This window comes from Triplophysa dalaica, chromosome 8, assembly GCF_015846415.1.
Source record: "Triplophysa dalaica isolate WHDGS20190420 chromosome 8, ASM1584641v1, whole genome shotgun sequence".
NCBI classification, from domain to species: Eukaryota; Metazoa; Chordata; class Actinopteri; order Cypriniformes; family Nemacheilidae; genus Triplophysa; species Triplophysa dalaica.
The window spans coordinates 9449100-9593278 of NC_079549.1; the positions used below are offsets into that span (position 1 = coordinate 9449100).

The 144179-nt window shown below is 37.7% G+C and overlaps 1 protein-coding gene across 3 annotated transcripts; it reads right to left on the reverse strand.

Moving 5' to 3' along the window:
* Window positions 1-5338: 5338 nt before the first annotated feature.
* On the reverse strand, window positions 5339-81856 carry asic4a (acid-sensing (proton-gated) ion channel family member 4a). Of its 3 annotated transcripts, none has more exons than XM_056754898.1 (11): window positions 81765-81856; window positions 80562-81439; window positions 16526-16670; window positions 16174-16301; window positions 13911-14064; window positions 12870-12923; window positions 11273-11426; window positions 10649-10740; window positions 9467-9546; window positions 9093-9212; window positions 5339-8151 (listed from the first exon to the last, which is right to left on the reverse strand). In XM_056754898.1, the coding sequence occupies exons 2-11, from the start codon at window positions 81390-81392 to the stop codon at window positions 8035-8037; spliced, it is 1875 nt and encodes a 624-aa protein (XP_056610876.1). In that variant the 5' UTR covers window positions 81393-81439; window positions 81765-81856; the 3' UTR covers window positions 5339-8034. The 3 variants fall into 3 exon arrangements, with proteins under 3 accessions (XP_056610876.1, XP_056610874.1, XP_056610875.1); XM_056754896.1 differs by having other exon boundaries at window positions 5339-8181; XM_056754897.1 differs by lacking the exon at window positions 81765-81856 and adding an exon at window positions 81598-81634 and having other exon boundaries at window positions 5339-8181.
* Window positions 81857-144179: the final 62323 nt, after the last annotated feature.

Here is a 144179-nt window from a genome sequence, read left to right on the forward strand (position 1 = left end):
TTTACAATAGAAGAGCTATCTACTTTCGTATCATTGGTAGGTAATGTTAATAAACACCTGAGAGAAAAGTACACTAGTGGGCATGGCTATAGGCTTTTCAAATATTCATTATCCCCACTATAAATATAGTCTTACTACAGTAACTGTTAAGCATGGTATTTGTGTTTAATTTGTTATAAATCAGCAAAAGCATCGATCGCTATTATTTGAAATTTTTCACCCATGTTGTACATATTTATTATGCATGCATGGCAACAGTTCATGGAAGGACGTTGATAGCATTTATAACAGATTTAAAATAACTTAAACACAAATTTATAAATATTTTTTAACTAAATTATTACAGTATTGTATTTTTAGTAGTGGTGGGCCGTTAACGGCGTTAACGCCGTTAACGCAGTGAGACTATTATCGCGCGTTAAAAAAAATGTCGCCGTTAATCTATTCTCAAAGTTGGGTTGGGAGCTGGGTCTATACTACGCAAGCTATGATGACTTTCACCTTGATATTTTAGCGCGGATGTATACCAGCTTAACTGCACTGCACGGGGCGAGAACGAGATTTTTCAACTCGCGTGATTCGCGTCATTCGCGGAAGCAGAAGCCGCCTCATCATCTCATAACCAGGGCTTCATTCTCGCAGCCTCATCATCTCATAACCAGGGCTTCATTCGCGACTCATCATCTCATAACCAGGGCTTCATTCGCGCGATTCGCGCAGCAAGTAGGTCTATTGGCTCTTTGCATTAACATATAAATCACTCGCGCTTGAGGCGCCATTCGCGTTTGGTCTGAACACAACATAACGTTACTGTGAAATTACCGCATCAAACGTGACGTGCTAACATGGATGCAGCTATGAAGCCGCCGGGTTTGCTTCAGGGAATATTAATTTTTAAGAAGCTTCCCAATAGAAACATCGACAAGACTAACGTTGTTTGCACCTTGTGCAATGCGGAATTGGTTTAAAAAAAACACTTTCTCTCAACAGGTAGTGGTCTAACTTTAGTTGAAACCAGTAACTTTGTATTGAGATCTAATGTATTATGGCTCCTGTATGACATATCGCTTGTTGCTCCCTCACTCTTTGTAAATCGCTTTGGATAAAAGCGTCTGCTAAATGACTAAATGTAAATGTACTGTAGGAGCTCTTCCAGTCTCAAGTACCACCTAAACGGAAATCATCCCTTAGCTAATGCGGAAGTCAACGCAAGTTCATCTTATTGAACATAATTTAATTTTCATCACCAATTATCATAGTAGAACAGCTTTCTCAAGCAGTTTGTGATGCATTTTGGAAACCGGAGATGAGCCCCTGGTCTAATGCGCCACCTGGCTTGAGAAACCCGTTCTCAAAGACTTACTTTTAGTCATTATTTGGGTAGCACACATATTCTGAATGCCTTCGGCAGAATTCAAATGAGCCATTTTAATCTAGATTAATCTAGATTAAAAAAATTAATCTATGCCCACCACTAATTTTTAGTAATGTAACATTTGAAGGTATAAAGTATTGATTTTGTGATGATTTAATCACATGTCTCAGCCAAAAACGGTGTGACTTTATTGGCGCAAAATTTTGGCTAATCATAATCATAGCTAGCAATGAGGTCAGAGAGGTCCAGATAGTTTTTTAATGCTCATAAAAAAATAGAAAAAATAAATTAAACTGTTTTCAAATGTATATAAAACATACTGTCATACACTAAATCGACAACATCTTTAACAATAAATTATTATCAATTACAATGAAGTTAACGAAAGCAAACACAGAACGTTCCCTCTAATATTGGTTCCCATTTGGTTATTTTTGGGGAACCAAAAAATAACGTGTAAAAAACTTTCCATACAGAAATGGGATAAAGGGAAAGCTAAAAAATAGAATATAATAAAAAAGGTCAATATTTTTTGTCACTCATTTCAGAAAGTTAACCCGTATATTATAAAACAGGGGAAGGTAACAGATTTTTTTAGGCCTTTACTGTGCATCGTGAGATATGGTACCTGCTGTACCACAGTCACTGTTATCATCACAGCTAAATTCTCTTTAGGATAAGACACAGAAGGCATTCGATTTCAAAAGACTGAATATGAAGAACAATAAGGCTATTCTGTGTAAAACAGGGGAAGGTAACAGATTATTTTAGGCCGTTAGTAAGCATCGTGATATATGGTGACCTGCTGTTCCACAGTCACTGTTCTTATCACAGCTAAATTCTCTTCAGGATAAGACACAGAAGGCATTACATGTCAAAAGAGTGAATATGAAGAACAATAAGGATATTCTGTGTAAAACAGGGGAAGCTAAAAGATTTTTTTAGCCTGTTACCGTGCATAGTGAAATATGGAGAGCTGCTGTACTACAAGGTTACTCTGTACATTATAAACATATCATTTTATAATATTATGTTCTTATGTACATTTTATAGCCTATAATGCATGTATTTATGTATTATGTATAACACAAAGCTCATTTATGTCCATGTTTCTTAAATGGACAACGTTTAGATTGTCGTGATTGCTGTTCTATTATTTGGGTAAAGGGTAATACTCATATATATATATATATATGTGTGTGTGTGTATTCACTTTTTATATATGTGTATGTATATATATATATATATATATATATATATATACATACACACACCTACATGTTGGCTATAAAACAATTACCATGGCAATCACAATAATGCCAAACGCAATCAGTAGAGGAATTAAATGATCCTGATTTGTACAGTTCAATCTGCGTCTTCAGCCACTCACGTCACGTCAGCACTCTTAACAGACTTTCCGAAAAGCCCGCTCACAGTAACGTGCACGAGAACAAAGCGCGTTATTGCCCAAGATTAAAAAGCTGCGCACGAGCAAAAGGGCATCCTCGCCCGAATTTACGCTCTTTGCGTAGAGAATTGTCGACAGTGACAACAGCGCCTACTGCGGTCACAAAATATCACGGGTAACAGAAAATTTTTAACACCGGCACTGCATCTACTATATGCATATGGTGTGTGTTTGCGGTTTCATAAAGAGTAGATATTGGCGGATTAAAACACAGCTGACATCAGTTACATGCTTTAATGGTAAAACTGTTACATTTCGCGTGAATCTATAAGCATTTTGGCCATAAGTACCGTAACTTATGTCACGTTGACTCCATGTAAGCATCGCATCATAAATAGACTCGGCGCCAAAATGAGCGCAGCACTGCTGCTTCCACGTGCAGTATGAATGTTTTAACCTGTTCTAACAATAAGTTTCATTTTCTATGATTTGTGTTAGAGAATAAGCAGGCGGTGATAAAGCGCTGGTTACACGTGTAGTGAACAACAGACTATCCTCTCTTCTCCATTGCTCATCTGACACACCTCTGAACATGACGTAAAATGAACTAGCCAATCAGAGAGCTTGTTACATCTGTCTCACCGCGGCTAATTTGCATTGTTTTACCTTGTTTGAGCATGCAAGGCCCCAGAGTGTCACGGAAATGGTAAATAGAGAGGCTAAATGGAAAAGCTAAATGATTTGGCAAATCGAATAGCAAATCGGATAAGGAAATGCAGAGGGGAAATGGAAATGCAAATGCTAAAAGAAATAGTCTTTTAAATGACGGATTAAAACTTTTATTTCTAGTTTAATTTGTAAATCCAATTATTTATTCCTCTTTTTAAATCGCATTTTGAAATAGATTTTGAAATTCCACTATTTATAAAGGAATTCATTAATGCGCTTTAAAATGGTGTATTTATTTCGTGTTTTATGTTGATTTTTAAAAGCCCCTTTTTAAATTGAAGTATTTATTGATGGATTAATATTTAATTTAATAATTATTTTTACAATCACGCTTTTTATTGCCCATTAAAAAATGAAATTAGAAATAAATGGATTAATGCCTATTTTTATTGAAGAATTAGTTATTAAACAATGAAATGCTTTATTACTTTACACATGACTCTCCTGGTCCTCCATAGCGGACAAGCTAAACATGGAGTTTACTGAAACTCGGGCGATTCATCAACGAGTACAACACAGAATTTAAGCATCTGTCACTGTTTCTGACTGTTTGTTTGGGTACACGAACATGAACAAAGTTTGTTGGCGGAGGCAGTGCACTACAGGGCAAAATAACAACCACTCATTAATATCGATGCACGTTTAACTGTTTAAAAAGTGACTCATTGTCAACATGTAGTATCACGGGTAGTGTGTTTTTCTATTTGTTTCCTGTCTTCACAACAAAGACAAAAAATATTTAAATGGAAAAAAGCTTTATTGTTCACTTGTATTACAGTATTTGACACTTCAGTTCAGTTATAATATGTCTGCATGATAAACCTATGAACCTAAGGCATATTGTCGCTTAGTTTTGTAGTAAGTACAATTTTGACTGTATTATTTGTGTCCCCTTCAAAAATTGCTCTTGAGAAATTTTATATGTATTGTCCCCCCCTACTGAGATTTACACCCATGGCGGTAGCAAACAACTTGCTGAAAGTTACTACTTTTGGGTTGTCAGGCGTCAATGTGCATATAAATTTGGTAAATAATGCAACATGGACACAAATCTCTAAAAATGTAAATTCATTCATTGTATTGAGCAACCGTAGGTTAGTATTTTTCATGTTAGCTTTAGCTTTTCTCTGATTGTATTTAGTCTTCAAAAGTAACACATGTTGCGTTAAAGATTATCTTGATAGACAAAACGTTTCTAAATATCATTCAACTTTGTATATTTTTGTACACAGAGTATATCTTCCAAAAGTTTATGGGAAAAAATCATGTAGGCTTTTGGTTGAGGGAACCATCGCGTCGCTAACTTCCCCGTTGGCCTACAAGAATACGTAATCTCTGTGGCACTCTATTATTGTAAATAATTATTTCGGAATATTTACTGTATCTTATCCGTCCAAATTTCAGATGCCATTTCTTTCCCTAAAACAAACAGATCTGAACAGTGTGGCAGGGTCCTCACTGCCTTTAGTTTGTCACCCTCCTAAATTTGAGCGTAGTGTAGTTTGTAAAAGCGACACCTACTTCAAACCTTTGTTACAACAGCAAAATGTTCCATAACAATGTTTTTATAATTCATTTTATAGTAATTGCTTATTTTATAGACTGAGGGACAATTCAAATATTCTGTGCTAATTAAGTTTATTTAAATAGAGTTTACAGTACCTTGTATTAAACCCTGAACATTCTATCAAGATGTCTAAATGACTCTCTGTAGAAGTGAAAGCAGTCAAAAGAACTCTTTACTGTGAAATGAACAGAGGCAAAGCGATTAATTCATCAAGATTTATTATTGGACTGGAGTACGTACCATTGTTACATTTATAAAATGTGTCCTAACGGAAAACACGGTCATAACAGCAGACCTTTGTACAAACTGTATTATATGTTCTCTGTAGTCTTGTGCACAGTCCATTAGGCTCTGGAGTGTAATGGGTAATTAGCCTGATTAGTCCTGATGCCTTTAATCGTGTGGAAATCTCAACAGTCTGTTTACGCTATATGCTGCTTCGCCGCCTCATTTTTTGCCCCCCACGTGTAGCTTAAATGGTGTTTCGGCCGCCAAAATCGAGTGGAAATGAATAGCACTAGAATAGTTTAAGTTAAAGCTGCGTAACGGTTTTAGAAATACACATATAGAGCTGAACGGCATTTAAAGGACCTAACCAGGTTGTGAGGAATAAATAATATCAGAATGTTGAATATTAATTTTAACAGCAATTAATTATTCTAAAAGCCAAACCTTCATAACCGAGCTCTTTGTCAGCAATTTTACAGACAAACATCCACATTCTCTTTGATGTAGGTCTTCCCCGAAATGACAAAACAACTGTCAAGTATTTTTTTGAAAAACACAGTTTTTTATACTAATCCCAGGGAGTTTTAAAGATAGTCAGCTTCTTCTTCAGGACACGTGAGTTGTGCAGATGCTTGTTTGCATTTTAACATTCGGAGGAATTCCTGCTGCGCACTAGAGATAGGCCGCAAGTGCAGAAATACACAACTGCACGAGTGCGTGAGGTTGACAGATAATGCCAAATCAAATCTTAGTGATTTGTTCCACCGACATGCACTGGTATGTCAGCTATTCTGCATTCACTGCTGAGAGCAGAGTTATTTATGACAGTAAACTGTATTATTATGCATAACTGGCTCGGGGTGCCATCAAGACTTGGAGGGGGAACCTTTAAAAATGTCACTGTGATACAGTTTTATGAATATTAAAAGCCCATATTAGCCATGATTACTTTTATATGGATGGACTTTGTGCATGGTTTTGGTATACAAAAATGAGATGCATTCTGAAAATGTATGGACATCAATATCCAAAAGCTTTCTTGCTGATTGTATCTAACCAAGAAAGAAACTAATCTATAGCAGATATGTATCTATATGTGTCACTGCGACTTATAAATCTTGTGGAATACATCATTTAATATGGGAAAGGGTTCAAGTATAGGAGAAACTGATTTTGCACTTTGAGTAATAAAGGAATTTACATGTATATGTATATATTACTGATTCTTGCTTTAAATCATAAAATCCTAAATATACTTTAGAACATCTATTAACTTATATCAACATATTCAACATATTCAAACATGAATCAGACAAACATAACATTTCCAGAATTGATTAAAAAGTATTTTTTCACTCCAGGCTTTGCTTCTTTTCTTAAAAAACAAAACAAAATGGGCAACCATTGTAAATGTTTGTAATGGTTGCTGTGACCATGCAAAGAATTGAGGGGTGCTACACAGTTGACTCGGGGTAATATTAGCCATATTTGGAAACCACAAACGCATTTCTGGAATTAGTTGACATTATTTTTATACCTGAAGCTAAAATGGAAATTTGTATTAACGCTTGTTTAATATCACACCATAAAAGACGCTGGCTTCTAAACAAAATGCTTTTCACACTTACTGCTTACTGCTAGACCTCACAGCTAAGAATACAGAGAAAACCCCATCAACCACCTTTCAAACAGCCACCATATATTGTGTAGAATGAGATTACTCATAGTTTGAAAGTCTGCTGAGCAAACACACTTTATCATTCTCTGTGGGACCGTTGAACCTGTCTCATTCATAAGTGAAACCAGGAACATACGGTCTGTTTTATTAAATACTTTCGGGAGGTCTGGGGAAGTGAATCCATCAACCGATGTTTGAAATTAACATTTCCATATGGTTACCACAATGTCATCTGGGCTTGCTGGGCTGTACTGTACACATTCTGCTCTCCAACAGGAAGTAACCTTACAAAAGATTATGTTGTTGCTGCTAATGATACCCATTACCACTCACACATTACATCTCTATAAATAACATTACAAAATTAGTGGACTATGCAATATACTTAAGTTAAATGAATCGTAAATCATTTGAGATAAAGAAAACATTTACCAGACCTACCCAATAATAATTGGATATAGTTAACTTTTCTGACACACACTATTCTACACCTTTCTCATGATTTACTTTATGAGTATTCCAGAGTAAAGCTATTGTTCGGACCATCTGGATTCTAAGGGTTGATAGTCATGATTCAAATACATCATTTACAGTTGTCGATTTATCTGAATTGTAATATTTCACAAGATGAAAAATTCACTGAATAGAACTCTAACAGTTGACAAAATAGAATATAATGCTTCAAACAGGATCTGAATGATAAAGTAGACATCTAGATGTCATGCAGTCTGTAACTTGATGATATTTTAGATGCCCGGTATCAAAGTATTCTGTGTAGAAATCTGAGATTTGCCAGTGACTGCCGGTGAGAGGAGGGGTAGAGGAAGGGGTGTCAGATGGGTCTTCTTGCTGGACCGCAATGGGGTGTCCAATCAGTATCTGCGTTCAGTCAGAAGCAAAGGTTAAGAGGTCGACTTTGGCTGTAGCTTTAACTGATGACAGCAATAGAGATCAGCACTGAGATTTGAGGGTCTATCACTGAGCCCAAACTCAGCACTGAGAGACTCTTTCTGTAGTTGTCAACAGCACTAGACCCGCCGGACAGATTCCTAGCAGGCAAAGTCTTCAAACACTCTGTGATGGGTACGGTGGTGATGATGGTGATTTGGGAGGACTGTGTTCGCGTAAGCTCCCTCTGAGTGACTCCGACTCATCTCTCCGGAATCCTGACAGGAACAATGAGAGTCAGATGCTTCCTGTATTGATTTGTTTTTAAAGGGGTCAAATGACATGGGTAAAACAAATATTATTGTTTGTTTTTTAGGCAATGTGTATACACGATTTAAGGTTCAGAAACGCTGTATTTTCCACATACTGTGCATGTTTGTATCTCTTCTTTGCACCACCTCTCTGAAACGCACAGATTTTTTACAAAGCTCATCGCTCTGAAAAGCGAAGTGTGCTATGATTGGCCAGTTAACCAGTGACTGTTTGAATATTGCAAGCGTCTGACGGAAATGTAACGCCTCTTACAATATTTGGGAGGTCAGGTTCAAAAGCAATTTTGCTGACTCTTACGCCCATCTTACTTGTGTATAAATTACGGTCCAAGTCAAATCATACCACCAACTGACGTAGATTTGTGGGGGTGTGGTTACACGAGGCATTTCAGGCAGGTCTGGGTGAGCATTTGCTTTTAGATAGAATGCAACTTCTGTCACGACACTTAAAAACAGGTATTCGCGCCATATGACCCTTTAATTCTCACATCTTACAGTTCTGCTGGGAATAAAATGGCTTGCAAAAATGTGACAATGCAAAAAGCGACCCAGACAGCAAAAGTGTTGGCCCAGATCCAGCCCAAATTGGGTATGTGTGGATTCCACGTGGGCCAGATTTACAGTATGTAAACCTATTTACAGTAGGTGTGAGGAGGATTTAACTATAGTTTGAGCGAAATCATCTAAAAACCCAGCCTTGAGTAGCTTGTTGCTTCCTGAAAATCATTCAACTAGTTTATGTTTTAAAGGCCTAGTTCACTGAAAAATGACTACATTTCCTCAGTTGAATGCAAAGTTTATTTTTATGATAAAATTTATGTTAATGTTTTATTTCCATTTGTACTTTGTTTTTTGCTCCGTTGTTAGGAAATTTACATGTTCCTCACCTTAGATTTCATTTCCTCTAGGTTTACTGTGGCGACTGTGGTGGCCTGTTGTTGCTGTTGGGTGTGTTTCTTCTCTTCTCGCTGCGGCCTGAGAGAACGCTCCAGTCTGTGTTTAATCATCTAAGAAAGCGAGAAGGGGAAAGGGCAGAAGGAAAAGAAGGACAAATGAGGGGTATAAAGTGATATTTGCAGCCTCAGCTCTTCAGCTGCTCAGCTCAGACGGCTGGCCTCATAGTATCTGCTCTTGTGAGTCCAGAAGCATTCTTTAGAATGTTGAAAGAGAATAAAGACACTGCAGTGCTGCATGCAGAACTACTGATTAAAAATGAATGCATGCTGAATAGACGCAAAGGGATGAGATAAAACAAGGGCACCTCATATACGTAGTCCAGAATCTCCAAGATGGTAAGAACACTAGCCCCTATAAAAAGACCCATCTGCCCACCAATGTCCCCTGAGAATAATACAGACAAACAACAGTTTAAAGAGTTTAATCAAGGTCTAGAATACAGATCTTACTACTTTCCATGCATTTGAGCTGTATATTTACTATAACCCTTGTAGAAAGAAAATGGATTTCCTAATATATGAATTCAAAATATATTAAATGACAATGGTTTATTAGAAAATATAAAGAATAATATATTGTGTAAATATATTGATTAATACATAAGGAATTGCCGCTTTTGATATGTTGAAAAATATATCACAATATATTTACTTATGTCACAATATATGTCATTTTATAATCAGTTATACACATTATAATATATTGATATACATGTAATAAGATATGGTACTGGATGTCCAAAAATATATTGACTATAAAATATTTACTCATGCCATATACACACACATATACATATAAATATAGATTTCTTATGTTAAACAACCATTTACAAAATACATTATTAATATTTTAAAACATATCTAGTTCACAATAGCATAATAAGCAGACCTGCTGATACTAAAGTACTTAGTGAACAGACCATCACTGCACTGGAGAGCGCACAGCCATTACTTTTTAAATTAAGTAATATGTAATCCTAATGATGTTTGGCCAATCGTTATCCTAACCAGCGGCTCTACTCTTCAACACCATGGTAACCCCACAAATGTACACATACTAGAACCCTTCTAAATTTCAAAGTAATACAACATTAAACACTAACAGACATTTAAACATGTTTTCTCTTCTTTAGCAGTAAGTTGCAAAGCATGCTGGGAACTAGAAACCTGCTTCAACTCATTCTTTGAATGTGTCCATATATGTGTATAATATATAATCACATTTATATGGGAACATCTATGTGCAATATATAGCCTACTCAATAAAATATAAAATGTGATTTGATGAATATTAGATTTGTTTTTGTCTTCGTTTCTAAATATATGTATATGTTCAATATATAGCCATATATTGTCAATACATATATTGCTTTATATTCAAAAATATTAGCACTAGCTTGCAATATATGGAAATGTATTATATTATATATTGCGTTATATTTTGTTGTATATTCCCATACATTTTTGTTCCGTAAAGGAATACCCACCTAATAATCCTGCAACGTCATATGCTTTTTTCTGTTCTATTGTTTCATAATTTAGAGCTTCAAAGAATATGTCCAAAACAAGGAAGTTGTCTCTACAACAAATAAAAAAACAAGACTTAGTTATGCAGAATTTTTTATTTAATATATATTGATATAAAAACTGCATTTAATCAAATTTAAAGACTACACCGAACTCTTCAAAATGTTACCTCAAAACAAACATATTCAAACAAAAAGCATTATTAATGAATAAGAAATGTTTAAGATTCTATTCTATTTCTTATCACATTGGCGATGTTAAAGGGATAGTTAACCAATAAAATACAAATTCTGTCATCATTTATTTACCCTCTAATTCAAAACCTGTATATGACATAAATATACAGAATTCTATAAATAAATATTTGAGAAATGTTTCAGTGGTTTTGTGTCAATGTGATCCAAAACGGTTTGGTCACCAACATTCTTCAAAAATTATTTTGTGTTTGTAATAGTAACATTTGCATCAAAATACAAAATATATTTTTTCACTAGTGGTCTTTGAATTCCGCTGAATAAATTATTATGCTCAGTACATAATGTTATCATGTCACAATTTGTACTTATGGTGGAAAATTGACAGACCTGATGTAGTCTTCTGACTTGTCGTATTTTCTGGATAGGTAGCGAGCAGAGCCCCTGCTGGGGATTTTAACCATGGAAAGCTCTTTGCCATAACGTGTCAGGTTACAGGGAGTTTCACAGGAACAGGTGTCACCTGAACTTTTCTGTAAGAGCGCTGAAACGCACAGAGAAGAGGCACACAACATCAGATTAGAGTAGGAGGAGGAGAAGCTGTAAGAGAACAGTGAGCATGTGTCTGTGTGAGAGAGCAGGTGCTCTGGCCCACACCTGCACACATATTCTTCATTCATCAAACTAATGTGGAGAGATAACACTAGTGCTAAATAATCATTCATAAGATGCTGGAAACACACTCAGCATGTTGTTCAGATTTAACTTGGTTTCTGAAGGGCATCCAGAAGAGAGCACACAAAAACATACACAAAATCACAAATCATCAAATGTTTGATTGATAATGTTGGTTTTTATATCACGCTTATTGGCGATATCGGTATACTGTGACACCCATACTTATAGAATAAAAAGCAAAAACTAATTAGATGATTGTTAAAAATGTAAATACACAAAGAATATGGAGATGTAAAATGAATATAAATCATAGAGGTAAAATTATCTTAATTTGAGTACATTTTATGAGATATATGTGTGATCATGTTCAATTTTAACTTGCAAAGAAACTCAAATGGTGACATTTTTGGGTCTTTTTGTCAGAAGATATATATGAGATGAAGAAAGGGGCAACGCTAGCTGTTCTGAGCCCCCTGACTAAAAACACTACATTTTAGTGTGTCCCCCTTGGTACGCTTGCGTATCAGTGCGCGGGCCCTTAGAATCATCCTTGCTCCCCCCCAACGGCGCCGTGGACACAGGAGATTTTCCATTAAGTAAGTTTCCATTTGCTCTCCATTTAATGCCTATAGAAGAAATAATTTAGTTATTGAGTAGATCTCATCTGCAATTTTTTTATAGGTAGATTTACATGATGAAAAACCAGTTCAACCGTACAATATAACTAAATAGTTAAAGCTACCAATAAAGGAAAATTATTGAGTTTAGTTATATTATTTGAATAGGACAGTCCAGTGAATGTAAGAACAGGCAATTCTTTGAAGATACATCTGAACTTAGTTCAACTACCCATTAAATGGGGTCAGGATTCTTTGTGACGGGGAAGATAATTAAATTTCTGGCTTATTAGATAAGGACTTTCATAATTGTAATGATACATCTCTCATCATCAACTTTTCATGAGCCGCTCCATTTACGAGCATCATAAAATCAGTGGAACAAGACACCTTCAGTGTGCGATAACACCATGAGGATATCAGAGGCTAATGCACCGCAGGGATTTCCAGCATAATGCTGTTCTGTAAAGGATGTCAAGGTTCCGCGGAACAGGTTAGAAACGTCATTCTGATTCATGAACTGAGTCTACAGCTCCCATGAAAGCGAAATAATCACCAGCATAATTCCGTATCACTCCCACCCCACATCACACAGAAAAAGTCTGTTTATCTGGTATTTAATTATTTGTGGCCACCAACTCCAGAGATATTACACTTCGGGGTGTTTGCAAAAATTAAAAATGCTTGCTTACCAAGTGCTTTGTCCACACATTTGATTTTGCTGGGAGTACAGATATCGGCATCTCCTGAGAAACAAAATACATAATGACTCTGATCAATCAAAAGCAAAAATGATTACTGGTTTTCACCGCCAGCCAAAGAAGAAAAAGCTTGAGAGGCAGAGAAAGAGGCAGTGCATTAAAATCACAGCTCTGCTTTGTTATTCATCCTGAAATGATAGAGGGCAGCTTGCGACTGCTGAAGATGGGTTCCGGTTTCTTACGCCTCCCTCATGACCATCAGTCTGTCTAATTGCGGCTAAAATGGACAGATCCAGACCCTCCCTAAGACGCGGTTAGAAAGACTTAAAACCCAATTCCTATCAACACAATGCCACAGAAGGTCCAAAGTCGCCATGCGAATCCATCAAATGAACGACCGGTCTGGGAAAATATGTGGCACCGTTAAGAAGCGGAAATGGCCTTTGAGTAAATGCTTCTGGAACAGCCTCTCTTTTCAATTTGCATTATGGGAGATTGATTTGGAAACATTAAAGGAAAAAGGCAGAGGAGCAGAGCTTCCATTAGGGCTCGACCAGCGACAGTCACACACGATAGGAAAAGCAACGCTGATAACAACTCAGGTGCGGTGGAGTTAATTAGAAAAGAGGTGTCTGGGGACAGAGAGCGTCCCTCAGTCCACAGGTTGTTGGTTTTCTGAGAGAGGGCATCGAGGGAGACGATAAATATTTCTACTGATTGCGCTTTGAGCGCCTGTTCGAGTGGAACGTTAAAAATCAGCAGGTGGCGGTTTATCGTATCACTCCTTGAGGGAGGCTTGTCAAATTATGATTATCAAATTTCCCCCCAAGTCGCTAAACGAACTAAAAGAGCGCCTTATATTGTGTGACTAGACAGAAAGTTAATTTAGAGACTTGTATTAAGCTTTCGGCTCTGCTGCCTGGAGCAAATTAGATGAGAAAAGTTTATTAATTTAGTATTTTAGCAATTAGAGGAATACATTAGCGCACTGATTAGTTTGAGTGGGAAATGAATGCGGCTGTGTTGCGTTACCCGGCATGTGCACCATCCTGCACTTGCACTCACGCAGAACCTCCAGAGTCTCGCAGCGCAGGCGGCAGGCACTGATACTGTAGGTATCATAACCTGGGATCATCTGCTCGTTGGTGGAACGGCAGTTCCCCCAAGGCTGGGGCAGGTAGGTCAACTACAGAGAGAAAGAAAGAGAGAGAGAATAAAATAAATAGAGAGAGGTTAAATAATGTGTAAGAGAGAAAGGGAGAGTTTGTAAGAGGAGAGGGAGACACCAAAGAGGAGGTAAGCACAAAGAAAGAAAGAAAGAAAGAAAGAAAGAAAGAAAGAACATGTACAGGTGCATGACCACAAATCTTCTAAATTTTAATTGCAATGTACAGCCACGAAAAACCATTCCAAGTTTTCATTTAAACAGCATTTCTAGATGTATTGTTTCTATTCTTGCCCAGTCTCATGTTGAATTTCAACAAAATCAAACCTTAGTGAAGTGACATAAAGTCATCCAACAGCAATGTGAAAGATTTACAGCACGACAAGACACATGAAAACTGTGAGACAAATTAAAGAGATAACATGCTATTTCATGCATTCTAACTTCTTTACACTGTTAACGTGCTAGCTTCTCAAGCTTAACATGGTCAACTTGTCAAAAAACGAGTTTAACGTATGACGTAATATTTCTGTGGTCGTTTTTTTTAAAACACGGATTCCTGTATAGTAACAAAGGGTTCTTAATCCCTTATTGGACAATTCTGCCGGAATAGCATGCCAATTCATCAAGAGCATGCCAAGAGCATGCCCACGCGTCAACCAGCCAGCATTAGAAAGAGCACGCCCATCAATGCCACTTCAATCGGCTGACGGAAGTTTAGCTGTGTTTATTTGCTCACAGCATGTGAGTGATATAACTCTGGATATGAAAAAATCGTTTGATTCCAAGTCGCATTGCTAAAAGATGCTGGACACGGACCACACGCGGTAAGTCATGTTTTCTTGCCAATCAGCGTGTAGGTGCATCATTTTAACAGCACAAACTTATAGTGAATCAAAAGTTTTGCAGGAATAATGCGATAATGTACTGTGTGCTCGTGTTGTAGTTCCGCCCCTCCTGCATGCCAAAGCTGTATCTGTCTTTTATCATTTTGATCTAACAAAATACTCTTCAAAGATATGAAGTATGCACTACTACTGTATAGATACTCAAGATAAATATGAGATTAGCAGATACTGCGTGTTACCTCATCTTAAAGGATACCACATAAAATGTATACAAATGTTATTGCTTAAAAGTGAATATGAACTTTATACAGATCATATTTTGAGTTATTTTGACCCATTTCCCCGTTTTGCTTTTTTTGCAAATAAAAACATTATTTTTATTTTAAATTTGGGAAAATATTGTTAGTAGTTGATGATAATGATAATTTTACATAAACACATACCTATAAATAATACATTTTTAAACATCGTACATTTTAAAACCAGAAAGCCTTTTCTTCCTCTATATACAGTATTATATTGTATATTTCGCTGTTTTAGAATTATTTTCCAGATTTTGCCATTGAATCAGACAGAACCTTTACAAGGATCTTGCATTGACACTGGTTGTTAAAAGCAAATAGCACATATCAAGCTAGCCGACATACAAAACAAGTTAAAGAGCAGAAATTAACGAGGACTATTCTGCCCCACAAAGGCAAAGCGCAGTAATGTTTACTCAAAATTGACTTAAGGCTTGAAATGAGCTTTGTGACATCTGTTTTGTTTCCTGACAAAGTCTTCTGGTTCAATCTTGTACCATTTCAGAGAGACTAGACTCTTAAAATTGCAGTCACAAATAAAGTTAAATTAAGGCATTTCCTTAGCTCCAGTGTTTGCCTCTTTGGAGTAGTATTACTGTTTATTGTTGTTTGCAATATGCTCTCATGCTTCGCCAAATGTGGTCTGGTCACAGGCAGACAGATAGGTTTGAGCGAATAGGTTATAGCTTAGCCTCAGAGTATTATGAGTTGTCAACTAGCTAGCGATATTCAATTAGAGAGATTTAAGTGGATGCAGACATTAAATATGCATGATTCGTGATTCATGGCAAGGGAGGTAGGTTTCCAACTGCCCAGCACTTTACTGACTCTGACTAAATGTGTTTTAAAATTGCAAAGAAATCTTCTTCCAATAATTGCCTTGCTAATTGGCAGCCAAAGATTCTTATGTGGGACATTTGATCATAGGTCCACAAGGTCTTAAAAGTTTGAAAACTGCTGATCAAAATGAAGGTTCATACCCTTTGCTCCTGGCAGGAAACAAAAGTCTGAAATCCCGGAGAAACTCCAAAGCCCAGCTGATGGATGTACGGTGGCTCATCCTGACTGTGGATCTGAACACGTATTCCTGCTTCTAAAGACGTTTCATCTGCACAAAACAAGAGCGAATGAAAAGTACAGGAGGAGAGTGAGAGAAAGAAAATATGAAAGTGAAGTCTCACATATCCCCCCATCAAAACAAATGGAAAAAATAAAAATTTGGAAATCTTTATCTAAACAGATTGTGCAGACACGCTGCTGAGAACCTGATAATATGGGATGACGTTGCAACTTTTTGGGGACAAATCATCTCTCTCAGGTATTATAACTCACTTGTCTCCTTCCAGATGGGCAGATATTCATCCTGTTGGATATCCAGCATAATCTCCAATCCATTTCCCATCCCTCCTTGTTTCGTCTTTCTGGACGTTGTTTTGTTCCCATTGAAAGTATAACATTTTCCGTACCTTGTGTAAACCTTCAAGAAAAGAGGCATCATTAAAAATTTGTTAGCATGAGGGAGGGGGAAACAAATGCACAAGAATATTTGGAAGCTATAATCTTTGTTTCCTTAAGATTTAATATTTAAAGATGAACCTTTTTTATCCCTCAAAGCAATGGCTTTTAAGACACCTCTTTTAAGATGATTCATCCGGGGAAAGGTCACTTTAAACATCAGAAGTTTTGAGGCATTAAATTCTTTACAAAAGAAGATAGCTTTGCAGCTCGCAGGAAAATGAAAGATACATTAGTTGCAAATAATGCAGTGCGGTACCCTGAGCATTTGTATTCTGTGGCATTGCAAACAATGTTTACTCTATCTCATTCCTGTCATATTTATTTGATATAAGAGTGAGACGTTTCGGTCTCCGCTGCATTATCATGTAATGTGTTTGTTCTCCAAACAAGAGGAATATGAGTCGTCCACATCCTCAGAAACATCTCTGCCTCCACCGTGAAATGATCACATCAAAATAATTGCTCCACATGGGTAACATTGATAAGAAAAGACAGAATCTAAAGCAATAACTCTTCAAAGTGGACGTATATGAACTATCCTTCCATAAAACACAATCACTAAAAAAATAAAAAGTGTGCTATTTATTGTTTATAGTCCTTGTCTCCTTTCAAGTAAAACGACTAAAAGACTATTATTCAGGTCCTCTGTTGCCTGACGTGCCATACTCTGTAATGAAATACTCAAGAACAAAAAACAAGGGTGACAAATAAATGTTAGGAGGGAATATATCACAGGGAGTGACAGGTAGATGACACAGTAATAACAGAACTTTAAATGGGTGTCCAGCGACCATGAATACAGAAAAAATCCAATAAATATAACCACTGTCAAAAAGTTTCAGAAATTTAGCTTTTAGCGTTACTTATCGGGCCTAAAGCTAAAGCTTTTTTACCAATGTTTTTGTTCCAACATTTAGCTAATATGACCATTCCAATCACTACCATGACTAAAATAAAAATAATTCCATTATCCAACAGCTTAGAGACAAAGGCAGAATTTTTTACTTACTTTACTTTTACTTTTTTACATTAATACTTTAATGGCCTTCAGGATATGTTTTGTGTGAGTACAACATTATTTTTTTGGATCTGTAGATGTGGAACTCTTTTAGAAGATGCGTAACAGCACCCCCTACTAGACAAAAGTAAAATCATGGAAAGTAAAATGGAATAATGTCAAAAGGCGCAAAACTGATCGTGACTTCACGTACCCGGGGAACTTTAAATAGCCTAACCAACCATACTTCCTTGCTCAACCAGCTTCACCGGAACTGGTACACAGCATGCCTATGATGAAACCCCAGCTACACTAGCACAAAACCAGCATAAACCATCCTAGGCCACGGTTCATGCTTGCCTAAGATGATGTTTTAGCATGGTGACAGAAATTAAAATTCGCTGTTATAAATCAACTAAATCTCTTGGTGATGAGGAAGGCCTTCTAGGGGTCACACTGGCATATAACGCACGGCTGTTCATTTAGCAGCACGTGTGTGAAGTTTGATCTCAGCTGGCTCAGTGCGAATCAAAGCAGGGTTCTCTGTGCAATATGGGCGTGTGGTAATTGCAAGCTGCAGCTGTGGACCCGGCACACCACACAGCTGTAATTACAGTAAAGTCGGAGACAGCCACTCTTTTCATAAGCAGATGGTGGTCAAATGGGATAAAAGAACACATTAATGTAAACTTCAATTTGTATTATCAGACTGTTAACAGACGACACACAAACAAACGCATAGGGCTGTGAATACATGTAAAGTGGGGCAACTGGTAAAGAAAATGATCAATATGTGTCATAATCATGTTATGTTTATCTAAGTAATATTTCATAATTAATTATAATTATTAATTGCTATGAACGGAATTGCTTGGTTTTAATCATAAACCCATTATGGTGTCTACAGCATGAAAAGAGCTCACTGCTGCCGCAGCAGCCTCAGAGATACTGGTACTAGTACAATTGAACAAGTCTTGTTTATTGACATGCTTAGGTTACCATTTCACCTCTAATCTGATCCAATGGGAAACCAGAGGAACTGTACAGATCAGTGCAAAAAAATGTGGAGAAGACTGTCGGCTTATGTGTTCACAAATGATTTTTCAGAATGGCAATGGAAGTTTTCCCATCATGCAGCAGTGCAAATGGCTGCTGGCACAATCTTCTCTGCCTCATTGCTCTGCTTTAGAGCCCAGCGCCCAGAGCCGCTCTGATTGATGGACCATTTTCTCCAGTAACATCTCGCCCAAAGTCAGTAAAGGTAAACAGTCCAACTTTAGTCTGTTCCCGAATGCGGTGTGTTACTTAATCCCCCAGGTGCACAACAATAGGCTTTGCCTGATGAGTTATGGCCATTTAGATTTATTTCTTAAAATATGTATCTGTCTAAGATTAATATTCAAAAATGTCACCACTAACTGGTATTGCATATTTTTATATAATGCATATGTAAATAGAGTGCTTTAATAAACAGAACATCTGTTCCAATGCAATAGTAAACCATTGCATCACCTCCAAAACCTGAATGTAATGAATTTGCTGAAATTACAGAAATGTATGAGAAAAGAGTAATTTTATTGGGCAAATACAATATTTGCTTACCTTTGAAACCCTTTCACAGAGGATCACTAACACGGCAGCCTTCAGCTGCTACCTCTGTTGAAGAAATGCCAGACAGCCAAGCATTTGCATAAATCTTCCCTTTCCACTACATTCAACTTAATTGGGCTTAATGTCTGGCCATTAGCTGTCCTAAGCGAGCATTTTCTCTTGAAATTGCTTTGTTTCTCTAGCCTTCCACTTAGTTTGATGCGTCTTTAGCTGTCTCTCGATGCACTGGATTTCTGCACCAAGATTAGGTAAAACCCAGAACCTCTCATTTACAGCAGGCATCTGTCGAAATCCACCGCTCGCCATTCTTCAATTATCCTGGGAAGCTACACGAGAAATTCAGTTTCTTAACATGCGGTCTGTGAGCTTCTCTAAAGGCTGCTTAAAGTAGGGTTAAAATGTCAGCACTGGTGTTTGAAGGATGTGTCCTAACTCCCTCATAGATTTAAAGGGATGAGGTTTTATAATATGTAATCAATCATTAGCCCGGCCTCTAAATATAGTTGTTTTGTCAAATGTATGGCTTAAACCAGCCCGATCTCATGGAAATTCATAACTATTTTACGAGGTGGCTAATTCCTATGCATTTTTATAATCCGGTCTCATCAATTGCGCTTAAATAACACGGTGTTGCATTATTGTGTAATATGTACGCCAAAGTTCGATTTTGTGTGCATATGATACGCCAATGTTTGAGTGCACCTGGATGGAGAGCATCCATTTTTAAACGTACATGAAGAGGAAACACTGAAATAATTAAAATAATACTGTAAGGTTTAGGGTTTGGGTAGAGGTATTAATATGCACGCAGGCTTACATTAGGTTTAAGGTTTGGGGACAGGTTAATGAGACAAATTGCTGTTTAATATGCACACGCGCTAAATTGGCGTATCATATGCACACAAAAATAGGGGTATTGAATGTACTCAAAATCAAACTTTGCCGTACGTTTTATACGATATTGCACAGCGCTCGTTATTTATACCCAATTCAAGAAAATGAATGAGAATGTGAATCGTACAGAAGTGTATGATGATTAGAAAAACGGCTTATTGAAGCCCCTCCCCTTACCCCACCCCTAAACCTAAAGTCACTGGTGTGAAAGCAAATCTAACTGAATAAATGAGATCGTATGAATTTATACGAATTAACCACCTCGTAAAATTGGCCTGAATTGACATGAGATTGTGTCGGCTCGAATTTATGGGGTGATTCAACCTTCTTGTTGAATCCGGCAAATATGCGCGAAAGTAGGAACCGATTTGTTAATGAATGACTTACACTAGTTGTTAATAGGGTAATTTTAAGCATTTAAAGTTGTTTTTAAGCATTTTTTACTACTTTTAATCTAGTTTTCACACATAAATAGTGAATAAATGAATAAATATGTGGATTAAATGTTGAATCCATAGAAATACTTCTAAGCAGTCAAAAGATAAACCTTATTTGTCATGATTCAATTTGTCAGCGTCTCTGTTGTAGCACTGAGTGCTTTCCTTTTGCGCAATGTTTGAAAATCTTCAGAGTAACGGGGCAGACTTTTAAACAGCCAGGCTAAACAGTTTAGGCAGAAAGTAAGCATTGTGCAGCCTCACGCTCCATTAATTCTGTTCTCATGGGAGACACTCAACCCTGCATCTCTTGCGTCTCTTTGGCAGGCTTTCAAACACATTACATGTATTGTATCAGTTCTTAAGTTTATTAAATAACTGACTGGCAGTATCCTTCCCTAGCTTATCTCCCATGCATAGCAGGCAGATAAATGGGTCGTGTCTCAATCAACACTCCACTTCACTTGTTCAGAGAGGATTATCAGAGTTCTTTATCTTGCTACGTTAATCTGAGATAGAAACACTCATGTGACTTGGGTGGGATGTATAAGGACAAAAGCATGTCTATGTGGTGAGAAGGTATCCTGTATTATGGCTGTTCATAAATGGATAAATACAACGATATAATATGTGATTACAATGTGGGCAATCAGTCAAGTATATTAATGAGCACGGTGGTGTGAATGGAATAAAACGGGGAAATCTTATCAAGGTAGCATCAAAGATTTTCATAAACATCATTGAGAATTCTGAGAGAAATAAAACACAGTTATAAAATGTGAAGTAGACTTGTAGAAGAGGCTTACTAAAATAATAACTAAAATAATTAAAACAATTAGTTTTGCACAAAAAAATTATATGTTAAAGTGATAGGTCACCCAAAAATGAAATTCTTTCAACATTCTCGTGTCAATTCAAACCTGTATGACTTCCCTCACAAAATAAAAGAATATAGTTTGAAGAAAGTTGGTTACCAAACAGCACTGGCCTACCTTCACTAATACTTAGACAAAACCAATGCAAGTGAGTGGGGGCCAGTTTACAACATTCTTCAAAATATATTTTTTTGTGTTCTGTGGAAGAAAGAAAGTCATGCAGGGATGACAAAAGGGTGAGTAAATGATTACAGAAGGTTTGTTTTTGAGTGAACTGTCACTTTAAATGGACAGCGTTCCAAAAAATCTAACTCACTGCCGCCATAAATTTGTAAAACAAACAAATATAACATTTACGTACATACGTCTAGAAAGCTATATTTTAGTTTATTTTAGTCTATATTTAGTTTATGTTTGTCACTCGGTTTTGCTAAAAAGCTAACCCAGTGGTTCTCAAACTATGGTATCCCAATTGTACGTGACGCAACAGAATTTTTTTAACTCTATGTATTAATTTATTAATTTAACAAATAAATTCAAATGTTTAATACATGATTGATTAATACGGAATACATCTCAATTTATCAATTTATAAATCAGTTTAGTTTTTACGCGCCGCTTTGACAAAAGTCACTGTTTGATGCAATATATAAAGGTGTTCTCTTGATGTTTTAGTATACTTACAGTATATTTATTGATCACATTGTTTGTCTTTAATATGAGTTTGTGGTCTTCCTCCAAGTCCCCACAAAGTTAATAAATGCCCCATAAAAGTAATTTATAGAGCTCTGTTAACAGTGCACCACAGAAATAGGTTTTGTGTCCACTATTACTGCTGACTATCTTGAAAAACATGGAAAAAACATGTTCTTTAGTTTGAAAACAGCTGTTTCTATAATAATAGATTAGAATTTGAGGACTTTGTGTAAAATGTAACTTTCAGAACAGCATTCATTTATTCCATTGGGATGCCCTGCTCCATTAATTTCCATTGCAACTGCAGTACACTAAGCCTGGTTTTTCTATTAGCACAAAATAACTGAGGGATGATCCAAAAATATTATCTGTGCTAATCGACAACATGCCTCAGATGCTGTGGATAAAGCTTAACTTGTATTGACCCCAGACAATTCATGACAAAATGCATTACACGTTTTAAACAGTAGGCTAACACTTAAAGCCTATAGTGGGAGCAAATGTCATGTCAAGCAAATGTCTGTGTTCTGTGCTTCAGAGCTAGCAGATGCAGTATGACAGTGGATTTTCATGTGTTCGGTGTCCTCCTTGTTTGACTCTTGTGCTCTTGTTCAAGGTGGCATGTCATCACGTCTTATTCTCAAACAGTCATTGTCCTTCTCAGCAGTATCGTTCAGGCCTCCAGAGGCACAGAAAGGGAATAAATGAAACAGTGAAGCCATCGCTCTGTGTTGTTGTACCAGTAAAAGTCACGTATTGATAATCTCAAGGGACCCACGAGGAAAGAGCCCCTTTCTTCTTCTCCCTCATCTCTCTCTCTCTCTCTCTCTCTCTCTCTCTCTCACTCTCTCTCTCTCTCTCTCTCTCTCACTTTCTCTCACTCTCTCTCTCTCTCTCTCTCCCTTTGCATGTTGAAACATGTCATTGACTGATAATACTGTGGACAGAAAATACACTGAAATGGATATCCACTAAAGTTTGTAAACCGGCTCAAGTAGAAAAATAAAGTCTTTACATTTAAATTGATTCAGGGACAATTGAAACAATGTAGTCAGCTCGTTCTGGATATTTAATCTGAATGGACAAGCAGAGATTTAAGCAGCCTATCAAAAGTGATTGTTCTATTAGTATACTTCTTTTAAACTAAAATGAGAAAATATAAACTTAAATGTACAATGTGTATGTTTTTGGTGGATCTATTGGAGTAATGCAATAAAATATACATACTATGTCTTCGAGGTGAATAAAGATGTAATGGTTATGCCTCTTTTGGTCATGCTTATGTCTTGATGCAGGATCATGACAGAGCCCTGTGTTTAGTGAGGAGAGAGACATTGTATTGTTATTTCGGCTTGCCATAATACCATGCACTCTCTCCAGTCTTGTCTTTGACCCCGCCCTCTCGTGGCCTCGTTAGCTTCCCATCAGTGTTTCATTCCCGACACCTGCCCCTTGTTAATTATCATTTGTAAGTCTCCCTATATAATGCCCCTGTGTTTGCTGTCCTGTGCTGGTTCATTTTGTATTGTGCTCTCATTTGCCTTGCCCTTGCCCTTGCCCTTGTTCTTGTTTCTTACCTTTGGGTTTAGTTCTTGTTTTTGCCCCCCTTGTGGGAAGTTTTTGTTTTTCCTTAGTAAAGTCTTTTGCTGCCACCCGCTGTTTGCAATTGGGTTCTTCTGCCACATCCTTGACAAAAGACCTCTTATAGTGAACCATTATGTTCTTAATACCTTAGAATGAGCTATTTCTATCTACATACATTGCAGGTCACCTTGCATGCAATTCACCATGTAGCTTCTAGAGTAACCCTAAATGAACAATCTGCTCTAGAGAGCGTTTTGTATAGCCGTGGTCACACTTGACTTTTCCCTTCATTGACTTCCATTCATACGCATGCAAATGCGACAGACCAGAACCGCAAGCCCATCCAACGATATTTCGCTGCATAGCAAAGTTCAAGTTTGGTGAACTCTCACCTGTGAATTTGCATCCCGTGAGTGCGTGACCCAATAGAAGATCAAAATAGTCACAGCGTGACCTCTAGGTACAGAAATGTAAAAAATGGAGGAATCATGCCCACACATTTCGTACCACCATCCGAACGATCTTCGCATGCTCAAAGTCAAGTCTGACAGTGGCTTAAACTGCTCTCACTTTTTAGTCCCATTAGTAAAGTTTTTGATTTTTGCCAAAATCTGTCATATGACACCAATTCATATTGTCATCACACACCTTGACAAAAAATATAACTAATGATTAATGTGATTTTATATAAAAAATAAGATAGCATTTATATGTCCAAACACCACTTTGGTCATGTCCTACAACCTTGGTCACAATATTAAGATATGTAAAATAAGCTAGTTGAATTACAATTTGACATCATTTCAAATGGAATTGTTTAATATACATGTATTTTAAAGCATCTTAAGTGTTTTTGTATATTTAACTGATCTTTTTTATAATTTTGTGAAGCAAATGTGCATGTACTACTAGTACACTTATATTTGTATACTTAAGAAAATGCACTTGTGGAATACTCTTTGTTTGTAAAAAATGCACTTGCATTGCTCTGTGACACAAGGCATTTAGTCCTGAATCGGCTTCTTTGCTTTTAGTGGAGAGAAACTTATTTGATTCTTTTATTTGAAGTAATTTCGATTTTTTGGTTGAAGAACGTCTCGGTTACGACTGTAACCTCCATTCCCTGATGAGTATCCGCATGTCTTGCTCCCTGAGGGGCGTTAAGGCGACCTCAGAGATGGATCGCTTGACATGTACGTCATGCAGGTACTGAAGAACAGAGGATGAATGAATGACCACCGCCATCTTCCTTTTATACCTGTATGTACGGGGCGGAGACTGGCGTACGTGTGCCATTCGCCAAGCCCATTGGCGTTTTAAATTCCTCTCGAAGATGATAGGTTCTCAGGTTCCAACACAACGTTTAGAGGCCGACTGAAGGGAAACTTATGTAAAAGCAGTAACAGTATAGAGTGCTGCTTTACAAAATATCAGCACTGATGTGGTCCCGCTGTAGCCAAAAGGCTGCAGGTGTTTCTTGGTTTAAATAAAATATTCCAGTCTTGTCTGAGTTCTAAACAGAAAATGACAGATAGGAACAGAAAACTTTTTTTAAATCTCCATATTTTTTATGAGCTCCATCAAACTTTGCTCGAAACTGAATTTCCTCTGAACCAACAAAGAGCTACTTATTTAATAAACTTTAATGTCCCAGGTCTGTCCAAATATGACAGGCTGGAAAAATTAAATATTATAGGGCTATCACTTGTCGTCTCTTTTTGTTTTGCTGTGTTCCGGAACTCCTGTAAGCTTTTTATCAGAGCTGATGATACACTGTGTGCCTGAGGGTGGTCAGATAACCCTTCTCACCGTCTTCCTTGCACTCTGTATCTGTTAGCCTGTACCAGATTTCAGCTGAAGGGGGAATTCACAGCTGGGTGGCTTGTGTGGATCTACAGACATGAGGAATTATTTTTTTCATTAACCATCTGCCATTTTGGCTACTTTTGGATTCGTTTGCCACTCATTTCTATTTTGGCACTGATTGTCGACTGCATCTGCAAATAAGAGCCCCAGCAAGCTCCCCACCTGCAGCTTTGGTCTGATTGTCAACTATGTTTCTGTGACCCAATTTTTTCTTTTCAGTTTAAATAAGCAATACTGAAAGTTTTAACTTAGTACTCTAAGCGGTGTTTCCCATACAGGGCAAGTCTAGTTTCAGACTAATTTAAATGTAAGGGATGTCTTGATCGAAAACAACTTGCACTGACATATCTTAAAATATATCAGTGCAACTACTTTTATTTCAAGATTCACATCAGTAATGCTCTTTTGTCAAGTATGTTTTTAAAAACGACTAAAATATCCTAATTTAACCAAGGCCTAGTCCTGTTTAAACTAATCCCTGTCCAGGAAACCGCCCCAAAGCCACTATTTCTCCTGCTTTTATTCTTTATTTTTTATTTTGGACAAGTGACAAGTAACCATAGCTTGGTCTAATCCCCATATCTGGCAGCACAAATCACTAATCTTCTGTAACTGCAATGGCTGAGATATAGATAAAAAAGTCAAATGTCTTCTTCAAATTCTTTCAGCACTAAAACAGTAACGGAAAAAGAACGGAAAAATTTAAATGAATGTAGCAACATGGGTGTTCAAGCTTTGCATGCCAAGTTTATCTTGCCTACAGTGTTTCTGAAGAGCTCACAGTCTAAACTTAATGGGATGGAGTCATGAGTGCTTTGTGATTATGTAAAGGATACATGCAAGCGCTTGATTTATTCACAAGGTGGTGCAATAGCCACGAAATAACAAAAAAAGGAGAATATGAAAATGTAATCAAGAATAACAGATGAAAACTTTAAAATTTGATAGGATATGACAAAAACCTTCAAAATATCAACATGTAAGCTTTTCCATTTTGAAAAGTAATCTTATACACTTCTCATTTTTTCACTGATGAGAGAACAAACTAAAACTGCTGGTGTATTATTAGTTGAGAGAGGCAGGGCGGACCTCAGATGTTCAAACTGTGGAGTTGCCAAACTGGGATTGTGAGGCAGCGTGGAACTCCAGCAAGGCCACTGTGACTGCAATTCAGATCGGATGGTCAAGACTATCCCTCCATAAAGAGTAAGTAACAGGTTAAGTTCACTGCAGGACACGCTTTCAGATTTCACACTGCTGACTTGCAACTGTTTAATTTGCAAGGTTAACAGGCAAAAATGTTAGTAGAAGTAGTTTACCTGCCTCATCTGCTGAATGACTGAAAGATGTTCTATGGATGGATTAAATGGCCAATTTGAAAAAAAAGGTTTCTATATCAAATAACTACAGCTCAAAAAAACTCTTTCCACCCAATAAAACATTTCAGAGCTTGACATTAACTGGAATTTATCCGACATAAAAATTTACAAATAATGAGATATATTTCAGTTTTTTGTTGTTTTAAAATGTATGTGAATGCTCAGTTTGTCTAATTTTAATTATTAGTCATCTTGAGGCTAATTTGGGAGTCGTCTGGAGCCTCATGTGTGCCACGGCCTCCCAGTCGGTCATTTGTACAAGCACCATATTACGACCAATGGGCCCTTTTTACTTGACGTCATGTGTCTTCCGTTCTACCGCAAAGCAATGTAGCATTACTTCCGCTAGCGCCTCAGAATGGACTTTACCAAATCACTTGCACATCTGCCACAGATATGCTGCTTTACGAAAAGGCGGAAGTTAAGTTACATCATTCTGAAAATGGCACATAGTAACATATTAAGGATGAGCGCCCTCTAGCACCAGCAGCTTATTATGAAGTACTGTCATTCCATTGCTTTAGCTTGTTCACTTTTTATGGATTTAATTCTTAGTATTTGTCATAGTATTAACAATTACATCAATATTTATACTTTTAAAGATATGTTTAACCTCTAACCCACCCTAAACCTAAATACTACTCAACCATAAGAAACGCAACTCATGTGAATGTACAGTCACAGGTATTTGTTGTATAAATTGACAAATAGTATATTACAAAAAATTGCGTTGCAAACCTTCTGAATTGAAGCCAAAAATAAGTTTAGACGAAGATTATGCATGTATGCAATGCTTGAGGCAGAGCTACTTCAGACTGGCGTCATGACGCAATCGAGAGCCAATAAGACTTCACAATCAGTGCAGACGTAATGACGCAATCGGTCACAAGATACACAAGAACCAATGCTTTCTCACAATCACAGCTGACCTATCACTTCTTATGGCGCAGAGCCATTGATAGAGAGAGAAGTGTCTTCTCTGTCGACTCTAATGGAACAGTTTTTTCACTGTTTCAATAGTTCCCAGAAGTTACTAGTTACGCATGGAGCTTCGACTAAACAGACCAGCTGAGGTAAACAAAATGAAAGCCATTAAATGAATAAAAAAATTAACGAATTAAAGCATTTAAAGAGAAAACATAACTTCTGGAACTATCTGAAGGCTCCTTGAATCACATGATGCTCCAGCGTTTTCCAGCGAAAATCACATTCCAATACGTGTCATCATTGCAAAATAATAGCGCGATATATTATTTTATAAAAACGGTAGACAAAAGCTTCTCCTGCTGCTGATAGAAGCGCTATTTTAGGAAACGCTCCCCAGGGACGTATTTCGGGAACGTTGTAAACGACCAATGTGGTCGTATGAGTTGGAGGACTTGTTGCAGAGTTGAGATTACCACTGGTCTAATGTACTGACATTTCAGTAAAATCTTATCCGACAGCTAAACGTATTGACTACATTGTAATTACGCTTACTACGGTGAATCAGGGTAAGGTTAGACGACAATTTTACAGACTGATTATTTGTGCACTTATTTAATAAATGATATGTGTTCTAAAAAATTATGTGTTGCAGCAAAGAGAAACATTTCAAAATCAGGATGAACAAACGTTCTGTTTAAAAATATAAATATCAAGAGGTAAAATACAGATTCCTTTTTATTGAACAGCAAGTGAAAAAACTCATCTCTCCCTTCCAGGGAAACTTGCATTTTATTAACATGTTGCAATAGCACTGAACTATTTCTAGCGGGGAGGGTGTCGAATAATGGGCATCTGGAAAAATTGCCTGTTGCTTGGCATTTGCATTCAGCGCAAACATCATTTGAATTTTTCATTTTCTAAAGGTTCTTTATGATTTTGCATTTGCAATCTGAATGGCAAATTCAGTCTGATAGGGTAAGAGTGACACAAATGCCTTCACTGATAACATCACCCCCATCCTCAGAATGATTTTTTATATTCAAAGGCAAATATAAATGAGTAAGTTAATTGATTGAACCACCTTATAGGTCCCCAAGCCGACTAAGCTAAGAAAGCATTTCAATATCCGGCCTTTCATCTGGACGGAATGAAATTAAGATTTTAAAAACTAATCAGACGCGCCGCTCCGAGTTATAAATTGTAATGGAGTTGCGAACTCTGAATAAGGTGAGAGTCATGTGCCATGTTGAATTCCAGACAGTCTGATTTTGTTGTGATTATTTTTTTCAATCAAATCTCAAGGTCATGAAACAGGGGGCATGAGAAATGGAAATGCATCCGTTGTTATCCACTACCCATGGCTGATAGATCTTCACTCTACCTATTCACAGAGCTGAACCTAATCACATCAGAATATAAAGTATTGAATTTCTTCACTAAAAGTATTAAGAATTCTTAGTAACGCGCATTTTCAAATGTAGACAGCTAAGGGTGCTGGTTTTGAGATAAGAAAGCGCTGCAAGTTAATGCTTTTAGATTATCTTGATACACAGGGTCATTATATGTAAATATCAAGGGCATGAATTTGTAACCCAGGGGTATTTTGTAGCTATTTTGTATTTGTAAAATGTTTAACTGTATCGATTAGTTTCTTGTGAATGTCTTTGTAATATCCTGGATCCTATGACTGGTGAATCAACACAGGGCATAGGTCTGGATATCCATAAAATTTGATTTAGTAAGCGAGTAGAAATAAATGATCAAACTGTCAGACAGATGTGAGCGTGCTCTCGCTCTCACAATGTGTACATGCCATCCTGTAAAACTGTAGCTGGCATAGTTTATCATGACTGCTTGGTCCCCGAGATGAAGGAACAGAATTAATCACAGATCAGAGGTCTAGTAGTGCATTCATTTCTTGTCGTCTGAGCATGTCTTTAAGAAACTTCACCTTGTATGTTAACAGACTAAAATGAAATGGAAAAGATCACACGTTTATGTTATTGTTAGGTTTATGTTAGGTTAAGAACATTTTCCACAAAAATAAAGATTTTGATTCAAGAAGGGTTCACCCCAAATACAATTCTGTTATCATTTATTCACCCTCAGGTCATTTAAAACCTGTATAAGCCTCTTCTGTGGATCAATAAGAAGATATGTTGAGGAATGGAAGTCAACGTGGGTCAATGTTGTTTACCAACATTCTTCCAAAAAAATATGTTGTGTTTTACAGAAGAAAGAAAGTCATTCAGGTTTGGAATGACAGTAAATGTTGAAAAAATATGTATAATTTTTGGATAAACGATTCCTTTGAAATGCCTTAACAACCTAAATAAGCCATAGGTTGATTTTTTGTAAATTGAAAAATGTTTCTATTGTCTGAGCATTCAAAACATCACTGGCCCAACCAAGACCTCATCTCTTTTGTGCAAAACGTTTGAAAACCTGTTTAAAACATTCATCATCTTTGCTATAGCGACACACTTAAGGTTAAAACTCCTTCAATGAATCTTCAACGTCTGCACCACAAGGTTTATATAAACAGCACATATATTCACAGGGTATGTGCCTCTATTGATGTGATGTGTGTGTGTTGGGTGGTTGGCTGTAAGAGACGGTGAATACATAAATCAATGAGGTTCAAATTCCCTGAGTTACACTTTGTCTAGTGGCAATGCTTTGTGCAGAGATGGCAACTCCAGGCTTGCTGCATCCCAAAGCTTTAAAGGTAGAAATCTGATACTAATGTCCATGAACTGTACTGAGCCCAGTGATACCTGTACTGAGGCAACACTCTCTACCAGCTGACGCCCCATATTTGCCTTATGGGTCATTTTTAAACACAGCGGGACCCTAAAAATACAGGCAGGAATGCTGTTATTCCATCTATCGTTCCAACAATCCTCTGTTTGCCTATATATCCTGAACCTCGTCTCCTGAGGCTTTGACGTTTATTTTGTTTACTACCCATCTGTTACCAGCATATCTCAATGTAAACAGTTTTGAGAGGTTGTAAATTAGATAAATAAAATTCATTTAGGATTCAGGACAATTTCAAAGAAAAAACTTGGTGACTAGGGTTGGGAATCATTTGAATTTTAGCAATTCTGATTCGGCTTGTCGATTTTGATTCTTAACGATTCCCAGTTTCGATTCCATAGTTGAAGATAAAAATGTTAAATATCAACCTGTATGGTAACTTAGCCTGCTTATTGACTGGTTTACAATAAAAAATATATATATGCACCGTTTTGTGTATATATACGTATAGTAACCATGTTTTGTATTACCATGATTTAAGTACATCATGCTTAAACTGTAATAAGTATTATGAAATTTGGGTAAATGTGTAGTTTCTGTGCATTGCCTTGTTTTTTTATTATTATTGAGCTATCGGCAGATCTTAAGTTAACACATGCATATCTGAACATATGCACACAGCAATTCATAAGAAGAATTGAAATTATAATTTAAAGTGTCTGATTCTTGTTCTTTTCGATTCCCAACCCTAATGGCGACAGGTTAAATCTTTCTTTCTTCTTTTATAGATCAATTAAATTCTGCCCAATTACTGTACTTTAGTCCTACTTATTCCACATTTCGTAGTGCAAAGCACACAAAGTTTCCTCAGTCTTACGTTCTCAAAACTATAATAAAGTTTGACCCTTATAGAGAAATCTTCAAACAGACAATTATCTTACAGAAGAGGTGTGTGTGTGTGTCTGCGCTTGAACAGGTTCGTTTGAACGTCTTTAAGTCGTCTGTGAGATTTAAAATAGAACAGCCCTAGTAGATTTTCTGTCTAGTCAGACAGTGAAGGCCAACATGAGCAGAATTTCAGCCACAAATCCCATCACCCAAATATCAGTTAAAATTTCATACAACATTTACCAAACCCCACACATCACATTAATTCATTACATCGTTCTGTATCAATTATTGTGGAGATAATTGCTGAACGTAACAGATTGTGACCTGTTGTTACTGGCAAAGATTTTTATTGGGGAATTTTTATTCCAACCCACACAGAATGTGTTCTGAACACGCATGCTTCTCATTTCCCTGTGACCTCTCACTTTATCAAATGATCTCTGTAAGCAGATCGACAAACTCAAACTTGACCCCTTTAAAATCCCAGTTTAATTAAACACAGTCGGTCATACAGTAATTCTTCTTTATAAAAAAATCTAATGATAAAATAGAAAAAATGACCTCTCCTGAGTCCTCCAGTCAGTGGGAAACTGTACTCAACAATATAGCTTAATTTCCCTCGAGACCTTGGGCATAGCACGTCTTTAACAATAGTCGGGACAAACCTACAGTGTGTAAGCAAAAGGTAAGGTCTTTTCACCTCCCTACCGTCGCCTGAGAGCCATCTCTGTGTTTTACTGCTGGATTGCACTTTTGTTGACACCTGACCGTTATAAGCACTTTCGTACAATACCAGCTTTGTCCCGACTCTGATCTAATGGGACTCTTTTGTGTTGGGGCACGGAGCACAAAATCAATCTGTTCTGCCTTCTGAAACATGCGCGGTGTGCAAATATGCTAATGTGCAGGAATAAATGCCTCCTCTGTGCTCCGACCTCTGTGTAGTCAGAGTAAATATAATCTTTATGTGGGAAAATGCGACATAGGTTCGGGGTAAACAGGCTATGGGAATACGTGAAGTATGCAGGAAGGCTTTGCATGTCATGCACAATGAATCCTTTGAGGATCTCAGAGAAAAGACATGCTAATCTGGTGTAGAGGGGATAGGGTACCTTTCTATATACATACACACATACTACTATATATGCACTATACTGTATATACATGCGTATATATTACAATTCTTAAATCTTTACATTTTTCTTACATCTAATTATCTTATAGCTATCTGTACACATTCCCATCTTTTTAATGCAGTTCATATGGTTGTGGCCTGCATCAGGCTCCCTGTTATAGGTTGTTGGACTGTCACAGGGGCTTTTTTTACAAAGTATTATGTCTTTTGTGGGGTTGTAGACCCCTGTCACTATTGATCTGGTCCTGAGCGTTTGCTCTCATGTGCGGTGATTAGTGTCTCTGAGCTTTCTCAGTTCTGCCATTTCTAGTCACTGGAAGGATTTTCGAGTGTCCGTCACCTTAGCTACCTGAGTCTCGCTATGACACCTCATGTTCTTCCCATCCATCACTCTCCAAATCTTCATTGAAGTCCTAGTTTACTAGAAATTAAACTTCTGTGATCATTTGTTGAGCCTCCTATTGTTCCAAACCCACATGATTTTTTTAATTTGGAGAATAAATGGAGATTTTTTTGCATATTTGTGCTGGTTGCTTTTCGTAATGGATTTTAATGACTAATAAAATACGACTCGAATTGGATGCAACTGCGCAGTAAATATAAATTCAGGCTTGATGTGAGGTTTGAGAAAGGGTAAAATTAAAACAGGAGTCATATGACAGGATTAAAACGAATATTATCGTTTATTTTAGATGTAATGCAGTGCGTATAAACTATTTAAGGTTAAAAAACACTGTATTTTTCCTCTTTGCCCCGCCTCTCTGAAACACGCAGAGAAAAGCTTATCGCTCTGATAAGCAAGGTGAGCTATGATTGGCCAGTTAACAAGTGCGTAGTGATTGGTCGAAAACTGCAAGCGTGTGACAGAAATGTAACTCATCTAACCATATTTGGAACATCAGGTTCCAAAGCAATTGTACTGACAGGTTAACCTACCTTACTTGCGTTAACATTTGGGCGGTCTTAGTCAAGTCATACCAAGAAATTACGTACATTGTTGGGGTGTGGTTACACGAGGCATTTCAGGCACGCCTGGGTTACCATTCGCTTTTAGACAGAATGTATCTTTTGTTCCGACACTTTAATTTTTGCAATTTACATGTCTAATACATGCATGGGCAACTTAAGATATACGGAAAACACGTGCTCGCGCCATATGACCCCTTTAAATTATTTTCCCAACTGATAAAAGTATAGCACACAAGACTTATGATCTAAATTTATCAGACATATAATTTTGGGATCTTGAAGGCTACTGGTCATTGTATATTGTAGTTGTAAGAGATGTCTAATGTAATTCTTTAAAGATGTAAACTTTCCTTCTGCACTGAAAAACAACATGTAGGATTTGCTTATTTTTTGTTAACTTCCTTATTTTAAGCATACAGTTTTTTTTAAAGCAAATTTACTCTTTTTGTTACGTTTTTGCTACCGCATTTTTGAGGTAAATTTACTTTTTTTTCATTGAGAATGGCAAAAAATAACATCATACTCTATGGCTCTGGTATAACACTGACAACATTTTCATGTTGGATGTCCATACAATGAAGAGAAGCAATGACATCTAAAATTCAGCCTGGCTGTCATCAAACTGGTTCATTTAATTTTGAAGTTAAAATCAACGTGAATGTAGCAAAAAAACCTGATGAAAGACACAAAATCTAACTAATCTTGTCGTACCTGTACTTTTAGAATAAAGAGACTGAATGTTGAATGTTCAGCTAATTTACGGACGGAGTTGATATCATGTTTTATGCTCTGATTTGAAATCCATCTTAATTAAGCAAGAAGAGTATTTGCTAAGATAGAATACCAAGCTGAGTGCAATATTAGCCCTTCAAGAGAAATATTGTTTTATTAAGAGTGGCAAAAGCTTTTTGTTTGATGCATCTATTTGATGAAGAGGGCTAGACTCCTCTGGGTTTTACTCTACTTCTGTAGAACAGAACGGTCAATTACGAAGGACTCAGCCGGGTACATTTTTTATTAATGTGCATGAGCAAATATCAAAGTAAATCGATCATAAGACCGGTGTCAAATGCAAGCAACGCTCCATACATCCAGCTGATTGAAGAATTCATCCGGGCTTTCAGGCCCGAGATGTGTGAATTTCAGGGAATTCAAAGAGGATTGAATGTTCCAAATCTTTGCTTTTCAAATGGCAGCTTGTGTTCTGCCGCTGCCTTTCTATTTTGTCTATCGACAAACAGCACATAAAAAGGAAGATTTCATGCAATTCACCCACTCAATGTGGATCTTTCTGAGGAGATCAGGGGATTAGAGCAGTACTATATCTGAGATAAAAAATAAGATTTTGCAAACTACATCTACAACCTATGAATGTTTCATACTCATGTTCCTTTTTACTTCTTTTTACTACAATGATAAATTGGATGTTTACACCTTTAGAATGTAGGTAATCGTGCCTATTTTAGCAAAATTACTAACCTTAAAACAAACAACAAATCCTAAATTAGGATCACAATCTATTTTTATTTATTTATTTTTGAATAACCTGGTGCAAAGTTGTAAAAAGTGTGTAAATGTCACATATGTACTTAAACAAGAAAACTTGTTGTATTTAATATAGCTAAAGTCTAATGCTGTTAATATTGACTCTGTGTCCAACACCCCCTAGTTCCAACCGTCTGCTTGTTTATTTATTCAAAAGTTGTTGGCAGATAATGTCTTAATCTATGTGTAATACACTGTGTGCTGTTAGCATTGACACTAATCAATAGGTTCTTATAGCACTTTCTAATCCTTAAATATCCAGTGGGGCATTCTTTTATCCTCACACTGCCATGTGCCAGTGACTATAGAATGGACATCTTACTCCGATCATCTGTAAAGAGGGATTAAGTGATAGATTTACAGCGTCTAAAAGATCAGCCAGGGCATTTGGTGCGAACCAGTTTTATACCAAAAGTCTGCTGACATTTCCAAATTATGAAAGAAATACAAAATAAATGCAGATAGTGCAGGGGAAATAGTGTAGCCTATTCTGTTGAACTGGCAGATGAAAAGCCATCTGTTAACAATGACATTTGTCAAAAGCAACTGTTAATATGTAAAAAAATCTGTGCACCTGAATTCATGACAGCAATCTGGTGAAGGATGTGAAGATGTAACGTGGCTGGCTTTTTTCCTCCCTCACATCTGCACCTTTTCATGCAGGAGCAGTATCTGCACCTGCCAGTCAAATCCTCTATCAATGTCTGTTATGCTTCACCTGACAATTTTTATGCAGCTCCCATTAAAACCTAATTTGTGTTTATGGCAGAGAGGTTGGTTACATTTATACACCGCAATGTTCCTACATTGTAATTAGATATGTAATAAACATGTAACAAATGAGTAGTAATAATAAATAAGCTTAACATGCATTTGTTTTGCGCAGTAGCTCATTATTGCTATTGTTGATAATCATACAACATAGACACTAAAGTGTGTTCTGTTTCTTAAAAAGTGCATTAATGTAGAAATCCTGAGTAAGGTGTAACTTCAGTATTCTACTAGGAATGCTCAATACAGGTGTGTTCTTGTAAATTCATAGTTCATAGCTGGGAATGTACTGCTTTAAACTGTTATGTGCTGCAGTTCTCAAGGAAAACATGAGGCAATGGGACATTGTCGGAGAAGGGATGTGTGTAAAAAATCTGTGTAAAAACTGAGTGTACCAAGTAATGGACAGCGAATGATGAAAAAGTAGGCTTTTCCTAGGTGGATAGGGCTTGTGTTGGGCACTACACCTCACTCATTTTGCATCAGTAATCCTCTTAGGAGCACTTTTGCCACATTAGCCCTGTTTTCAGCCCAGGAAACCCAGCCCACCAGCACCTCCGTTTCTCTTCTATTTTAGGAAACCCAAAATGGGCAGAAAATAATAGAGCACGAGTGACATTGAATTATTCCCCAGCCTAACGGCATGAGTGTCCTGGAGCTGCATGCAATGACTCAACGGAGAACAGCACATCTGAGAAAAATGGCGAATAATGCATGACGCGTGCAGATCGCATTTAAAAAGTACTCCAAGCCTGCAGATTTGCAAGCAAGTCACGACCCAGGTGAACCCTAAGTGCTATCCCACGTCAAATCCCGGTTGCCTGCTTGTGTGTCTTTCTGTCACGAGCAATCTAAATTCCCCCATCAGCCGGGTGGCAGATGACACGATCCCTGACAACTTTTCGCATCAGTCGGGGTTTAGAGGAGAGGGGTTTACGCTGGCCTTGCCAAAATCAGGGATAACATTTTTTGATTCAGCAATTTAAACTAATTTCAAGGCTGGCTCCGCTGCAATTTTCTGGATCAATGGGATGTCATAGTTGACTTGGTCACTAGCCCTCTTATCGCAGGTGGCTGCAAGAGAGCGTGCTTATACTAATAGCTGACGTTGGGATGGTGGAGGTGGCGTATTTACCGCAGCAAAAATTGTCCTGATTCGAAGAAGCAAAAATGTCTGAAATATTTGAAGTTGTTATACACTATGTTGGGGAAGAGAAATATTACTTGAAAGACTTTTCAAACAAAATGTATTAAAAGGGTAAACCTATGCACAGCTGTGTTTAGATTCTCCCATTCTGTGATTGCCGTTTTGGAACTAATTACATATTCATACTTCAGTATAATTTTGCAAATCATTAGCAAAGTGTAAGCTGCTCTAAATGTCCAACTGCAAGTAATTTCCTCATTAGGAGCATTTAAAAAATATAAACACTGAAGCTGTGTAAGCTAAATCTTCTCGTTGGAACCATTAAAGGAAAAAACAGCATTTAGTTGCTGCTGCAGCTTTTTGTGTTAGAAACACAAAAAAAACATCATAAACTGAACTATGGAAATATCAATAACTTCATTCCAACAAATGAATTTACTTCAGATAACATTTTGCATAGCAGACATGAGAGTGAATATTTTTGAAAAAGGGCAGTCAGAATCTTTAGTTGAGGGTATGGTGGAGAGCCTTGAGGCTGTAAAATAAATAAATATCTACAAATCATTTCGGCAGAGTGGCTTCGGGGTGTTACAGCTGAGGACAGTGTTATAACATTCTCAATTTACTGGAGCTGCAGGCACCTTCATTACTTTGAACATGAATAACTCAAATGTGCGGCAGAATTCTCCAAGTTATTGCATTCTGTGAATATTGGAAAATATATCCCTCTAATATAATTTGGTAAATATGTCATTTCGGACACATCTGATGCCCAGTTAATTTTTATTTTCGTCAATTTTGAAAGATTGCTTAAAACATTGTTCATTTCCAACAAAGTATTTTAATGAATAAGAGCAGACCTTTAAGGAATCTACTTAAACTTTACTTAAAATCAACCAATTTTAGAAAATATTATTACATTCACATTTCCCAATAGATGATCCATAGTTTCAATAAAAAAATTCTCAGCAATACGTTTAGTTATTAGAATACACATGCATTGACACTACATTTTAAACAATAAATAATTTTTACTAGAATCATTTTAGCAGTAAATCTGACATTAAGAAAAACAATGATTTTGAAGGAAAATAATATATTTGATCAAATGAGATCAAATCAACAGCAAATCAATACATACGAAAAAAGTTCAAAGAAAATATCATTATTTTGATGCAATTATTCAGTTACTGAAGAAGGGCTGTACGTTAACTTTTTTTGCACATAGCACAGGTTCTACAAAGGTTTAAAGTTTTGTTGCACATGCAAAACAGTTGTTGCACAACAGCAGATGTCTTCTCCTTTCATGACCTAACAGCAGCTTAAAGTTGTAAGTGAAGAAATGAATGATTACAAAACAGCGTGTACAAGCACCTGCCATTGTTTCTGACTGGACATATGAACATTTGTCAATATTTAGTATTTTATTTCTGACAACAGAAACATTAAATATATTAACGATTTAGGCTTTATTGGGTTTTAAAATACAGTTAGTTCAAAGAACACATGTACTTCACAATGATGTCACAAACATGCTAATTTGCACGTAATATAACTTTGCACCATAGTAATAGGTAAAAATTGATTTGACAGATTTTTTACAAGCCTGTCCATCAAATTTACGGACTATGAAATTCTAGCGCAACCTCTGAGCATGAGTATACGTCTGTTATCATCTTTATAAAAACACAAGTGCTGGTCATTGCATGAATAGAGAGGTAAATGATAAAAGGACATTGACGTTATACAAATGGATAAATTAGGCATATACAAATTATTGTTTGTTATAGTATATTTTACCTTACTATAGTAAAAATTAGAGTATACTATTGTGTTTCCTATAGTTTATAAATTGACTACAAGTTAATTGTGTTATCCTCTGGTTCAAATTTAGAAGACTTTTATTTGAATGGGTGTTCATGAAGACGCTTCAGTGTGTTTGACAGTAGCTTCACCCAAACAGTGAAATGCTCATAAACTAAACTTAGAACAACCCTGTGAATGAAAATGATGTGTTCATGTCCTCGTATAGTAAGATACAGACAAATCCACGTAATACGTTAAAGTGTGTGTGTAAAACTCATTCACTCATAGACAACAAGAACAAGCAGAGGATATTCCATTCCATTTTCTACCGCTTATCCGAACTACCTCGGGTCACGGGGAGCCTGTGCCTATCTCAGGAGTCATCGGGCATCAAGGCAGGATACACCCTGGATGGAGTGCCAACCCATCGCAGGGCAGCAGAGGATATACTGTATTTAAATAGTAGAAATCCACTTTCGCGATTCCTTCCATGTTTTCCCACATCGCGCAGATCACAGGGCTCTAGATCAATGGACCTGATGCAGCCAGAAAACAAGTTTTAATTGCAAAAAGTAAATAAAATTAAAATACTGTTGCGCCATTAGTTAACCTAACACACAAACAAAAAAGCACTTCTTTTGCAAACAAGCCGATCTGTCTAATGCACCCGACAAACTATTCCACACGTACTTCTACATTATTAAATGAATTCTTAGCACGGACTGGTTTTGTCAAAGCATATGCGACGTATGTGTCGCACTGTACAGCCCTGTGAAGAATGATTTATAAATATACAAATATATTTTTTCAACACATGCATGTGTGAAGGTGTATAAACATGTTTTCACGAACACCATATAACAATAGCATATGTATAGCACACATCCAAATTTATGAGAAAATGTTTACTTTGTTGTTTCCTAATTTTCCTAAAGTCACCTTGGATAAAAATGGCTGCAATCAATTACTATGGTTACCATGACACATATGAGCATTTGCTGGTAATTTATACAATTATTTTGGTATGCTAATGCATTTTATTTAGGCTTGTTTTTTAATATCAATTATTATCAATTAGTATTATTAATACAATTTAAATGTAAACACCAAAATGAGAATAACACAGAACGATTAAAATTGACCAACTAGTGTACGTCTCAGTCTGATAGAGGCTCTAAACAAACAAAGAAAAACTGTTAAATTAAAATGTTCTCATATAAAATCATAAATCAATCTTTATAACCCCGTATTATGCCCATCATGGGGTCTGTTTAAATGTTTGATGGTAAATGTTGTGAGGGGCGCAGAGGTGAGGTGCAGATAAGGACTGGTGGAGGAAAGAGAGGTTAATCCCCCTGTTTAATCTGTTAGGCCATGGGAAGCCCTTATCTCCTTCTTGGTGCCGACACACAGTTTCTGCTCAGTGCCTCTGACTGGCTGAGATCACTCAGCTGTGGGGGGGGGTCTGATAGCCAACCCTCATGGTATCCCTCTGCCTCAACTGGACCCCAGAACACACCACAAACAACCACAGCATTGATGCTATCTGCTGGATGGCGGGCAAAAAGCTTGGTGTATCTCCCTCGAGCTGTTTTTTTGTGGGAATGATGAGGTGGTTTCTCAGGAGGCTTCTGACATGCCATCAGCTCACACATTGACTCCAGCAGACAGAATCAGAGAGGATAATTAAAGCAGCAGCCTCTGGATAATAGAGCCAAAAGCCTTTCCGAGACAGAAATGTATAGCCTGTCAATTTAAAGCTTGCAGAATGTCTATTTCAGCTCATCCATTTAGAGGCGTTTTGTGTTCTCTAATGAAGCGTCCTACTCAAAGCGGTAATGGTAATGCCAACAAAATGTGTTGGAACATTTTTTCTTCTGGTTTAATCCCGTGAGAGGAGAGGGGGATACATTCATCTCCCCAATGAGATAAAAACAAAGTTTGTGCTGGAAAAGAAAAACTCAGTAGGTGGAAAAATGAGCCCCAATTCGCTGTGTACCGCTCATTTGTTTTCATCTAAGGGAAGCGTTCCACGCTGACGTTAACCTTACAACTCTGATTAGTGGATGAGCATGAAATATGAGTACAATGGTGAGAGAGAGGGAAAGATAAGGATAGAGAGCAAGAGAGCTTGAAAGGAGAAAAGAAAGAAATGGGTATAAGAGAGAAAAATGGAAATGGTGTGTGAGAATTTGGTTTGCTCATCAGGTTAATGCTGTGGACTGGACATGGAAAAAATGTCACATTAATTCCTTAAGGGAGTCTAATGAGGGAACCATCACTGTGACTACCAAAACGTTACCACTGTGACATTCTCATTGGGAAACCACCGTAATATTCTATTCTATTATTACATGCTTGAAGGATGAAAGACACAGAAGTACATAGAAAGAATAATTTGAGAGCTTATTTTAAAGAATGAAGAAGCAAAATATGGAGATTTTCTAGGCTTCAGAAGAACAGTAGCAATTTAGAAAATATATATGATTATAATTATTTCATATTTTACATTATTACAATACATTGAATAATACAAAAACAATTGGCACTTTTTATAAACAGAAAAATATAAGCACTTGATTGCAATACAGAGAAATGTATTATTTAAATCATTGCATTATTTTTCCAGTATCTTCCCACACATGTTAGCTTCATAGTTAGGTCCATAAGTTAAAAAAATTCACATTGCTTTACAGCACAATACAATTACTGTACAGTATATAGACATTATAACAAACATCATGTTTCTCCCATTATGAGGAAATATCAAAGACGGTTATGTTAAAAGAAGGAGAAAAACATGTTTAGTGGCTTTTTTTGCACACAGAGTTTTGAGCAAGCCACCTGCTTTGTGGAAGTGCAAACAGCGAGTAAATCAGGTTTGGATTTGCTTGGATGCTAATGAATTTTGATAATGAATTACTTGATATGCTCAGTAGCTCGATTTAAATGAGCTGAGAAGATTGTTCCCAGTTAAAATGAAATGGCACTGTGTTAACTCCAAATGGGAAATGTTCCCTAAATCAATTCTGAAATAACATGAAGAATTCAATTATCAAATAAACCAAACGAAAATGCTGACCTCAGGCTACAAATGTCAAGCTTCACAGTACAGACATCTTTCCAAGTTAAATTCCATTTACTGAATGAAGCTTTTTAATAGCAAAAGTATTACAACTTTAATTTATTGGAAATATGAGTTTGTTTGCACACCATATTTTTATTTAAAAATGTGATTGACTGCGGCGTTGAGCATTTAGATACTTTAAACTTAAGATTTTTTCACTCATCCTCATGTCATTCCAAACCTATATAACTTTATTTATTCTGAGCAACCCAAAAGAAGATATTTTGAACCAATCAACACCCACAACAAATCCCCCATCGACTTCCGTTATACGGACATAACCCACTGAAACATTCCTCAAAATATATTTTTGTGTTTCACAGAAGAAATGAGCAAGGTAATGTAGATGTTTAGAAAGACATGAGGATGAGTGAGTGATGACAGATTTTCTATTTTTGGATGATTATCCCATTAAGTTTGGGTCAAACTTCCCTGTAAGTAAAATGCTTCTGTATTCTCCAAGAATCCTAGGCAATTTATAACTGTTAACACACCCGCAAAGCCTAATGGCTGACATATTAAGTGATCATAAGCTTTTAATGGCCATTTAGTTTTAAACACTTGGAGAGATCATCTATTTTAAATGTGCAGCCAAAAATAGCCCGAACAGCTGTCATCCTGCCAATCTGAGAGACAGCCATGAACCTCTATGACCAACTCTCTGCGCTTCCAAAATAACCGACTAAATTCATACAGAACAAATCTGAAAATGAAAGAAACTTTTGCAAATGTAACATTATACAACAACACTTCTATATTTCATTGCATTTGACACAATTGTTGTCACAGAACAACACATATCCTAAAGAGAGAATCATTAAAGCTTACAGTGGTTGTGGACATATACTGCCAGTCGAGCACTTGTTCCTGCCTCCTCCTGTGAAAGACAACACTTCCTGCATCTCAGAGGGGTCTTCAGATGAACAGACTCAAAAGGAACACACGCCTACATAGTGTAAGTTCAGCAACCCCTGTCGAGAGCTGCGTGGATTACCGTCTCTCGCTGACGATTACCCGTCATGTATTGCAAAAGTCTTCGAGACAGATTTCTGGCAGTATTTGCCCTTTTAGATCTAGAACTGAAGATAATTAAGCTGTTTGAAATGTGACGGACGATAGAAAGCGGTTGTGAATCAAGACGACGAAAGGTTTTTCTGATTCATTTGTCACTAGTCGCTGTTAGGGAGACCTGCTCAAGCCTAGCAGGGTTTCTGGACCAGAAGCACATCTTGTGACTTTCAGCTGTCAATATGCTTACTTTCCTGAATCAATTCATTTCCTTTTTCTTGGCCACTTCACACATTTCATCAAGCCTCATTTTAAATGCCAGTGGTTTCATTGATTTCCAATAGGGTGACTCATGTCTCTTGGCCAGAGCTGGCGCTGGGAAATTTTAACATTCACTTCTAACACACTCCATTGCACTCAGATATGCCACAACTGTACAAAGCTCTACCGAAATGAGTTTCATTTAACTGTTACATGCTGTCTGGTGAAAAAAATCCACCAAACCACAATCTCAAAATCAAACGGTCGTATGTGAAACAGGTTCAACCTTCTCAGTGGTCTAATATCTTTTCCCGTCAATGAAATCTTGCCCTTTAACCTCCCGGTGCTGTCTGGATGAAGCAGTCATCATAAAACAAGCAGGTCAATCTCTTGATGAGCGCTCGACATAGAAGCTCACCCGACGGCACTCTGAGCAGAGGCCACGACACACTTGGGTGTCAAATTGGATCACATCACGGTAAGTAAGAGAAGGTCAGTCAGCAACCGAGCGAGGGAGAGCACGGATGTGAGGTTCTGATCCACGGGAGGGGGTTTCCATGACCGGACAAAGCCAAAACAATCATCCCCTGGATGATTAAAGAATGTGAAAATAGCCAGCAGATCACAGCCTGGATCCATCAGGCCCTTAGAGGGGAGACTTTGTGCCATTGCCTCTATGAGAGAGACAAAGCTGCCCACACCATTAGTGTAATTGTCAGATTGAAAGCTTTACCGTAATTGGTCGGCTGGCAAATAATCTCCAAGAGAGTCATCAGAGCTGCTGATTAATGTGTCATGGTCAAATTTCGCCATGGAAGATGAACACAGAAAACACCTTCTTGATGCTGTCTCCATAGCAACTAACATTATGGTTCATCTCATTGTCTGGGCTTTCTTTAGTGAAGTTGCTCATTTTCTTATTGGAGAACATGAAGTATTGAGCTAAACATAATTTCAATCATGTCTGATCAATAAAAAATCCTTCCTATTTTTTTCGAAAATATTATATATATATATTAAATACACATTGTGATATTCACATATTGATTTGTTTATAAACTATTTTGACGTTTTAGTTTACTTTAGGTCCTTTGCCCAAACTGTGGCCTGTACTGTGAAGCTGGTTTTGGTGGCTAGCCAGGTAAGTTTAGGATTAGTTCCGTCAACCCTGGTTTTTAGGTACCATTAAAGTAACTCAACTTTAATCGGTGTTCATCGCCATGGTATCTTATGCTGCATGAATAACCTGCTCCAGAGTAGGTTATGAGATTATAGATCTCACAAAAGTGAACCAATCAGCTTCAAGCAAATTTACATACAAGTTACGGAACTAACTCACAGTGTTACAATGGCTAGTTATTTTTAATAATGTTTAATAAAATAAAAATACTAATATAAAAAGATGTAAATATATATGACAAATATCAAATCAAATAATGGTAACTATAAAGGTAAAATGAGATTTTAGAGATAACGTTTGCCGGATTTCCTTTACACATGAAATTAAATGTATCTATATTCCATTATTTTATTGTAGAGAACATCTTGGAACACTTTCAGTCTCTCTGTGTTGGGACAATTATCTTCTTTGTCCACTAGAGAAACCTTCTCTTACAGCAACAGTAAGATACAGACAAAACCATTACTTGACAAGGAAACATCACATATCTTTTAACGCTGTTATTATAATCTTTTTTTATCAAGTTACACTTAGAATTCACCTTAAAAAATGTAGCATACAGTCGGTCCACATTTTAAAATGTTTAAGAAGCCTACAACATTCCCTAATGCATCTGTGTTGTGTCAGTGCTTTAAGAAAGGTAAAGTAAATGGGGAACAGTACAAAACCCTTTAAATAAATTAAATATGTGTTGTCCTATGACAGTACTGTTTGATAGCCTGTTGGTGGGAGACAGGTGTTCCTATGTATGCCAGAGGTTTTTGCTATCCTAATCACACAACCACTTCAACATGGCCCTCAGTCAAACCAGAGTCAGTATTGAGATGACCATCAGATTTTTGAATGTACACTTCAACTGACTACTTAGTTCACATACTGGCATTTTTTTATATTTTTGTATTCTATAGAATCAGCTTCTCTAGTGTATTTTGTTCACATTTCTTCTGTAACCTATAGATGTAGACACTTCAGTTTCTGGGGAAGGTTGTGAAATGTCCTACAATAACAGAGACACCAGTAACGTTAAATATAATCCTCACATTTACACGTGTGCCGTATTGAATAGAAGCCTTCAGTACATTGCCCTCTTTAACTAATTAGCAGACATATAGTTTCTATTCATCACATCCTCACTAATAAATGTAAACTAAATGATTACTTAACATATAATAATATGTTTAGATAATAACACATGCATTTTTTAGATTACATGACAAAATATTTTATCATGCAAACCAAACCAAGCATGAAAAGTATAACATTAAACAGATCTAATGTGCTTAAAAGTATCCTCATACAAAAAGGTCAGAGTTTTTCTATGAAATTACACCTGTTTTTTTCAAAGCAACAATTTCTCACCTAAGTTTATAGAACAACATATAGGATTACTACCATGAACAACACCACACAAGTCTTGACAGTCACGCAATACTCTTATGCAAAATAAACTAATAAATCACTTCCGTGTGAGCGAGGCTTAAGCTACGTTCACAAATTCAGTATTAATCTACAGCTATGGGAATTTGATCTACTTAAATCCAGTGTTGAAAATGACCTCCATGCAAAGAGTGATGCAAAGCGATCTTAAATAAACAAGCCTACAGAATTATGTAAATTCTAAAACACAATAAATAATAAATAAAATGTGCTGACTTATTATTATTACTAGTATGTCGTCAACAACAAAGCACCTGTTTTAGAAATGAAACATTTCTCCGTTGACAGGTTTGGCTACCTGCACCTGCTCATGACCATTTAGGTGACACAGATGCTGATGATACCCTCAAGAGAAACCTTGTCACGGCTTCCTCTGAATGTAACGGCATAAGCAGAACCATGCTCATGTCAGCAGGAACCAACAGGATGTTAGCTACCCCAGCATTCTTCAAGCATGTTGAGACTGGGCAGAAAACATGCGCTTTACAGATGGTGCGTTTATGTTTGAGTCAGCTGGTTCATGTTATGGTGTTGTGGAAATAATTTTCTGAAAGATAAAGACTATGAGTCAAAGAGAGTGAGCGTTTCTGCAGCAGCTGATAAAGCATTATTGATTTTACAATCATAAACAGATCATAAAAGCATGCAGAAGGATCTGATTTTACACAGAAACAGAGGGTTGTGATTATGTGCTCCCTTGACAATTCTGAGAGAAAATATAGATCTGTGAGTTAAATCTATATTTTAATTTACAGCTGTCAAGGGAGCACATAATCTGCATTTGCACTAACAATCAGAAATGCTCTCCTGGATTTAACATTGATCTTTTTTAAGCAGCCCAACACAGCAACCCATGAGTGTGGGGCGAGACTTGATTACTCATCTGACCAATGGCAACAGTGTTTAGAAACATGTTTAATAAACCGTCATTAGTTTACACGGTTTAAAACAGATTGTTGTGGCTAAGGATTCTAGTTGAATTTCTTTTCATTCCCTTTCTTTTCATTCCCACATCTGCAGTCAAAATTCCAGAATCCAATTTTGAATCTAATCATGCAAAACACATTTGCTGTGTTATTTGATTTCAATCTTACGTCAAACTATTATTTATTGCGTTTATTAGTGATAATCAAAAGCTTCTGGTGCAATTTTCACATGTCTACAGTGTTTAACATGATGCATCATCTTTAGATAATAAGCACATCTAATTTAGAAATTTAGGAACACTGAGAAAAAATGACAAATGTATCCAAGCTGGGCAATTCCATGCAAATGTCAACCTAAAGGTAAAAAAAATCTTGTTTTTTACCATACTGATAGGCGTCAATATTTGGTAGTTTAAATAGCCATGTGAAATCTATTTGAAAGCTTTTTTTGACAGTGTGGTTTCAACATCAATATCAAAGTAATAAGGTGTTAAAAAACACTAGTGATGATTAATATTGCATGTTGATTACATTTAAATTTACAGTAAATGATGAGATAGAATTTGTGTATTCTTTACGTTAAGTAAGAGACTCTATTTATATTCTCAGATGAAGCAGCTGGTCAATGTAACAGGCCAAGGAGGGCGGGTCAGAGAGTCGTGTCTATACTCTCAAGGCATTTCAATGGGTTTCTTAGTGTTCAAAGATCCACTGGCCAAACACAGCAGCCAGTGGAAGCAAATGTTAATTAGCGCTTGTCAGCAGAGCATTGCCTTTAAAAGGGGCCATGGAAAAGGTCAATGTATTACATTATTATTGCTTCTGCTTTGTGACACTGGAACTTTCCTCCCGAGTTTACGAGTTAGTAATGATCTAGCAAGTCACACCAGTATTTCGCTGTCCAATTAGCTAAACTCACACAACCATATGGCACATGGCTATTAGAGGCGTACGGTTGAGCTTTTTTGTGTGATCTCTTTGTGCCGCGAGTCATGAAGCTCAAATTATGTCTTCGTAAGAAATTTGCCAACACGAGTGTTCTGGGAGATAAATCAAATGTATAATTTCATCTTCCACTTTTAGCTGACCTTTGGAAGTCTCTCTTATGGGCTGGAAATCAAAAGTGTGGTATCTTAGAATCGGCTTCGGTAATCTTTGGGCATTTTGTACATTTATGCGAAACGCTCGACTCTATTAAGATAAGCTCTATCGTCCCAGCTGCATTACAGTCAAAACTAAATTAGATCCATATGAAACAGGTGTTCAAAATCAACACAGCGCCAAACAGATTGAAGAGAAAACATGTGCCTTAATGCATTTATCAGATTTACAAACCAGACGGGGTCTCAAAGCTTCCAAATCGCAACGTTTACATGATTCAGAAGTTGTCAACAGAGTTATGTGATCCCCGCGTAATAAAATCGGTTCATCTCCAATTCATAACATTATCCTCTTTTAAATCCTCTGGTGTGTTTCATGATAAGAAAAGGAAACATGGTTGCACTTTATAATAAGCGTATGGATATTAACCACTGTTCTGTGAAAAGTCTTTAGAGGTTTACATTCAATATTCCGACAACGCTTATTTGAAGTGCGGCAGTGACCCTAAACGCCTTAAGTTATATCAAGTAAATATGAGGAATGGAATTGTATGATATTATTTCAAAACTTTGCTAAATGGAGGTGTTTTCCACTGTGATTACAGAGTACGTGAATTCGTAGACACGCTACATGGAGGCACTCCGAGACAGAGAAAGCCCTATATTTATGGTTAAAAAGTAGCCTATATTAATTCTAAATGTAAATTTTCGTTGAAAATTATTAACCGTTTCGCTAGACAACATCCTTATTCATTGGCTGGTGACATTTAGAGCCTTTTAAAAGCTGAGATGAAACTGAAATTTGGACCTAACCAACAGCCCCCCGTTTAGGTGCATTATATGGATAAGAACCCCGGAAAGGTTTCCTCAAAAGCCTTAATTTGTTTTTGACGGAAGAAATAAACACACAAACGGCTTGTATGACATGTGGTTGAGTAAATCATCATGAAATTTAGATTTTAAAGTGAACTACTCCTTCGGGCTCATAATGGTGGTAGGCAATAAACAGGTGTGTAAACACTTTAATCTCATCAATTCCGCTCTAACCAAAGTCTGCATTTGCTGTCTTTGCTTCTTTCGCTTTGAAACATACATATGGTATGGAGTGGATCTCCATACCGGGACTCTCTCTCTCTTTGGCAAAAAAATCCTTCACCAGGTGAGACTCTGTACTCCAGATTGGGTCATTAATCAGGTATCACTCTCGTTCAATACCACACGAACAGGAAACCGGAGATTATGCAGTATTATCTCCTCCACCTTTTTCATCGTGACATTTGTTACGCCTCACATAAGATGGGCAAATATTCATTTGATGTGATGCATTGTTTCAAAATCAACTTGTTAAAAGAGACAAAGGCTCAGGCGCCATTGAGGGGCGGCTGGTGTACAGTTGCGGCATCGCTTTTTAAAGATGTCCGTCCACTCAGAGGGGTGGGGTGGTGGTTTATTACTATGTCAATGGCAACCAAAACAACCATGCTTTATATTCACTGCGTCCAGTTGGCCCAATCACAGATCTCCTCACCTCCCTTTAACCCGTCCACAAACCAGCCCAGTCACAGGTGATATATCCACAAACAGAGTCACAACTTTGTAAGTGACATTTCTAATCTGCTGCCTCACTCCAGGTGCAATGATTTACAGTGAGTGTCTGCATGATGGGATGTAACATAAATCTGGGATGGGATAAATATAATAAATCTGACCGGCTCATAACTTAGGAACATTTTAAAACAGAGACATGTGTAACTCATCAGGTATTGCCTTACCATATGGGCAGTAAATCGTTTTCCCGCTCTTTCTCATTCACTACTCCTTCCTGGTGAAACATTCTTCCTAACTCTTCTGTATATACTTGACAGACAAATAAAAAAAACACTCTCTCTTTTTCTCTCAACAGGTTGTGGTCTAGCTTTTGTTGAAACCAGTAATTTTGCATTGGCATCGTATTATTGTTCCTGTTTGACATATCGCTTATTGCTCCCTAAACTCTTTGTAAGTCGCTTTGGATAAAAGCGTCTGCTAAATGACTAAATGTAAATTAGGTGTAGCACCCCTCCAGTGATCAGGGGATATTCATTGTGGCATTGCGGTGTTGATTTATATTTAAACATTTGAAAGATACCGCATATTAAAATATGTTAGATTGAAAATGGTGCTGGGTGAAAGAAAAAAGTTGTGATGAGTGACATGAAAGAAGGGGGAAATTTGTGTTCAAAATTACATTTTGTGACAATGTCACGTATTCCCGTGAGACTCTTTGGTAAATTACAATTTGTATGATCCACAATCTGAGAATGTTTCGAAACACATCTTGGAAACAAACTATTTCTTCAAAATCATTTCAACGTTTTACTCTTCTGTTCAAATTCTGTTTCTTTCATGATTAAAACATTTGCATGTATTCTGAAGCATTTGAAATTATTCATATAATAATATGCAATGTTGCTCCTGCTACATACAAAAGTTGTTATTTTTCTGTGACGATGTGAAATGGTCTATTAATAATGGCTATAAGCACTTTTGGTCACTTACCTAATGTCATTTTCATTTGATTTCTTGACAGAGCTCCAACCTATGAATATATTTTAGTCTTAATGTTTATTCAACCTTGTAGTCTTTAATTTAATAATCACGTATGAGCATGAACGAACAATAAAGTATAGATGGGTCTTTTTTGTTCAAATTAGTTCTCATTACTTTTGCAGAGTTTATCTGGAAAGCTTTATACTATTTACACACACATGAACAAACATCACTCAGTATTTATCTTCTTTTCCAATATAAGTCTTGTCTTTAAAATATCTACACATACATTTACTCGATAAGCAAAATTGCAGGACTATTGATTTAAAAAATTGGTTTAGTAAATGTATTGTTTTAAAGAAATGTCAGCTGGAAAGTAAGACTTTGTGAGACAAATATGTTTAGTCATTTCAAGTTTTTTATTCTTTTATTTTACTTATATCTATGTCTACATATCTGGAAGATTAAGTTGGTCTTGTTTATCTCTGCAATGCACCTATACTAAAAGAGACAAAAAGTGTCTAAATCACTACTTAAAGTTCTACACCTCTGAGCACACTAGATTCCTTTTCGGCCACTTAGTCATCACAGACAGCAGATGGCTAATTTAAGATATGTGCTGTGTGGGTTGTAGAGTATGTAATGGATCATGTGTACACGCTAGGATCAAGGGAACGACTGCGGTGTAGCAGATTCATGCCGCTACACGCTGCCCAGGCACACTTGACGAAACCTTCCCTTGGGGCTGAGGTTAGAAAGTCATTTACACCTTCATCGCTCTCAGTGTCACACACTGAGTGCCACCACTATGCACACATCCTGTATTAGGGAGTATATAGATGCATCTGCTGTGGCCCTCTCCTCTCACCCCAGGGAGACCTGCACTGCTCCACCACTCAATGATCAGAACATGTCCTGCTCCTCATACCAAACAACTTGCACAAATGTCACAGCTAGATGCAGCGCTAGCAGCTTAAAAATACCCTGGCTGCTTCCGAAATCACATACTGTGACAGTAGGTACTGAATTTGATTAAGTACCTACCTATCGGCCGTTAAAAAAGTATGTTCTATAAAGTAAGAGTGGGTGTAGTACGAATGCATTTCAGACATACTGCGTCTGCCATGTTTTATGGTCATGTGACCCATATGCTCTTTGACCTGACGTGTTAACAACAACCTACACGTGAACATAATTTAGTCACAAGAAATTAATTTATTGGCACTTACATCAAAAACGGACGTCCGTGTTAAAGTTTTCCGGCATATTAATTTGATGTACTTTTGAAATTTGGCCGTTGCTCAGTTCCCGTGGCATCATAGAATAGATAAGTGTCCTTCCGATCCACACTCATGAATCTAAGCGGAAGTAGTAGACCATCCGGGTATTTCTCGCCTACTGTTTTTTGGATCGTGAGGTTTCAGACATTCTATTCATGACTCATTTTCGCCTACTGTATAGTATGGAAGTAGGCGATCTTGGACCCAGCCCCCTGTCTACACCCAGTTTTGAGGTCTGAGGCAAGCAAAATATTTGGTCAACATTACTTATAAAATACTGTTAGACTTTAAAAGGTAGACAAAAACATAATGTTTGCAACATAAAGACATCTGGATGTCTTTAAACATAAAAAAGAGGAATCCACTGCCAGACTGTTGCCAAGTCTGCGTATTTATGCCAAGTGTAGAATGGCCACAAGTCTGGTTTTGTTACGCAGATCTGGTAACCAGAATAATAGTTGCAGAAGAGCAGTATCAAAACACAAGCCATGTGAAGCAAACTAGTAGCCTGCAGTTTAATATTTCAAACAGAGAAGAGGTGAAAGAGGCAAAAGTTTACATTTACATTTGAGTAATTCATTTGGAAGATGCTTTTATCCAAAGCGATTGAGGAAAATAACAAGCGATTCATCCACAGTATGTAAAGCAATATACATGAGAAGTCATTAAAAAGTTTCAGGTATGATATTAAAATAACATAGTTTTTTAATAGTTTCGTGTTTAATTGTAGGAATTTGTTGTATGCCATTTTATTATTAATTTATTTTAATATTGATATTTGGGTTTAGTTTATTTCAGTTTCATTTCCGTTTTAGTTTATTTTGAATTTTTTCAAGGTAATACTTTTTGTGCCCCAACTTTCCGTTTATTGCCAAGACAACTTCCTAATTTTCATTCAGTTTCAGTTTTTCAAACAATACTTAGATCTATATTTTATTTCAATTAGAACAAATGTTTCAATAGTTTATGTTTAAGTTAATGACAGTAAACCAGGCTGAAATAGCAGTTTTAAAATACTACTTGCATGTTCCTAATAACTAGGAGATAAACACTACAATGGCTCATTTTCAAAAAGTACATATACTGTACTTGCAAGATTTTACAGAACTTCCTAGGATTATCATCATACTTTGACAGAACATGTGAAACACACATTCAAAGTGTACTTAATAAAATGAAAATGTACACTAAGGGAGCAAAGATTCCGATCCTATACAGTATAACAACATATGTTTATCACATGTATGCAGTTTTAAAAACAAAAGCCCTCCTATCAAAATTCAAACACACGTGATCATGTTTTTGAAAGCTGCAAATGCTGAGGTGTCTTGGCTGATCAAATCCTCCTTATACCAGGTGTAAGCAGGGCCATAAAACGCTGCGACCACCTTGACCAGAATCCACATAGTCCAATATAAATCATGAAGATTCATGAAGAGAGAACATCTGCTCAGTAGGCAGCTGTGGAAACAGGCAATCACATTGCTGAGACACGTGGCTGCTTCAGGTTGGAGGCATTGAGGTTGCGCACTTGCGCTGTGTACAGTGATCTGTTCTACCTGTTCTGTTCTAAAGGTCAGGCATGTTTGTGATGTGCACTTTATCTGTCTCACTGGCTGGCTTTTCTTAAATTACCTCATTATGTCCATGACAATATCAAGTGCGCCCAGGAGGCCTATGTTCTGTCCTACGGATGATGTAGCCACCTTGTTTATGCACAGTCACACGTTTTCTCCTGCTGTGCATTACGGCCGATAAGAGAGTTGGGTCACGGAGCCCTGTGACTGGCAGCACGCAGCGCTGCTACGAGTGTCTTACAATCTCTGCCATTTGCATCATTCCTGTTTTAATTCAAGGGTTGTGTTTATGAAACAAGCTGCCCCAAGAGCTGAAATTTTATAGGACTATATTAAACCTGTTGGGGGAAGCGTAATTGGAATTATGGGCACGGATGTAGCACTAAACGCTATCAAAACAAATTTGCGTAGTTAATAAAACATGACACAAATATAAAGCACTACCGGCAATCTGTTTGAACATAATTATAACCCAAAAAACAAATTGACTCAATTTAGACTAAACCATGTGCATTATACAGTAGGTCTTAATAGCAGCATGTAATGTTTCTGTTTTTACCATTTTGTGTTAAAAACAGACAGTGATTACAAACAAAATTGAAATAAAAATGCCTTTTAAGAAAACCTCTACCTTGTTGCTAAGGTTATTTCCCTTCATGTTCTGCCCTATGAGAAACAAATCCTCATCCGTGCTTACGGTATCCGAGTCAATTCAAAAGATGAAAATACAACAGCACCCCATGAGAGTTAAGACAATATTTAAAAAAAATCAATACAACGGCCATTGATTTTTTCATGCGAAAAATTGGCTCTATTATTTCAATTCAAGATAATTGTGTTTGCAGCAAAGTTCTTTTATGCTTCGAAAGGTGAACAACACAGACGCTCTTGACCTATGAAAACACAAAGAGATCATCAAACCAGTCGGAAGGACAAGCAATAATTATCAGAATCCAAACAACATCTCAGCAAAATCATATCAGAGAGTGATGTAAACCAGCACTCATGTATGATTACCCTCTCCATGACCCTCATATAGCTCCACAATCTAAAGGATTCTGAGGGATTAATATCAAATCTGCATAATTAGGGTCAGAAATCGACAAAAAGCAGTCATGTAAAAATAAAAATATGAGTGAGAAGATCAGAGGAATGTGATGTAGTATAGGTTGTCATCACACCAGAGTATCTGACTGTCCATCCATCATCCATCTTTTCACATTTAAAGGGATAGTTAATACGAAACTGAAAATTTGATCATCATTTACCCACCCTCAGATTATTCTAAACCTGTATGACAGCATGAAAGGATGATATTTGGAAGAATGTTAGCAGCAGTCAAATGACCACATTATGATTAACATTTTTATATTAACTTCATGATGAAAAAATGCAAACAGCTTATATAATTATCGGTTTCACATGTATTATGATGATGAATTCAGACCACCCACCCACACCTGTTAGAGGTATCATTCTCACGCTGACAACCTATCCGTCTATTTCACACTACATGTCATTAGAAAACAACCACTGCAAGGTCCTATACATAATTTAGAAGAAATACATCAAAACATTAGTTTATTTCAACTTAGAACACTCTGCATGTTTCTCCTCTTAAGCTAATTTACAGAAATTGTAAGATTTTATCTGTTGTTTGTGGGAAGGTACTTTTGTACCCATTGTAATAAAAAACAACTTAGAATTATTTATTCTATAAAGAACTTGTGAAGATTCCTGTGGTTTTGTTTCACCACAGCTGTTATCTCAAGCTTACACTTATCCACAGACTATACTTTTAAAAGCTGAATTGAATTTTGAATATTTTGAATATGTGACAAGGAAACAATAGGTTGAAGCAATCTAAATTGTGAAATAACATTCATAAATGATCGCGTAAAAGTCATTCACAGACACCCATTAGAAGAGTGACACAGATGATGTCAACAGTGTTTGACCCCCTCAATTCTCAAAGGATGATCCATTTATTCAATATACAGTAGTATGGAAAAGTAAGAAAAAACTGCAGTCACACACATGTATCACTATTACAACAACTTCACAGTTGCCAGTAACTACCATCTTGCTGGAAAGCAGAACGGCCGGTGTGCCAAAGGGTTGTATTGTTGCAATCTATACGCTGTCAATAAGCTATATTACCTTTTGTCCAAAGTCCTTAGAGATCCGTCTTATTTACACATTACACACAGCAACAAAGTTGTTTTCACTGTATAAGTTGCATTTGTTTCCCTTTTGAAGGTCCCTTTTTCCACTCCTGATTCCACAGACTATAAAACAAGACTGTAGTGGGTGCACTTTACTACAATCAAGATCCAATATATCTGTCAGATGTAGGAAACTGTCATAAAACAGAGGAATCATAACGAATGGGTCTATACTATTTGACACAGACATCAACTTAATCAACATCAGCTACGTGTTGCTGAAAGGATCAGTTTAATATGCTACAGTCAGTGAAACCATTGCAATGATTTCTGACTGCAAGCTAAAATCTGACCCCGTGTGATGCTGAATGATGAGAAAGTGTACGTGTATGTGTCTGGCAGCTTGGGATGCTCAGAGAGAGGGGTTATTCAACTGAACTCAATCGTCTCTTCCCTGTGGCGTTTCTAGAGAGTTCGAGTTGTCCAGGGCCAAAGCAGCACCAGAATAGTCCAAAGTTGCCATAACATTGTGTCATAAATGAGTGACGCCAGGGGCAGGACAGATTTCTGTTTTTTTTCAAATTTCCAGAGCTGGAAGTGCAATTGAACATATTTGCAGTGTACAAACGGAAGGTACAAGTGAAAACATCTGACGAGTAATTACATTAATTCACAAAAATCTAAATTCTTTCATTATTTACTCAACCTTTTGTCATCTCAAACCTGTATGACTTTCTTCTGCAGAACACAAAAGAACAATGGTAATTTTTTTATTTTACAGAATTTATTTGTTACTTTTTACAGTTTAGTTGGGTCGGTGTGCGCAAAGGAACAAGGCTCAAACGTCACGGTTCGCTACCTATCGTGTGATTTTCGTATTTGTCTCCTAAAAAGACCCTGATCTCAAATGAGTCTCAACTCTTTTATTATCAGATTCTTCTGTGACTAAGTTATTGCATACATTGTATATATACTATACATTATATAGCTACAATGAAATGTGATCCAGTCTGTGAAACCAGGCTAAAGCCTCTGAATCTAATTATGAGAGCATGAAAGTTTGATTTTGTCATTTACTTTTTTTAAGATTTTAATCTCTAACATGGTTTTAGTAAGTAAAAGTTAGATATGGTTATATTGTTATAACATTATGTAGGATGGTTTTAAATCAATAAATCACAATAAAATGTCTTTAGCTATGATTTCGTCGACTGGGTCACATATAACAACTATACTGTAAAGCAACAATGACCTTATTTGTGTCTGTGTTTACTCTTAATGAATTCTGAGAAAAACGTGACAAAATGCAACAACTGAGTCATCCATTAAATCTCCCCAGCCATGAAAGAGCAAACGTTAACAACAATACCTTCCTCTTGGTTTGAAATCATATTTTAAGCCTGTAATAAACTGCAGTCACATAAGAGAAGACGTGTGGGAAGAATACAGTTAGAGGTATTAATGTCTGAATTGGATTACCTTTATTATTTACGGTCAGCCTTTAAAAACATGATCTAATCTTCAGCAAAAATACAAAAAAAAGAAAAACAAAGTCTTTTTCATTAAATAACAAACAAAATGCAATGCATTACACTGCTTGTTTACCAAATATATGAACGGAAAACAGATATTCAGGTGAAGGTTCACATGTTTATTCCTGCAAACAGCTCCTGTTAAGGCAAACAAGTATCTCCCCTCCCCTTATTGTTTGATAAACTATAGTTGATAGTGGCATCTAAGTAAATACATCAAACGCCACAGTTAAAGTCGCCTCCTGCCCACGTGCAGTGACTGACAGCATGGTGACAAGATACAAATGCAAGCGTTCATCACTCTGGGCACACACATAAACACTTGCAACCCTCGGGGTGCACTTTGAATTGCTAATTCATTTGCCACAAAAAAAACGATGAGACGCATTGGGAGGGAGGGGGAAAACCGTCACATTAAACAGCTTCAATGTGTAGACATCCGAGGATGTCATCAGTTTGGGTTGTTTCGTGCTGACCCGCTGCCTGCAGGAGGAGTGGACAGTCTTCCATTAGATGTGGCTTTGATAAGGCACAGTTTGGCGCATTCAGGGATGAGAGAGAGGAAATGATCAGTTAGAGATGCTGAAGCTAGGTGCACTGCAGAGAGACTTTGATTGACTTTCCACCGGGGACAAATCGTGTTTGGGTTGAACATTGATGCTTTCCAGCACCGCTTGAAGTAAACCATGGGAGTCTAATAATTTTGAATGGGAGATGTGTCTTTGTTATAGTTTAATGCGGGCCAACTTAAGTCAATGCAAACAGCGAAGCACAAATCAAACCCCTGCTAAGAGCTGAAATTCAGCTCTCTTTATCTTCCCTGACTTATATAACACAAAGAATGTTTTCTTTTTAAAAACATACAACAGTATGTGCTACAGTATGTACAGTAGTAAGCAAATGTAAAGTCTGGAGAGCAAAAAAATTATAAAAAAAATCATATGGTAAATAAGGTCAGGGAACATTTACTTTAATTTGCAATTAGATTAACCAGTTATTGAGAGATATGATAGAACATTCTAAATAAATTCACAAGCAAACTGCAATTCTCTACTCGCTTTGTGCTGTGGATGTTAACATATGCTGAAACAAGATTTTATAAATGATGCGATACCTTTGTGGGTACGTTCTGCAACAGATGGGTTCCACCAGGTCTGAAATAGATCCTATTAGCTAGAGAGCAGCCTCCTCCTGTATGAAGAGATCTTTGTCTTCTGGCCAGAGCTCTGTCTGGGGATTTCTGCCTTTGCTAGAGGGGGTAACAGATGGGTTCACCCATCTGATCCGCGTACATGCAATATTGGCTCATATAATTCCATTCATCTTTTAAACAAGTTTGGTGAAAAATCAATTTCAGACAATTCAGTAATAAAATGGTTGGGTCAGGAAATGAATATATGAAGTGGATGTTAATTTGCCTAATAAAGCCTCTTTGTAGAGAGCATCAATAGGACGCAGCATGAACTTCTCAAACGTGCCGTACTGGTGAGCTCTTAATTACAAGAGATCTTTTTTTATTTATGAACGTCTGGTGATCAAAATCCCCATCACTTCGATTAACAGCTTTCTCCATATGGAATGTTTCAAGCTCGTGTCTGAGAGTGTTTTCAGGGGGAAATTTTCATCTGCTTACCAGTTGTGCAGCACATCTACAAGATGTCCTCCATTGTGGGTCCCTCTTGCGATGTAGAACATGAAATATTCAAGAGATTGTTTAAATTCTGACATGAATTACTTAACCTCAAGTTGTACCAAACCTGTATATAAATTCCTTTGTATGGTTAAACACAAAGAAAGATGTAAATAAAAAATGTTAGTAACTGAGATAACTGAGGTTTCGTTGACTACCATAGTAGAAAGTTTTTTTTTTGTTCAGTTAAATACAAAATAAGACATTTTGGAGAATTTAGGAAAACAAACAATTCTAGGGCACCTTTGACTACCATTGTATTTTTGCTATTACTGTTTGTTTGTCAATGGTGCCTCAGAAATCTCAGTTGCTGACAATGAGGTTGAGTAAATCATGACAGAATCTCCATTATTGGTAAACTGTCCCTTTTATGCATAAATTATATTCATCTACCTATAAAAGGCAAACAGTAGAGTAGTATGTGAAGAAATAAAAGGGTTGAAATAAAAGCTGCATATTTGATCCGACTTTAGAAAGTGCTGTAATTTTGTAAGCCAACCCGAAAATTAATATCAAACTGAGGTGCGTTTCCCAAAAGCATTGTTAGCCAACTATGGTTGCTAGTTCTGTCGTATTAGCGTAGTTCAACGTTTCTAATGAACAATATTTAACCAAGTGGTTCAAACGACAGATGTGCGACAAACATTTTTCATCTTCTTTTGTGTTTCACAGAAGAAAGTGTCAAAAACACATTTTGAATGGCATGAGGGTGAATACATGATGACTATATTGTTATTTTTGGGTGGACTGTTCCTTAAAGCCTAAATACAATTAGCAAAAATAAAAAGTTATCCTTGGCTTTTAACAAAAAACAGCATAGTCACTTAAGATCAATGGGTAATTTTAGCCACTTTTAACGTTATTAAAGGGATAGTTCAGCCAAAAACTCCAATTTGCCGTTTGTTTACTCACCCTCAAGCCATCCGAGATGTAGGTGACATTTTTTCTTGAGTAGAACCATAAAGAAAATTGTTTGGTCAATCCGCAACCCTCTCTGCTTCATTTAATGGTAGTATTTGGGGTCCACCTATCTAAGAGTTCCTAAAGCACATAATTCGAAAAAGCGGCTCTGCTTCATATAATGGGAGTCTATGGGTTCCACCTATCCAAGAGTTCCTAAAGCACATAATTCCAAAAAGCGGCTCTGCATCATATAATGGGAGTCTATGGGGTCCACCTATCTAAGAGTTCCTAAAGCACATAATTCCAAAAAGCGGCTCTGCTTCATATAATGGGAGTCTATGGGTTCCACCTATCCAAGAGTTCCTAAAGCACATAATTCCAAAAAGCGGCTCTGCATCATATAATGGGAGTCTATGGGGTCCACCTATCCAAGAGTTCCTAAAGCACATAATTCCAAAAAGCGGCTCTGCATCATATAATGGGAGTCTATGGGGTCCACCTATCTATGAGGTCCTAAAGCACATAATTCCAAAAAGCGGCTCTACTTCATATAATCGGAGTCTATGGGTTCCACCTATCTAAGAGTTCCTAAAGCACATAATTCCAAAAAGCGGCTCTGCTTCATATAATGGGAGTCTATGGGGTCCACCTATCTAAGAGGTCCTAAAGCACATAATTCCAAAAAGCGGCTCTGCATCATATAATGGGAGTCTATGGGGTCCACCTATCTAAGAGGTCCTAAAGCACATAATTCCATAAAGCGGCTCTACTTCATATAATGGGAGTCTATGGGTTCCACCTATCTAAGAGTTCCTAAAGCACATAATTCCAAAAAGCGGCTCTGCTTCATATAATGGGAGTCTATGGGGTCCACCTATCTAAGAGGTCCTAAAGCACATAATTCCAAAAAGCAGTTTCGTGAGGTGACTCGCTCAATATTTTCATAAATTTGAACGTCATTTTTACCCATACTGTACAGCCTCAACTGTTTTATGAAAATGTCAAACGATTCGCTTCACACAACGTCAACATGTCGCCAGGAGACGCTTTTTGGAAATATGTGCTTTGGGAACTCTTAGACAGCTGGACCCCATAGACTCCCATTATATGACTCTGTCAGGTAGCGCATTTACCAAACAAATTTTTTATGGTTCTACTCAAGAAAAAATGTCACCTACATCTCGGATGGCCTGAGGGTGAGTAAATAAATGGTAAATTTGAGTCTTTGGCTGAACTATCCCTTTAAGAGGATAGTTCATTAAGGGGATAGTTCACCCCAAAAAAAACTTTTGCCATCATTAATATCATTTAAAAAAGAAGATCTTTTTAAAAGAAGTGTGGGTGAGTAATGATGAAAGAATGTTCATTTTTGTTTAGCTAGCTCTTTAAAACATCCACTTTTTGGGGGGGTCACTGTACACATGTTGCATTATGTCTGAAACTTTCTGGGCAATAGCCCATGTATCCATTTGGTAGCAACCACCATTCTCAAGATTCATTAAAGCTTTAAAAAAGTAAATCACAAGTAAACTGCACATTAATTGGTGGTGCACAAAAGCATCTGTCAAATGCATAGATGTAAACCTACATTTTTAGACAATGGTGTGGTCCAAAGAATAACATTTTTGACTGTTGAAACCCTCCATTGGATTTTGCCATTTTCGTTGGAGAATATTCCCTAATAGACTCGGGAAAGCACAATACAGCCTGGGAAATGTGCTATATAGGAGACATCATCCTGCACCGTAGAGATCACATATACCACAGCTTACAGGCTCTAGATAGACATATATGGGTAAAAACATCTGAGGTACCCTGTGATTAAGTAAAACTCCACATTAAAGAGCTACTGACAGGCTCTAAAGCATTTCAAGCAACTGCAGGCATGCTTTGAGAACCTACGGAGAATGCAAAATGATGAGCCCTCCATACACTCCATAATCTCCATGACTCTCCACGCTAAAGCTGATAAATTGTATTAGATTTAGCTTTAATACACAGGGCTAGGACCCAGCCAGCCTCTGAAGTTTGGGCACATCTCTTTTCTCCAGACGGAGCGTCTGGGGTGATATGAAAAATGTAACTCAAAGCCTGATGGGAACACACCAATCAGGTAGATAAATTACAGGCCCACCTTGATGAACCGATTCTGCACTCCATTCACAAGGCCCCTCTCCGCTTCCAATTTTATTTGGCCATTTTTCCCTTGAAACGCGGTTCTTGCCTTTGAATCGCTGGATAAAGGACGAGTGTAGTGGATTTTTCACGGCTACAAGAAGGCAGGTTTGCCTGCAAAGCTTTAAAACGATTCAACAAGCACTCTCCATTCAGTATAAAAAGGAAAAGATACACAGGAAGCCGCAACATTCACATCTTGCGAGTGCTTCTATGTCCACTAACAGGTAAGCCGGTGGAATTCAAAGCAGGTTCCAGGCGATCTCGGAGTCAGCCGAGACACTGCTTAACATTCAAATCATGAGGCTTCTGGCTAGTTTTAAAAAAGAAATGTCAGGTCATTATAGATTGCAATTTTTGCCTGAGTAAAATGAATACATGAAATCTTTATTACCCACCAGACATCTAGGAGGGGTGGAGCGACAGCTTCTGAATAACAGGCGTTCTTTTCTTTCCTGCCTTCCCTGGGCACATCAGAGAAAGTTTTCCCTTTTTTTCCCCGTGCTTCTCTTACAAGTTCTCTGGTCTGTCATGTCAGGGTCAGTCTCTAATCACGAAAGGGCTTGATCAAAGCACCAGGAGTGAAGAAAGGAACACGGAGCCTAATTTCTCACAGGGCAGGAATTAATATCGTTCCCCTGTCAGATCAGAACCCCAGCCCACCCCTTCCAGCCTCTCCATAGACTCTCACCGAGCCTGACGGCTCTCGCACCTGTTGTAATCAGGAAGATTAAGTATATAAGAAGAATATATACTCCGGTGTATCTAGGGAAACTGATTAAAACACATCTCAAGTTTGGGACTGTCTGGAATATGGTTCTTTTAAATCCCTACATCAATATGTTACGGTTCACATACTTTTTTCGTGTCTAGCGAGTTCTGGAATGGGGATGATTATCAGTGTTGTGAAAGACTTGTGGAAGCTAGCCAGACATGATTCAACAGAAGGACAAACTGAACTATTAACAGGTCAATCGTCAGAAAACAAGGTAAAAAAAATTGGACACACTAATGGCAACACATAGCCATGTCAAGGTATGTATCAACAAGAAAACAAGACAGAAATTACTGTTTTTCCTGGAATTGAACATTTTCTATGATTCATATCAGAAACTTGTAGTTGCATTAGCCGACAGATGTGAATGTTTTTGTGTCTTTTATTTGGAACTTGAAAGGTTCTTGAAAAGGTTGAAGAACTAGTAAAAAAAACATATAAAGGATTCTTCAGAAACAGATGCTCATTTGTGACAAAACTAAACAAACACACAACTTTACAGATATTTAAATAGGATAAAATGTTAAAAAACAGTTTTATGTGGGTGATTGATAGCATTTCCAACACAGTTCCATGGATTTAGTTTGTAAGTGAGGAGGTGCATGATGATTTTGATGTAGTATTAGCTTTAAACAAAAAATGGCAAGAACACAAAGAAAATCTCATGGAGGATGTTAAAGCCGCATGCATAGGCGATGATCCCTTGTGTGTACACGCCATAAGGATGGCCAGGCACCCACATTAACTGTTAGATATTCCCTATTTTTGTATAGGTCTTTGAAAAATAATTCAAAAACATTTCTCAGCATTGAATGACATTACAAAACCTCTAACATTAATTAGAATGGCATTATAACTTTTGATCTAAGGCAAAAAAAGCTTCACAAATGAAAAGGATTGTTAGTGGGGTCTATTTGGTTGGTGTTTCTTACTTAAGGAATGAGAATCACGCAGGAAAGCTGTTTTGTATTTTTTTGCACTTCAAACAAAGCCAAAAACCCAGAACTGAATTTCTATTGCCTGCCAATTGAAAAAAGAAGCCAAACGTACACTGCTGTGACCGCAAGCAATTGGCAATTCCATGTGTGGGAATGCCAGAGGAACCCACATCTCAGCATGTGTATGTATCTGAAGAAGACTATTTATTAAAGGTGAGAACAAACAAATAAACAAACAAATAAATAAAAAAATGGAAAATGTCACAAAAATAATTTCTCAGTTTGTTTAGTCCTACGGTAAGTTTACAGAATTTGTTGTAATGATAAATAATACAGCCTGGACCACAAAACAAGCCATAAACTGTACGGGTAAATTTGTTGCAACAGCCAGAAATATATTGTATGGGTCAAAATAATAGATTTTATTTTATGCCAAAATCATTATATTAAGTAAAGATCATGTTCCCTCAAGATATTCTGTAAATTCCCTACCATAAATATATGAATGATTTTTGTGAGTGGATGAATGCAGGGAACACGCATACAAACCTCACTCACTGCTGCCCGCTTTTTGGGAATTACCCCTTCAATCTATGTAGAGGTTACAATTACTGCTTTTGGGTTCATGTGCTCTCCACAGCATCATTACAGCTGTAAGCCAATATAGAGCATTTAAACAAACCTGTTTCTTCTTTACCATGGCCTCATACAGCACCTCTGATGGACAACTTTATAGGCGATTTTCTCAATATTTGGATTTTTTGCACCCTTAGAATCCAGATTTGAACATAGTTGTATCTCAGCCAAATATTGTCCTATCCTTACAACCCATACATCAATGGTAATCATATGTATTCAGCTATCAGATGTACAAATCTGAATGTCAGAAAATGTACCCTTATAACTGGTTTCGTGGTCCAGGGTCACTTCTGAGTTGCATAAATAGTACCTATGCCCACAAACGTGTTTGTTTCTTTTTCTCATGATTAGAGCAGGGCGCTGGGCATTTACTTTATTTTATTATCTCTTGATCCTACAATTTTTTTCTATTTGTGGTAACCAACAGCACGCATCAAAACAGAGTACAGGCTTTTGCTCGAAATTCAAACAGTTATGGATTGTGGGTTATGTGTGTTTTTGTTTTAAAAAATCTTCGTTCACACTAACGCTCTCCAAAAGCTGATCGTCCACACTAGAATGTCTAAAAACGCCTGTACATCCATGTTCTGCACATGAGTCATTTTAAGACGCTTCAACAAGACTCCTTTCTGTCAGGTGTTTATTTTCCACCTTTTTTAAATGTTTCAGCAATGTATTTAAAAATGTTTTTAAAATGGACAGACAATGAATATTAAATAGAATATTCTGAGGCGTATTTACATTGTGAAACTATATTTCCCCTGTCTGCTGACTTTCACGTCAAATGTCTGGTAAACAGCCTGGGAATACGTCTGTTCTTGTTGGTTTGTCCAGAATGTCACTTTCCTGCAGCTTAACATGGCATTTACAGGTGAGGTAATAGACTCGAAAAAGTGTACATGTGAAAGTGAATGCCCAAGAGAAGAGATGGCAGAGTTAAAACCTTAAACTTCCAGTGGGTCATGTGAAAGCCTTGAAGCTTCCATTAAGTTTGTAATTTCAACAGACAGCTTTCTGCAGGTATAAGACCTCTCTGAGGCAAACCATCACACAACAACAATAAGAGGGCTAACATTCACTTCCTCCAAATAAAATCCTGTATTCGACCAGATCTTGACAGCATAAAAGAAACACTAAAGAGTTTGTGTACCCGACTGTTGACCACCATATGAGCCTCCAAGCTCTAATGATGGCCAGCTTACTGGATTCTTGCAACTACACATACCGCCATGTCAACAAGCCCCTAAACTCCTTCGTTTGCTGCTCCGGTGAGCAGCCACACTCATCTGTGAGAAATGAAATCGAGGGTAATTGCATGTTCAAGACATAAACACACTCCACCAGACAGCGGGACGCTCCTTCTTTTTGCCAAATTATCCTGCAAATAGTCTATTTCCAACTTGCTCTTGCACAATACTTTTTCTTCGCTTTGGCTTTACAATTTAATAAGAATCTCTCTCTCTCTTATGTTGTGTATAATACAAACCACTCTAGCTCTTGCTTTTTCTCCATTCTGTCTTATGAACATACCCAAACAGAGCCACCGAAACCTCGCAGTATGGCACAGAACGAAGCCACCGGCAATAAGAAAAACAACACAGATCTAGTAAAAATGTATTAGTAATAGGTACGAAAATTTTCTGATACAACAAGCTGGTGGACATCCCTAAACGTAGAGGTTGTGTTTCTATTTAGCATGAGGTAAAGCCAGTGCATGTTTAATTCATGGTGAGCTTTTCAAACCAGAGTTCGCCAGGTCTTACATATTCCAAGCAGGCAGACCACCGTGGTCCCACTATTGCCGTATTTCACACCTTTTGTCTGCACAACATCACACTTCTATTGTAATGAAATGCTAATCCCGGGCAAGTTATTCCACTGTTTGGGTTGGAAACGCTTTTATTTATGCAACATCAAAGCACATGTTGTGTCTACAGAGATCCACACTCCAACAGCATTCATAAAAATGAGGAACAGAAAGAGATAGAAGAGAGAGAAAGGTGACCTCTTCTTGAGCTTCATTACATCTGCCATATTGCTGCCATTTCAAGGATAATCGAAAGCTTTTCAATGACTTATATCAGTACGGTTTTATCATTACTTGTTCGAAAGTTGAGAAAGAACTTTGTGAATGCTGTGGTCCTGTTATATGTAAAGGCAGCCTGAAATGTGTTTTCTGCAGTATAAACAGCCTGCGAAATTTGCGGTGGCCTTCAGGCTCAGACGCCTGGGTAAATATGTCCCTGACATCGGCTTGAGGTTGATCTGATTTATACAGAGGAAAAGACTGCATGTTGATCTATGGGGTAAAAGTGCATTTAATGGACAAATAAAATCCCACAGACACTCCAGACCCCCTGAAATAAAATATTTTTAAAATTCAGGCTTTTACTATGTTTTGCCTTGAGCCTCTATGCTTGTGTACAACCAAATCTGAACAAAATAAAGCTTTAAATTACAGGACTACTGGAAATGGATGACTCATATTTAATTTACTAATTCTGTCCAATTAGATGCTCTATAGAATGATTTTGTCCCTACTTCCAATATTACCATCTGATTTGAAGTAAATTATAGTCCTTAAGATATTTAAAAAAACATGTCCCCTTTGATATGTCATAAATTCCTGTTTAAATCAGACACGTCAACACAGGAAAGAAAACTGTATCTCACAATCCAGCACATGTAGATATTATGAATTCCTTTATGTTAGCCGGAAGCCAAGGAACTGATGCAGATTGTTTAGCTCACATTGTGGAAGGGGACAACCACACTAAAATATCACCTTCAGGAAACACAAATACTTGACAAATGGGATTTTGGGCTCCTATCAGGGGGCTTATGCATATAAACGAAATGTTAACATGTTCTTCATTTTCCCAAGAACAGGCCATGAAGGTCAAGAAGGATGAAAAGAGAAGAAAAGAAATTGCAGCATGATTTGTGACTGAACAGCTGTGACATTTATTCCTTGACTATACGGATTCTTCCTGAGGTGCTCCATTAGCTGTCCTTTAATCCCAACAAAAATGTGAAGGGCAATTGTAAACACCAGCTCGCGTTTAATCTCTCATTAGTACAAGTACTGCATTTAGTCTACATGATGCCAGTATCATACACTATAAAAAGAAACTGTTGAAAATGTAAATGTTGTTTGGGACATCACTTTTCAGGCTCTGCATTAACTCTCTGGCAATTTTCACTGAATTAGACGTGAAGGGCACACACAAATCTATATTTTGGGAAATCGACAAGGCACTTCCATTCTGGCCTTTTTGTGACCAAATGTGCAAATGTAACCAATTATCAAAGAGGTGTTTATACAGAGGTCTTTCAAAAACGGCAAATCTATAAGTTTTAAAGCACAAAAGTAGACATAAAGAAGCTCTTAAAATCTTACAACATCTTACCAGCCCTATAATTCACATTTTATTATAAAAAAAGAACATTTGTCGTCCCAAAACCCACCCCCTCCCCCATGTGAAAATCATATTCAAAATAATTTCATAAGTAAAAAAAAACAGAGATGAGTCATCTATAAAATGACAGCTCTCACTCTAACACTGAAGAGTAACATAACATGGAACATTTTGCCACATTATTTATATTCAAAATATAAATTTGTGTTTGGTTAGGGCACTCTATTAAATTTAGGTAAAAATGCAAAATGCACCAGAGTTGAAGAGGTTTTAATATAAAGAGATAGTTGAAACACATATAAAACAGAAATCCATCCATTTGTTCTTACTAGAGACACAGCAGAGAAACTGAATTCCTGCTAAAATAATTATGTTTGCCTGAGCTGAGCAATTGTTTGCAGACTCTTACTTTTTGTACAGAGCTCATAAATGGAGCTTATATGCTGGGAAAGGCCAAGAACATCTCACGATATTAATAGCTAGCATGCCCCCTCCCTCGCCCCTCTCCCGGGACAGAAGTGTTAATCGGAGCCATCAGGTCTTTCCTGCTGGATCAATGTCAGCACAAATTTCAGATTGCTTTCCTGATGCACGCCAACTTATCTGTGATTCAACTTTAATAGGTTATTGAACGGCACAAGCATTTAGGGAGCAGGGCCGTATTTCAAGTTATTGACAATCAAATCCACACAACTTTCTCATTACCATACATTAGGACAAACAGAATTAATCTTTGAGCCACTGTCAGGTTAAAGGACAGAGGTATGATTGAAAGAGGTCAACTACTGGGCTGAAGGAAAATAAAAAGCTTACCTGAAATAACCAGTTTCCCATTATAATGCTTTTCTAACACTGACTTGTATTTTACAACTGACTTGTACAGGTACAAACTGTGGGCGTTCTCAATATTTTATAGAAACACAAGGATGACGTCAGTGGAGTCCAACATCGAATGTAAACCTGAAACTAAACAGAACGTTTAGGATTTTAAAACAATGAAGCCAGCAATCTGTGACATTACCCATGTTAACATCTTGCTTTGTTTCCATTGATGCACACAAGACACTTTTTGGAACATTATCAAATCATGCTGGGATAACATGGATCATCAGGTTTTGCACAAATTTGTGGATTTCGTGCCATCTGGGGTGTACATCGTCAGAGCAAAGACTTTAAATACCACATACATATGATTTCATTCCCTAAAATTATAATACTGGTCAACGATTAATTACAATAAATCGCATCCAGAATAAACGTTTTGTGTTTACATAATACATTATATGTCTTTGGACTGTGCATATTTATTTTGCATTCATAGTATGAACATACATACACATGTTCATAATTTAGAAAATGATCTAATATAAAAATGTATAAATGTTTAAATTGATATATACCATTTTATTATATAAATATATACCTGCATTTTTTTCTAAATATTAAATGTATAAATACGCACAATGCACAGACATACATTATGTATAAACAAATTTTTATTCTGGATGAGATTTATTATGAATAATCATTGAACAGCCCAGCAGAGAACACATTGGTTTCTTGAAGAAGCTAGAAGAATATCAAAAGTTTCAAAATGGAAAATGTTTTACTTTGATGGTTGTAAAGGTGTCAAACGCACTGGGTGGCCGTTTAGTGGGTCCCAGCTGCTGCCACCAGTTCTAACACTGCAAATGGCCTTGAATCACACTGAGTAAATTTCACATCAAAAGCAACAGACTTCAGACGCAGTCACCGAACCGAATGCACTCTCCGAGCAGAGGGACAACATGAGAAATGTTTTTTTTTTATAGAACAGCAAGGCACGTATGAGTGTACCAGGTCTGCACATATTTCTGGGAGAAAAGTGTTGTAGAAAATCACACTATACAATAACAATACAAATGTTTTACACGTTATTTCACGCTCTGTCTAAATCGGTTGAATGTCGAGAAAAGAAAATAGGATATGTTAGGTACCCACAATCATGATTTACATATTCACATCGGGGCTGTTTTGGCTAGTTCTGTGACAAACAGCTTTGCCTTCAGCGTGAATGTAACTACAGTTTACTATAGCAAAGCACCCTCAGCCATTACTGCTCAAGGTGTCATAAAAATTTCACTCGGTATGTCAGCAAGCCGCAGTGAAATCCCGTCAACCGCGAATACGTCTGAATTTTTCCTCAAGGTCCTTAACATGTCCGGTCAAACTACAATCACAGTGAAAATGTGAGTTGAAAGCATAAAAGACATAAAAGAAAGTTTAGCAGTCTACATACGCCCCGGACTGACCCGCCTTTGTTTACGCTGCTAAATTACAAAACAATTATGGCCAATGAGGACCAGAGCTTCATTTCCAATGCGCAGTCATGCATTTTTCATATGGTGGGCCTTTAAAGAACACTGCTGAATAAATAGACGCTGCGTTGCATTTCGCTCTGCGGCATGATGCGAGGTAATCTCGCCCTTTCTAGTGGCTTCATTACAGTCTAATATGTTCTTCAGGACACTTCATAACTGAAATGTACTTGGACGGGAAAATGAGGGGTGGTGTATCAAGCAGAGCTTGATGAATTAGATGACATTTCCATGCATCTGAAGGTCGAGTGGTTTGTCAACATCGACGAAACCTTGAGATGAATGACTGCCTAATGTGCTGCATACCTTGCTGCGGTTTGTGTGGACCCTTTTGTCCGCTGTGAGGAATCTATATAGGGAGCTTTTATGATGAAAACTATTTTTAATGTGTGAGATGTTGATGTAGTGTGTACTGCATAGGTTTTTATTGATAGTTTATGCAAGGGGCCATTTGAAAGTCCTCGCTAAGATAACTGCAGTCATACAGAACTGTTTTCTTTATCATTTACCACATAATATTGTGGCTTATTATTTCTAAGAAGTAAACATACTCAATAAACTTACTTGAGAATAATTACAGTTGCAGTAGATGTGGCTATGTTTACCATACCCACACCATGTGTATACCAGTGGCGTCGCTAGGCCCTTTTTAGGTGGGCTTTAGCCACCCTTAAGTTTTAGTTTAGCTCCATTAAAAAATTGTGAGTAATTGTGAAATCTGTACAGGAATTTGAGATTGTTTTATAGTCCTCTTAACAACTCTTATTTTTAAAATGGCATTATAAAGTGCAATCTTCAGTTCACAGCGGAGTGGTGGAGTGAACGTCATAAGCAGAGTACAAGATGTGTGCATTAACATGACATCTGCATCATTGCCATTCTTTTTTTATAAATAAAGCTTACATAATATGATGCGCGAGCGATACAAGACCCTTTCATATCCACTGTAAAAAGTTTTGTCTGCGTTCACCCCATGTCACACTGTTAACTAGTTGTTTACCTCCAGCAAACCAATGACGGCATACTTTAGAAAAAGATCATGGGGAAATAGTAGCGCACAGAAATGGGTCATTCATGAATCATGATAAGTTCCGTTTTATTTTTCTGCACCTAGTTATAGAGAACTGACGGATGTTTTGAGACCCCCGGTAAAGACGACGGGTCTTTAGATAGAGTTAGTTCAGACTGGCTCGCCTGTGTTATTCATTGTTCTGAGTTCCAAGTTAACAAAAGTGTACCTAGAAGCTCTTTGTCATATTTTAGACACTTCCAAATTTTTAACATTAATTTAAAACTATTGTGGATGTGAAAGATTAACTCGCAGTCATGCACAGGAGTGACAGTGCTCTGCTGATCAGAATGAATGGCAGGGAAACATCTCATCAAGTTATTCCTCCTTCTAAATATTGAAATATAAACAATTATAAATGTTGCAGATTGATCGATTAATGTGATATTTATTTTAATAACAATTACTTTATTCTGCATATTCTTTCTTAATCGTTTATTTTAGTAATGTACGGTATGTGGAGCTTAGAGAATGGCTCTATAACTATATATATATATTGTATACTAATTGGAGGCTAATCCCCCCTAATATAGAAAACCTAGAATCGCCCCTAGTGTTTACAAGCTCCCCGAACAAATATCAAGCGGGTCCATAAAATATATCTGAAACACTTATATCTACGGACCAATGAAACTCCACACAGAAATAAATGAATGTAAATTACCCTTAGCGTTTTGTGTTAATTTAAAAAGTAAGCATTTCATTGCTGCTCTTGGAAGAAACAAACAAAAGCCCACTCCCATCAGGAAGCTTATGTTCAAGAACCTTCAGCTCCGTTATCTGCGCAGAGGAGAGGGAGGGTGCAGAGGTGCAGCATTTTGCATCAGTCTCCTGAGGGAAGGATTAAAGCAAAGGGGTTTGTTGCTCAAAACAGAGATGAACAAAATCTTTGTTTGACTACAGAAGATTTAGATTCATTGTGCTTGCTCTAAATAGAAACTAAAATACTCCCTGTTTTTTTGACTGAGTCATTGTATAAGCTGTTTGGTGGTTTTTGATGAACATTCTGCTCACAGTTTTATAGTTTGGACCCGAGTTGGTGAAATTGTTGTGGTGTAAGTAATAATGTCATGTTGGCATTTTAAAGAATAATTATTCTCATGGCATTTTATAGTCATGCGATTGGCTCAAAAGAAACTGTATCAAGCAATTGAGATGAACTATTAAGATTTTTTCAAATGCATATGGATAGCCCTTCTCTGATTTAAGGCTCCAGAACAATGAACAACTATAATGATAACTTTGAAAGAAGTTCACACTAGAAATACAATGATTAAGGAAAGACATGGCTGAGATCACTTTCAGTATTATAAGGGTAAACAAAGTACTTAAAATAACTAAATACAATTCAATATTAAAACAATAATTTTTCAATCACACTGTGTGATATTATGATTTATGTACCTGATGTACTAATTCAGAAGTACCTGAACATAAAGCTGTATACATTTCCTAAATCTTTTTAACCCGACTGCACAATGAGCTCTTTCCACAAATTTTATAAAACAGTACACTCAGCTCTGTAATACATGCGAGTGTACAAACAAAACAAAGATCAGCAAAAGCCGGCGCCAAGTGTGTGACATTCGACATAATTCAGAGCATGCCCTAATCGTCCAACCAAGCACACTCGCCGGTCTTTCATGCTTTGCTTGCCCACAGACCCGCATGAACTGAATGACATTTATGTTGTTTTATTTCTGCTTTATGTTGCCTCGGCCTCTCCGCGCTGACATTTCTGTACACTAAGCAGAACAAAGATGTTCACATGTTAGATCCATTTGATATTTAAGCATATGCTGCTTTTTACACACTAATTACAATGTGGCAGACGAAACATGAGAAAAACACACATTCATTACCCGGTCAAGTCCGGTCGCTTGGCCCGATTCATTTGCTACGTGTGTTTGTGGTGATGTATGCGACGCGCGGCTCGGAAACTGGTCAAAGTATATCATTGGGCCTCCGATTAAAATCCAGTCAGATAGTAAAGACAGACGACTGCTTCTCTTTGGGGCTTATCGTTTTCTTATTGTCTCTAAGCCACGGGAAGAGGAAGTACTGAATGAAAAATAAGCCTGGACAAAATCTAGAGGCATATGTAAACAGTGTGCCAACAATATATTCATCTTGCTGTATTTCAGTGCATTACAAATTTGCATTGCGTAAGAATGCATTTTGCTACAGTCCATCAAAAATGAAAGGGGTCATAATAATTGTTTTTGTTTTTAAATAATTTATGTCACAAATATTGTGACAAAACTTATTCTGCTTCAGTCTTTAAATATTTTGTTTTCCTCCTTATACGTCAATGGCTGTTGGTGGTAGGTTTGTAATGCTTCCCACTGTTCTTAACATGAATCTTTCAGGCACTATCAGTTCTTTTGTTTCCCAGCATGCTTTACATATTTCAGTTCTTTCCCACAGTACCTCAACGATGTTGAGATCTAACAAAAATAATGTGTGTAATGTCGTCTTGTTTAATGCATGTGAATATGTCATTTAGCTTCATCGGAGCACTACCAAAATGGAATATGTTATGTAAACTCATGAAGAACGGCGTTATGTTAAACTTATAAGCACAACTGTATATGAAGAAATGGAAATGCATCCATTTGTTTCGGCTTCTTCTCATTATCAACCACAGCAGACGTCCCGCCAAAACCAGAGGAACAAGATAATTAGTCACGCCAGGCTAGGGCCTGCAAAGCAATCTGACAGAAGAATATATTGATTTAGGAGGGAGGGTGAAGTAAACAGCTGAAGTTAGGGGTTGCTATCAATCTTTTCCTCCAAGTCTATCAGTATATGATGAAGCATGTATGTGTGCTCACAAACACGCTCATTTCAACAAGCCATCGGACAGCTTGTCAGAGGGAGACAAATGCAAGTGGGAACTAATGTCTCAGAGGACTCTGGAGGGAGTTTTCAGCCTCCGAACTTTAGCGCCAAGTTTTTTGGCAAGTTTAAAGCCATCCCTTGAGCTCCAGACTTTCCTGATGTAGCTGGCTAAATCTAAGGATGATGATAGAAACGGTAACACTGAAAAATCTCACCTCAAAATTCTCAAAAGTGAATCACTGCCTCTGCATTCATATAACACAGAGATCAGACACAGGTGTGGGTTGTCTTATGGAATGCTGCTGATGCGTTTAGTGTAAAGAGTGTGGATTTATTTTCCAGGGATTCAAATAGCTCCTTGTTGCGTGTGCTTGTGTGTGCGTTTGTCCTTATATCCTTCACAGAAATGTAAACACTTACAATAGACGCCACATCCCCTAAAAGCAGGCCTGTCTTGAGGATAAGTATGTTTACAGCTATGTCTCTCGCATGCGATTGTGTCTCCGCGCATCAGAGGATGGGCTGAAGGAAAGATAAAGTGTAACGCAAGCAGACGGCGCAGCCGAAGGCTGAAGCTCTGAAAGGGGGATTTTAATGTATCAGTAGTTCAGCGGTTCAATAATCTGTGGAGGCCCGCGACAGCGGAACTGGTCGGCAAATTGACGGGCTGTTTGGACAAAGCCGCGAGAAAACGGTCACTTTCACGGTCCCTCGGCCCGTGTTTCTGTCAGGAAAATGGACAGAGCCTGGGGAACGTGGAAAAGAGACAGATGCTGAGCCCGCAGGGGGACCTGATGTCATTCACACAGCATTGAGCTTTCGGGCCGCTCTCGGAGAGAAAAACATTCCTACCTCAGGAGCGACGAGTGCCAGATCCCCACTAACGCATTGTGAAACACCTGTTACTGCCAAAAGCTCTTAGATGTCTCTTACCTCAAGCAGACAAGACATCAGTCAGCCTCCAAGAACTTTCAGCTGCTACTAGCACACTCAAATAAATCACTACTGCGGAACACAGCATTTTCTTATTATTGTATTTTTTACAGTTTATTGAAAAAGAAAATAGAGAGATGAGAGAAGAATGATTGGTATAGGACAAGAGATTCAAACCCATGTCTCTGACATGAGCACCAAAGCTCAGTGGTCTTATAATACTTGTGTATGCGATTTGATTTGTGCATAAAACTGCTTTACTTAATGTAAATACAGTTGCCACTCTCAGGAGAGATTTTGTCGTAAAATGAATTTATCACTTTACAACAACAACAAAAAACATGTGGGTACATACCAGGATTGAGAAATCAGATTAGGAATGATAACCCCATTTAGCGCTGTTTTTAGAAACATGAAATGTCTTAAATGAAATGTTTATTAGGCATTTAATAATCTTCTTACAAACTGTGGGCATGCACTCTTTCATTAACAATCTCTCATAGACGTTAAAAACATACAACTTAGTATACTTCAAGTTTTATTAAGTATACTGAAATAAAGTTTAAGTATACTTTTAAAGTCACAGTGACATTGAAATTGACAAATCTCCCTCTTTATGGAAATTTGTAGTGTTTTACAAAGTGATTTATTTTTGCAGTATTCTTTTCTTTAATTAAAAAATCTTAACCTCACCCCCTAGAAAGACCTTCCTTCACTTCCTGTCATGTGTTGTGGTGCGGGGATTTCAGAGACTTCTTTCTGCCCGAGAAATGATTGTGTCAATGGGGTATATGCATACCGGCTGATGACGTACTTCCATTAAAATCTCATCCAGCTAAGCCACGTCCGCTCTCATTGCAGGTAATGTTTGAGGTAATTTGTAGTTTTTAAACATTTTAAACGAAATATAATTTAGTTTAGTAAACAGACTTGCGCTCTTACTTCCTGTCGCATGCACATGCTCTCAAGTGGTCAAGAACGCAAGTGAGGGTATTTGGGATTTGAACGCACCCATAATCTCGAACTGACCAATAGGTTGTTTGCAAGCACATGGTTTATAAGACATGCACATGGTTTTTATTTCATCCATAAGAATTCACTATCACAATTTTAAAGTACCTATGTTTAACAACCTGAACAACGACCAGGTAATCCCAAATTTAATATGCCCCAATGTAATAAACACTAGCTGCTGTTAAAAGAACAAGCCCTTATTGAATGTATAAAGTGAAAAAGCTTGCGTTTAGCGTTTCTCCCCCATAGAAGATGTTCTCAGTTTGACGCTGCCTTGAGCCACGTGATGTGGTTTCTTTATAATTAACTTTTATGAAGAACAAGCTTGACTATTCTTATCCCTGGAATAAGTGCTGTTCTTTCAACCGTGTCTATAGTTTATTACAAAAAAGATTTAATCGGAATTTGGTTTTAAGAGGTCGTTCGGTACGTTAAACAGTTTCTTTACAATGGACTTCTATGGTAGAGAAGCGCATAATGCGAGATTAATCACTTTATCTGTTTAATCAGGTATCTATCTCTGCTGCTAGTGTTCATGACAAGGTGTGACAGAAATTTCAGCTCACCTGGTCGTTGTTTAGGTAAATTTCAACCTCGTTAAGCATTTTTGAAAGTCATCCGGCTCGGCTCATCCCAACCGCAGAGTCAGGTTTACAAGTCACTTTTATCTCCATTTCTAAGTCAATACTCACATTTTCCCCCTTCATGAACATCAACTTTTGCTACACAATAAAAACACCTAACATGGTTTAATCGATTTGAAAATCTTGAACATTGATCATTTGAAAAGCGACGCAAAACACAGGTATATTGAGTTTGTTATAGTGAATTCCTTCCCATAGAGAAAATCACTTGATGCCCTCCATCGGCACTTCGTGCAGTGCCTTGACGTCATGTGCAAACAACCTATGCAGTTAAACTGAACACAAGTATGGTCCCAAAAAAACATAGACCTCTCTGTAATATAAATGAAAAACACTAAAGTACAAATTTAGTACATTTTTGAGATGTATAAAAAGATGTACACTGAAAGTATACTTTCTTATTTGTAGTTTATAACGAAATCATACTGGAATCAAACTATTTTTGGTAATGGTACACACCTGTCACAAATCCATCAGAATTACAAAAAACTTTAATTTATAAGTAAACAAAACAAGAAAAGTGTCTGAATACATACTAGCCACAAAATCAAGTGCTGACAAAAATGGCAACACGGCAGCAAAATGGACAAACTCACAGAAACCTGATAAAAATCTCTTCTAATCTCCAACAGTTTGACATTTTAAAAATCCTGAAGTGGGTTGTTTTATTAGAAGCTTGTCATCACAACCCAGGAGTGCCACGCTCACATATTCAATTATCTAATACAGCGCCAGTCTCTCAACACCCCTGTTCCATACTGACATGACAAATGCTAACAGGGGCCCTATAATAATGTCTATTCTCACCCTGAGCCTCGAATCAATCTGGGTCAGTGTCACTTGGTTATCCGTAGGAATATATGCACAAAGAGTATGTCCTTGCCTTAAACAAAATCGGATAATCTGTCTACAAACACAGCAAGAGGGAGAGCAAACACACGCTGTGGAGCAGGCTTAAAGATCCAAAGACCTCCACGTACACGCTGGACTGAACTAAATCACCCATCATCCCGTTTAGCACCCGAAGCCTGACAGCAAGGTGGAAGGGAAAAATGAAGCACGGCTATTTATATTCAATTATGCCTAAATATCTTATTATAATATTTATTGTGAGTAATTATCATGAGTCAATAACAGCTGAGTGTTTTAATTATACCCCATGTCGAGGGGAACAGGAAACAAATAATGATGCAATTCTCACACACAAATACACAAACACACTACGCTCTTCTTGAAATACAATTGGGACCCTTGTTAACGAAGACCTATTCATTTTTAATTTCATAAACTGATTTCATGAACACTTTGTAAGGAGTCAACATACCAATACGCTGTAAAATAATAGCCTAATATCGGCCAGTGTGGTTTGCATATCTACTGATATCCATGATGAAAGACATCTTCTATAATTTAACACATATAATTCTTTCATCTCTATGAGGCAGAACGGAAATGTTTAACATAAGCATAAATAAAACGATAAATTAGACCTTTGTGTCAAGCAATGAATGAATATCAAGTCACTCGCATCCTGTATTAAATATTCATCTTTTTTCTTTTTTATATAATGATATTATTGCTGTTTATTTATTATTACTGTGTTTCCAAATGAACAGCTCAATGGGGGAAGAACCGTAGGACACCAGAATGAGCTGTAGGGTGTGGAAATGACAAATGAACAGCTGATATCACAATTGAAACCAAGTGGTGGGGCTAAATGCCAGAGAGGTGATTGATCGAAAATATACAACTTTCCCTGCTGATGCAGGCATTAAATAAACACAGCATCTGGAGCAGTCCAGATACCAACACGCTGCGTATCTTTCCCTCTGGCTAGCGATCCACATGCATCCAGAGAACAACGAGCTACAGCTAAGGTCATCTCTCACAATTCATGCTAAAAATATCGGTCTGTCCGCTGATATCACAGGGGCTTCTGGGATTGCAGCCGTGATCCTGTTTACTCTTACATCTAAAATGCAGTCACAGTGGAGAGGCTAAGAGGCGGTGCTTCGAATCGGTCCTAGTTTCCTTGGCTGAGTTGTGCGGTCTGCGGGACGGAGGAAGCGACCATGTGAGGCGACAGCAAGATGTCCATAACTAATCTTACTGACAGCTGCTCAGACACAGATCACAGGGCTGATGGGGAAGAACTGTGGAAAAAGGAACTTTTAAAGCAAATAATCTAGAAAAGAAGTCGTTTTAAGGTTATGGGGTGGGCCCACACTTCTCAGTTGTACGGGACGGCCTGTACAAAAACTTCAGAAAATTATATTGTCTACCATAGTAGAAAAAATGTATTTGTAAATGTCTTTGTTCTGTTTGAAGACGGTAGGAAAGTAAACAGTTCTGGGTCACTTTTAACTACCATTGTCATTTTCCTACTTTGGTAGTCAATGGTGTCAAGAACTGTTTGGTTATAAGCATTCTTCCAAATTTATTTCTCTGTTTTCATCACAACAAAGAAATGTATACAGGTTTGGAACAACTTAAAGGTGAGTAAATGATGTCAGAATTTTTATTTTTGGGTGACCTCTCCCTTTAATAAATCACATTAAAAGTCATAAACATTGAAATGAATAATGAATCGAATTTTTTTTCTTATGAATATTGATGTTCTCCCTGACCACTTTACATTCACGTAATACAAACTATAAAATAAACCAAATACGTTTATGTCAACAACTGATAATGAAGTCAGTTTACGCACATCCCTGTTAATCTGAATTGAGTATGTATTTGCTACTTCTAGTACCCAAATACTGGTATTGTTATCTTCTTCTTTTCAGTGCCAACTTGGAACCAAATTTCCTATATTTTTGACATCCTTAACAGTTAACACACTAAAAGGAAGCACAACCCTTCACATTTACCTGTCACATCCATTACTGTCTATTGTTGCCCTTATTTTTCAGCAGAATCATGACATGTTCCCTCTATGGCCAATGGGGAAACGGGCAGAAGAAGAGAGCCTGCTGTCAGCTCTAATTTTTTCTGTCATACGAACGTTACTTAAGATCAAATATATTGTGTTCTTTTCTCCCCGTGACACATGAAAGGGCACTTCCACATATTCATCGGTTATACCGAGAGCTTACAAGATCTTGGGAAGATAAGAATATCTACATCTAACACATGCTATTAGAGCTTGACAAATGTTATTCATAACTACCAAAGCAATATCCCTTCATCCTTCGGTGCACATGACAGGAGAGACACAAACAAGACCTTCTTGTGTTGACATTGTGTGGCTTCTGGAAAAGTATTATTTGTAACCAATTTAGCTAATGCAAAAATCGTGTATGTCAGATTCTAAATATTTCATTTCAACAGAGACAGGATTGAAATAGAACATTGAGGAAACTTAACTTCTGGCAGAGCAGTGCTGAAGAGAAAGGGCGAGCGATCAAGTGTGCGAGGGAGTTTTATAAAAGCAATACTGTCGTCGCGCTCTCATTCAGCAACCGACACTGGTGGCAGTACAAAACAACAGATGTATTGGTGAAGTAAATATAAAATGCACCCTGCTCTTCTCCCTCGAGAGAAACAGAAACTGTTGGTACATTATGAGAAATCATGAGCGCAGGGAAACAGGACCACTCCTGTGAAAGCTATGACAGTGGTGAGTCTAGTCTGTGTCCTATTTACAAAACTACATTCAACTGAATAGTCACAACAGGATATGAGGACACCAGAGGTGAAGAGGAATCTATAGACCTCAATGTACAGAGACACTGTTTCCTCTTGTGTAAGGATACTATGTTAAATTGTGTTGGTTGGCAACACCTGCAAACTTCAAGATTCAACTGAGAAGAAAATATTGTCTTTCCCTAAGGGTACAGGATAAAACTAGATAGTATGTCATACAGCAATATTTTTGTTGGTGTTAGAATGGTATCAGAAGGGTCAAAAGACTTTTTAACAGAGATGCTTATTTTTTTATACTTTCTGCCTGTAAAGTTATTCTTCTGAAGTTGCAACAAATCTCTGCCAAATTTCAAAGGCTATTAACGTGTTGTCAAAAACTTTCCTCAAACTTACCACCGAAAAGTCTTCAGCCGAGCAGTTCTGTCCACTGAAATTGCAGCTCTTCAACATCTCGTCCAACTGGTGACCCGTCCGGTTGAAGATGTCCTGCATGTCTGGCGCGGGATACTCCAAATCTGTCGGCTTGTGGCCGTCCTTATTTTTGGGGGGCAAGCCGGTCAGGTTGGCGAGGTGGTAGATGTCGGCGTCGGTGAGGGCGGAAAATCGGAAACGGTTGATGTTGCAGATGGTCACGGCAGGGAACACCATCTCGGGGGCGGCCTCCTCATTGAGTGCCGTGACGTGAGGATGCTCCAGGTAGGAGATGGCACACTTTGCCGCCTGGTACAGAAAGAGAGCCAGGGACACCAGGAAGGCTAGAGCCCAGAGGGTCTGTCTGACGCCCAGCCGGCCCGAGACAAAGATATGGTTAATCCCATGGAGCGAGCAGGTATTGGCAAAGCCGGCCAGGTCCTTGGCTGGGGGACTGCAGCTCTCCTCGATCAGGCTCTCCTTGTCCCCATCCTGGTTGCCTTTTTGTTTCTCATCCTCCTCTGCAAATTTGATTTTGCAAACAAATTCGATCGGCATGTGGGCAGCCAGGTCTGCGCTTGGGATGTTTGGATAGCAGCTTCCGAGTCCTGTTCCACTCACGTTCCTCTTCCTGCGCTCTGACGAACAAGATCTCAACTCCAGAAAGAACAGAGGGGAAAAAAGGCAGGCAGAGAGAGAGAGAGAGCGCAAGAGCGAGAGAGAGAGAGGCTGTTGCTGCCGCGTGGAGTGGAGGTGACTGCCTGTATTCCAGTTCCAACAGTGTTGCCGCTGCTCCGCTCTCGGACTGCTCATCTGTGCACTTGTACAGCACGCTGAGTCCTGCTCCAGCGGTAATACACCTATCAAAACAAACACACACTCGCACACTAAAAAAAACCAACAACAACCTCCCGCTCTGCTTCACAGCCACGCATGAAAATGCAGGGTTTTGAATCAAGCTAAAAGAGGCTTCTTAATAATTCATGAAGAAGCAACACTGTGATTATTTCCTACTCACCGACACAAGGAGTCGCAACTCAAGCACACCCCCCCCCATGCTCTCCGCTCTCTCGCTTTCTCTCTCTCTCCACCGCTCTCTCTCACATGCACACACATATACTCACACACATCATTCTCTCTTACTCTCTGGCTCCGTTAATCCACTTGCATGAGACGCCTTCCTACCTCTTCACCACAATAAGTTGTCATCGGGGTTGATTGACTGATCATCTAAGACTGGATAACAATAGTAGGGGGTCAGAGGATTTTAACACGACCCCCGCGCAACCATCCCTCCAGTTCCCAGAGGCATCCTAATTGCAACAATAATGAGTGGAAGCCAAACACCTCACAACTCGGAACGATCAATCTTCTCTTCAAGAAAAATAAGCAAGGAAAAACGGGAAAGAAAGAAAGAAAGGCTATTGATCATGCAGAAGCATCAGTCAGAGATTAAAGAAGGCAGTACAACGGCCCTTTCTTATCAGGAATTAATGGTGGCATCACCGAGCCCCGGCACGAATTTAAATTAGCGGCCGTCTCCTGATCCAGGACCAGATGACATTAGAGATGTAGAAACAATGTATTGATCTCGTTCTTGTGTTGTTAATAGCCTTTTTCCAGGTTGCCAAACAAATTTAAGTAAATGTGGAAACGAATCTCACCAACGTGATTTCCTCAGAGAGCGCGATTAGCTTTACAGGTGAAATCTCTGTGGGGGGTGACCTTTGGAGTAATGCTTTATTTAAAACAAATATCAAAAAAAATCTTCTTTAAAATGATCTTTCATACAAGCATGTATTGATTTTTTTTATTATAGCATTTGCTTAGCTATTTTTAAAAATAGCTATGATTATTAGGTTGTATTTGGATATATTAGTAAATGCATTAGCTAACATAAACTAACAATTAGAAGTCTACAGTAGTTTTACAGCATTTATTAAAGCCACACTATTGAACTTTTGCCCTCGGCTCCCCCATGTGGTTGATAACCGCAATTGTCTTTTACCAGTGTCCTAAATAATGTTGCTTTTAAAAAAAATCCCCGGGGGCAGCGCAATACACTTGAATTTGTCCACTAAACTGATGAGACCGGCGAATGCAGAAACGTTGTTTAGAAACCATTTTGCACTCTTCCGCTGGCAGGGGATGGGCGGGGCTGTGTGTACCGAACACAGAACTTAGAATGTGTGATTTTAGCTGCTATGAGACAGCGGAGGTATCAGCGTGAGTAGAATTTATCCAGTTAAGAGTTTTTGTACCACTTAAATCATTTTAGAGAAATTATTTTAAGGTCGATAAAACTACAAAAGTGTTGCACAGCGGTTGGGTTGATGACATTACTGTCAGACAAACAGAGAGATGACTAGACCTTCTTCCTTGAGACAAATGCAGGGTTAGGGTTACACATACACACTGTGCCATGGATTCACTGTTCAAAGTTGCTGTTCCTGTAGTATTTTTGCTAGTAGACGCATACAGGATGTTGGCTGCATAATCACAGTTTGCTCATTGAAAATGAGTTTGACTAAAGGTTCGTAAGACACCAAACTTTCAAAAGTTAGGACCTGTACAAAAACACTTTCCGCTGCCTAAAAAATATTTCAGCTTTCCTTGACATGCTTTTTATCCCTCAGACATATCAATGTTGTTTATCTATACGCAGCACTGAGATAAAATATTATGGAAAAAAAGAGAGCTCAGTCTGAACTGAGTGGTAATACACAGCAACGTCACCAAAGGGACAATTTGCGACATCAAGTCAGATAGCCGACCAAAGCCAAAACATTCAGGTGCATTAATGGAGAAATCTTGGCTAGTGGGGTTTGCTGGCCATGACAAGCAAACAAATCTTACAAAAGCCCTGAGGTGTAGAGTCTGCCTGAACAGATGATGTGCATCCATGCTCTTGGACTTGAGCTCTATCATGCTGGCTCAACCCTCTGCACTCCCCGCTGTCCAAACCAAAGTCAGACAAGACATCTTACGGGTCCATGACAACACCTACACTGTGCCGGCTGTGACTGGTGGGTTTTTTAATGCTTGATGCCAATTCAATATATAAAGAGCAGGGTGTATAAAAGGAAATGTTACAAAAAACATATTAATAAAAGCTAAAGTGTACAGCAGTTGCCTGACTTTAATACAAAGCAATTCAATATAACACAGCAGGCTTTGAATTCAAAGTTGCTCTAGAGAAGGTTCGCTTCCAGATCACATGGACCCGATCCACTTCTTTCAGTCTCACATGCAACAGTTGTGAGGCTGAGAGAGAACAGAGAGAGAATAAACGCAAAGGCACTTTGAACATCAGATGCATTGTTTAAATGAGACTTTGTTGTGTTGTCATAACAACGTTGCAATTGGGGTGGGTCATGTAGCACTCACTCAGTGCCAACTGACCAATATCACATCCTGACTGAACACGTATCATGAAATCTGTGTATACCCAAGTCACCCCTTACTTATGTTCCATTAACAAATAAACATGCAACATTGGGTTAGATCTTGCAATTATACTCATGTTACCCTCTCTAATGCAATTTGGCAATTTAATTGTAATGTGATTACTCAATGTCATGAGTCTGTGAGCTAGTGAGATTAAGCCTCTTCAGATGACCCAGAATGCAGCGGTGCGTCCGGTCTTCAATCAACCAAAATGGTCTCATGTCACACTCCTCTTCATCTCACTCAATTTGCTACCTGTACCTCCCACATCATGTTCAAGGCTTTGACATTGGACTCTAAAGACTGCCACTGAGCAGCACCCTCATATCTCAACACACCCATACAAATCTATGTTGCAAAACTCTTTTTAGTAAGTGAAAGATGTTTGCTGGTTCCATCACAACAGACTACAAACTCACTTTTCAGAGGACATTTACCATTATATCCCTCACAATACTATTTCTAATGTGAAAATATAATTGTTGCTGTTATCCATGAATTTTCAAATTAACTTAACTTCAAAAAGGGGAACAAATAGTAATGCAGTTCTTAAAAGGACAATTCTTTTTTTATACTCAAGTAAAGTTTTAAGTATACTTTATGTATTAAGTATACTCATATAAATGGATATCATGGATAAATGGACTCATATTCTTGAAAGTCTGAATACCGATTGGGACTCAATTGGTCCAATTTTTTGTTTATAAAAGCATACTTTTAAGTGTACTTTCAGTTTAACAGTAGTTCCCTTTCTGTCGGTCTCTCGACGTTGTTTCGAGAATGACAGATGGGGTTCGCCCTTGTGGACCAATAAACTCTGACTACTATAGGAAAGGCCAATGAAATTTGGCGAATGAAATTTGCATGCTGGTCTCCGCCCTCGGATGTCCGGTATAAAACGAAGCCGGAATGCAGCATTCATTTACCTTTTGTTTTTAGGAGCCTTCGCTCATGACTACGAACAAAACGAATTCAACAAATTCTTCTTCTGCAAGCATGTGCTGGTCCGAGGACAGCCATACAGCTGTTGCGTACATCAATCGTCAGGGTGGCTTACGCTCACGGCAGCTAACACAACTTGCTTGACGCCTCCTCCGGTGGAGTCAACAGGTGACCCGTTCCCTGCGGTCCACACACATCCCGGGCAAACTGAACCAGACAGCGATGCGCTTTCTTGTCAGTATACGCCTCACGGAGAGTGGCGACTACAACCCCATGCAGTCCAGCTCATTTGGATGCTGTTCAGGCAGGCCCAGGTAAACCTGTTCGCCTCCTGCAACACCCCCAATTTGCCCGCTTTAGTACTCCCTGTCCGAGGCCCCCTCGGCACGGATACCCTTGCACACAGCTGACCGCTGGACGGGCGGAAGTACGCCCCCCCCCCCAATAAGACACTGTGCAAGGTCAGGGAAGAGGAGTACCAGGTGTTATTGGTTGTAACATACTGGCATTTGGCTTTCAGAGGCTCTGGTCAACGACTCCCCCTGGCCCATTCCCCTGAGAGAGGACCTGCTCTCTCAGGGGAAGCGCACGTTCTGGTATCCCAGATCTTGGGATAGATCTGGGAAGATCCTGAGTTGGCTACTCCCCCTCTATGGCGGAGACCATCACCCAGGCTAGGGCCCCATCTACTAGGTGGTTATACGCCTCTAGATGGCGCCTCTTCTCGTCCTGGTGTCTCTCTCAACGAGAAGACCCACTGAGGTGCTTGAATGGGATCGTGTTGTCCTTCTTAAGAGACTGGAGATTAACATCTCCCCTCCACACTGAATGTGTATGTAGTCGCTATCGGCACTCATCACAACTAAGTTGATGGAAAGTTTCTAGGGCAGCACGACCTGGTCACCAGGTACCTAAGGGTCGCGAGAGGGCGGAATCCGCCTCGTCTCCACTCCATACCCTCTTGGGACCCTATGGCAAGTTGTGTGACCTCCTCAGAGCATTTAAGTCTAATGATTTGGACAGGGCTATGCCAGAACTTTATAAACTAATGTGTCTTGGTGCTACAATTGGCGCGACATCTGCGGGATTGGAAAGAAGTTTTCATGCCTGAAACGGACCAAGAACTACATGTGCAGTGCTACAGGTCAGGAACGTCTATCTGAACTGGCACTGTTGTCTATTGAAAAATCCCTTGTGAAAGCATTGGAAGGAAGAGGCTCATGGTAGTATGAGCAGGTGACAGAGAAGTTCAATTCCATGAAGGAAAGAAGAGTGGACTTCATTTTTAAGGTTAGAAGTCTGAAATACTATAAATGTCTTTCACAAATATCACAATGTGTTTTTTAGTTAAATTAAGAATTAAGAGTTTCATATTTCAGTTGCACAAACTACAATTTTTGTGACTCAGGTTACATAAGGAATTGCAGAATAGAAAATGGATTAGATTATGATTGCATTCACTTCCACTAAAAATATTATTAGCATTCATTTATGCAAGCATTAATTGTAAATTATTTTTGTTATTTGTTATATATTAATAAATATGACAATTTAAGATTTTTAGGTGAACTGTTCAATGATTGATCTGTTCCCTTTCACAGTGAACAAGTAGGCTAAGAGCAGGCATAAAAGGCAGTGAAGTGAGTTCAGGGATTCAGGTTAGGAAATGTTCTTGTACTGGCATTACGTAATAGAAATTGTAAAATAATTGGTAAGTGAATTTGAAATGGTCAATCATTTTACATTTAAAGACTGTTCCATGTTTCAAATTGCAATGCCTTGCTTTTTCCCACTCTTAAAGTTCTGAATGTTTTTTCTTGTCCTCCAGCCTGCATCTTTGTTCAGATTTGTTCAAACACTTTTGCTTGTGATCAGGCCTGCTCAGGCTAACAGCAGTGCTAAAGTAAGTCACATCTATTTGATTTGATCTCTAAAATGCTTTGAGTATTCTGGGACTGCTAATAATTAAATTGATGGTATTGGTGATGATGTAATTCTTATATAGGAAATCCCAAGAGTTCCAGAGAAAGATGAAGGTGGTGTTGATGTACCTTTTGCCAAAGCAGGGAAAATAAAAAACTGCAAAAATCAGAAGTACAAACTGTAATGAACTTGTAATAATTAAAGAGGAATTTTTCACACATAAACACTGAAATGACACTGGTTTTCGGACAAACGCACTTGTTCAAAGTGCAGAGATTAACAAAAATTACATGGGTAGAAACTTGCCTCCTCATCTTTTAAGTCCACCGCACACCACTGCATTTGACGTTTTTCCATATATTCTTTACAGAACATTTACTGTGAGCCATTAAAGTTGGGTGAAAATGTTGAAGAAGCGCTGGCGTAGGCTGGCAACTTTTTTTTTAAAAGGCTGTCGGCGAAGGAGTTAAGAAGTATTCTTAGTAACCACTAGTTGGTTGTATTCATACTTTTTTTGCACTTGAAATACTTGTAATATACCTCTAACTGTACATGTACAGGATACTCAAAATTTTAATCACATTAACGTTCACCTTACTAGGAAAACATTAGGAAACACATACGTATCAAATTTTAAAGTAAGCTTAACCAACAAAATAAGTAAATTCAATTTTCTTCTATTCAATTTGTATTTCTATAGCACGATTTAAATCTTTCACAGCTTTACAAATTCAAATTAATATCATAAGTATATGCATACAATAAAAAGTGACAGAAGTATAAAACAGGAATTTATGCAATAGACATAATATATAGAAAACCTTTCTCTATGGTAAATACAACAAAATATAGCCAAAGAGAGTCAAAACATTTATTTGTAGTCACATGTAATAATTATACAAAATATTTGTTTCAGGCATATATATTTTTGACATATAATAGAGCATATACCATGTATGTGAAATGTTTTCAAGGTCATCCATTAATGTATTTTAAAACAATCCCTTTTAGAAGCCTCAAAAGGCAATCCGAGATGAGAAACAATTAGTCAGTCACAATCACCGTTCTGTAAGAAAGAATAACAATGTAACATTCCTACTTATATTACAAATATGAACAAGTATACAAGGCATTAAAATAATCATAAGCATCTTATTTCTTGTACAAGTAACAGAGAAAAAGGGTCTTAAAGGTGGCATGAATTAAAATCACAATTTTAACCCGAGAAGTTTCATGAAAGAAATAGTGGCGCGGAACCAGATAGAGTGAGCAAGCAATAAACAAACATGTCATTAAAGATCGCGAAATATTGAGCAATCCCCTGGTTGTGCAAGAATACAGTCACTGCATAACCTTCCTTCGGATTCCGATATTAGGAATGCGGGGTTAAAGTTTATTTTTAAAGACGTTCCAGTTCATGTGGGAAAAACATGAAGCGTTTGTTTGTTTCATTTCTCAGAGGATTCCTTCGTGAATAAGGCAAAGGTTTACACTAAATTTGTGGTGAGTTTAAAATTAAAAAGCACTGCTGTTCCTTAAAATGGATACGTTAGGAATGGCGCAGCAATCTTATCTGAGTAAAACATTTTTGTTCTATGCGTCACTATGCTTTGTTAGAGATCACTTGATGTGCCGTAAACAATTTTCGCACCTCTAGTCATTTGTATTAATTGAAGAGGTTGTCTGTGATCGTAATATAATTTTTCAAGGTTTTATCCACCGTTTACGAATAATGGAGGCCGCTTTGAAGTGTTTTGGTATTATTTCGGGTGCTGGGTGATATCCACAAGTTACCGGGAGTCTCCCATTTGTTTATTTATCATGGAAACTTTCGTAACATTTGAGACCTGCGATCACGGTTATCTTTTGTCCGGTTCGAGATCATTGGTCTCAAACGCTGACAGGTACGGTCATACATCATTAAACGCAATTCAAAAATAGTATACACAAACTATATGCAAAGCCTTGCCATCACATCCTTTAAATCAGTTAATTTAAGTAAAAATTAAAAAGACACTTCCAAGTGTCTTCAATGTGGCACGCCCATTAAAACTGAGCGTTTGCAGAGCTGGCCTGAAAACCTGGGTAGAAAATAGCCTGTTACTTATGGGTTTTGATGTTTTTGTATGTAAAAACCACGCGAGCGTCATAAGTAGACCTCATAAAACAGTATAAAACAATAAACAAGGGCAGTTCATGAGACATTTAAATATTGTGTATAAAGTTACAAGAGTCAACAATAAATAGAATGATAAACCACACAACAAAATATATGGTTCTTTCATATAAAGAGTCTTTCAGCATTTAAATGGCATTACATTTCAGAATAAATAAACATTTGTTATGATGTCCCTTACGCAAATTAACCATGTTTTATTTATGGTACAAGTGTAGTAACCATGGTTTTTTGGTGCATTGATTACTTAGGGCAAAACCATGGTTTTACTACAGTAACCATCGTTTAAAACATGGTTTTCAAAACCATAGATATTTTGTAATAACCATTGTTTTACTACAGTTACCATGTTACTGTAGTAAAACCATGTTTTTATAATTTGAACTCTATTAAAACCATGGTCAATTTTTGTAAGGGTTAGAATCTGATTTGCCGAGCTGCAATTCTAAAGATCTGATATACAGACTAGGAGTGATTTGTCTTATAAATACACCTTTAATCCATTGTATGACTTGAATGAAACAAACTGACACAAATTTAAGAAGTTCTGGTAGAATTTATGTTTTATGCCAGTATGCAACACAATACTTACTCTGTATACTTCCACTGGTTTCAGAACCCAACTTCCACAAATTCCATTCCATTCCATTTTCTACCGCTTATCCCAACTACCTCGGGTCACGGGGAGATCTCGTGCCCCCCTACTTCCACAAATTAAAAAAGAAAATTTGTCTATAATCCAGGGTATGGAGTAATAGTAAAAGCTATTTATAAATCAAAGATTTTCAACACAGACCAACTTTACCTTACCAACACAAATCACTAGTTGTGGAATTCATGTTTTTATCTCTATATTAGTCTATATTATACCCATAACAACATGTACATCATCTACAAATAATCAAAACAATTAGCAGTTGTTAGTTTACTAATCTCAGTTCAACACACTGGAGAAATTGTATTACATTTTAATTTCATTACCTATCATGTAATGTTAATGTTGAACTAAATTAAAATAAACTAAAAGAAAAATATGAAAAAATAGAAGAAAATATGAAGATTATGAAGTATGCAAAACTATTAAGAAATGAAACTATACTTGCAGTGCCAAACCTAGAACTTGGTTGCTTAAGTGTTTTTAGGTGGTTGCTATGGAGTTTGCTAAGGCATTCTGGGTCATTGCAAAGGTGTTGTAAGGTGGTTTCTAGGGTGCTGTAAATAATTGCAGGTTGCATGGCTCGACAGCTTCACTGCCATCATGTTCGCGTTCATTAATAAAAGTCATAGCACATCACTCCTTAATAAGCCACTCAATTTTACACTTACATTTATGGATCTACGACAAACAGATCAACAAGAAGAGCACTGCTAACTTTGAGAAGTTTTTTTTAAAAGGCTACTCAAGCAAAGAAAAGACACAAGTACAAGCCAAGTATAGCCAACTTAGAAGTCAAAAGGTTAAGGACAAGTATAGGCCAAATATGCTTAAACTTTTCACTCAGTAAAATCAAGTATACTTAGGAGTAGTTTTAAAGGGCTGCATATCCAGGGGTTTTCTGCAATGTAAAATTAGTCAGTGGTATCCCCAGAATGTCTCTGTAAAGTTTCAGCTCAACATACACAACATATCTTTCATTACAATATGTTGAACAAATTGGAAAATGCGATAATATAATAGTAATAATAGTTCATAAACACAAATTAAATAGAAAAGACAAAAACATAGATAGAACAACATATGCTGACCATTTGCTGTATTTAATGTTGGCCAGTGATGATTGAACAGACATAAACACGGATATAGGCAAAAACATGCATTCAGAGTACTTGTATATGACAGACGGTATGTAAAGATCAGCAACCAGGTGTTATGAGAAGCAATTTCTACGTAACCTCATTGTCTTACAAATGCAAACTCTGTGTCTATCCGCTCTAAGTATTGTCGGACTTAAGACATACGAGAAAGCAATGAACTCACAGACAAAGATACTGTTATAACTTTCTTTTGTTGTAATGAATAGATTTACAGAAATTATGTCGGTCACAAGACTTCTGAACCGATGGGCGCGATGCGTTTTACCACTAACGTTACGACATAACACCTGTCTTTGGACCATGTCTCAGGTTTAGCCGCGAATTTGTAAACAACACCCGCAAACATGTTTAACACACTATTTAAAAAATGTGATTTAAACGATGTGTAATACTTACTTCTTCCGGAGATGAAGTTTGATCTTGAAGAGCTGGTACTGCTCCATCCTAGAGAATATTTTTGGGCGAAACCGATGCAAAACTGAAGGGTCACCGGGTCCCGGAGCTAAGATCTTTCAACGTTTTCAGCTACTGGCAACTCTAGCTCTCAACCTTGGGGTCGCATCAACTCGCTGTCAGCATCGTTTGAATGCCCCGGCGGAGACCTTTCCAACGAGTCCTCTCTAACGTGTCCTCTCTCCTCTCCAACGAGGTCTCCGAAGTCTTTTCGGATACGGACCGGTGAATGTTGGTTTGTCAATCCGAAAAAAGTAAATTCTTTCCGAACGCTAAGTCATCATTATTCTGCCCAGGACTTTAGAACGTTTAAAACTCCGAAATCCGAGGTCGCAGCAGGACAAACCCTGGCTCGTCGGAAAGGTCTCATCCTGGCAAGGCATTAAAAGGCATCAAAAGCGATGGTCCTCCTGACTTAGAGAGTGTGGAACAATAGCATGCTTATCATCAACACCAAGAAGAAAGTGTACCAGGCCAATGGCCTAAGTACTCTTCTCTACGGCAGTGAGATGTGGACTATGTAAACCTGTCAAGAATGTAGACTTAACTATTCCCATCTGTGCTCCCTGAGGAGGATTCTGGGCATCACCTGTCAGGACCGTGCCCCAAAAACTCAAGTGCTGGCCCAGTCAAAAACATTAGGCATGCATGCACTCCTGTCCTTGCCGAATGCAGGATGGCCGGATCTTAAGGACATCATGTATGGCGAGCACGCCACCGGCAACAGACCAACAGGCCAGTGCTCCGGTACAAAAACATCTGCAAGCGTGACCTGAGAGCCCGAATCCTGCGGATCTGAAAACTGCTACCGCAGACCGTGTGATAAAGCTGAGCGAAGGAAAGAGAGATGACCAGTGGGAGGAGAAAAGACGGCACAGACGGCAGAGTCAGTGCCCACAGAAGGAGAAGCAGTCATAGGCTTCACCTGTAGTAACTGCAACAGACTCTTTGGACTGTTTAGCCACAGCAGGCACTGTAATTCCACAACAGACTGACCCAGACGCAGATACTCCATTGTCTCTCGAGACAGAAGGATGCCGACGACATACAGATTCCTTGTGTTTCACCATAACGAGGGAAATGTAGTGCTTATGTTAGTGCATTTTATTGTCGTTAATGGTAACAGCGTTGTCACAGGGGAAACAGTAATTTGTTTGATTACTGGTTACTGAAAAAACTAGCGTCGTTAGTAACGGAAATTATTTATAATGGCATTAATCCCATCACTGATCGCGACTGAGCCAATCATCACCCCGGAGCCCGAGCCTCATGACACGTCTGACCAGGTGCGTGAGCCAGCAGCACCCTACGTTCCTGTTGGATTACTTGTGGATATCGAAGGCTTAGAGGGAAGCTCCGCCCACACTCCCGCTGCTGAGGATGAGCTACAACTGGCCTCTGGCAGTATGGACTGTGCTGTTATAGAGGATTTATTTGACTGGTTTGGAGAAGTTTTTCTGAGTTCCCCTGAACCTCCAGTGTGTTCTGTATCTCTTATGTTCTCAGAGTCTCTGCTGGTCCCGCCTAGCTCTCCTTGGTCTCCCGAGTCTCTGCTGGTCCTGCCCAGCTCTCTGTCAGGCAGCACCTCCTCTCCAGCCTCCAAGAAGGTCCCGCCTAGCCTCCCACTCCAGCCTCCTTTGTCTCTGCCAGCTAGTCCACCAGCCCTGGGTCCGCTGGCATCTGAAGACACCTCAGCTCACCGTCAGCACACCTCCGTCCCATTGGCTACACCCTGCTCTTGCCTCCCTATAATACAATCCTGCAAAGCTGCATCTCTGTCCAAAACGTCATTCTTATAGTCTCTAGACTATTATAAAGACTTTGTAGCTTATTCTGTCGAAAAGTGAAAGTGAAAGCACAGTGTTCTGTTCAGCAGGCAACAAACAATCAGCAGAAACTGCTTCTCTTTAGATGTAATAAGTCTTAAATGTTTAAGACGTAATTCTGAAAAAAGTTAAATATACAGTTTCATGTTTTGGTATTTCAAAGTACAACCATGTCATTTGCAGTTCTGTAAAACTTATTTTCCACAGGCTTTTAATGAAAACACTTAGCAAGTTTAGTTAGTCAATGAATCACCAATATAACTAGAGAAAACATAGAGAGATACTTAAAATACTCTTATAGTGATATGTGGTTGCACTGGCAATATTGAAAGGTTTACTTATAAATCTCCTTGCAGATGTACATTTTCAATATTGAGTTTAAAGTATTATAATCTAATATTCAACATTAAAGAAATGTCCCCATATTCATCTGCAGACTTGACAAAGCAGTTGCTTGCAAATGTAATACACTGATTATTGAGATAACATGGTGTTTAGATTTTTTATTAAAAATGTGCTCTTATATGCAATCCTTTATACAACAGATGATTTGTCTCTAGAGCTTTTTAAAGTGCTTGGGATTCCCTGTTCCCATATGTGACAATGCTTTATAAGCTATTAGAATCTATTTTATGCATCTACAGAATCAACTTTCAAGGCTACGGTCAGTATCTGATATGATCGCAATCCTCCATTTGATTAAACCTCATGTCTGAGCTAAAGTCCAGAAAATGTTATCTTTAAAACGTCTTTCCCAAAGGAGACTGTTTTCAAATATTGAAGGTAAAATGGGGCTTCATCATGTAGTGCTGATGGATGTTCTGTGGAGGGGGGGGGGACAGGGTGATGAATGAATCCTAACGTCGTTCCACTGATATGAGAAAAGAACACACTCTGAGGACACAGCTGTCGTATGGTATAGAAATCGTCTTTAACAGAGCAATATACTGCTTTCAGTTACACAACATGAGTTTGATACGTTCATGAGAAGTGTACAAGTTCATGTTTTTAATGATTTTGAATTTTCATTTATGCCGTAAAATGGAATTTGACAGAATTCTACTGCTATTTTTACAGTAAAAAAAATCTAATTGCAGAAAAAGAGTGAAATATACAATAATTTTTTTTCATTTTATGGTATTTTACTTGCTTCCCAGCTTCCACAAGTTTTTACAAAATTTGTTTACAGTGTAATGTATATGAAAAACATTACATGAGAGGATTTGTTCTGAGACAAAAGAACATATATAATCACATGCATGAATAAATATAACTACAAATCTAGTTGCAGATGACCAGAAATCATTACCGGTTACCACATAATAATTGTAAGAGTTAAAGGTGCAGTTTGTAACAATTTTACATTTAAATATCCAAAAACCACTAAGCTAGTGTTATATGTTTTGATCAACAGAGTACTTACAATTTCTCAAATGGTTCCAACTGCTTGTAAATCATGAGAAAATCGGCATTCTAAACAGTGACACGGGGCTGTGCAGTCTCCTGTCAATGGCGCCATATCCGCATTCCACTTTGTTACCGCCTTAACTGACGTAGAAACCGCATGACAACATTGTCATGGACAAATGCGGAAGAAGTGTCTAGTGTCTAGCAAACCACTAACTTGTTTCGAGGAGTCACTTATTTCTGGACCACAATTATTGCAATAAAACTTTACCTCATCTGCTAAAATGATTTCTCGTTCCTGTCTGATTGATGGGCACCGGCAGTGGAGTTGAAGACAACATATCCCATCATTCCATGCTCCATCACAGCATCGTCAAGCTACGGCAGTGTTGTTGTTTTGATCGTGGGCCATCTTGTGGATATTTTTATATTCTGCCTTTTATAATGCTTCAGTAAAGGGGTGTCTGCCAGGTAAAGGAAATCTGGAAAACTATGTTAAAATGTTTTTCTATCCGTATATCTATATAATGTATTCTGTATAACTCAGTAAACAGTATACAGCAGCAGAAAGATATTAAGAGACCATTTCAGAGTGTTTCTCTCATTTTAAAATGCAAATAGTGCAGAATTTGCAGAAAAAATTAAAAATGTAGAGACAGGTCAAAATATGCTCTGTATTTTTTTCAGAGCTCAAATAGAAAAAATACTACAGTAATATTTGTACATGAATATAGGAAAAGTTCAGGAAACAGTTAAATGTGTCTTGTGTCAGCCTTTCACGTTGCTGTTGGATGACTTTATGTCGCTCTGAGGTTTGATTATGTTGAAATACAACAAACAGTGAAATGGAATGGCAACAATACATCTAGAAATGCTGATTTGAAATGAAAAGTTGAATGGTCTCTTATTTTTTCCCGCGGCTGTGTTTATTCTGCAAGTGTCAAATGGTTTATGAATTCTAGTTAATTCACTGCTACCACAGAAATCATCTTGCAAATCATAGCTTTATACAGTATGTGTAGGCTATAACTAAAACATTCATATTATTTCTGAAAACAGCTTTAAAATGTACAGAAAGGACATTTAGTGCGAGATGAACATTACCTATTTTTGATAGGTTATCATATTTTTGATATGTTGGTTGGCTGTTGCATTAGGATTCCCCATAAACAGACAGAGAGAGAGAGAGAGAGAGAGAGAGAGAGAGATAGAGAGATTAATTACAAAATTACATTCTGCCCTGGCCTTCTTTCATGTAAGCAGACAGACCTACCATCAAAGGTGCAAATATTTTTATTTATTTTCTGTCGAATCTGAGTTACATTTTTGTTGCAACAAATGGGATGTAAGATGTGAGACTAACATCAGTTCACTTTAGGCGTGCACACATTCAACCCCGCTGATTTAACCTTGCGTGATCTTCTGAGGTTTCAATGCATAATAAGAGCTTTCATTGACAGGCTGAACCCGTTTCCACTTCGAGTATATGGAAACTTTTTCTGTGCCGCGGGTAAAAGCATTGCCCTGAAGAGGATCAAGAGCTTCCATAGACTGACAAACGAACTCGCTCTGAATCTTCAGCTTGAGGATCAAGGTTCATTTTCCCCGGGACCTTTCTGGCCCTAAGAATAATGTTTTATTGAAGTGTACGGAAACCACTCGATATATCAAAATGTGATTAGCGTTTTGTATGGAGCACATGAACAACTTAATTGCTTCGTTCACGCTTTCCAGCTTGTTTGATTTGTGATGGTCAGAGGGTGAAAGGTCATGAAATGAGCAAAGCTCCGGGTTGCCCTTGTAATACGCCCAAGAATTGTAGCATTCCCTCACTGGTGTTCATGTATCAAACAGAAATAAAGAGGAACCGTCAGCCTGGTAATTGAAACATCTGTCCAATAGTGATAATCAGGAATCCTTCAGGGTGCCCAATCATTGTTCTTTTAGTAAAGAATATTAAACGTTCATTTAGAGAGACAGTGATATTTTTTTTTTCATAACTCCAAATGTCCATTATAACAGTAAATACCACTGCTATAAAGCTGCTATGATGATAGCATCAGTTATTAGACAAATATAATGAACTGCTACTCTATTAAGAACTGTTAAAATTCTAATGCCAATAAAACAACTTACGACATGACCATATCATCAACTAAAATTATTTTGGTCAAAATATCCTGATAAGTAAGCAATAATGTATGATGGGATATGTTATATTGTAAAGAAATCACAGCAGAGGGATGTTGTTAGGCAGCCAACATACAAAAATTCAAGATAAAGCACTAGCCTCCAGTAGCTAATTGGTTTTATAAAACAATTACCACACAATACAAATATTAAAGCTGAAAAATATGTATGTAACGCAACTTTCATGAAGTAAAATCACTTAAAGTCCTCCTTTCACTGAAAAGAATAGTCTGATGGATTGTAAACAGCAACAGAATTGCTGCGTCCCAATTGGCCTACTTATACTATGCACTTAAAGTATGTACTGTTTTTGTAATGGAAAAGTATATACATTTTAGTATGTAGCAAAACAATTGCCCTGTCCCAAATGGTACATTTCAAGTGGACTTGGGGTCTCGTGGACTTAAATAGCGCGTGCTCGCCAAGTCTACGAGTCTCTGTGTGTCTTTGTGGCGATGCCGTCTTTGACGAAGCCCGCATTGATGCAGACTCAACTGAACTCCTCTACCCAGGAATCCTTGCGAGCGACCAATCACTGAACGGATGGGAGTAGTGTCGTGGATGTCAGACATTTACGTAAAAATGACAGATACGTTTTTAAATGTATGTTTTGACAAAATTATAAATAAATGTATTAATACGTTACTTCACATTTTTGCTATTTATTTTCTATTAAGCCAGCTACTCAAGACTAAAAACATTAATGCAGTGCATTTTCTTACTTAAGTTAATAAGCCATGTTTTATTGGAGATTAATATGTAGTTGTCTCTGATGTCTCTGAGCTGAACAACACAGCTTCTGTATTATAGAGAAATATTAAATAACACTGTATATGTATATTAATAAGTGTATACAGCAGAATAGTGCATACAAATAAATAAATATACATAAGCAGTTGCATTTACGTCATGACTAATGAATGCATTACAAACATAAGAAAGTACCACGCGAGTGATTAGTGCTTTTTCTGTTGTGATGACCTCAAGTCTGTCCCAAAATGCTCTCCCTTGTACCATTGTGGACTTGTGCCCTATAGGTCTGCACTTCCTGACGTCAACAAGTGTGGACTCAGATGAGCTCCACAAGACCGGAGTTCGCCATTTGGAAGAGGTCCCAAATGCACGCACTGGGACATACTGACAGGAAGTGGAAGTAGCCGTTGTTGTCCAGACAACATAGTGGCCTTTAACCTTCACACATCAAAATACAGCTCTTCTTCCCATTATGGTATTTATTCATTCATTGTTTCATATGTAATGATGACTGTATACTAACATTGTTAATTTAGTGTCGCATCAAATATATAATTTATTAATGCAGACGAGACTAAAATCACTAAAATCCGCCTGCTCGCGGTGAGTTGTGTGTAATATTAGCCGTTAGAATGTGCATCGTTCTGCACTTCGAATATCTACCAAAAGTAGTAGACCATCCGGGAATCTGTGGAATACTCTTTTCACCATACTACGATTTGGGACGCACTAATTCTACTTTCTTATATTATCAAGACGGATAGTATGCTGATAGGGATGCAGCAAATGTTTTATTTGTTGCAAAGGGAGGTTGCTAAGGGTGCATAGTGATAGCCAGAGCCATTGGGAGAAAGAGTTGTGTCAACTTTGTTGACTCCAATAGAACAGTTTTTTCATCGCAATGGCATTTCAACGAGGCTCTCAATAGTTTACCACGCCGCATCTCATTTAAAGACGTAATTTAATGAATAAAGAAATTAAAGAAATAAAGCATTTAAAGAAAAACATAACTTCCTGGAACTATCTGAAGGCTCCATGAATCATGTGACACTTGAAATTTTTTAACTTACATTGTTGCGACCTCTCTCTCAACTGCTCTGGTGGACATGTTTGCAACGCCTCTGGGCAGTTATTTCGCTCATTGGAAAACAACAGTCCCATCTCCTTAAATGCTGGGCAGATATTTCTAAAATCACTGGCAAAAATCTCAATTAAATAGCATATTACCAATCAATAATTAAACCTGATGGACTTAACCATAACTTTGGTTTTCTAAGCTTAAATTGCGCTAAAATCACCTTTTTCGAATTCACTTCAGCTACTGCACATGCGCACAGGCTGTCAAGCAACTCACAAGAGCCCGGCCCGGCCCTCAGAGAATCGTTGCATTCCTCTCCATTCATTGTGATCACAGTTGTAAAAATCTTGTTAATATACATTATCGTGAAGTGGTTATAGCTGTGCTTTACTGTGAATAAAACAGCTATTGACCAATCAGAATCAAGGACTGGAACTAACAGTTTTTTATAAAACCTTTTTGTTTTACCGTAAAGTGTGATACTACAGCCAGTGATCAAATCTCAGTTGTGTTTTCAACAACACAGTAAAATCTGAGCGTAACCTTTCTGACACTGCCTTCCAATCCAATTTTTTCTTTCGCTTCATACTTTCATTGCATTTCACTTTTTCCTTCCAAGACCCTTAATGTGAAAGAAAGGCACTCTCAACTGGAACAAAACCTAAATGTCACGGCATGGTTTTCGCTTTTTTTTTCAAAATAAAAAGGTGAAAACTCACTCATGCACGTTTTTAAAACACACAGCTGCCCGTAAATAATAAATGCTTCTCCTCCTAATAAAAACATTTTTTTGTCCCGGGTTCACTGGGAGTCATTGTGGCACAGTGTGAAGTGAACTGGCTGTGGCCTCAAGTCCCTCTGGAAGCGGGGCCAGGGTCCTTTGTTTGCGTCCCTTCACTTCACCTCCCGCGGCCATAATATCAATCCTTCTCCAAGCAGGCAGGACAGCACAGCACAGCGCCACAAACAAACAGGTCATGCGCCACCAGGAGACTCGCTGCATTTTATTCAGTCGATAATATATTGACGAAACAACTAAAATTCAAGTATTTTATGCATAAGTTTTTTTTTGCGTGCGCGGCTCTCGCAGATGTGATGATTTGCTTGTTTATCATGATTTAGTTGTTGCACGCGTCGAGAGAAATATGACTGAGAAAAGTATTTTAAAATGGCTAATTTCAGACGAATGTCTTGCCTCAGCTCAATTATCGATGTGTTTGTGTTTGATGTCTTGATGTGGAGGGGGTAGATGTGTCTCATTATCAGGCAGCTGCCGTGTTGCTCCAGCGCTCGCTGGCTGTCAGTGTCTGGACAGATGGGTTTACAGACTGCAGCCTGAGAGAAAAAACTGACCCACTGCTGCATAAGCAACACCACGGTTACTATAGTTACTATAGCTAATATCAGTGTGTTTTCCATTTTGATTTTATTACTAGCAGGTTTGTACTTCTAGTTTTTTATTCAAATTAAATATATATTATAATCAATAATAGTTATAGTATAGAAATATCTATTATGACTATATTGTTTCTAAACTTGCATACTGCAGTTTTAAAAGCACTTTAAATACGAACTAATTTTGATTAATTGTTTTTTTTTCTTTTATTAGCAGGAAAAACTTAGAGAGAATATCATTCAATATTGTTCATCTGTGTGGACACTATTATCATAAAGTTAAAAAGATTGTTTAAAAAAACGCTGCCAGCGTTTGGTTACAGCAGCCGAGCGACATGACTGTGTCGTCACCAATTGTTTAAATGGGAAAAAGGAGCTTGACGTAGGGCATTTTTTTTCAGAAAAGTTGAACTTTGTTTTAACCTCAGAAGACGATCTGAGCTGCAGTGCAGAAAAAGACGGGCCCGATTCACATTTCGAGTGTAAACCTACGCGGAAAACGCGAACTGCACTGCGTTCTCCTTTTTTCCAAATCGCCTGGGCCTCATTTACCAAAAGTACGTAGAAAAGGTTCAATATTTCGTCTTACGAATGAATTTTAGAATGTGTGAAAGCACCAAAAAATTCCGTATTTATCAATCGTGCGAACACACTTCTTACGCTCATGAGTAAGCAATCATGGGTGATAAATCTCATGTGCGCAAGTACCATGCTCGTTCATGGTCATTTGCATTCGTAAAAGCCTCCAACTTACCATATATGTTGACAACACCTCCCTTTATAAATCACGTGAATGTATTCTGCGCTGGTTTGCTCAATTAAGGTTGTATTGTTGATTTTAAATAAATATTTGCAGTTATTCTTGGAGGAATTGGTTAAATCTTATCATGATTTGCTAAAGCGATGTAGTAGCTAATAGAAAAGCAGTAAGTTAAATTTTATTTATATAATTTTAAAATAATGATTAAAATATCACAAAAACCACACTTATATCTACGCACAATTCTACGTATAAGTACAAGTTGGTAAATCCCACACTCTGCGTGAATCTGTTCTTACGCACTCACTACACACATATGTGCGTTCGCCCTGTTGATAAATGATGCCCTGGGACTTTGCGCTCTTCTGGCGTCTGTCGTTGATAACCAATCATGGGCCACGATAGCTGTTGAGAAGAGGAGGTATAAACAAAAGATATATGGATGATATGCACTGAAAATACCTTGCAATAACTCTGCTACTAGATTTAGTTATGCTGTGATCATCTGTGTCACCATTTTCATTGAGCTTGTCTATATTGGCTGGTTGCTTCTTGTCACATGACCTGCTTGCGTCTTTCTGAAAAGTTGAGATTTTTTCATTTCAATGCAGCGCTGACGCTCCTGAAAAAAGTGCAGGTTATTAAAATAAATGCAGCTATCACACTGCATCCAGAGCAGTGCACTGCAAGACTGGCCCATATGTGGACATCACAGACAAACTTTAGTGTAAACGAAGTGTACAGCGTCTGACTCTTGTTAAGTAAAAAAAGTTGAGTTTGCACTTTATGACAATCCTCTGATATCCTCTGACATGCCGGAAAGGTATCTGGTGGGACTGACCTGCCCTGAGATATTAAGACTTGAATAAATCATGCAATGTTGCTGTATCATCTCTATCCAAATCGATCTTGCGAGATCAATACGTCTGTCTCAACTCATGATACCCTAGATGCAAGAAGATAGGCACCTGGAGAACGATATCAGTGAGCGGCTGATAGTAAAGCCAGCAGCATGGCAGGAGTGTGTTGTGCTGAGACACGCAGTGAATGAACAGTGATATTATAGCACAGCTGCTAGAGCATGGCAACAGCAAAGAACAGGGTCATGAGTTTGATACCCAGGAAACACATAGATTGAAATAATGTACTGTATACCCCAAATGCACACCCGCTACTTGGGATAAAACACTCTAAAAACTGATATAAACGACACAATCTGTCCACAACTGAACACATCTCTGTGTGCTCAACATAAAAAAGTGTGTTAGTATTTTACACATCCTTTTTGAGAGTGAACCATCTTTAAAATGCATAAATGTAAACGAAATGACCTTTCAGGGGTCATGAAATGACAAATCAGCATTGCTTTACAATATCAATGCCACACCGACAATTCATAAAAAAGTGTACAAAAAGTGCATAACAAAGACTAATACTGTACATGCTTGATACACTGCATCACCAGCTCCCCACAGGTTTAGTTGTGAATGCAACATGATTTAGTTGTTTAAGAAAGACTCGAGTTATACTCAATGCTGCACTAAATAAGATGTTTTTTTCCATTGACTGGGAGACAATGGCTGCTATTGTTCTAAAAACACACGCTCGGTGAGAAGTTGTCTTTCATTATCTGAAAAAGAAATTAACTAGATGAATAGCTCAGGCCATTCCAAGTCAATCTTCAGCTCATTGTGCACCGAACACTTGATGAGATGTCTGAAAGAGCCATAAATGAGACTGTATGTAAAGATGTAATGAACTGAATGATTAACACAGTGTTCTACAACTCGGAGAAAACAGAAGATATTAAAGGGATGGCTCACCCAATAATGACAATTCTCTCATCATTTACTCATCCTCATTGCAAACCTGTATGCCGTTCTTTCTTCTGCAGAACACAAAAGACATTGATGAATGTTGGTGATCAAATAACATTGGACCTCTTTGACATCAATTATAGTATATGGACACAAAACCACTGCAACATTTCTCAAAATATCTTCTTTTGTGTTGCACAGAAGAAAACTCATTTTGAAGGTTTTTAACATCATGAGGGTGAAAAAATGATGAGAGAATATATATTTGGGTGAATTATTCCTTAAAATCAAATCCAAAAAAAATACATTTCAGAAATAAATAGTTAACATGAAAACTAGCAAAGTTAACCAAGGGAAACACACCAAAAGCTAATTTACTCATGCTCATAATTAGATTACATACAAACTCAATGCAAAACACAAATAAATGTAAATTTGCGCGATCCTACAATAGCCTATTCGGTTCAATTGCGTCTTCCATGCAAGTTGAAAAATCTCAAATCAAGCGGTACGCAACCGTACGCAACCGTACTCTCCATCGTGTAATGTTTGATTTCTGTGACAGGCACGAAAAAAAAAAAAAATCTGAGTAACATAGTTTCGATTTTGGTGTGCACACACGTTATTGAAATCTTTACTATTAAACAAAGATGGTTTTTGGATATGAAAAACGCTTTCAGTCTTCTATCTTTTAAACATTTAAAGTTTAAAATGTTGCTATAAATAAATAAAAAATCAGCTAAAAAAAACCCCACATGCTTTTGACTCTAAATTAAGACAGGCCTCTCGGCGGCTGGATGCATTTATTAGAAGAGCAAACTATATAATACCAGGTGACCTTTACCACCATCCGTGCTTTAGCCTCCAGATTGGGACATTTAGTCGTCGCTGTGGACAATTATCTTTCAGGTGCTACCTGCTGTGTTGGATAATAGTCCTTAATTAGCACAGGAGCAGGGAATGCAGAAAGAGGTCTCTCTGTCTTTCGGACTGCAGCGGGAGGGCGAGAGAGTGGAGGAGAGTCAATCACATCCACTCTATTGCCTACTCACTCACCCGCCCAACGGGGGGCTTTCTGCTCAGATGCCGCTTTTTCAGCAGGGTGGGAATGATGATGCATTCAAAGGTGAGCGAGTTACGGGGGGGAGATGATGGTCCTGAACTTCTAGGTCTGCCCTGTCTCTCCTTCCTTTAGAAACGTACAAAGAAACATTGAATGCGCCGCTGGAGTGCTGAAGATTTTTCTGAAACTTCGCAGTAGCTTACAAACGCTTGGACCTGAATAGAATTTGAGTACAGGAAGCTACAGGGGTGAACCATACAAAAAACAGCAGGGACCGTAAAAGCACATACCGCCGAGATGGGCTTTCGTTCTCGCTTTGCAGCAACAAGTGTCTTTATGCGTGATCGTTGCTGCTTTATCTGCGCATTTGCATCCCGTTTTGTAAAAACATCATGTATCTATTATGGCTTTAGTATCCATCATACCAACACATCAGTGGGTCTGGCCCTCAGAAGGAGCGACAAACATCACCATTCATCTATCAAACACACATGAAGTAACATCTGTTAGCAAATGGCATGTTTTCTTTCTTTCGGCTTCCATTTGCAGTGCAGACCTCTTGATATACAAGCATGAAGCCAGACATGATGTTTAAAGTTCAAAATGATCAAACATACACCGTAATACTGATGTCACATGCCAGTTTTTTTCACAAAAGCAGATTCATCCATCATAACAGAAGTGAGTGCTATTGTTCAAATATCTGTAAGAACTCACACCGCAAGACTCTTCAATTATCTGGAAACAATGCAGAACGTACAAAAGGCCTTTAATTACATTTAATCTGCAGGCTACACATGAAACAGCAGGTTAACATAATATCACAGAGCCATCTTCATGGTTCAATAGTGCTAAATGACTCAACTAATGAAAGTCAGTCTGCTTCACTAACACTTTCTGACTGGTCATTTTTTCCTTTTTTGTGAAACACGGCATTCTCGAAAATCCAATTTTCTCCTGGCCAGGACTCTTTTTTTTTCATGGCTGTTCACTTGTCATGTCTCATGCTTGGGAGAGTATTATTTTGTGCCGTTTTGGTAGTTCTCTCCAAATCTATCACTTACAGCAGGTACAATAGCTGAATTAAATAAATCCCTTCTGCATGGACTCCGTTTTATGCAGTGGGCTTGAAAAATGTAAGGACACGCTCGGGCTGAATGCCCGCGCGGGCTCCCGGATTTATATGGGATGTGGGTATTCAAGAGTTATAAATGGTGTGGAGGGGTGGTATACAGCATGTATGCTACTGAGCTGAGAAAACGAATAGAAAACTACTAGATATTGCTTGCATGATCTTGTTGCCTTTCACAATCACACAGCAGGCTATGAAATATTAAAGGGGTCATAGGAAACGTCTAAAACGAATATTATTGTCTGTTTTAGATGTAATCCTAAATGCCCCGCCTCTATGAAAACATCGCCCCTTACCATATTCAGAACATCATGTTCCCAAGCAATTGACAGGTGATCAAATGTCATCGGTACTTTCCTTATCAATTCGAGCCTGCATCTAATCCGAAAAATTAAGATTATCAAGCCGATACATCAATTATGCCAGTGCGATTTGAGCAGGATGTAAACTATAGCTAAGTGTTTTACCTTTTATATACGACGCTATGAAGATTTGCTGTTAGGGATCAACCTTACGCTTTGACTCGTATTATAAACACGACATTTGATTAGAACATAATTACTGATTATTAGGACTTTCCAGACTGTCCTTGTGAAGTTGTAATAGTTGATATTGCCCCACTTTTTAACCAAAGCTTTCGTGCACAGCCGGCCTTGAGCTCTCCCAGGTTCATAAAGCAATCATCTGTGAAATGTACTGCACACAGTTGAATATTCAGATTGTACAGTTCTGGAACAGTACTGTAAATAAAATGTAACCATTTGTTTTTAGTTGTCTCTTCTTTTGGAAGGGCAAACAAAGAGGCTTTCTTTTCGCAGTGGAACACACAGCGTCTCCAAGACATGGCTGCGGTGGCGACAATACAATGAGATTCACAAGTATGCCCACTTTACATGTGTATACATTTGAGCGGTCTTAGTCAAGTCAGACCATGAAAAGACGTTCATTCGTTGCGTTGTGGTTAGACGAGGCGTTTCAGGCAGGTCTGGTGAGCGTTTGCTATTAGATAGAATGCATCTTTTGTTCCGACACTTTAATTTTTGTAATTTTACGTGTCTAATTCATGCATGAATTAAGAAAAGTTCAAGAAAAGGAACGAAGGAGACGGGAACCGGCGAACATTTAAATAAAGTTTTAATAAAATAAACAAACAAACAAACAAAAACACAGAAGTAAATTCTGACAGCCACCTCACGATCGACTGCCGGCTACAAGAACATAAATGCAAACGTAAAACATGTCCGGGCCCGGTCCTCTCTCGTCAGCAGTCCCATCGTTGGTCCTCTTATGCTCCCGATTTCCTACGTGAGATATGCTGGACCGTTGTACGCACAGCTGATTCCAACTATCAATCACGCCACCGGCCCCCTTCACGGCTCTCGTCACGCCTACCTTACCACAATGGGCAACAGAAAAATACGTATTTGCGCCATATATCACCTTTAAAACTATAAAATATTAAGAAATTAGACAAGAGTTTAACGAGAAACATTTAGAAGGATTTAAAAAAATGTCAGGCTTTCATTTAGCTTCATCTGGAAAGAGGAAATGATACTGTATAGTAGCAATATAGTTGTAGCTTTTAATTTTGTTTTAATCCATTTCCGGTTGAAGCCCCGCCCACTTTTGGATCCATATACATTGTGAAACAGAGAACATTTTGTTATTAATATTAATATAATATGATATTAAGTTCTTACAAATAAAAATATTTATTTATTTTATTTGTTTCTTTAATCTAGTACAATTTCATATAGGGACATTTTATTTTGTACTTAATTATTTAAACATGTCAAAAATGTTGAATAAGAAACACTAGATTGTAATTTATTAAAAACAACAAATGAGTTTGCTTTAAATATTGTCTTTCCGAACAGCCCTTATCCTCTAGGACACTGCATTGCTCCAAAATATACAAAGATTATCTTCTAGATTTTCACCCCATCAAGAGCAAAATGCCTCCCGCCACAACCCAGACACCCTGTCGTCTGAGGTCACAATAGAGACGTGTAATAAAACACACACCAAACAACACTTATGACACACTTTGAGAGGCAGACATTTTGCAATGAGACTTCAGAGACAGCAGCGTTTAAAAGGACGTCAGGACTGTTTTAGCATGGCTGGCTTCAACATTATGCCAATTAGTTTTTTTCTCCCCTGCGCTGAAAGACTGCACTCCTTTTTTTGCTCTGTGTTCAGGCTGGAAACACTGTAATTGTGGATTATTTTTCCAATCACTCTCTTTGATGGCTTCATGAAAACAACCCACTCTCTCCTCCCACTCAACTCAAACACGTTTCAGACCTCAGAGATTTTAACAAAATGTTTGAGGAAGTAGATTTAGATTTTTTTCGATATTTATTGAGAGAGTACTTTGCCTTTCTTTGAAGCTGATTACCTTCTCGGTTCAAAGTCCCTAATGATATTTACCACAGTTTCTAGTGAAATCTGAATGAATGCAATATTTTGACTTTATTTCAGCAGTAATTTGAGGATCGATCTCACCAAAGTTGTTTCTAACAGTGTGATTCAACAGTCTTAAGCTAACGTATGTCCTCAAGCATTATTCCAATTTAATGTTTAACTAGTTTCCATTCATATATTTTTAAGCAAAATCTAAAATACTGTATAAAAATTGCATGCTCAAAATATAAAAAAGTTCAAAAAGTTTAAAAACACTACAAGACAAAACTATCATGAAAATCACTTACTGAATAATTTAGTAAATATGCACCAAGTGTCACATCTGAAAAACGTAGAAAATATTATATCGTTCATGATTATATTGTTATATCACTCCATCAAAATATTTGGCTATTATCTAACCAACTGTCTGTCATTCCGAGACATACTGCATCTGCCGTCAATATTTAATGTATACATCATGAAGCTTGTCAGAATATTTTGATGTGGGGAAAGTTATTATGTTCAATGAAAAAGGGAAAGTGGTTTTCCTTACGTCCATTTCAATATTTTTTGTCAATATCCCCGGAATGTGTTGATTTTGTTCTCTTCACGGGATGAAAATGCTGATTTATTCGCAAATTGTTTTCGTGTCATTCGCAGCTTGGATGGAAACAGCTATTGTGCCCTCAGGTTATTACTTTCAAACATTGACACAATCTTCTAATTGTGTACGAGTTGCACAACCAACATTTGAAAACTATCTTAAAATATTTCACAGCAAGAGTAATCTATTTTTCATCCACTTCCTTCACAATATTATTGATTTGTATGACGAAATGTACAATGTCAAAATTAAGTTTACAAGCATCTTTTTGTCTTCCCCTGTCCTTAACATATCGACAGAACATGAAAGATATGTGCTTCCTGGTTTTACCTCGAGCATAAACCTTGCTCATAATGCAGAGACTATTGCTTACAGCCAATTGGAAGAGTGGAAAGAATACTAATCTCTTAGTAACTCTGTAAAGCTTTGATGTTTTTGCTGTCCTTGTGCATTGAGTGTCCGTGTGCGTAAGACCCTTGCATCAAACCAAACGATACATGTATCGTATGAATAAAACAAATTACCAAGTAGAAATGATTAGGCCTTTTTAAAGGTAGAGCATGACATGGCTCATTGTTCCAGGCTGAATCTTCATCATTGTTTATTTCTCATCTTTTATAATCAGCTGTGCTCATTTACCACATTTATACTCCGCTATCGTGTTAACCTTCCTTTAATAAAATGACTATGTTTGATTTAGGGCATTATTTTCAATATTATTATTTTTTGTCCGTCTCTTATTCAAATCTACTGCATGGCTCCAGAAAAATGAAATGTTTTTCCTTGTTGTTTTTAAAAGGTTTTGTGTACAGACAACAACTTTGTCAAAATGATTTACCGTTCACAATGATCATAGTATAGTATATAGTATAGTATAGTATAGTATAGTATAGTATAGTATATGGCATAGTATAAGCTGGTGAACTAAGACACAACATAATTCTTCTATAGAAAAATAGCATTGAGCATTTTTTTATGGACAGCGCTTAGGAATTTTTAATGCTTGAACACAGAGATAGAACACAGAGTAGTTTACACAGAGACAAAATCTGGTTACATTTTCGGGCACTTCATGTGCAAATGAATGGCCAATATACAGTTTTCTGTTTTTAGCTGAAAATTGTGTCATGCAAAAACCAATAATTCACTTTCATTGCAGCGAGAGGTATCGATTAAATATCCGATTTTGTGTTAAATGGAAGTAAACAGGGTCTTCTATCATGACAACAATGTTTTGATAAGCACCATCTTCCTTTAACATTTCCTTTCTTAAACACACTGTTAATAAAATGTGATTTTACAGGTATGGTCTGTATTATTTTACAGAATTTTTCATTTTTTTCCATTAAACAGTTAATGCCTGTTATTTTAGAGATTTTTTGCTAAAAATCCTACTCTTCAAATGACAGGAAATTAACCATAATTTAATATTAAAGCATTTTGACAACTTAAATAAACTAAACTGTAGTAAACTGCTAGATCCTATTAAGTTTTTTAAACATATTAAATATTAAAATAAAATATTTACATGTCCAACGGTTATTAATTTACTTTAGGTAATACAACATACAGTATTTTAACAACTTCTAACAATTTCTATAATATATTAAGATACGGCAGTATTTTTTTTCTAATTTTGGGCATATATACTTGAGTTGCGCAAGACCTCCATCATCCAATCAGACTCTGCAAATTTAAATTTCGCACAATTCCATTGTAACGGCTGTGCGACCAGCGGAGCCGGAGCGGGAGTTTGCAAATTCCATTGAATTATTATTCCAAATTCTCAGATGGAAATATATGACATGTAGGCTACATTTAAAAGAGCCAATCCTTTTGAAACTGTGAGTTTCCTTTGCCTTTACCGCCTGCTTCACCATACTCATCACCATGTCAGTCAGAACAACCGACCACCGGATGAGGTAAGCATTTTATAACACATTTAAATTAATATTTTATTCGTTCATGTCGTGTGATGCACTTTTTGTCTTAAAACTTATTGTTAGGATAATGATAAACCAGGAAGGCTACAATACTGTAATGTTAGCTATGGTTAGCTAAGGAGTAACGTTAACGTTAGTACAGATAATACAGTAATATGTGTTCTCAAGATAAACTTTTATTTTTTCTGAGATGTTTTTCTGAACGTTTTTGGTTATAGAAATGTATTTTCTTATCCAGATAGATGATTATTACACCTGTAGGTAAAGTTACACTGCAAAAAATGACATTCTTATTAAGCCACAACAAATCTTATCCCTTTGGCATTTTTTTTGCCTGCTTTCACCAAAAAAATCTGGAAAATGCTGCCAGTCTTTTTACCATTTATTTTACAGTGACTGCCTTACTAAGCTAATTCTCTTGAACATGACAGTTCTTATGCATATTTAGGAGTATGAAGTTCTTTTGTGGAGTTAAAATGTTTGCTCTAAATGTATCCTAAAGAGTGCTGCAATAACAAAAAACTGTCTGTTCAATTTTTGAACATCATTCATCGAAAGAGAGTATCACAGCACTATTGTGTAGCAGCAGCGACAGGGACCTTTAATCTAAATACAACCAGAATCTAAGTGTAAGAAGTAAACCATTGAATTGCCTTGTAGAAATGAATGGAGCTCTGATTCGACCCTCGGTGTCCGTAGGACTCCAATCAGCTTCTACATAGTTAGAAAGTAGGTAGAGGCCCCATTACACTTCAGGCGAGTCAACCATATGGGATATCCATCCAAACAAGCTTCTTTTACTCCAGTGCTATAGAGGGAAAAGCGGACAGAATAGACAGAATGAATGAAAGGCCTCCAAATGGCACATTGGCGCACATGTTCACATGAATCATATAGGAATCAGCACATTATGGAGATACAGTAAATACTTTGACTAGTGTGTCTACACGGATAGTTCACCCAATAATAAAAAAGATTTTATCATTTTCTGAACCTCATAACCCTCAGAATCTGTATACAGCTTTTTATTTTGTGGAACCCGTAAAAAACATTCTCAATATAATAGAAGTCAATGGGCGCCAGTGTTGTTTGGTTACCAACATTCTTCTATCTTTTATATATCATTTATGTTGTCCAGACCAAATTTATACATGTTTGGAATGACATGAGGGTGCGTACATTTCATTTTGGGTGAACTCTTTAACTCAAGGATCCCATTGAGATTAAGCTCCAATTAAGGATGCTCCTTTAATGGTATAGCTCACCCCACATTTCTGTCATCATTTACTCTCCTCTTGTCATTTTAACCCTCTTTGGCTTTCTTTCTTCTGCAAAACAGAATGTTGGTAAACCAATTTTTTGGTCTCTATTCACTTCTATTGTTTGGACACAAAACCAATGCAAGGCATTGGGGACCAACAGTTTTTTTGTTTCGAACATTGTTTAAAATATATTCTTTTGTGTTCTGCAGAAGAAAGAAAGCAATACAGGTTTGAAATTACGAGTGAGTGGATCTGACAAAAAAACTGGGTGAACTATCCATTTAATAGCATCAAGTTTAAAATATAAGGTATGCTTCCTGTTTGTCAAATTGATTGGGATAAAATCATTTGACACATACATACAGTAAATGTAATACAATAAAATATTATTTCAACTTGACCAGCCTCACAAATCCAGCAAATCCTACAAAAACACATTAAGAAATGAACTTTTTGAAAGGAAGCTGCTTAGTTAATATGGACTAACCGTTTTGCCCCCGAACATTCAGGTTTTAATTTTCCCAGACATGTTCTCCAGCTTTCACCTTTCTAAGCTGCTGACACATTGAAGTCCTCCCTCGCTCACCTTGGCGTATTGTCAAACAGGACGCGCCCGTTACGTTCCCACTCCTCCTTTCATTAGTACAGTACGAGCTGAAGGAGGAGCAAGGGCTTAGTACCCGATCGGCTCGTTCTCATTAACACATAAAAGAACCTTAATAAAGGCATGACCTTGGCTGTGTTTTTGCGAAACCAGTGATTCAACAGTGGCGGTCTTAGGGCCAGATAAGACGCAGTGCATTTTAATCCGTTCTCTGCTGAGTGGGGCATCTGGTTAAATTACTGCCTTTTCACCTCTTCTCTTTGTACCAAGGATTTTGGTTTCGTAAGTGCTTTTTCGCCCTAGATCCCCCCCACCCAACACCTAAGATCCATCTATTGTGCCATCATATTGAAGCTGACTTAAGCTCCTATCCCAGAAGTCTGTGCAACAGCAGAGGAGCATATTCCCAAGAACATCAATGAAAGGAGTGCTATTCTGAGCGAGGCAAGGATTATGAAACTTTTCATATGTTTTCCCTCTCTGCAAAAGCTCTTCTTGGTGGCGTTATGGTTGAATATCCAAAAGCAATTAACTTTTTTGAGCTGCCCTCTTGTACCGATGCCCCTTTGAACATCAAGTTAGCCAGGCGCAAGGTGCTTGAAATCCAAGGTTTCCAAGGTAACCGACTGCTAGCACTACATGGAGTTGGTCATCTCGGCTAATCCAACATCAGTCCTTCAGCCAGGTTAATGACCATTCACAGTTCAACACCCGTGGTCAAGATATAGCGCCTAGGGCGGATGAACGAAATTACCTACAAAGCTCATTGTTCTTTCTAAAAAAAAAAAAACTAACAACCAGCAATCTAATTAGGGCTGTCGTGTGGATTCTGCAATGAAAAATGTTCTTACCATCTGAGAGGTTCCAGCTTGTAGCACTGGCTAAATGCAAAGCTTGTTTTTAAAATTCTGCAGGGAGTCCAGATCCAGCTGCAACTACAAGCTACGCGCACTGTCAACTACACATGATTTACGTCAAACTGCGGAAACCGAGAACAGGCGGCACAGAACGAAAGGAGCCCTGCACTCAGGGTGTGTTTTTAAGTGCAAAAACAGCTATAAGAGAAGAGAACTCTGAGCATGAGGTGCTGCAAACAGTGAGACATGACGCAAAGGCTAAAGCAGTTACAGACAAAAGTAATCAAAAGTAGACTGAAATCTGTTCTGTGCGATAAGTCTACACCAGACACCCGTGTATCAAAAAATATAAACCACTTCTGGTAATGTAAATAGTGTAGGTTCAACGCTGGTACAGAAGAACTTCCTGTTTCAGTTCCTCAAACCTTTGAACAAAGTACAACCAACATAATATTTATAATCATGTTAAATCATGTTAGTATCTTTAGAATTAAATTACACCTACGATTAAATATTAATAATAAAACTGAAACCAGAGGTGCTTCTGGACCAGTGTGTGCATCTTGCAAAGGGGTCTATATTAACTATATTTATACATATAACCTATACCTTTAATTAAATCATACTTATGGCATTTTTATCTTTGCCACTGTTATGTTTATGTAAATCACATCACAGTCACCCCATTTATTCAGGACACTGAATTCCACTATGTGGAATAGAGTATCGGTTTGTTACTTGCACGGTTAAAGAAAAGCTGACCAGACCCAAATTTCACATGCAAGTTGTATCCTGTGTATAACTGAATGTGTAACGAATAAAATAATGGAATTCAATCCTTGTCCATCAGCAACCAGCCTCTTTCAATTATCTTGAGTGCTTATAGTGATACTTGCAAATGTTTGTTATTGAGGATTGATGGACATATGAACATTGCAGAATACGGGTCTCCATGCATAAAACCCAACCACTTTACAAACTCTCATGCTAACAATAAAGCCTTTAAGATCTCATCTGGCAGCACCCTTGGGATCTTAAAAAACTGCCACTCAGAGATACATTTTCCTGTTACTTTGGTATGGTGTCACGCAGTTCACCTTCAGGCATCTGAGGAAATAACAGCCCTCTCATCCCAAACAGACCGAGAAATGTTGCATGATGCAAAATGGAGGAATAATGTGCAAGTAACAATCACACGCATCCAAACAAGCAGGTGTTGAGAGATACACACTTCAAGTTTTAACAACAGGCCTACTATTCAAAGACAGATTTATTTGGGGGGAAAGTAGGAAAAGTTTACCTTTGAAGTCAAAAACTTGTTTTATTAAAAAAACTAGGGCTCTGCCTTGTTGCATGGGCCTATAATACAGAAGCCTGCATATCATGGATGTTTACTGACATATAGAACACTTCACACTGGCAGCAAAGTACTTTAACCAAATAATTAAGATTTTTTGGAACAACCTTTCCAACAAGAGCTGCATCCTCCATAGGCAGCTTAATATGATTTGAAATAGAGTAGACACAGGTCTGATTTTACAGTGGCCGAGACTTGAAATGAATGACTCTGTCTCCTATAAAACTGCACACAAAAACCTTGAGGTAACCTGAGGTAGTCTAAGAACTGTTGAGAAACCTTTAACACTTTGTCTATACGTCATAAGAGATGCAGCACTCTGAATTTATGCAAGGACCCGAGATTAGCCCTGTACAACCAAAGCGAAGATTGTGGAACCGTTTTTTGACCTTTCTGCCAGATGGCATTACAGTGTGTGGTGTTTGGAGCCTGGCTGACGGTGGAGGTGCACAGCCTCAGGCTCTGACGATTGGCATACTCATCGCTCTCTATGCAACGAGTTTGACATTACAGCCCCTCCTCACCCCAAACAGATCCACGCAGAAACATGCTTACATAAAAAACACAGTGCAGAACAAATCTGTGTCCAAAGTCACCACAAGACAGTAAAGTAACCTCCAATATACTGGGTACTTGAGGACACCAAATGCAGATGTTAAATATTTTGTATCACAGGCAGTTTCTCCCAATCTCATATTAATCTTGAGTGCTTATACAGTAGTATTGCATACATTGTATCTTCGGTTTGATCAAATTTATAAAAGAGAGATACAGCTGTAAAAAACACGAGCTGCTAGTGTGGGACTAGTGGGGAAGGTGGGATGGAAATACAGCACGAACAAGCAATACAACATCACATTAATCCCTTTGTGTTTTATACATTATGCACATACACGCCGATTACCAACAAAATACAGACGTATGAGTTAGTTTGACTTACTGCATGCAGTTCATGTCTGGCATCTTTTAGCACTGGGGCCAAGCCATCTCCTATCAGTTTCAAACGATCTCCAAATCCAGTGTTATATCCACCATTTATGTAACATTCATGACGGAAATAACATGAAAAAACAGACACACCTAAACTTCACTATCTCAAGAGTAACGACCTGCAGCTCGTAACCCATCTAGATAACCTTGATGGAAAGCGGGTCTTGCTCATCGGTTGGCTCGACGGCGGGCTCTTTCTTTCGCCATGCCGTGCTTTTCCGGGAGAATGGCTAATAAAGGAAATAGGTTTCTTTGACGACACAGGGATCCAGAATGTGCTGGGGGAGTGTATAAACTAAAGAAATGCTACATCATAAATCCAATTTGTTTTTGACCATGTTAAGCTTGAGAAGCCAGCACCTTTAATAGTGTGAAGAAGTCAAACTGCATGACATAGCGTGATACCCAACCTTTTATAGGAGTTCTAGTAAGTACACTGACAATATGTGCATCTCCTTTTATAAAATATATATCTTTAATTGTGTTATTCTATGTCATTTTATACATTTATAATTTCCAATTTTCCTCCACGTCGCCATCTTTGTTTGAAACAAAATTGCAGGTTGCTTTACATGGATTGATGTGAAATGATGTCAAATTTTAATTTCTAGTGAAATCATAAATTATAGATCATGAAAATTATTTAATGAGAATTACGGTAATGTAAGGTGACACTTTTGAACAGTATTTTATGTACTTAATTACAGAATTTTGTTATTTTTTTACCAAATAAATCACAGATTGGAGCTTACCATGATGACTGTGTGTGTAACATATATAATATAATCATTGGCACCATAAAACTAAACTTGAGACTTTCAGGTCTTGTAGTGTATTCATAGGTTTGTGTATTCAGTTGAAAGTGCGGAATGCATGGGCTCCCTAGTGAGAGCTATCTGGAAGAATTCACCTGGAAGACATGCAGACGGATAAATATTGGTTACTAGAGTATATAAATAGACAAAAATACATATTTCTGTGCCAAAGCAAAACAGGCACTAACCACCCATAACCTAGAGTTCTTAAAAACTGAAGCGTGTCATTTCTGAAGAATACAGAATTGCAAAATAATGACTGTTCTCCAAAAAGGTTTTCCAAACATAACCTCCACCCACCGAACCTGCTTAAATTTTTTGGGTAAAACAACCTACAAATGAGTAATTCAAAAGGTATCTGAAGAAAATTGCACACTATAGCATTAAAGAACAAGAAGAAATGTTCCACACTTCTTCTGTGAAATCTACCCGATAAAATCCAGCATACAAACCCCGAATGGAGTTAAAGGATGTGCAAGGTGACAATTATCAAGAGCATTTCCATTCATTTCAATGCCAAATTGGGGATCAGGGTAAACCTGCATGGATCTTTTGGTATATTCAGAGGATAAATGGGAGCCTTTTCAGAGAGGCTGCAGCATATCATTTACTGAGGGTGTAATGAGAAGGCTCAGGGAAGGCAATTAACATTTAAAATGAGAGTCAGCTCATTGGAAATGGCAGTGATGCCACGGGCCTCTGTGTGCTGTGAGACTCAGCAAATATTTGACAAGTTCCGGACAGAACGAATGGGAGGGTGGGACAGGAATGTCCATGGTCTCTGCTGGGTATTATGCCTAAAATTAAACTTTTAGTGCTTAAGATTTTCAAATCAGTCCACCGGAACCTCTCGAATGAAGTCTGTCTGAACCGAGACCATCTCTGAGAGGACAAGATCTGAGCAACAGTTTGGAAGACGATACAGTCATGCTGTTCAGTCATGTCCAGTGCTGTCTGCTACCCATTTGTGTCCAACAAACACAATGTGAATTACAGAGAAAAAACAAGGATTAATAACTGAGATTGCAAATGAAGACATTTCATCAGAGGAGTACTTTCAACATTAAGACCATAAAATCACCATGTGCAATTTTCTACCAAAATAATAGAAAGTATGATTTACAGTATGAATGAAATGAAAATTCAGTCATCATTTACTCACCTTCAAGTTGTTTCAATCTGTATAAGTGTCTTTGTTCTGTTGAACACAAAAGATGATATTTTTAAGGAATGAAGGAAAGCAAACAGTTCTAGGGAACTTCTGACTACCATTGTATTTTTTTTTTGTATAGGCATTCTTTCAAATATATCTCTCTGTGTTAACTTCTATTCATATTGTAAAATAGGGCACACTAGTGACCGCTTAATTTTAACAGCCTTGTTGCTTTATGTTTTGTATGTCATTGATTTTCTCTATAGGCATTTCGGAAAATGATTCAATAGAGTTCTGAACCATGAACATAAGATGACTCTGAGATGAAAAATCATATCTGATTTAAAGCAGAGGAGCACCTTTAAAATCGGAATGAAGAAAACTCATGAAAGAAACCGCAAGACCTGCATAATGTTTACAGATACAGTATCAAGCCTCTGAAGACTCACCACAACCTATTGCCATTTCCATGGTAACAGCAACTTCTCTGATTGGTAAAAATTGCAACAGGATTGCGGGTAGTGAGAAACCTCAACAGGATTTGAAGAACAATAATGGAGATCATGTTAGGTCTCAAAAGTCTTTATAAGGTCAGCTTCAAAACCTGTATGACTTTCTTCTACAGAACACAAAAGAAGATATTTTGAAGAACATTGGTAGCCAAAAAACATTTGCCCCGTTGACTTCCATTGTATGGACACAAAAGTATCTTCTTTTTTGTTCCAAAGAATGAAAGGCACACATGTCATTCATATGAAAGACATAAGGGTGAATAAATCATGACAGAATTTAAATTTTTGGGTGAACTATCCCTTAACAATAAGTAGCAAACTAATCTCTACCACTGTACTGTTGTCTGGGAATGTGGTCCACACAGGATTGCGTAGGGTTACACAAAACTGATATTCAAACAATATGGGACAAAGATGGAGCAAACAGAGTGAGTACAAAGAGTATAGCAAATCATACTGTAAGTCTGCTGATGAATTTCTATCTTTTTTCGTAAAGAAAACTACCACCATCAGCAGTCTGTTCTCTGCGCCGTCGCCTCTTGATCACGCCTAAACCCCTGAAACATGCTCGCTCCCCTCTTTCTCCCTCCTACCTGAAGATGATTTTTCCAAAGTCATATCTTCAAACCACCCAACGACCTGCCCGCTAGATCCCATCCCCACTCATCTCCTCCAGGCCATCTCTCCATCGGTTGCTCCCTCTCGGATTCAGATTATAAACTTGTCTCTCACAGCTGGCACATTTCCCACAGTCTTCAAAGAAGCCCGTATTACCCCACTACAGAAGAAACCCACTCTTAATCTTTCACTGTTAGTTAACTACAGACCGGTATGGCTTCTCCACATCATTGCTAATACTTTTTTGCATGTTGTATGTCCAGCTCTCATCCTTTCTCACGCAGAACAACCTCCTGGACAGCGACCAGTCAGGTTTCAAGAGCGGTCATTCCACTGAGACTGCGCTGCTTTATGTCATTGAAGCCCTGAGACTGGCAAGAGCTGCCTCGAGCTCATCTGTACTCATCCTACTGGATCTATCTGACGCCTTTGACACCGCTAACCACCACATCCTCCTGTTGACCCTCAAAGCTATGAGTGTCTCCAAAATGGTGCTACAATGGTTCAGGTCTTACCTCTCAGGTAGGTAATTTAGAGTATCGTGGAGAGGTGAGGTCTCTGAGACCCAACATCTCGACATAGGGGTGCCTCAGGGTTCAGTGCATGGGCTTTTGCTTTTTTCTGTGAGAATGTCATCCCTTGGGTCTGTCATTCAGAAACATCGCTTTTCCAATCACTGCTATTTGGATGATACACAATTCCACCTGTCATTTCAGCCTGACGATCCGACTGTTTCAGCATGCATTTCAGCATGCCTGAGCGACATTTTGCTCTGAATGAAGGACCATATTGTTAGCTGCACGACATGTTTAAACAAGTATCTGTAACGTGAAAGGACATTTGTTTTTTAATCGATTATTAAGTACATTTAACATGATCGACAACAAAGAAACAGGGATACCATTACAAATTCTTTGTTGATTACTCCACCTACGAATATGGCCACAGTGAAATGAAGCGCGTGCCAACAAGTGTGCATCAGTTATTTGAGTCCCCCTGGAAACACTTCCGTTGTGTTGTTGCCAATTTGCAGCGCATTTCTGAATTTGTTTGTGTTGCAAGAATTTGCAGCGGGTTTCTGTATTTGTTTGTGTTGGAAGAATTTGCAGTACTTTACTGTATTTGTTTGTGTTGCGAGGATTTTCTGCGAGTTTATGTGTTTGTTTGTGTTGCGAGAAATAGCAGGACATGTGTTACCAAACTAATGAAGAGTTTTTTTTCAATTTGCTGGTGTTTTTCTGTTTGCATGTGTATTCTTCGGCTTCCATAGATATTGCCATCGCGACAGCAAAAAGACAAGTCGCTTTCACCCAAAAATAGCAAAAATCACAGGGCGCCGGTGTTGAAATGGAACATTCTATTGAGTTTCGCCTCTTGGTATCTTAACTCTTTGGTGAGTACATATAGTCCACTGGTGATGAGGGGATCGCTCACAGGTACTGGGATTACAGACATGAAACAGGTGAGGGACCGTGAGGGATCAAGGGAGGTGAAGTCCTTGGGGAATCACAGGGAGAAACAGATGGCAACCGTGACAACTATACTGTAGTATGCATTGTAATCATAACTTTTTGTATAGATTATTGACTGTGGACTTCTTTTTGAACTGGCATCCCATATCTAGAGGATAGCAGCCTGTAAGTCTGACAGAAACATGTGATCCTATGAATGACCAAACAATCTGTCTCGTGCAGAGGAACTACCTCTTACCAACAGAGGTTTATTCATCTGCTGCTTTGAGTCACACCAGAAAGACAGTGTGACATGGGGTCAGTAAACAGCTTTTGGACGTTTCTCATAGCACTGCGTACACACTGTAATGACTTGAGTTTGTCTACACTGGAAGAATTGAAATTTCATGTCACCAAACAATACCAGTCACATGTGAGATTTTTTATTTTGGGTAAAATAAAAATGTATACAGTTTGCAATAATAACACTTTACACAAGTATAACATTAAAGACACAGTTTACACAATATACAGATGTACGATATATACTGTTTACAAAACATACATAATATATAATGTTTATAATACAAATATTTAATCAGCATTGCTATAACTGCATTTTTACAGGCGACTGGAATAGATCCCCCAAAGATAAAAATTCTGCTATTTTCATTTACTTATTGTACCCTAGAGTTCTTTATTCATATTATTGGTGATCATTTTAATTAGCCTCAAGTTCTTTCAGATTTGTATAGATTTCTTATGAACACATAAGGATATTTGGAAGAATGCTTGTAACACGGGGCAGTCGTGGCCTAATGGTTAGAGACTCGGACTTGTAACCCAAACGGTGCCAGTTCGAGCCTCATTGCCAGAAGGGATTGTAGGTGTGGGATTGAATGATCAGCGGTCTCCTCCACCTTTCAATACCCTTGAGCAAGTCACCGTTCCCCCCAACTGCTCCCCGGGTACCACAGCAATGGCTGCTCACTGTTCTGGGTGTGTGTTCACGGTGTGTGTGTTACTCACAGCTGTGTGTCTGCACTTGGATGGGTTAAATGCAGACCACAAATTCTCAGTATAGAACACCATTCTTGACATCACTTTCAAACAGTTCTTGGCCACCATTCAATAGAAATAGCTTTAATATTTTGTATTGTTCTGTTGAACACAACTTTTTTTTTAAAGAATTTAGGAAAGCAAATGGTTTTGGAACAACTCGAGGGGATGAGCAAATGATGACAGAATTTTCATTTTTGGTTAACTGTTCCTTTAATAGTAATAAATAAATACCTTTTTAGACTGAAGGTAAATATAAAACAACTGGAGAAGATTTGCATTGTGTCAAATATAGAAATAAGCCCAGTCTTCTGAAGCTTGTTTAAATTTAAGAACCTCAATATGAGACAACCTAACAGACGATTCGCACTCAGAAGCTCTCAGAAGAAATAAGAAAAAAAACTGTATCATTCAAACTGACATTAAAAACCATGATTGACAGCTTGTTACCTTTGGTGCGTTATGTGTCTTTATAAGCCATTCCCAGTCTGGCAGGTTAACCCGCTTAAATGGGAAGATACACCCATCCATGACTGGAAAACTCCCTGGAGAGACAAGCAATGGGGTTCACAAAGGAAAGAGGAAACAAAGCAACATTTACAAAGAGAAAGCGTTTGCTTTCTTTTCTATTTCTGTTCTGCTTAAAATCAGGTGAGCAATGTGAAGCTGTAGCACGTCTGCTTCACTAAACTTCAAACTTTGCTTCTTCTTTTTTCATTGGCGCCCTCAAACAGCGAACTGACAAATGTGATCTTTTGTCAGGAACGCAAGGCTTTGTTATGTTAGTTCTACAAGTGAAAATAATTTGCTTAAAAGCTCCAGCAGCGTTTTAGGTTGTAGGTCAGAATCTAAAGCGAAAATCCTATTCCATCCAATCGAAATCTATTTTAGCTCGCTGAGGTAATAGGTTAACAATGCCTACGTCCCCATAACATCCTATCTCTTGCAGTGACAGCACAGAAACGGCACAAAGCTTTTCTGCTAGAGCCAGTTTAACAAACAAACAATTACATGCATTGTTTGTTGGAATAAAAACAAGCCTTTTTCAATTGCCATTTGCAGATACGGAGGAACAGTAATTATTTCTTTCACGTCTCTACCATAAAAGCCTCCCTTCTGGCAGAATTTCCCTGGGTATCTATAAACTGTGAAATATCTATATCATTAAAAATGAGAATGTTATTGAAATTATGAGCACATCATAATGTGTGTTACTGTTTCGGAGAGGTAAAATTCTTCTTGTTTACCGATTGAGCAGCGTTTTGGTTGTTGCGTGACAGTTCTGAGGTATTGCACGGGCAGCGATAACCTTTTATGCATGGCGGTCAGGAAATCCTCTTTTATCACAGACCAAAGAATCCAATGGCTTTCTCAAGCTGCCTTCAGGTTCACCTGATGATGGGCAAGCAAAAAATGATCAGGATAAAACAAGCCGGATAGAAATGCAATATTTCCTCTGAGGCGGTAGTATAATGGCCTGAATCTCGACTGTGATAGATTTTTCTTTGACACGGCGTAAAGAAAATTTCCACGCTATCAGGATTCCATCTGTAAGCACAAACAATGGCAAGATGGGTCACCGCCTGGTTTGTTTGTTTTGCGTTTGTTCCTCATTCCCGCTGGGTAATAGTTTGCAGTGAAGTGTCATTGACTAAAACAGACAAACATTTAAGCGGAAAGGTGCCCGGACTGTAAAACAGTCTCTGAAGCCACTTCTATCGATTTCTTGTCCAGGGTACACAAACAGCAGGCCAGGGGAGACCATCTTTATCTGCGCTTTCCATCTTCGCTCTGACTGATAGGTTCGGTCACGAGCCCCGGGGTAACGGTTTTGTCCTCCACATGCAAGGGTGACACTTAAACCCTAAAGCATTGTTGGCTTATGTGGTCCTGTCTCGCCTGAGACCGCCTGTGCGCACGGTTATGTGCAAATAGATTAAAAGAGTCAGAGCGGGCAGACCGGTGACTGTAACAAGAAGAGATTCAGTGGGACACTCTGTATTTAAGAATGTCAGCAGTTTAAAAGATGATTTCTCATCTTGAAAGTCTCTGCAATTAAAGGTCAAGCTGTTTTATACGCTGTTATATGACATTGTAAGACTTTATATCGGTGAGAAGTGTCTGAGCAATACCATAAAACTAAAAATGACATTGAAGATCAAGGAGATTTTGGTTAAGCTGAGAATGCTAGAGCAAGCTAAGCAAAATATTCTTAATCAGGATAAATACAAAAGAAAATCATAAGAAAATAGAGACATTGTTTTTCCTGGACAGCAATAAGAACAAATAAAGACTTTCTTTCTAATTTTACAGCATCACGTCATCATGTCTATAAGCAACATTTTACTTTGAATAATGCAAAGACACACAGACCTAAACAATTTGTTTAATGAAATAAACTTGCACTGATTCAAAAACATTATTTAACTGGCAAACTCTAAAACTTTATCTAAGCTTAAATCAGAGACACTCAACAATTGTATTTACACTTTGGAAATTAAACGGGAAACTAAATGATTTGCTAAAATTAACAATCTCTAAACAAAAGGACGTCTTTCCTTAAGCAGCGAATTAAATTGTGATGAATGACAACTAGCGTGACCAAATAAACTCATGATGCAGTGATCTGATTTGACAGCGAAAGTGTCTCTCTGAGATTTACATGCTTGATTATGAAAAATGAACCTCGACTTTAAAACCATCAATCAAATCATCATCCGTACCATTAAACAAACCTCGAAGCTCTCCCTGCAGACATCATCTCTGAGGAGCTCACATAATGAAGACTGACCCAAAGAGAGCAACTGTCAACACAAGGAAAACTTTTCTCTGTTCATCATGTGAAAGGCATCTCCAGGGCCCTGCAGTAAGCTGTCAGCCACTTGAAGAGCGCACACAGAGCACAGAACAACTCAATTTGTTAAGAGAAAACAACAGGCGATCACAATAAAATAAATATATAAGGCACAGGCCACATGGAATGAGACACCTCTTTGTGCCTGAATACATGAAGACAGGTAAAGTCCCTTCTCTAAGGAACATGGTCTTTAAATTGGCTACATCATGACAGGGTAGACAGCTTGAGCAGAAGATGAATTCCTAAGGTTCCAAAAACAACCTAATTCTAAAAGGTTATAGCTGTAATCTGATATGTTTGCCTCTCTATCGCTATTTATGTCGGAAACATGGAATTACAGGCTAAATTATACACTTATCATCACCAACAAAGCGAAACAAATGTATTTTACCATAGCTTATTAAAACAAAAACTGCACATAATTATAGCCTATTAAAAAGTGTAATATTCCAGCAGCTGCAGTGTAAAAACTATTTTGCTGAATTTTCCTGTTCTTTTTTCTACAGATGTTCCACGTATAATACCACGTTTCATAACATAGCTAATTCAATTAGGCAACTAGTCACAAGACACAAGAGAGCCAATGCCATTTCACTGTCAAAGCTGACATTCCGGCGTCAATTTCCTTGATTCTATCACAGCGAGCAGCCAGTCCGGATCACGCCCGATTCATACATTCTCCGCGTGCAGTGCGTATGCGGTGCCTACAGGCCTATAGATCCATCATGTGCCATTGTGATTCCACACAAACTATATGGTCCGTGTCTTCTGTGTGGGTATTTCCGATATATGATTTCTCGAAAAGTACGTTTTTAAAAAGCGTTTATGAAACGCGCTATATTCATCATTGTGATTATCAGTTTTTATGTGGTTGAAAGATAGATATATGCATATTTAACCATAGAAATAAAAGATACCTAGTCGCCGCGTTCTTTAAAGTTAATGGTTGTCATAATGAAATGTAAGATCCATAAGGCAACAGAATAAATAACCAGTTGCAGTAGTCAAGAATAAAACACATGTTGAGATTGTTTCTGACATTTATTTAAATCATCGAACAAAACACCCAAGGTAATATATCGTTTAATTTACGTATTATATAAAAACTAATGTTTGTCACTCTAGGAAATCGCTTTTTCTTTTGAAATTTACTGACTTAATTATTTCCTGGATGTGATGGCTTTGCGTATAGTTTGTATAGCCTATACTTGTATTGCGTTTAATGATATATGATCATGCCTGTCAGCATTTGAGACACGTTATCCCGAACCGGACAAAAGACTATAAACTGTAGTCTGTGACCGTCACGCGCAGTGCACCCGACTCACTTCTGAGTGGACCACACTACAGCCGTTTATCTGAGGTAAAAGCTTTTTACTTCACCGTTTTATTTAAACTCAACCTAAAGCATAAGCTTACAACAAAAGAAAATTACATATTATGAAGAAAGTAATAATAATCATAGTAATAATCAACGAATAAGGACACAGATCGTCTGTGGGGACATTTTCTTTCACGCTTTCACACAACAGTTGACGGACCGTCTTTTCCGTTAAATATAGGCTACTGCATTAACTGCTCACACATGATTTTCTGTCTTTTTGTCTTTTTTAATGTTAAAGGCCGCTGTCGTACAATGTAAAATACCTTTGCCGGGTCCATGTTATTGTACGGAAGGCGCCTTAAATCTATATTCCTAAACTGTGAATCGAGGCATTTCATTTTAGGCTATATGCGAACTGAACCATCTTTACAACAGATGAACAAATGAGTTTTTCTTTCTCATTGCAGATGCAGTCAAAATGTGAAACAGCAAGGCCACCGATCACATCATAGTCAAAGCCATGGGAGACGACACATGCCCCTGGGCGATCTGTCAGTAGCGGGCACCGTGCAAACTAAAGTGTTCTTATTACATTTTGTTATTCAAATGTTTCGATCATTTGTATGTAACTGAAAATAAATGTTTCGTAGTACTTCTAGTCAGTTGTCTTATTTTGAGATATATGGGTCATTCTATAATTAGGGGTACATTTCAGGTAAACAAAAAAGTGAAGAAATCATTGTGCTTGTCTGCAAAATAATCTAGTTGTTTCCATAATATACCCCCATATTGTTCTAAATTCATTAGTTGCCAAGCTTAAACTCAAATTACTTTTTAAATATTTAAATGAAAATAAATATTTGATTAATTGTTTTGTCAACTGTGTTACAGACAAAAGTGGTGTCATAGAAGAAATAAATGAAGTACTACACATATGATAAAACATTTGTTTGAAAGTTATTGAGTCTATTCACCATATGAATTTTAAACTGAATAACGGATATTCTTTGGTATACTATCATCAATGGATATTTTTTCAACATAATTCTCCATTACACTGAATTTAGAGTTATTCAACGTCTTTATGTAATACTGTTCACTCTAGAGATGTCCTTTTTATCATTTTTATAAAATTTTAGCCTTCATTTAAAGATTTATGACACAAAAATCACACGTAACACAATTGACAGATAAAGTAACACAGGTGACAGAAGTAACACGGTTGACAGGATGCATTAGGAGAAAAAGAGAAACCTTTCTTTAAAATAAAAACTTTTTATTTTGACAAGTGTCAGCAACAAGTAATTAATTAACTCTCTTGAAAAAATGGAGAAAACAAACAAAAACTTTATGTTTTTGTAAATACGCAGCCCTTCTCTCAGGATCAGCATCACGCCGAGCCCTTTACTTGGCGCTGCTTCTCAGCAGCAGATAACATCATTTCCCTAAAACAAGATTAAGAGCACTATATAGTTTTTCAACCTTGCTTGATAGGGATCACATTAAATAAATGTCAGCAGAAACCCACCATTCCAAACCATGAAATCATATAAAAATGAACCATACTTCATGAAATCCTTGTTTGTTGATATGTATATTTCTTGAGATAATATAGATTTTGCTGAAAAGCTATGGAATGCTCCTTTAATCGAGTGTAATGATTTATTCAGTGTAATATATAGATAATATAATAGTGTTAAGATTAGTTAAATTAATCCCTTAATGTGAATCACATGTTTTTATAAAATAACTATTACTATGTAATTACACTTGTTCATATTTTACCATGTCATTCCTGTGTTATAACAATAGTTAATGTATGTTTTTATCAACGTTACTCAATATAGGTATAAACTATGACAAGAAACCCAGCCAACATTGTCAACCGTGTTAATCCCTGTCAACTGTGTTACACTTGATGGGTAACACAGTTGACAAGTAACACAGTTGACATTTCTTCCATTTTAGGGCCTTGTGCTAACTGCAGACCTTGAACATGTCCCCACATTACCTTGATCAACTAGTGTTTTTATACATTTTATCTACATTTTGGTAAATATAATATCTAAAGTAAGTACACAAGACCATGTTGATAACACAGTTGATGAGCAATTCATCTACTCTATGTGTAGACAATAATAATGATTAAAAATTGAAGAGGAGGAGTAGAAATTTACCACACTGTATTTAAAATCCCCCCCACTGAAGGTCGTGACATCACATGAAGTTGGACATGTGACTTTGGAACAAACCATTGCTGATTTATAGGGGTTTTGTCAATGGGTAACACAGTTAACAAAGATTTCTCGGACACACACAAAGTTGATCATTTAATAGATATAAACAAGTGAATTCGTTTTTAAAATACATTTGCTTTGTTTTAATGATTATTTTTAACAAATAATGATGACAATAATATACAAAAACATGTATTGTAGTGTCAATTTGAAAGGCAAAACTTGACTTTTAGCAAATTGAACAGCACAAAAACAGTTATTTCCAGTACAGCATATGCATTTTCTCCTAATTAACTCTTACAACTGGTTGACTTTTATGCATGAAATAAAGAGGAATGTTCCCAAATATAAAAGTGATCATTGCTTGAAGTGAATATTCAGTAAAAATGATAAATACAACCAATGGACTTGAAATGTACCCTTAATTATAGAATGACCCATATAATATAATATTGAATGCATAAAAATGATTTTATGCTTAAAATGAAGTTAAATTCAAGTCTGGAAAAAGACAACTTTTTATAGACGTCTTTCAACAACCCGAAAAATACGTCTTATCAACCACGCGAAAAAGATGTCGTTTCATCTTTCAATTTTCAACCACATTTCGACGTAGTTTGGACTGCTGGCACTGACGTCTTTTCGACGACTTTTTGGCTGGGATAATTCTAGGATAACACAGAAATACAATTATAAACATTTGCAGGACGAAACAAAATAGTTGAAAATAACTTATTTAATTTTATCTGTAGTTTTGATGTTAGGATATACTTCAAAACACCTGATGCTCACGTAAATTTATAATAGCCTAGCCAATGCTCACCTAAAGTTATATTAGCCTAGCCAATGCTCACCTAAAGTTATATTAGCCTAGCCAATGCTCACCTAAAGTTATATTAGCCTAGCCTATTAAAAGATTTTCAAAAAACTGATGAAACTGCCTCCCATGCCTTTTTCTTTAGCATTCATTTCTTTATTAAAACAGCCCTGGGATTCATAAATTGTATTTCTTTACTTCAATAATTAGCTATGTTATCCATCGCTCTGGCATCTTCTACTTGGACCATCTGCTTGTCTGCATAGAAGCTCCTTCCTCACGCAATATAAACACTGTAGAATATTTGTACTACACATCATTGAATCGGCTTTTATGCTTAATTAAACAAATAACATAATTAAAAAAGGTAGTAGACTTCATTCATATGTATTCATGGTGAAATTAATGCATTTCTGGGTCAATTCGTGATAATTTTGAGCATGATACGTGTTTTTGCTCTCAATACATTTTTAAGGTATTTGTCCAGGAATGCGTTAATTTCTAATATGACGCTAATTTAATAGGACTAATTTCTTATGCGTCCCATGTAAAGCTTTTGCTCGAGCCTGTATACATTTATCAGAGATCGAGTGAAAGGGAGACAGACAGCACAGTGCATATGCAAATACCTTTGCTTAACTCGTTGCTGTATATTTAAAGGCATTTTATATCTTCCACAGACATATTTTTGACTTTAAGCCAACCTTCAAACAAATCCAACGGGACAGTTAAAATGGCAAATTTCACACAGTGGTGGGTCAGGATGACGGATTTCGAAGGTACAACTGATTGTCACTTCGGGCTCCCATGATTCTTTGCGCAGATAATTTGCATGGAGACACCCCCTCCTTTTGGACGAGGGATGATGACGCAGAAGGCCACTTCAAGAAACAGTTGTTCGGTCCCCTACACTCTTTAACCCATCAAAGTTCTCACTCCGGAGGGTAAACCATTCGAAGGTCATAGGTCATAGGGATGAGCCCTTCAAAATGGAACGTAGGGTTAGAGAATCGCTGACGCATTACAATCTGAATGTTCGTACGTATGCTTGTTTGAGTCAAGGGATCGAATCTTGGTTAAAGCGTTAGTCTTCACATCATTCTAGGAGTCATTGAAAATTTTGTGTTTCTTTATTATGTTTTTTTACTAGAAAATACACCTACATCTATGCCCATCCAATAAACGAAGGTGGTAGGATTGCATGTGTTTCAACATTAATGAAGTAATATGATTTGCCATCACACACCTCCCAAGGCTGATCCCCAAATGGTCCCATACTTTAGCTGCACACATCTTATGTATAGGGTAGGTCAAATGCCAAATGATCCAAATATATCAATTAACACAACATAGACTATATCTGTGACAGACCTCTGTTTATTTAAAAAAGATATACGAGATTTCACAAGTGTTGCTTATTTATCCTGAGATGATCACTGTCCATAGATCACCACATCCATGGTTAATTTCTTTTTTGTTTCTTAATTTACATAGTAAAACTAAACAAGTATCAGTTTAATTTTAGACAGTTGTTCATGAGTTTTATTTCAGATCAAACAGGTTCAGTTTTGACTGTCAAGCATGGGAAAATCAACCAAGACGTAAGTACTACTGTTTGAACAACACACAACATAAACTTCATCGTCTGTTTGTATTGTTATTGACTAACCTTAATGCACAATTGATTGTATTCTCTTGGGCCATCACAAAAAACTACTCAATTAAAAGTACAAATTAAAAAGGGCCGACTGCTTAGGGGCCAAAATTGTTCTGTTGTTTACTGTAAAATCCCCTGTGAATGTTGTGAAATATCAAAGTTAACGATGCAGCTTTATTCCCATTTGGCAAGGGACAGCAAACTGGTCTCAAGCCGCATGTGCTACACTGCTAACTTCTGCTGAGGAAAATCAACCATTCTAATTACTGTGGATCAGAACCATCGTTGGTGAAATATATATATTTTCAAACGTGGATCTGATGACTAACAAATCATTTTAGGGTGGGTTTCATTGCACCTATTGATTTATAGGAGTTTTCTTAAAAAAAAACACAGAAATGCTTTAGTTTTCTTGTTTCACACTCACCAAAACAATGTTCTGTGTACCATTACTGCAAGTAAAAAAATAATGATTTAATCACAATATTCATGAGATGTCAGTCTACAGTGTGGGAATGACCTTGGTTTCATCAAGCTGAGTGCTCTGCCGAGAGTCAGCCGATATCAAAGGGGACCCACTCCCAGAGATCTAGGCCACAGACATCCGTCACAGAGCCCGCTGTGGAACCAGCTCTCTGGAGAAGAAATTAGACGTTACCGCGTTTCTTTAGCTGGAGGTCTAATCCTCCGTGACTGCAGCCCTGTTGTTGGAGTTATGATGTGGAGAGAGACTGTGCGTCGAGACACCTGACAGTGATTAATGCACGAGACAGTAAGCACACAGATAGCACACAGAGGCAAGTGCGATATCTAATGCCAAGCTGGCTTTTATTTCAAAACATTTGATTTCATTCTTGCCCAATTGGCATAAAGAGAGTTTGACTGAGGGGAAACAGCACCATTGAAATGTCTCTGTCTGATCCAGTTAGCAGTTGGCCTGGCTCTTAGACATACCAGTGGACTTTAAAAAGACTGAATACGGTCACTGCTCACCTATTTTTTAGACTCTAAAAGGGGCAGATATATAAAAAACATGCCAAAGCAGCAATGAAAAAGCATCAGAAGCTTCTGGAATATATAAAGCAACATCAAAAAGATGAAAATATAGAGGGTTAATAGAAACATTAAGGTTGTAACAGAAATTACACTATTATTACACTATTAACAGTGATATTGTCATTTAAGATTATTTCAAGTCAAGTCAACTTTATTTATATAGCGCTTTTTTACCATTTTCATTGTAACAAAGCAGTACATAAAACAAATAGACTAGCAAAACATTTAAATCACACATTTAAGATAAGAGAAACACTAAACAGACTATAAATTCCTATATGTAATATTAATTAAGTAAAGTTTTAAAAAATACAGCAGCCCCCCCGGCCTGGCAAACAGTGCAAAACAGTGTGCAAACAGTGTTGAGGAACCCAAAACTCCAATGTATAAAAAAAAACAGGCCCAACCAGGGGATTCCAGTTCCCCTCTGGCAAAATCTGCAGCCTCTGCACAAGCTTGATAGTGCTTCCACAGCTAGGCTAAATATAAATTAAAAAACGTATTAATAAGGTAAATTATTGGTTTAAAAATTATCATTAATAATTTAGTAGCAGTTTGAAATTTTGCACGGAAGACATGTCAAGTCACGGCAGTCCTTCTTTATCCAGCTCTACCATCAGGTCTGGGCATGAACTGCATCCTGCTCGCTGTGGTAACCTCGGAACAATGAGAAAAGACAGCTGAGAGTAGAGTACTGAGTTCTACACTCTTTGATGCAACAAGTACATCATTTGTTTTTGGAAGTGTTCCTGGTTCCGTTTGATTTAACTAATGCAGCCTAAACCCTCAGAGGATTTATATTATGGAAAAAAAAGATGCATCTTTAGTCAAGATTTAAACTTGCAGAGTATGTCTGTCTCTCGGACAGTGCATGGAAGACTGTTCCAAAGATAAGGAGCTAGATAGGAAAAGGAACTACCACTTGATTTTAAAATAATCACTTACTCAATATGTAAAACGAAAAGGACAAAAAAGCAATCATTCAGTAAATAACCATAATATTTCCTCTAATATCTTGAATTTTATTTGTGAAGTGGTTCATCAATTCATCACTACTATGTTGATATCAAGTAGGCAAGTGAGGCAAACATAATACCAGATAATGATCCGAAATGTCTTCGCTCTGCTGTTGAATTTAAACGTCCTCCATATTAATACTGTAAGACAGCATTAAATCTAAACTGACTGACACAATTCAGTCAGTGTCTGCTTCTGTAATATTTTTTACAGCATTTTAAAAAATTAAGTAATAAGTAAAATTTGTACAATGTTTAATTCACTAATACGTGTTTTTCTGTGTCATTGGTGTGTTATAAGTTGCCGATGCGTGTATTATACACGTTAAGTTTAAGTTAATTTAAGTGTCAGAACAAAATACGTATTTTATCTTAAAGATAAAATGCTCACCCAAACCTGCCTGAAATGCGGGTGTATCCAAAGCCCCACAAAACTACGTCAGGGGTGTGATTTGACTAAGACCGCCCAAATGTATACGCAAATAAGGTGGGCGTCCCTGTCAGTACAATTGTTTTGGAACCTGATCTTCCAAATATTGTGAGAAGTGTTACATTTCACACGTAACACGCTTGCAGTATTCAAGTATTGGTTATCAATGATTATGAATATTGTGTTAATTCAACATATGATTCAGTTTAATTCAGGCAAATTTGGTGCCAAGGGCCACAATGCTTAGAAAACTGTACGGGCCCCATTTTAACAAATTTACCACATGGTCAAAAGCGCAAGGTTTAAGTGCACTTAGGACGTTTCCGAATACACTTTTGCTAGTTTGATGACAGTCTAAAAGGATTGTTATGGGCAAAACATGCAGTGAACCAATCAGAGTCTAATCTCCCATTCCCTTGAAGAGCGAGTTGCACTCCCGCCATAGTGATTTGCTATTAGCGCGGCAGAATTTGCAAGACCAAAGACTGGACGCTTCTCCAGAGAGGAAATGCATGGTTAAAGTCAACACATCCTCACTCCCCCCTCGTCACATATTTAGTGTGTGCGAGCAGACCAACCATCTACAGGACATCTTTTGTCTTTATGTACACAATAATAATCTTTTACATAGCAATCCATTTATTTGTAATATTTGGCATTACTGTGTGCTGCTTCACATCCCCCTAAGGAGAATGTAGGCATGCTGTGCACCCGCCAATAGGCACATACTGTATTACTAACAGCTTTATACACCTAAAAAATATAGCGCCGTTGACTTCAGAGCAGTTCATTGGTGCAGTCTAATTTAGTTGCCTCAAAAAAGAAACGCGCCAACTATGCACCTGAACACACGTCTTTTTCAGACCATCAAAGCCAAGGGCGCAAATGCCTTGCTATTTAAACAACGTGGGATTGCACGTGAAAATGAAAACTGTGTTGGGCTGAAACTAGCAAAAAACACGACAATGCGCCAAGTGTATGAGGGCCCTATGCCTCTCTAAATCAGTGGTTCTCAAACGGTTACAGATTTTGTAGCATTTTATGAAATATATAAATTTTTCATAGATTTTATGCTATTAAACATAAGAAAATAAGACTACCAAATTAATTGATGTTTCAGCATTGTATGACTGAATATGTTTTTTGTGTTTAATTATAAACACATTAATTATGTTTAATTAAAATTATAAGATTACAAGTCTTTATTTGGGAGGCCACAAAGAAATGCACTCTACACAAATTTTTGAAAACAAGACTCATATTTTGTGTGATTCATTGAGCAAAATAAATAATTAAAAACAAAAAATAAAGTTAAGGGATTATTGATTTATTTAAAAACATATATAGATAATGCAATAATAGTATTCTTGATATGAGATCAAAAAAGAGTGGGCGTGCTCAGAGTGGTGTGGCCGCAGGCTGAAGCGGGACCATCTGAGTTCGCAGCATAAAGAAAGCAGCCAGAAGGCTACGATGTGGAAAATCTTACAGCACCTGGTATTCTCAGGCGGTCTCCAATCCAAGTACTGACTAGGCCCGACCCTGCATGGCTTCCGAGATCAGGCATGCTCAGGGTTGTGTGGTCGTAAGCCAAGGCAGAACATCTGAGTTTGACACATGAAGAAAGCAGCCAAAAGGCAACAATTTGGAAAAGCTTACAGCACCTGGTATCTCACCATCAAACTTGGCAATACCACAATCACGCCAGGAACCACGGAGTCATATTTGATGAACTGCTGTCCTTCAATGATCACTTTGCAAAGACAACATGGGCATGCCGATATGCCTTATTCATATCTCACTGAGCATCAGGCACAACTCCTTGTCCAGGCCCAGGTAATCACATGGTTGTACTACTGCAATGCTCTCCTTGCTGGTCTTCCTGCAAAGGCTATCAAACCACTCCAGCTGGTTCAGAATGCAACACTACGGCTTGTCTTCCAACAGCCAAAAAGGGCTCATGTGACTCCCGTTTTCATCTCTCTCCACTGGCTACCAGTGGAAGCCCGTATCAGATTCAAGAGATCACACTTCTTCTGTTCATTGAAATAGTGTTGTGAAAATTTGACTTTGTGCAAGATGTCGTTGTGGTTTGTGGAAATTCAATTCAACCATACATATATTCACAATACAGCATAAAGTAACTTATTGTTTTCAAGCACATGTTGAACACTTAATAAAACTCTTTCCTTCTCTCTTTCTTCATCAGGAATTAACTAAAAAAATAATTAAAACTTTGTAACATTGTATCACTTCTCCTATTGTCCTCTTAAGACAAATATCTATGTTGTTTTCCTCACTTTGGATAAAAGCATCTGCTTAGTGCCTATATGTGAATATAATACCGTATTAGAAGCTCTAGATTAGTTAATAAGTAAAGTGTTTTTTGTTTTAGTTAGATGATGATATGCACAGATGAAGAACACAGTGGAAGGCCAAATTTGTCACATGCTTATATCAATCAGCATCCAGACTCTCCCCTCACTGAAAGACTCTAGATTGAAGCCATTAATAAAAGGCACTATACTTCATCCCTGTCACCCATTTATTCTGTGTTGTCTCCAATGTCTGTCAATTTATGGGGCTCTGGGGTATACCTGAGACCAAGGGGAAACTCTGGCTATCAGATTGTGCAGAGCAAGCACAACTGGCAGGGCTCATTTAAAAGCGAATTTACATTATTTATGAGATGACCATTGCAACCCCTGTTCTTAATTATTCCCAAATTTCCATGAAATGTACTTCATCACTTCAAATGCTCTTTAAAGCACCAGGGTCAAATGAGAAGGGACCACTGAAAATGTGTGCTTTTCAATTCGATTACACCTTTATTGATCATGTTTACCCATCAATATTGTGATGGGTGACGCCATATAATAGGTTTAGGGCACAATTGCACCAACAATAGCTGTATGGTTTCCTAGGTTACCTTTTTGTTATCCAATAACAGAACATATCAGCTATTGTTTTCCAGCACCTCAAAGGCCATTAATGGTAGATTAAATTAGGGGACTTTGGTAAAGCTCATTCAGCATAGCCTTAGGTAACAAACAAGAAAACCGACGGAAAATAAAGAAATTATGTTGTTCCTTCCTTTCTACAATTTCTTATTCTCCTTTTAAAGGAAGGACAGAGGGAAAGGTGAAACAAAGATCAACTCAGAATTTTGTTGTATAGGTTTGTATTTTTATATTCAAATACATTAACAACCATGGAAAAAATTAACGGGTCAAAATAATGAAAAGATGTTCCTGAAATCCTGAATACAGCAAAGAAAACAAGTTCTTATACACATTTAAACAACACAATCCTAATGTTTTTACAGTTCAGTCAAAAAATAAATATATGATGGAATAAGTCTGTTTTTTTCTCACAACTTTTATGTCTCTTTCACATTGCTGTCCTTATGTCATTTCTGAGGTATGTTTCTGTTAGAATTTAACATACACTGGACTGGAATTGACACAATACATGCAGAAATGTTGAATAAAGTCAAACCTGGAGTTGTTTCTTACTTTTTTCTCTGGCTGTATACAGAAAATCTGTGAATGTCTTACTTAAACATACTACTGTAGATATCTTTTGAAGTCCAAGCTTGAAACAAAATTTTTCTCTATAAACCTGTGCACTATAGTTAAAAAGGGTACATTGAGGCACGCCTCCCCACGATTGCTTGGAATGGAGATACATTCTAATACATCCCCCAGTTTATTGATCTAAGCTTTATTAATCAATGTTGAAAAGATTTGACTTGAATTGTAATTTAAACATTGACTAGATGGTCGAAAGAACAAAAATCCCAAACCTAAAATTCTGGAGTGGCCCCTTGTTATTGACATCCGCCATGTTGAAAGGTTGACCACATTTCATAGTTTGTTTTTATATCTTAGTTGGTTTTCTATTGAGAGATAATTTAAATATACATGGCTTGAAGCTGGAAAATTGATTGCCTTTCTCTGTGTCTTTATGGAGATATAGGTCATGTGACTGAAAAACTATGGATGCACAAAAACATTTCACTTAAACAAACATGCATCTGCAAACTTCTCTTTAATGGCTTGCTTGAGACAATTAAGCCACACATTTTTATTTCAACAAATACAACACAAAACAAGCAGAATTAATATAAAAAGGTTAAAGCAACTCCATTCTGCCAATGGCATCTAAACTACAATGTCAATAGTGCAGAGTGAACTCGAATACAACCTGCACACACAAAAGGTTTTGCCTTCATTAAAACCACAAAAAGTCATGTTATCTTTACGGCTGTTGACTCATGCTGACTCTGGAAATGTTTGATAAAACACAAATGTTAAGTTATCAATAAGTAGCACATTGGAGACTATTGCCCTAGGCACAGCCTTTAAATAATGTCCTGGCTTGGCGTCAGAATGTAGAATAATCAGGCAGTCCTTAACCAGCGCTGGCAGAATGATTTATTCCCACTTTGGTGCCCAGATTAGGTTTTTTAATGTATTTAACGGATTGCATCCCTGCGGTGAAGCCCTTACGAGTGGGAGGGGGCACCTCAAGCTTCTAGTGTGTGACCCTAAATTAATTTTAATATTTGACAAATCAAATACACTTAGCCGGGAGACCTGGCTTAGGAAGAGAAGATTTATGAAGCATTAGGTAAAGTGTGTGCAGTGAAGGTTGACTGAATACAGCTCTGCGCTCCTCTTTAGGGGGATCTCCAGGAGCCCGAGGTCATACCACCATGGTGAGGAGGTCAACGCTTTAGTCTAGCGTGTCGGTCCGTGTTGTGCCCTGAGCAGCCTGATACAAGAAACAGCATCATTACACTCCTGATATGATTACTGGCGCTGCTGGGTGCGGAAATAAATGAAGTGAGGGCTTTATTGACCTTGCAGGGACTGTATGCAAAACTTAGTGAGCTCCTGTGGTGAAAATGTTTAACATAAGAAATAAAAGAATGTATGGATATGTAGCAGAATGTGATGAACTTAGTGAAACAAAAAAAACATTGTTGTAATCTTATTAGCTGGCTTTAAACCTCTGGTAAACAAAATTTGAAGCCAGTCTGTTTAATGCGTTTAGTCTGTATAAATCTCTATCGATTGGGAACACTTTAATGTTTCAAGCACATAACATGAACGAGATAAACTGTATGAAGGTAAATGAAACAATAAATGTACTGATGCTATCTTTACATGCAATCAAAGATTTTGTTCTTTCCACTTGTTAAGTTGTGATTAATTAGTGCGTTGTTGTCAAAAAGAATTAGGAAACACAGAGGACAAGACAATATGTATAGTAGGCCTATACATGATGAACGAAAGGAATTCATTTTGACGGAAAGCTGACGATATCCAGGGACACAAGCAACAGAGAACGTAAGAGACCGGATGGAGTGTGATGCAATTTGAAAAGCATTTAACATTACGCATAAAGAAATGATAGCAACGAGGTCAGTGATAATGTCAACTCAGCATTACGTTATGGGTCACCATAACTGACAAATAGGTCACTTTCACTTTCAAAAGTAACATCATTTTAACCGGTGTATAAAGCACAAATTATGCATTGAATGGTTATTTTTATACAGAAATATGCAAGGACAAGAATTGCAATTTAGCGTACGTATTAGACGATAATGCGACAGCGTGTTATTTATACGCAATTGGTGCGACCAGGTTGGAGTGCCTTACGAACATCATAATCTATAAAATCTGTAATTGAGCATAGTGTATTTATTGACCATAATTTGTTTAATTATTTGAAGCACTCTGGAACAATGTAGAAAATGTATATATCAAAGTATCATAGCACAAATGTTCACAAAGCGTTACCCATTCAGACAAGGGCTGATTGCTTTAAAGAATTCACATACACAAGTCTGTCTTTCCTAAAAAGTTAGCACATGCACTTACAAAATAAATAATAACATTACAAATCATAAGCAGATTAATTGTAAATAAATGCCAGCCATGCACATTCTATTAAACAGCAATGTCTCGCTCTGAATTAAAGATAAAGGCTTATGGATAATTACTTGAGATTGGAACAGCCTTTAAATGGGCTGCAGAGGGAACCGTACTGTCTTAATGAACTGTATGTTCGATAATGTTTCCTTTTAAATTGAGCCAACTTGCAGTAAAGGCGAGTACTAAAATTGTAGCTGGGTGCTTTTTTCCATATTTCATTTGATTTTGTGGTTACAAAACAAACAGTAGGCTGCAGCTTTAAATACACATGCTTGGCTCTGCTTGACAAGATAAGGAAATAAAGCTTTTACACTAAAAAATGCAACTGCAGAACCCGATTTACCCTCCGCCATGAATGAAATCATGAAATCAACGGCTATCATGCGCTTTGGAGAAATAGGAGAATGCATTGCAGCTTGCGTTTTCCACGCAGTTTTAGACGCGAAATGTGAATCGAGCCTTAGAAGCTATTATTAATCACTTAAATGACCATGTAAGACTTGCCCTTTAATTTCCAAGCCTGTTCTATGGAAACCGATGCCTATAAATATTTAACACATACAAGTGTAGCGTCACAAATCGATATGTTCAACCAATTACTCCACATTTACTCAACTGGTGGGCAGGCGGCGATCCTGCTAAACCTATGTATATCGCTGACATCAACAAAATGCACAAAGGATTTATATGAACAGCCTTTGAGGTTTATTTGTTCCTTACAGCAGCCATGGCTGAATGCCACGGATATTTCTCTAAGTTTTCATTTCAAGGTGATATGGGTATAAAGCTCATCACGGGAATCCTGGCAAGGCTCATGAGCGAACATTAGATCCGGAATAAGGTGTTTGCAAGCAGGGCTGTTGTTAAACAGATATTTCCAGTCATAAATATGCATGAAGCCGCAGTGCTCGTGAAAAGCATTAGGGCGTCATCATCACAGAGATCATCTCACCGTCACTTCCACATTTCCTATTAATTCTCTCTGACACTCACAGCCCTTGACCCAGCCACTGTGAAGGTGAGAGAAACAAGGGGAGATTTTTTTTATTTTGTACAACATTATATACTTACCAAAATCCATAGCCCATTCGCACCAATTGCGTATAAATAACACGCGCTGTGCATTATCGTATAATACGGACGCCAAATTGCGATTTTGCGTACATAAATACGCCTATTTTTGCGTGCATATGATACGCCAATTAGCGTGTTTGCATATTAAACAGCAATTTGTTTCATTACCTTGTCCCCAAACCCTAAACCTAATGTTAACGTCCGTGCATATTATAACCTCTACCCTAACCCAAACCCCAAACCTAACAGTATTATTTTAATTATTTCAGTGTTTCCTCTTCATGTACGTTTTAAAATGGCTGCTCTCCACCCAGGTGCACTCAAACATTGGCGTATCATGTTTGCAAAATCACAATTAAGCGTACGTATTAGACGATAATGCAACAGCGTGTTATTTATACGCAATTGGTGTGACCAGGTTTGGAGTGCTTTTCGAACATCATAATCTATATAATATGTTATTGAGCATAGTGTATTTATAGACCATAATATGTTTAATTATTTGAAGCACTGTTGAACAATGTAGAAAATTGATCAAAGTATCATAGCAAAAATGTTCACAAAGCGTTACCCATTCAGACAAGGGCTGATTGCTTTAAAGAATTCACATACACAAGTCTGTCTCTCCTAAAAAGTTAGCACATGCACTTACAAAATAAATAATAACATTACAAATCATTAGCAGATTAATTGTAAATAAATGCCAGATATGCACATTCTATTAAACAGCAATGTCTCGCTCTGAATTAAAGATAAAGGCTTATGGATAATTACTTGAGATTGGAACAGCCTTTAAATGGGCTGCAGAGGGAACCGTACTGTCTTAATGAACTGTATGTTCGATAATGTTTCCTATTAAATTGAGCCAACTTGCAGTAAAGGCGAGTACTAAAACAGTAGCTGGTTGCTTTTTTCCATATTTCATTTGATTTTGTGGCGACATAACAAGCAGTAGGTTACAGCTTTAAATACACATGCGTGGCTCTGCTTGACAAGATAAGGAAATAAAGCTTTTACACTAAAAAAGTGCAACTGCAGAACCCGATTTACTCGGATTTACCCGTTGTACTCCTTTAACAAGACCATGTACTGTAGTAAAACATCAACAATAGACAATGTTACACAAAACCCCATAATATTGCTATGAAATTGTCCAGTTAAGTTTTCCAGAGTTACCAGCCTTTAAAAAACTCATACTTAGGAAAGATAGAATACAATAACAGTTTGCAAGTTATGATCTGTACCACAAATTAATTATCTGAAAAGATGCATAATTTATCCCACAGAAATCACAACTTGTTCTTCATTAGATGGATTAGATGCATATAAGAGATATACTTAAAGGATTGGGTGTATTACGTAGTATTTCTGTGCTCGATACACTCCCCCAGCGATCCTACAGATTTCGGAAAGTTTTTTTTCATACATATAAAACTGTTTTGTAACAACTTTTCTTATTCCCTTATTGTACAATTCTCCCAGAAAAACAAGCAGCAGCAATGTGAGCAGGAGGAGGAGCATGCACAGACGTCACCTTCACTTTTAAGTAGGAGTGGGAGAGAGCATACATTCGCGAAGTTCAGGTGTTTGTTTGTTCACTGCATTTGGGTGATGAATGTGATATAAACGTTGGATATAACGCTAGATTTGGAGATCGTTTGAAACTGATATATGGAGCTGTCCCGGCGCTGAAAGATGCCGGACATGAACCGTATGCGGTGAGTGAAAATGATGTTTGTGTTTTGTTGACAATGGGTGCGCACGTGCTTTGGTTCAAACTACCCATCCCCCCTCCCACCGTATGTTTTTGGAAACAAGCGTAAAGCTGTATCTATCTTTTATAAATGTGATCAAACTAAATCGCTTCTCCTCGAAGATATGAATTATGCAATGCTACTCTACAGGTACTTAAGATTAATATGAGCTTGGCAGAAACCCTGTGCATTACGCCCGCTTTAAGTCTCCAAAGCGTGTCCACAAGAGCATTCGTTTGATGTTGACGCAGAACAGAGGCTTCATGCATGTGCACCAGATACATACGTTGCATGCTTTTGTGGAACAATTCATGGGTGAGTAATTAATGACAGAATTGACCTATCGCTAAGCTCCTCCCCTCAAACGCAGATAAGCCAATGGCAGCTGAGTATCGGTTGCAAGGGGACCGGAACTTTAGGTTTAAGCAATCGTTAAACAATGTGACTGGGGTACTTTTGTTGATTCCAGGTATCCTGGGAGGTCTACATTTCTGTGCTTTACCATATTAAACGGGTTATCTGCGGTACATGAACAGTATTGTCATTTGTGATCATGGCGACTGGCTTCTCCCACTTGCACTGTGATATGTAAACCCTTGCTTCCAAGTTAATCTTGTTATAGCATATTTATTGTAAAATCTTTTATATATCCCTCCATGGTATATTTAAGTCCCACTAGAATACTCCCCGACAAGAATGTGTGCAATATACTGTGTGTGTAAAAAACTCTTGAGACAAGGCGTTCACACTGATAGCTCCTCTATGAAATTAGTGAACTCCGTGTGCTAGCAACAGTATCTAAAGGGGGCGGGGCTTATCGATAGGTCAATTGTCATTTATAGTTAACTATCCCTTTAAAAAAATAGTAAAATAATTTAGATGCTTTGAAAGGATGAAGGTCATCATATCAATGTATTTCGATAACTGGACCTTAGAACTGACTGACCAACCTGAACTCACAGGAACTATTTCACAAGAAGGTTTATGTCTGTGAATGTATATGATGTGAATCGTAAAAAATGTATGATTATTATAAAAAAATATATACTGAAGCCTCTCTCCTAACCCCACCCATAAACCTAACACGCGCTAAAGCAAATTTCTTAAAATCTCCTATTACAAATCATATTGGTGTTATATTTTATTTCAAATCGTCTTGGAATTACACTGTTACTATTTATGGGAAGTAATGCCTTTGTTATTGACAGTTATACATTCAGCCTCCAAATTTTACCCATATGCGCATTCACTATGGCCATTTTCTGTTAATGACAATGTACCTTAGCTTCTGAAATTAAAGAATGCTAATACTACTTTAACAATTGTTTTCTATCAGATTTGGTAACCTTTTTCCTCAAAACAACTGTTTTAAGATTTGATTTTCGACACCCAGCGTCACCAATTTTTGACACCCTAATCAGAGCGACCTAACCTTTCACTGTTCAACACGACCTTCGAACCGAAAAATGACACTAAATTTATGTAAAAGGCAATGCAGTGTGTGTATAAGAACAATACATCAACAAGTATCATTACTCAGCGTGGGTTATATAGTTCATAAGTTCATATAAGACATTATGAAAGCAAAGGCTGTTGAGCTGCCTGGGTTTGTGGTAATGGCAGCTGTGCAGATAAGAAGCAGCTTACTCTCAGAGAGGATTAACCTTTTCCCAGCTGTCCCTGTTAAAGCAACTCAGCAGTCAAACACACACCTGAATAAGAAGCACCACAGCGCTCCGCTGGGTCTTTTGGTCCACGCCCACCATATCTGAGCTCCGGGTGTGTGGTTCAAATGTGGAACAAGGCACAGTGCCGACAAAGAGAAGGGCTTTGTGTAGTTCTGCAGTTAAAGTGCACTCTTTCTGTCTGTCGGTGGAGTGTGAACGTAGTATTTAAAGAGTATTTACATACTTATACTCCATTATCACAGTTCACAGAACTGCCTCAGAGCCTCTACATCCTTGAGGAGCTTGCAGTGTACTTGTGCTTTTTCTGAGAGTGTCTGTCGAGTGTGTGAGTGGTATTGTCATGTGCAGGTTTTTTTCTTACTCAGGGCTTGCAATGGCTTTTAAAAAAACTTCTAGGCATTTTCCTGTGAGTTGAAATAGGCCATTATGTATCATGAAAAACATTTTTATTTTAAACCTTGCATGGTGTTACTCAGCCAATGATCACAGGTCTAGTGGACTCACACTAATACGTTTTTTCAACTTATTCATCCTTAAAAATGTATTTATAAATACTTTAAAGATTTTTACCCCCATAACAAGCAATAAACATCATATAATCTAGTTACTATTTATCATCTCTCTCAAATCAAAATTATAGAAAGCTTTTTTGTAAAAAAAATACAATAATGCAATACATTACCCCCTAATCATTTGCAAACGAAGAGCCTAAGAAAACCGAGAAATGCTTTAATCGGTTGAACATTAAGTGAAGCCCCCGGGTCTATGGCATATAGATTCTCTTGCAACCTGCCCCATTAACTCTGATTTATAGGATTGTTGCCCTAACAGTTCCACAACCGATTGGATTCTCTCACTCGTGTGCGTCCCGTCCTCTTTCCTCTGTCTACCTGCTGCTTTCAAGGCAGTTTACAAGCTCACGTCCAGCAGCATCAGCAAACACATCCGCACCTGCTGCATTTCTCTCTCTCTAAGCCTCTCAAGTCATCTCCACTCATCTCCAGGAGAGATCATTTCATCGGAGGCAGGAAAGTTTATCTCCTCTTGTGTGATTTAAAGGAGCACTGGAGAGAGACAAAAGCCCCATGCACAGTAGAGCTCATTTGGATGGGGTAATTAATTACATTACCGGCTGCATTTTAATTGGAAGAGTGAGGGAAAGCGGGGTTCCTCCCCACACCACATGCATTTATGGGGAAAGCTGAGCGTCGAGGAAGCTCTAATAAGTCGCTGTGGATACGAAAAGGTCTAGGCGAGAAAAGGCAAAGACACCTTTTCGGACTATTTTGCATTTCAAATCTAATCGAAGGCCCGTCTCTCACTTTGATTGACAGCTCAGACAGATAGACAGGCACTCATACAAACACAAACCCTGAAGTTCTAAGGAGCGAAATATGTGACTGAAATCCCCTTTATCTGAACTGCAGAGTAATCATTTGCTTTACAATCACTTGTTAAATTATGCTTTGTTTTCAGCAGAATTTAGCAAATGCAAGTTTTAAGCCGTTATCTGTGCGATGTTCGGGAAGATGCAATGCTTCTTTTTATAAACAGGACCACATGCGCAGCTATGTTTTCTCCCAGGCAAGAGATTGTATATAAAAGCCGTGTGCTGAAAGGAGAGTGTAATTTCTCTGCCACTGCATTTCCCCGCAACCCAGAGGTGCACTTATTCCTGAAAAAAACTCATGCAATTTTATCATCAAACACGCACCTGTGAAATCCTAGCGCGAATGAAGGCAGAAAGAAAACCCATTTCTCACGTTCATGTACAAACAAATACAAATCTTCAGCAAAGTGAAGGAAACGGCCGTCTTAAGGAATTCACGTTGCCTTCAAAATTGACTGGTACATAATGGAAATGTATGTTGTGTACTGTCGCGCTTAAGAGACTGTGAAAACAGGTGGAAACAATCAACCGCGCCACGTTTCAT

Excerpts from the sequence above, each read along its gene's own strand:
- asic4a (XM_056754896.1), bottom strand. The coding sequence starts at position 81,392 with ATGAGCAGTCCGAGAGCGGAGCAGCGGCAACACTGTTGGAACTGGAAT. Across the intron at positions 16,302-16,525 it reads GCCCATCTGGAAGGAGACAA|ATGAAACGTCTTTAGAAGCA; the intron begins GTGAGTTATAAT and ends TGTTTTGTGCAG. Across the intron at positions 10,741-11,272 it reads AAGTCAGAAGACTACATCAG|AGACAACTTCCTTGTTTTGG; the intron begins GTCTGTCAATTT and ends TATTTGTTGTAG.